The 110,957-nt window shown below is 38.4% G+C and overlaps 3 protein-coding genes across 6 annotated transcripts; 1 reads left to right on the forward strand and 2 right to left on the reverse strand.

Annotated features, from left to right (window-relative positions):
• Nucleotides 1-9,103: 9,103 nt before the first annotated feature.
• On the reverse strand, nucleotides 9,104-45,337 carry DCUN1D4 (defective in cullin neddylation 1 domain containing 4). 3 transcript variants are annotated; one of them, XM_013949560.2, is made up of 12 exons: nucleotides 45,261-45,337; nucleotides 35,927-35,997; nucleotides 34,922-34,961; nucleotides 28,817-28,846; nucleotides 27,433-27,547; nucleotides 20,017-20,108; nucleotides 17,869-17,939; nucleotides 15,762-15,853; nucleotides 14,733-14,841; nucleotides 10,637-10,741; nucleotides 10,056-10,158; nucleotides 9,104-9,947 (listed from the first exon to the last, which is right to left on the reverse strand). In XM_013949560.2, exons 1-12 carry the CDS (start codon nucleotides 45,283-45,285, stop codon nucleotides 9,892-9,894), a joined length of 909 nt encoding a protein of 302 aa, XP_013805014.1. In that variant the 5' UTR covers nucleotides 45,286-45,337; the 3' UTR covers nucleotides 9,104-9,891. The 3 variants fall into 3 exon arrangements, with proteins under 3 accessions (XP_013805014.1, XP_067154165.1, XP_067154164.1); XM_067298064.1 differs by lacking the exon at nucleotides 45,261-45,337 and adding an exon at nucleotides 39,047-39,064; XM_067298063.1 differs by lacking the exon at nucleotides 28,817-28,846.
• Nucleotides 45,338-54,251: 8,914 nt separating this feature from the next.
• CWH43 (cell wall biogenesis 43 C-terminal homolog) lies at nucleotides 54,252-84,357 on the reverse strand. Of its 2 annotated transcripts, XM_067297154.1 has the most exons (17): nucleotides 84,315-84,357; nucleotides 82,889-83,080; nucleotides 78,941-79,061; nucleotides 78,657-78,811; nucleotides 76,510-76,711; nucleotides 75,293-75,381; nucleotides 73,156-73,410; nucleotides 69,223-69,348; nucleotides 67,130-67,209; nucleotides 65,731-65,836; nucleotides 62,755-62,890; nucleotides 61,296-61,445; nucleotides 59,128-59,272; nucleotides 58,390-58,451; nucleotides 57,192-57,347; nucleotides 55,496-55,621; nucleotides 54,252-55,190 (listed from the first exon to the last, which is right to left on the reverse strand). In XM_067297154.1, exons 1-16 carry the CDS (start codon nucleotides 84,355-84,357, stop codon nucleotides 55,534-55,536), a joined length of 2,106 nt encoding a protein of 701 aa, XP_067153255.1. In that variant the 3' UTR covers nucleotides 54,252-55,190; nucleotides 55,496-55,533. The 2 variants fall into 2 exon arrangements, with proteins under 2 accessions (XP_067153255.1, XP_067153256.1); XM_067297155.1 differs by lacking the exons at nucleotides 54,252-55,190; nucleotides 55,496-55,621; nucleotides 58,390-58,451 and having other exon boundaries at nucleotides 57,233-57,347.
• An 8,948-nt stretch (nucleotides 84,358-93,305) lies between these two features.
• LOC106490127 (OCIA domain-containing protein 2-like) lies at nucleotides 93,306-103,020 on the forward strand. Its single transcript, XM_013949472.2, is given in 7 exon segments — nucleotides 93,306-93,365; nucleotides 95,670-95,763; nucleotides 98,070-98,123; nucleotides 100,399-100,446; nucleotides 101,506-101,558; nucleotides 101,560-101,612; nucleotides 102,877-103,020. Coding segments are annotated over 7 exon segments (444 nt in total). The 3' UTR covers nucleotides 102,959-103,020.
• Nucleotides 103,021-110,957: the final 7,937 nt, after the last annotated feature.

A 110,957-nucleotide genomic window follows, 5' to 3' on the forward strand; every position in this document is an offset into this window, starting at 1 on the left:
CTTTGAACCCATTACAGAAAGCAGGACCAGTATGTAGAGTAAGAGGGGCAGAGTAGGTGCATGCATGCATGCATGCATGTAACAAAATAGAGAAAAAGGCTGCCAACTGTTTTTTGTGCCCTAAGTAATAATGTTTAGTTCGGGAGTTTTGTGCAGATCAAAGCAATATACACAGACTTGCTCAGATGAATGCCTCCTACCGCTGCCCCTTTTTCACATACCTACTTCCCTCCTTCTTTGCTTTTGCTTTTCCTGTTACTTCAGAGCTGATGCAACCTAGGAGCCCTCCTCAGACACAGCCCAAGTCAGAGCATGCCAATTAATGAAAAGAAAGGAAAAAAAGAAAAGAAAAAGGAAGCCAGTTATCAAAATCCCGCTTATACACCAGAACTGTAAAAACTAAATATGAAAAAATTCTTTCCTCCGTCTTTTTGCTGTAGCAATCTCAAGCTTTACTAGGGACAACTGCAAACAAAGCGTAACTTCAAACCAACTGAATTTTCAACATTGACCTTTTTCATGCCTTATCTTCTTGACAGCTTTAATCATCTTAAAAGGTTACTCTATTGTCCATGCAGGTTGAGGATTAACCAATAGCTGTAAAACATTTAAAGATTACTAGATAAAATGTACTATATAAGAAGAAAGCACTTGGCTGCTTTCTTCAAGAAAAACTTCAAACTGTTAACAAAAAAGATATTTGGAACAGTTCAGGTATAGAGAACTATTTACAACATTCTAAAAACAATGATCACAGAAGGCAGGTTTGAAATAAGCACACTCCTACCTACGAAACAGCAGATCCAGATTATGTGCGTCATATGATAAGAAGCTGGCTAACTAAAATACCGAGACACTATTTCCGAAGCATCACTGAACCCTGAAGGACTGTAAAAAAAAAAAAAAAAAAAAAAGTTTTAACTTGGCAAAAGACATATGCAGTGGTGAAATTTGCTCTACTAATGAAACCCTCCTAAAAATAACAGAATAGAACTCAAACCTTGCAGAAAACTTATACAGATCTAGTTACTGACATGAGACTATAAATTAAAAACAGTATATTACCTGAGTGTGCAGGTGTGAGGATATAGGAAGGGATTTTAAAAAAAAAGCAAACCCACTGTTATTAAGTTTTAATTCTCTATAAAAAGGGATCCTATATTCCCTTTAGAATTTCACAGAGAGGAGTAAATCATGAACAGTTGAAAGCTGCTGAATTAAAATATCAATAGCTCAATACACAGTAACTTCTTTAAGCAAAAACATAACAATGTATTGAAATATTCAGAGAAAATTTTATTTGAAGGGTTTTTTTTTTTTTTTTTTTTTTAAAGATCCTTTAAACATGCACATCTCATTGACAGAGTCCATGAAGGGGAATGTCATTATAAAAGGGAAGAGGTCCAGGTTCAGCTACTCAGGAAATGTTTCCAACTGCACAGGGCTGTCCTGCCACTCAGGGAGAGCCTTTTTAGGAAAACACAGTGAATTTACTAAAAAAAACTCTTTAATAGAAGGGACACATTTTACCTCTACCAGAAGAGAAGCAGGTCTAATGGCTCAATACATTTTTGAAAGTATTTTTAAAGAGAAAGCACGGAAAGAACAGAAGGATGCTGACAGAACCTAACAATTTTTGTTAGTGTCACAGACTGGGAATTAAAAAAAAAAAAAAAAAAAAAGTACTGCAATAAAATTACGATGCAAGTAAAAGTAGCTCAAGGAGACCAGTGCTGATAATATTTCTATTTTTTGAAAATTATTTTCTTTAGCCCCTCAAGTTTCTTTTAAATAATTTATTTCACATAACTAACATGGCAATTATTATCAGTTATACATTTCCAGAGGCAGGTAGTCACCTATGCTTTTTTTATATGTGTGTGTGTATGTACACACACATGCACACATGTGCATACACACACACACACGTACATTTATATATAAAATATATACTTTTAATTAACCTGGCTGATTTTCTCAACAGAGTCTCTAACATAACTCAAAAGTAAATTACATGGCAGTTTCAGGTAAGTGCTACATGGATTTGATTTAGGTCACTATAGTATTTGCAAATAACTGAAATCAGTAACATCTGTAACTCAATTACAAGCAATGAATCTGCTGGCATCCACACAAATCATCTCGCTTTCCCATTAGTCCTTGGAAGATTTGTGTTCTTTTTGCTCCAGTACTCAGTGATACATGAGCTGATAACTAAGAAGTTGTCAGAAGCACAGGCACTGGCTTCCTTCCTTCTTTAGGAGTCCTTAGTTCAGGAAACAAGAATGAAATCATCTTTTGAGGAAACTGATAATTTGTCAAATTATTCAAGAGTTTAGAGGTGTGATTTTGATTTCTGTTTTTCAAACACAAGAAAGTTTTATACTAACAACTGTCCAGGATTCTTCATACAGACTGAGTAGACAAGAACTAGAAGACAAAACACTCAAATCTGCAAAATCATAGTATTCCCAGAAATATTAAATTAAAAAGACAGCAACTCTGAAATAAAAACATCTTTCCCCAACACAACTCATTCCTTGTTTATATGTACCTGTAAATGGTGTACTCCTTTCCACTGTAATTTCTCTCTCCTAATCCCCACATAGCCTCAATATCTATATAATACCTTACCTTCTGCTGAATGCTAAGGCTGCTACTCTGTATATTACAAAGCGCTTGTTTTTGTATAAAAACAACCATACTATTTAGAGGCAGTCTAGAAGCAGAGAATCGGGCACAAGTTTCAGGCTAATTCCTCACAAGAACAGCTACATAACTGCTAAGAGCAGAAAACGGAACAGTATTTCCCCACCACCACCACCACTGTTCTTAGCATCCATAATCAGCTTTCAGTAAAGCTCACTGCACACAAGTTAACTGTGGCCAAAGCAACTTTAAAAAGGCAATGCATCAAAACAATTCAGACTTATTCTTTATGGTATGCATGAGTTTTCAGACACTTCTTTGGCAGACCTCTCCAAGTTAATCTTTTGGCTGCACTGGCTGCTAAGAAGTTAAAAAATCTGAATACATAAGTTAATTCCATGGATGATGGAAAAAACAATGTATTTGAGTAACTGTGCCGACTAATATACAGCAATGTTTTGTCATCTGCTTCTGCTACAGTTCAGTATACTTTTAATATAACAATATTGAAAAACTATTTTCTCACCTTTTTTCTGACCACCATCATGCTGCAGTGGAGATATGTACAGTACATAGCTTCTGAGATGCAGTGAGTTGTATGAGCCTTTTATGCCAAAGAGTTATACAAAAAATTGTGTGCTTTCCTTATCATATCCAAAGAGACAGCAATTTGCTCCTTCATTATGGATTTTTTTAGCATGTGACAAAGTATTTCACCCTACTGTCAGAATACTATTGATGTTCTGTCTGAAACTTACTTTCACATACCTTGCACTTTTCTTTTGCCACTGATCACTGCAAACACTCTTATTATTTTATGTTCATTCAAATCCAAATAGCCAGTTGTTTCTTCTTCATATTCACTCCTCATGTCATTAGCAACTGTTCTTAGAAATAATACAAAACCTTTTATATTTTCTGTCACTCCCAACCAACAGTCATCACACAGGGTGCTTTAAAGATTCTGGTCCTCTCTGATCATCTTAGTTCTCCAAGTCCTGCAGTACCCAATAGCTACACAGTCCCCCTGCTCACTGAATCTCTTTCAGATTCTATCCATGGTCATTTTTCTTCACATTTCAGCTGATACCAATCAGCTGTATTTTGGTTGTACTGAAAATTACTCATTTAGCTGATTTGGTTACAGAGAATTTTCAAAAATACCTACACTGTTCAAAAACAGTTGCAATCATACTAGAACAAATGAACATTATAAAGACACACACACACACACACACACACACAATATAGTAGTTATACTTGCAGAGAGGTACAACTGCATCTGCTCTAGGGAAGCTGAACTTCAGCTTCATCAGTAACTTCAGGCAGCAAAACTCATGTTCAGATAAGGCTTAAGTTACTATCACAGATGACAGTGGATAAACAGATTATGTCACAGAACAAGCTTCATTTAAAAAAAAGTAGGCTAAGCGAGCATATGCTGTATTGAATTCTTCAGTGAAGATCAAAGGTGTAGCTGACAGGATGTTGGTAATAGTCTTGACATACTCTTCTTACAGGACAACAAAATGCTGAGCTCAAGGCTGGAAACAACATAGTTTCCCTGATACACTGAATCAGTTTAGGAAAAAAACCCTAAAATCTTAAGAGCAGATTGAGAACTTCAGATACAGTAATGAGAGTATAACAAAGCTCATATTTTCAATCACATATTTATGATATTTTGATAATTATCAGGTTGTTTGTTGTAGGCACAAAGCATTTCAGTCTTTCCAAAGTATGCTGACAATTGGGCTGGCAAATAACCCTTGAACATGAAGTAAAGACATTCACATTTAATCTACACACAACTAACATCATAATCCATCTGGGGAATAATACGAAGGTTCCTGTGGTATAGAAGACTGTGACTCACCACCTCTGACTAACACAAGCAACACCTACTTTCTGAGAACTGGTGAAGACAATCCCAGACTCCAACACCAGCTAAAACACACCGAAGGCCTGCTTCTCTGGAACAGGCAGTACCTCAGAATGTAACACCCTGAGTGGAAAGCCTTAGGACTAGTTGCTCAAACAGTGGAAGGAAAAAAAAACAACTAAATAAAATCAAAGAACAATTGCTTAAACTTGTTCTTTACACTCTTTGCAATGTTTTAGGTCTGTTTTCTACTCAAAAAAAAAATCTGCACCTCTGAAAATAATATTAAGTAGCAAGATCAACTAATTGCTCCCTTAAAGTTGTGAATATATTACGGACATTAAAGCTGCAATTTTCATGTCATACTGCTAGCGGCTTTTCTACTGCTCTGCTTAGATACAATTACTTTTGCTTCATAAAGATCAACCAAACAGCCCATTACAAGTCAAAGAATTGAAAGAAATTCTGTTAAAAGGTAAGAAAAATAGAAGGATTTGAAGTCACAAACAGCCCAAAGCAAAATATCACATGAAATACTACCAGTATTTAATACTACCAGACCACCTGTCTTCTCTTCCAACATTGCATTTAAAAAACTTACAGAATCTTCTTTATGTATGCTTTAAGAGATGAACGGGTTATGAAGATGCTTGCTGTAAAATTCCATCTGAAGATACATTCCTGGTGAAGTTGACTCTGCATGAAAAAAGCTTTCGTATTACAACAGTGTTTCTCACACACACGCACACACACGCACACACACGCACACCCTGTATTTGAAACGCACCCATTTCCAACAAAGTTTCAAATACTGATTTGCCTTAGTATTAGGAATGTAAGAATCAGAAGATTGTATATTTTCTCTTTTAACAAAACTTTGCAGCACAAGAAAGTTCTCTGCTACTAAGTGAAAAAGGTAGACTAAACATTAAAATCCAACACATTTTAAAAACACAAAAATCTGAATTTTACAGGTGTTTCTTAAATATGCATTTTAGACAAAAATTCAAACTAGCTAGCTTATACAGCAATTCTCACGTGTTGTGAGGTGTATTCAGGTGAGAGAATTTCTAAAGCATGAACCACAGAAAAATCTAAAGTCAGTTTCAGAAACCATCACAAATACTGTTTATTTGTGTGATACCATTTTACATCAACACCAGCAAAAATCCTAAAAATGAACTCATGATGAATTCATGTTTGCTGGCATAACAGCATTTTAGTCAGGCTGAGTCACAGGAGTTTAGTGCACCTTATGTATATAATATGCAAATAACTAAAACACAGCATTCACAGTTACAGGTTAACTGCTGTTCCTACAACAGCAGTGTCAGTAGAAACTATTTTGTGACAACACAAAAAAGCAAAACAAAAAACACCCCAAAACACCCCACATTTTGGTCTCAATTACAGACAACCAATTACTTAGTTGATGGATGGATTCTATACACTTTTATAACAATATGAAAGGATAAAATATAAGGCCTATAGAGGTATTTTAGCAGTTATAATTAAAACCAGGGCACAAGCTAACCTCTAAAGCTGTCTGTATGAATTCCAAAAGTATTTAACAATTTGTTAGACTTGTGACCAGGGGTCAACAGAAATCTGGAAAAACCTTAACAAAACTGAATTCTGTTTCTTGCCCTCCAAAAAAATGTAACTGGTGAATGTGAAGCAAGTAGCGATGAGCTAAAGCTCATTTCAATTGTGCAAGCATATTTGTGATGAAATAAAATGTCCGTATTTGCAATAAAATGGGAGATGCCTCCAGTCCCCTGCGAATGTTAGAAAAGCCCACACAAAGGTGACCCAAACATTTATTGTAGTTTAAAGATAACCTTAATGTAGGAATGTAGGTTCTTACTGAAAACTCAAGAAGTACATAAAGCATTCCAATAAATTCCATCTTCCTCAAATAGCCTTCCTTGGGGGGAAAAATGGGGGGGGGGGGGGGGGAGAAAAAAATAGTAACACAGAACTAAATTAGTATTTTACATTATTTTATACTATTTTGCAGCAAAGGGAAATATATACAAACTTAATTTGTGGAATGTTTCTGTAGTTAATATTCCCTATTACTATTCTATTAATAAAGAGTTCTGAATGTCTGTCATTTATCAATTTAAAGTATCCACTACTATAGTATCTGAATGCTATTTTCCTTTCACTAACTGTCTTTGCACCTTAGAATCTCCTAAACATCAAGCATGAATTACACATAGGCCACTAAGTTTCTGCTATAAGGACAGTTATTTTACCCCTGAAAAATTAACATAAACTCATGATACTTCTGCCACAATGACCTTTCAGTGTCCTGTTCAAGAAGTCAGGATATTCTGTACACCACTTTTGAAAAGAAAAAAAAAAAATACAGCAACTATTTGATGGCATAGCAAACAAACAAAAAAGCAAACAGCAAACTTGTATTAAATACAAGGTAAATTAAGTAGCTTTGTTAAATATCTACAATGTAAAAAGAAGAGGGAATTTCTCCAAAATACAAGAGTTGGCAATGTTAAGGTCTCTCTGCTTGTCAGCAGATATAGCACAAACAAAAGGACAGATAATGTATGGAAGCTTATTAAGCTGCAAGGGTCAGCTTTAGTTCATTTTGATCTCTGTAAATTTCAGCAAAGATATCAATTAGCTGTAATTGCATTTGTGATTCATTTTATGAAAATCCATGTGTTAAACTCACTGAAGAGCACAGATTCTTCCTGCTTACAACTGGAAGAGAACATCTGCAGTATCTGTCTGATCCATGTTCAAACACATTATTCCTTGCCCTCATTCCCAATTGTACACAAAGAAAAACTGAAGGGTATGTTAATCTATACAGTATGACTATTTTCATTTTTTTCTTGTTTTCAATTAAATTTTGTATTCTGCTAAACGTTAACAAAAACTGGGAAAAGAATACTTGTTTGAACTGAACAGATTTCTGTTGACCCTGTTACATGAAAGTTATACTGATAACAGCAATAGATTAAAAGTGTCTTTGGCTCTTGCTTCCATTATTGGAAGCCAAATTATTTGTCACATACAAAACTTCTTACGTAACCAGCCTTGTATTTTAGCAGTATTCAGGCCAATTTGTGCTAAACCATTTTCTAGAGTTAATAACTAACTTAACATTTAAGAACACTTGTAGTATTTCACTTAGGATTTTAGCAACCACAATTCAGCTTAATGTTACAAGTTATATTGCTTCTAAGTTCATTTTTTTAAGAACTAAACCAGCAGCTCCCTGTTTTTTTCCTTACGGTTATACTATAGTAATATACACATTTACATCAGAAGTCTTAATAAAACGTGTGTTTTAGTAAACACTACTTGTAAACATTAAATATCACACTCCACTGAATTAATATATTGTGCAAACTGGCTTCAAATATGGAATTAATGTTATGTGATTTAGTACATGAAAAAGCAATGATTATGTATGTTTTACCACTATTAAAGAATGCTACTTATTTAGTGTCATAGAAATTCAAACATGACTCTTTCATGGGGAAAGGTAGTATTTTCTTAACATCATGGAACTTTAGATTTTGTATATACATACATATGGTATATTTAAGTAAATACAGATACACACAAACACACACAACTTTTTCTTTGGCAGCTAAATTTGGAGGGGGGAGGAGGGAGAGGAGGAAAAAAAAAAAAAGAGAGAGAAAGATGTGAACATAAATTGACCACCAGTAGCAAAGGAACTACAACCTCCTGGTCCAGGGCAGCAAGCTACTGTGCTTTTGATAAAGCAGGCTTAATCCTGAAAGTAGTCAAGTCAATGACAGTTGCTCCTGACTTCAGGGATGGCAGAACAGGACCTTCAATGCAGCTGAAAATTTCACATTCAACCTAAAATGCTTTTCCCCCCCCCCCGGATTGCATTCTAAAGAAATACCAAAACTGCCAATACCTTTTAAAATAGTTCTACAGAAAAGTAATGTTATTCTTTATTCCAAAATATCCACTGGTCCCTTTTTGTTAAATGTTCCATGAAATAATATGGAACCTCAGGGATCAAAGTTTAATAGCACCGGATACTTCAAGAACCTAAAAAAATCAACAGTAATATTATTTAATAAAGACGGGTAAGGCAAAGCCAATGTGACAAAAATATAGAACTTAAACACCTTTCCATTCACTCATTTTTCCCAAATAATCACTAAAACTGTCCTAAACAGATAAAGAAATATGTGAAACAGGAAGTGGTCCCTATTAAAAAGTATTGTCATTTAATGCTGGTGTTCAATGTGCCCATTGCCTGCAATGGACATTCTGCTAGGAAATTCCAATCCCCAGCATGAAAGTAATGTTTTGACTACTTGATATAATATTTTTAATTACTCAGAACCAAAGTTATAGACCATGGGAAAGATTAATATTACAAAGAAAGATCCAAACCTATATTAACTATAGATTGGGGCTGAGCAGACTTTATTCCCCCAACCACTGATTTTTAGATAAAACTTAATTTCACTAGATCGCAACATAATCCAAACACTTAGTACACCAAAGTTTAAAAGAAATATGCCAAAGGGAATTTACGAAAGTCTAAAATCCATTTTTAAAAGGTACTTTAATTTGTTCATTTGTACCTGTAATGAAACTACTGCAGTTTTAACATTAAAAAGTCAGTACTTTCTTCTTCAAATAGAAATAATCTGTGGCATGTACAACTATTACAGTGTTTTTATATATGTGTGTGTGTGTGTGTGTGTGTGTGTGTGTGTATATCTTTTTTCTTTTAAGACACTGATGTTTCATTCCTATCAAGCAAAAGGTCATGTTTGGTGAATTCCCCTGAAGAAAGTCACAGCATATCTTCTCCCCTCAGAAATTGGCATCTCAAACAGTAACATTAAAACTGACAACAGTTCTTCATGGTAACTACGTCCAAGCAGTCTGTCCATTTCATTTTCTGAAATGCTACATTTGAGACCAAAAGAAAAACAAAATAACTAAAGTTTCAATGAACATATAAGTGATTAGAAATATGCCACAAAATTATTTTTTACAATACATTTCTGCAGAAATAATCCCTAGGTGAAGGTTTTTTTATACACATATACAAAATTTAGACAGCAATATACGCAATCACAGTGAAGACGCTGGCAAGTTCACTATTTTGTAGTGTAAATACAGAATGCAAAGCAGCCTTCAAAGAGAACAATGCTACACAGCAAGCATAGCTGGCTTGTCAAATAGCAAACACCAAAAGTTCCCTGCAAGAGGGACACAGTGCAAGAAAAGCAGCATGCACTTTGATACAAACAGCAGTTTATGGCTAATGGTTGACATTAACTGTGGTAACAGTGACTCTTGAGTGGTTGTGCATAGTTAAACTCCTATGTCATCTGTTTTCCTTTATACCATTCCACAAACTCATCCAACAACACTGGCCCTGTAGAGAGATCAAATAACTATATTTTACAAAATTTTGTAAGAGGACACGGAATGATTAAACTCAGAAATAAATTATTTTAAAACACCAATGTATAGCGGTACTTACAGGCTCCATCTTCATCATAATTACTGAGGTCAAGGTTAATTGTTCTGCTGAATTCAAGCACGTTACACCATTGATCCTTATTGATAACTTTATATTTTGATTGCTGCTTAAGGCAAGAAACATAAATTACTAAAACATATTTTCAACTCTCTCAGATTTACAGACATTCTTACAGAAAATTTAAGGTTTGCGATGAATTATGATTTTAATCTCTGTCACCTAAAATCAAACAGGGATAAACAAACCACTAAGTCAAATTAGTGTTGAGTAGTTTCTGTTTCTAGTTAAGACTTCTTCTAGTGGACAAGTGTATAGCAATTAAATGACAGTCTATAAGCAAATCCAAGACACACTCTATAATTTGTCCTGTATTAAATAAACATTAACTACAGAGGGATTTGGTGAACAGGAAGAAAGGAAAGATATCAGTTACAAGTGCAGTTTTGGGGGTCAGTATAATCTAAATCGGGATAAAAATTTGATATAAACACCCATTCTTAGTTGTTTACTGCACATTTCATTACAATAAAACATCAGAGAAGACAGACAAAAAAAATGTAATTCCGTTTCAAACTTCATACCTCTAGAAACTGGTGAAATACTGGAAAAAGAGACCATGTTTTTCCTAAAAGAAGCCCCAACATGCACTTGGCAGTATTGATATCTAGGCTGCGCTGGTCCTTTTCCTGTATGAAGAGAAAAAAAGGTCAAAAAGAGGGGAAAAAAACCACAATCTCAGTGTTTTTTGTTTCCCCCAATACCCAGACCACAGTTCATTCATTCATAAAACACATTAATAAATAACAGTATCTAATACTGTTTTTTATTAAAACACAACTTCCTAGTAAAACATTACACTTTTCCTCACAGCTAATGACTTACTACAGAGAGGGGTTGCTTTCCATAGTAAAGACAGTTCTTTGAGAAAACCTACTGTGGATGAAGCATCTACTTCTACTTGTGACTTCTGCACTTTCTGGAAAGTCATGGCCACTGGACCAATATCCATGTTTGTACATATGCTTTTGCATAGCTGTAGGTCTCTTAAAATAGTATTACTACAGATATTTCCTGAGGTACAGATACTACTACCTCAACTGTCAGTAGGTGATAAGTAGCTATCAAGTAACACTGACTATGTGAGCGTCACCCAGGAGCTTCTTTGTGCTATCATTCTATTGATTATATAAAGTTTAGATTAAATGAATCCTCAAACTAGCAGAGGGAGCATAAGACAGTAAGAGCTAGCACAGGAAGACTCCTCTCAGAACTGTTCCAGTTTGAGTTCAGCATAGCAGTGACATGTTAAGGCTTAGATGTGTTGTTTCTTTTTCTTTAAAAAAAAAGAAAAGTGTCATTTGTACCTAGCAAATTCATTATATCTAACCTGTGGAAAAGTTAATGTATTTGATCGTACAATTTCTGCACATCTCAAAAGTAATCAGTGTATAAATAAGACTCCATTTTGATATTTTAAATAGTTTAAATTTTTGTGAGAGATGGGACGTAAAACCCTACCCTTTTATGTCTTGAGTATAGTATTAAGCTACAAATTCAGAAATGGACGAATCACAAAAAATAAAAGTGATTGGCCACCATTGGCCCTAATATTCCCCCCCTCCTTCCCTCTCCCCATGACTGCAGACTGCAAAATCTAAATTACTTCAGTGAACCAGAAAAAACACGAATGTAGGAAGCACCTAATAGAACTGTACAAGACAAGGACAACTGAGCCCAATGCCTCACCTGTGCAAGTGCAGTTGTATTACAGAATACACATCTTCATAAAAAAAAGAGAGAGAGAGAGAGAGAGAGAAAGAAAAGAAAAGAAAAAAGGCATGCTGAAAACATAACTACATTGTCTTGTGTGACGTAGGAAGGATGTGGTAGAACTAGAAAGAAATCCCAGTTCTCTAACAACTGACTGTCTTAACCACAACATTATTCCCTATTCTTGAAACTCATTTCATTCAAAATACACCTCACTTCTGAAATTGCGTAGACAGCATTTAGTGCACATTTTTTTTGTAAGGAAAGTGGGAAGGCCTGCAACTCTGAAAACAACACAAGCTGTTTTATATTCTGATCACAAAATGCAAAAGAGACTTCACCCAACTCAGCCTAGAGGAATAAAGTAAATTCCAGGATGAAAAAAGGTTTTTTTTAGATTAGTAACAATGCTGGAGTAACATACATAGGAGATGCAAAGAACTCATCACTCACCTGAAACCTGCAGACACTTTTGCATTCATATAACTGTTTCACTTATTTCCAGCATCAAATAGTTACAAAACTAATCCCCTTTCCAATGACTATTTACACCTTAGTGCTGTCACAAACGTCTTAAGCAGAACTCACACTGCTCTGTGAGCATATATCTTATTTTCAATACTGTTTATACTCTGAATTCTTACCACACATTCAAGTGTTAATGAAGCTAGGCTCTGCTGCCTTTACTTCAGCTGCGCTGTTCTTTGCATGCCTGACATTGTTAAGTGTCTGCATTCCCCCTCTCTAACTACTGCTCAGAACAATTTGTTCAGGTGAGTCCTTTATACACAACTCCAGCTGCCTAATGGCACATCTGCCATGACAGATGCTTTGGTTTCATTTTTATCATACATCCTGAATATCTGCATTCTCTTTCTTGGATATGGCAGAAACATTGAAGAAGAAGTCTGACACATTTCAGCATTTGTTTTTCATTCATGATAGACAGTCTGAGATATTTTTAATATTTCAGATAGAAGTCCTATTTAAGCCATAAAATACCTGCCTCTGTACATTCTCAAACTCAGCAATGACCATGGCAAACAAGAGGCAAAGAATCTATTTATGCTTAATACCAACATAGGGTGTTTTAAATGACTTCCTTAAGTCCATGCTGATTTAAATTGTGCATGCTGCATAAAATCTAGATGACACTTGTTTTTATTGACAAACTAACTCTAAAATACCAAATCACAACAGACACTCTCAAATTATCTCTCAAAACTTAGGAAGTTTAGGACAAGTGTTTTTTGTCATTGAATGCTTCCCTGAAATGATTATCCATAGGGTGGAAATTACACAATCTTCTGAATCAAAACCAAAGATGTTCCTGTCAGCTTTTTTCTATCATTCACTTCCATTATTCTGTTTAACATGATGTACAATTTCTTCTGCCATATCTAGATAGTTATATCAATGTTTGTTAGCATTCATTCCCACTTGTACAGTATGCCATTCTCCTATAGACTCACCCTGGCCCCACAGTATAAGTTCAATAATTCTATTAATCTGGTAGAATTTCAGCATTTCCCCAGCTGGTATGACCTTGACTTGCAGTTCTGAAGTTTCTTTTTTTTTTTCCCTCCTCCTTCAAGAGATGTCACATCTCTCAATGTTCAGTTTCTTTCTCAACAGCATGGTATGTCACATCTATTTGTTTAGTACCTCTTGAAAACACTCCACCCACCTGCCTTAAGTCTCTTCATTTCTCTTTGACAGGCCCTCTCTGCTGGCACAATTTGCTACTAGTAAAAAGGATTTTTTTTTAATCAATTCAAAATATTTCATCAGTATCTTCAACTTCTTTGGCAATGTTTGTTATTTCTTGTGTCTGCATTTTGCTTCCAGAAAAATTAGCAGAATAAATCTTCATACAGCAAAGGAGGAATTAAGGAATTGATATGGGTTTGTTTCTCTCACACTAGTTCCATGCATGCTGTCATATCCAGACTGTAGGTTTCCTTGGTTAGAAGGGAACTACTGTGAATCTCTGCATGCTGACAGGCAGAAAGCACTCATGTATCACAAATCTGAATTTCTTATGACAGACTAAACTGTCAGTATAGCTAGCAGTTCAATCTATTATTGTTATTTTTCTTATGTTACCTTTTTGCTGTCAGTTTTCTTGGTGCTTTTGGTTCTCCTGCATCAAAACTGGATCTTCAGTTTTGCCAAACAAACTGTGATCATTTTTATATGAAATCCTCTGTGATCCATCATGCAGGGAAGGTGAATGTCCAAATTTCTTGTCAATATACATGCTTAATTCAGGAAACTCAATTTTTTTTATGGCTCCCTTTAAGCAGGAGTAGTCTTATGCGTATTACAGTTTCTAATATCAGGTACAAATCTAGCAATTCATATTTTATAGCAGGAAGACTGATAACAGGATATTATTTAACAAATACTGAGAACATTATTACTGACTTTCTTACAGTTTTCTAAACCAGTATTTACAGGATATCCAGCTTTTATCATGTTAATTAATTAATTTTTACTACCTGCAGAACTGTCTGAAATATCTTCCAGTTTTAAATATGTTTGTGCTCACAAGATCCAAACAGTAAGAAAAAAAAGCAGAATAACTGTAAAGCCAAAGAAAGTAAATGGTAAAGCTCCAATATGCAACAGAATAGGGCCCAAATGATTTACTCAAAATCATAAAATAGCATGAAGCAAAGAGGCAATAAAACACGTCTTCTGCACAAAATCTAAAACACTAACTCACTGACCATCAAGCATCCCATACATTTTTCTGATATTTTGCATACACTTATTTAAGACAAACTTTTTCATGTGTTAGAAGCAATCATGAGTGGTATCTTAGGAAAAGAAATAGTATATGGTCTCTTTATTATTTATGAAAGTAAAGTTTTAATTTCAGATGCTAGCCTTCCACATACTCACCCGTGCAAAGTCAAATGCGTATCTATAAATAAGTTTAAAATTGGTAGGCTCATTTAACAAAGATCTCAAGTAATCCAAAGAATTTCTCAATTTTTCTGTGGTATCACATCTACAAGAAAAACATAAAGAAGAGAATTTATAGTCTACATTCTTATATTGGTGTCTGATGTTTTTAGAAAAAGAATCTCTAACATATTTGTGTTCCCATTGCTCTGTACAAAATGCAAGACACATTTATGAGTCTGTCTGTGTAAGATGTCTTGATTTAACCCAGGGTGTGAAATGAATTTAGATAAGCTAGCAAAAGCTTATGCTTGTATACTGATAAAAATTTGTTTGGATTCATAGAAAACACATTCCCCAGCAGATTAAACTAAGAGCTTTTCCACACAAGGCAAACAGCCAGCAGAGCGCAGAAGCGAAACTGTATTTCTTTAGTTTCACTGACAGAGTTTCCTACACAGTTGTAATGATTCTGCTTTGGAAGATAAGTTAAAACACAGTTCTTCCCCAGCTCTCTGTCAAACATGTAATTATATAACTACACTTATATTAATTATCCCATGATGGTAAGATCTCAACCGAAGAAAGCAATTCTTCAAAAGAACACAAAAATGTGTGGTCACTAAAAGGGGATGTATTATATAGGATTTTAAACTGCACATACTCTAATAACATTCCAATATTTAACATTTACGCAATAACTCTGAAGCTTAGGAAGTTAAATAAATAGGTCCGATCCAGTAACAAAGATAGATGTCCCATTCTCCTTGGGGATAAACAGTATCAAACCTCATGACATTTGTTTTTTCAAGACTGCAGACATTTTAAGCCAACTGTATTTAACATGCAGCTGTCAGGTTTAAAGTTGTCCCTAAGTGAGCCATACCTCTGTAAATAGGAGCAAAAACATATAGCTACTACTCCAAAGCAGAGCTCTCTGCTTCAGGTTTTATGTTTCAAAAAATTAAGTTAAAATAAATAAATAAATAACTATACGAGACTTGGAGGTTTTTCCAAAGCACTTACTGTAGTGATGTCATTCCTTTTAACCATTCCTGTAACGTAAAGTAACCCATGTTTTGTGCGTCCAACTTCCATGCTAATACAAGCATAACTACCTAAGAGAGAAAAAAACCCATCAAGACTGAATAGAATTAAAAATATATATATATACACACACACATTTTTTAAATAGTTACTATTTAGTAGGCTACAAATACCTTACTTGCATAATCAGGATGTTCAGATTTTTGCTACTGGAAAAGCTAAATCATCTAAATATGACTATACAACTTGTCTATACATAAATATTTATGCCCATCACCTCTGCACCTCTCTTCTATATTGCTGTCTCTCCAGTCTATCACATGCAGGTACAGTTGGGTCAAGCAGCAACAGTTAAGACCCTTTTAGAGAAAGAGACTATCTTACTATTTCCTTATAATATTTACCATCATGGACTCTGCTGTAGTATCAATACTTTTAATTTTGTGAAAAGACACTAACTTTTAACTCAGCTTTTAAGCAACTTAAAAGGGTATCTTCACATAGATGTATGTTCAGATTTATAGCATACAGTCCTTCATAAAGTGAAATCACGGTCAGTAACGGTTCAAGACAGCAATGCTATATCCAAAACACTGGAATACTTCAGTAACCTTCACACCCATTTGAAGCTATACAATATAGAACACCAGCACAATCTTAACTGCTTCAATTCTCATACCTAATCCAATGAAAAGAAAGTAACAGTGCAAAGATACAGAGCCAACATACATCCAAGTTACCAGTAGCCACCTTCTCTTCTTCAAAGGAACATGCACAGAATGTCATTGTGGTAATCCAGTGAGCAGCACAACCATGAGGAAGATGGGTTGGTGAATTTAACATAAGAAAAGCTAAGGAAAAGGTTTCCCAAACCGGTTACAAAATCTAAGTACCAATCTAAGAACAAGTTACTTTTGACATTTGTCAAATTCCTACCTTGATTAGCACCAGTACAACCCAAGAGATTGGTGAAATCTAATTGCTCTAAAGTTGATGATGATCCCATCCGAACTCAGCTACTCCTGGGTACTGTCATCCTATCTAATCTTAGAAGTCTGAACATGCAGTACAATTCAGGTAGATACCAAGTGGATGAACTAACAATATCAAAATATCCAAGACATCAAAACAAAGTCTAATTCATAAATACTTCTACCCAAAAAGAAAAGTTTTACCCAAAAAGAAATGTCGGTATCATTTTCACAGCTCACATACAGAGCTGAGGCAAGAAACTATTTGGAAAAGTGATATTAGAGATTAGTATCATATTCATGAATTCAAGATATCACTTTTGATATATGTATGGAAAAAATTGCAGGACAACTTTCCCTGCAGACTAGGAGGAAAAGAAAAAATAATGTCATTTAAATTTGCAAACCAGCCATTTACCTAGCTCATTCTAATGCAGCTATAAACAGTTTTTAATGGCAAAATCAGAATACCTGCTTAATATTTCCAAAAGGTCTGCATCAACCGCAAAGGTTTATTACACTAATGAACTTCAAAATTAGCAAATTCCATCTTATATTTCCAATAAATCTTTGAAAAATATAATTTTCATTTTACCTAAATGGATGATGCTCTACATACAAATCCTACAAAAGATGGGACTTGCATAAGCACACATTATGCTTTAGGAAAAAGCCTGCAAGAGGCACAACAAATCACGATCCATTTGGATTTTGAAATGGCATGATGGGAGTGCTAATATTGTTCACAATATTCTGCTACTTGAAATCCCTTTCTCCCCTAGAGAATGCAGATAGAACATTAGTTTGTTGTTGTTATAGAAAACTTCCAATAAGGCCTCAGAAAAGATCCTCACAGGAGTTGGGAGGCAGGAAGGGAGGAAGTGGCAAAGGAAAGTTTGAGATTTTACAAGTTAACAGTTTTTTGTTTAAAATGAAGGCAATTTCTTTCCAAGCATTCATATAAACATCTCTGCTTTACACTCCTTTATTTTAAATTGCTTCTTCAAATTTTCCATTTACAAAATTCTAATTCTTGATGGAAAAGTAAGAGATATAAAACTGGCTCACCAACATCGTAACAGACTAGGAAGATTTTGAATGAAGCTTGAACTTACATTTTCTGGTTCAACTCCAATGTCCTCACAAAATTTCTCCATACCTTCTGGCCCTACAATGTCATCAGTACCTGCAAACAAAATGCATTTTACCTATCTGTTCAAATTCAGAGAGTGAGACCTTTACAGCATAAAAGAACTGTAATCACATAGTACAGCCTGAATTTCCACACAGTTTAGCTTCCTTTGTTTTGACATGTGATAACTATTTCCCTCCTTATTATCAGGCTTTGATGCATTCCCAGAACACCCTTCATCATTGTCTCATTTATAAAATATCTTTACAAAATGTCATTTATAAAAAAAGCCAAAAATAAAAATGCTCATTTATTCATATTGCAATAATACCATGGCCACATATTACATGAATTTTAGCAACTGCAGGGGGAAGGAAGATATGAATTATACATAGCTATTTCTTTGCTGACTTAGAAGGAAGAAAAGTTTCAAAAGCTAAAACAGATGCTATTAAATCAAGATATTCATAATGTCTGCAATACTCCATTCAAAAATTATACAGGCATCATGAAAGTAGTATATTGTGCAAGATATCTTTTTTTTTTTTTTGAAGTACGTTATAACTATTTAGACTATTTTGTTCAATTTATTTTATGCACATTAAAAAGGGCCTGTTTTGGAAAAAGCAGCACAGGAGGCTGAAACGCCTACTTTCAACCAATATAAAGACCAAATGTGGAAGAAAAAGAAGTTTTATAAAAGGAAAACCAACCTATGTTTTATTATTAGGTGACCTACTATTCTAGATATAACAAGGTTTAATTATATCTTTTCCCATCTTCCCATCACTTCCTCCCACCAACACTTCTCTGAACGTACACAACAGCCTTTAAAAAGACTTACTCTGTAATGCAAAGACACTGGGGAAAGAAACAAATGCAGCACCAACTGGCTGCATAAATACAAGAGAAGACTTAAGAAAGCACACAGAAGAGATTATCCTTTGAAAATCCATTTTTGAGAATATTATTTGCTACTGTGAACAAAGTCATACTCTCCACTTTCCTCTGGTTTATCTTGGCATATGTAGCCAACAGAAAACGAAAAGTTCTTTCTCATATTGACCTGCTTTTGTCTTTTCTTTCCACTGAACTCATGACAGGAATGAGTTATCCCTGTTGCTACAGTGAAAAGAAAAGAAGAAGAAAAAAAAAAAAATCACACTGTTCCACAGAATCTAAGAGGTTAGATTTGCCTTGTTTGACTGAATAGACTGCCACAGACAAGAGATCTCAGACTGGTTTGATTTATGTAATGCTTTAGAAGAAAATTTTATTATAACAAATTAAGTCACTCTTCATTATATGTAGAAAGCAGACTAAAGGGAATGAGCTGAGAGCAATGTTATCCAAGACAGTATCAGAAAACTGCCAGATGACCTTATTTCCTTCATCAACCACCTATTTCATTTCCTTGTGGTCTTCTTTAGAGTCACAAGATCATTTTTCCCCATATTTCAAATTCCTCCCTTCAGAAAAGCACGTGTAAAATTATGAAAACAAACAACAACCAGTGACTTCACTATTCGAGGATCATCTGTTGTGACCCCAGATCATAAGGGGTAATTTTAGAACTAATGCCTGAAGAAAGTTTTCACATACAAGAAAAGGAATAAATAATTTAGTCTACCTTTGCTATATTGCAGGATGGAAAACTACTAAAAGACAAGACTATTCAGGGATACATGAATTGATTCACTGTTATGCTTGAAATTAGAACCAACAGATTTCGCAGGAACGAAATAAACTACCTTTCACTTAAAAAAGACCCTCCCTGACAGCATAAGTCTGTACTACTCAGTGCTAACAAGGCAGGTGAGAAGACCTCTAAGCAAGAGAGAGAACATTTTGGACAGAAATACAGCTTTAACTATAGATCTGAGTAGTAAAGTATACACATTTTAAAATATTTTAAAATACACATCTTCTCTATTCTTTTTATTCAACAAGACAAACTGTACCTTGAATTCTTCAACTTCATGCTACACAGAACATAAGAAAAGTTTCCGTCTTTAAACCTGTTTTACCAAAATGCCTCTATATTCAGTTCTGAAAAGCTCAGTTAACGCAATTTTTACTTTCCAGTGTATATTAAGCTGTTGTCAGAAGGAAATTTGTATGTCACCCTTACCTGCATATTCATAGAACCATTCTAAGCATCTCTTACTTGAAAAGACTTCTTCCTCTGCTTTTATTCTAGTCGAATCGTATTTTCTATACATACTTAAAAAGAGAGAGAAACAAATAATTCATTCATCAAATTTTTAAAAGCAACCTTTTAGTCAATAGCCATTTTAAACAGCTACACATTTTCTTTCATTAACCAGTTTACTCAACATCTTGTCCTCATACCCAGCCATTTGGGGAACCACTTAACAGACTAAGAGTCACTGAACCTAAATATGTTTTCTCAACAGCCCATCACACTTCAACTGATCTGTAATTGTCCACATACATGAACTTGCTGTACAATAAATACAGAATAGTTCAAGTTCAACCCCAAAATGCCTTGCACTGGTGGAAGGTAAGATTTTCACATACAGACAGCTAGTTACCAAAATCAACTGATGGGCTGCAACTTGGCTGTGGGTCTAAACGCACAGTAATTCCATATCACAGTGAACATAGCTCCTACTTGCAGGTGTACACATGCTTCACGCACTCTGGACTATTTATTAGCCACAGAGAGCTGCACATAATCCTTTTGCCTCCTTGAAATCCTATAAAAGGCACAAAGGCCAAAATAGCCATGACCCACAATTATATTCTTCTAAAGCCAGTAAGTTGAAAACGCAAAAAAAAAAAAAAAAAAAAAAAAAACACAAACAAACCACACCTCACAGAGAACAGGTTACAGGTCCTAACTGACAATAACTCAAACCCCATTCGTCATGGGGTAAATAGTTATTTGAAAGCTAGATCAGTAGTGACCCCACCATCACCAAAGATGGTTGGCAGAGTAACGCTCTCCTTGTACAAGGAGCTTAGGGACTTTCAACTGCATTCAGGCAATGACACTGAAGTACTCGTCTTCTGAATTTAGCATTTGAAAAGTGGAAGGCATAACAGGAGTTGATGGGTTACTCTGTGCTGTTTAGACTTTTCTGAAACAGAGCCAATACCATTTGTGCCAGCTTGTTAGGGGGAATAGACTCAGCACTCCAAGTGGTTGTTCACTGCTGCATACACGCTCCCTGATCCATTTCCGTACCTGCTGCCGTAGCTTGGGCTCGCATGGCTGAAAAGAGCCGAGTGAAAAACGGGCTTAGCCCAGAGGAGGTAGCCGAGAAAGGCTCTGGAAATGTTCCAAGCATGCAGCCCCTCTGCTTATGGTGTCAAATCCTGCTGTGGGAGGACACCAGAGTGACTAATTGCTTGAAGAAGAATTCTGAAATGACTTGATGAAATTAATTTGGGGTTGATTTCATCACCATTTTGTCCTTCTAGAAAGACACATAAAAGAAGCTTATGCGTAAGAGCTTGGAGTACACAGATCCCACTTCTTCCAACTAGCTCACATATCAGCCACAAGGAGCTGTATCTGGACATTAACAGTACATGGATCATTCTGGCAGTAATTCAAAGAGTTATTTCATAGTTATTGTCATTGTTCTTTTAAAGCAACTAAGCACTAGAATAGTAGTACTGGCCACAGCAAAATGATAAATTGCTAACTGGAAGACAAATACAAATTAAGCTTTCAAGAAATTTCAAGATGGAAAGAAAAATTAACACTGTACTGAAAAACACTGATCTGCAACAAAGTGAAAAACTGCAGACAAATGCCAGCCATACCTGTATCAAATGTCATATTACTCAAGATTCTTGGTATCACAGACTGAGTAAAGTTACTTTTTCATTTGGAAGACTTGTTTTTCTATTTGAATTACCTCTCTCTCTCTTTTTTTTTTTTTTAATAAGTTTTACTGCAGTTGTAGAACCACTAAGCCAGAAGGTACAAAGCCAGAGTTGGAGCTTCCCCCCCCTGCCCAGTAGGTCTGATAACTTAACTTAATCCTCATACTTGCAGAACCAACTGTGATTAGGAAAGACCTGCACAACATGACTTTAAATATTCTGAATTCAGAAGAACCAAAAAAGTCTTTTCTGTCTGCCAAAGACAGGAGGCATGCCAATCATGCTGCAATTTTGGCAAAAGTTTAATTATTCCATATCACCATTTTATAGCAAACAAACATGACAAAACACCAGCTGGAATACCTAGTTTAAAACTGATTGTAACAGGAACTATTCAACATTTTTGTCCAAGAAGTCTACAAGAGCACTGCTAGGACCTGGAACATGCAAAGTCAGCGTGTTTCCCAAAGACAGACATTCACCACAAGACAATGTTTGTTCTTCTGCAAGCGCCTCCTTGGTCATTCATATAATTCAATAACGCATTAGCTGTCAGGGATTTGGGAAGGAACCCTTAAGAAATAAATTGAGTGACAGAGCTGTAGGCCATCCAGTTATTTCAGGAAAAGATTCCTGCATCTACAAATGGTAGAGTTAACATTGCAGCCTGAACCAAGGCACCAATGATAACAGTAAGTATAAGGGGAATGGAAAATGAAAACAAAGAAAGGCACCCCTTTTTGTATATCCACTGTATCTAAGTAGAGTAAATTTTCAGATGATTGACATGAGACTGCAACTCTGTCTGCTCTGCTTAAGTCTGAAGGCAGTGTTTAACAACTGCGGGAAACAATAATATTCACAAAGGAGAGCAGATGTGCCCAACATATGGCCAAGTAATTTCGAGCAAAATACTCTGGCCTCAAACTTATCATTGTTCAAAAAGGTCAGTATCTGACCACTGGAGTTTGGTTTCTGAGAAACTAAAGTGATTAAAGATCTTCAACTCATGATGGTAAGAGCAATTACTTCACAAATTCAGAAAATAAAATTGAAAAGTATAGTCTCAGGCTATCCTGGTCTCTGCTACAAGCTGATTAGCCAGACACTGATTAAAAATGCAAGTGACATCGTATCACACAAGAAGAATATGCAGGGTCAGAAGCATAAAACCATACAACAATAATGGCTGGGTGAATCTCAGATACTACTCTCTCAACCTAAAGGAGTCAATATGAGACCATCTACTCTGCAAGATAAGAATCACTTGAAAAGGAACGCAACTGAGGCGAGTAACACCAATGCAAACCTCTCTTTGTAGGCTCTCATGGATAGAGAAGAAGCCTGTTCTCTCCCTGCTTATTCCGAATACCAAAGAAGCTGTCCCCCCAGCAATCTAGACAAACTTCTAGACTCAGCCAGTTCTATCGGCAAGAGACTCCTAATCCCTGAAGTGCTTGGTGAAGTGAGATGAGCAGGGAGAATTAAACAAATACCTGAGATTACAGCTCAGGACAACTCTGCTCAGTATCATAACAAGCCCAGCCTGACAGTGCAGGGTAAAGGAAGTTCCAAAGACAGTGTTCTCTGAACTATGAGGGATACAGATTTAACTGTCTCAAGAAATGTTACGTGCAGAGGGAAGAGCACAAATGGACACAAAAGCCATCTGGCATCTGCCTTGTATCTTAGTATCTTCTCCTATTCTTTGTGCATACTGCATGATGATGTGCCTTGCCCTTGTGCTGAGGACACTGGCTCTTGCAACACAGATGGATGCAAACTGGCAGAGTGCACAGGGTAAATCTGGACACTCTGTGAGCACAGAACATCTACTGAACAATCTGAGTTTTATAGGGCAAGTCCTCAATGGCCCATACTTTTCTCAGGATGCCCAACACTAGAACCTTCAAACAGATGCACAGTAATTACACTGACCACATTACAGTATGGTAACTCGCTTGTGCATTGATGGTCCATAAGAGAAACCTGTACCGTTTCAGTCACATGACACAAGTGAAAGAATATATTGCTCAGAGTCTGAAAAATAACCTTCCATAAAGAAAGGGCCAATGAGTATATCTGGTACTTTTGGTACCACAATCTGTACTGCTTCAGAGAATACTGAAGGTCAAACAGGAACACTAGGGTTTGCTTTCTCCATCCTCAGAGCTAAAAAGATACATGCAGAACTTCATCCTCAGAGCTAAAAAGGTACAGGCAGAATTTTTTCCCAGAGCATATGCTGTGCATATGCCTACCGGACAACAGCAAACTGAATTTCTGCCTTCACATTTAAAATTACCCTATCCATTTCTCAACCCTAGTGTGCTTCTCATCAGATACAGCAAGGAAACAAATTGCCTAGGGAGAAAAAGTATGCATTTGTCTCTTACATGTGACACATATGCAGTTACAGTGGTTCAGAATAACCTTCACTTGAAGAATATTCATCTTTATTAGTTTGACACTGAGAGTTTGAATGTCAGAACAGTGACAGCTGACTTCACTAAATGTTTCCCTATATTATAAACTAATATTCCCTTAAGGAGCTTCTGGCTTTTTCTTTTTTATTATGGCTTTTTACAGCCATTTTACTAACTAGAGAGAGGAAAGAATCTGGGACAAGGCAGGGGAAAAGCAATGCTAGATTAACCTTCCTGAAAAGAAAACCAAGAAAACCTCTCAATACTAAAGGTGCTGAAAATTTCCAAGATTATTACACTCCCATTCCCATTCTACTTTCCAGTATTAATAATATTGTGTTGACTGTGTTTTCAAAACATGCATTTTTCCACTGCAAAGCACAGAGCTCAATAAAGTTAATCTACTTTTTCATACAAATATGCTCTTATGTGGTCCATACACACATCCAAAATGAGTTAGACCTCTAGATCTAATTGCCTGAAAACACGACTTTCAGGGAAGCATTCATTCTTCATCATTCTAAGGTCCAGATATCCATCGTTATAAGACTTTTCCCCTAAGCATGATACTGGAATAAAGAGTAGAATAATTTTTTTAAATGGGACTATCAGAAAGGGGGAAAGAAAAGAAAAAAAAAAAGACATATGTTACACAGTTCATTTTTCCCTCAGGAAAAATTCTGCAAAATTCTGTATTTGGCTAGAGGCGGCAAACTAATACACAGAATTAGATAACTACACAGTGAGGACTATACTCTTTCCCAGCAACTACTTTTACATGAAACTTGCTTTACCTTCCCTGTGACTCTTTGTACTTCTACCTGTCATTAAAGAGCAATGTACAGAAGGTGACTGTTTTGCTTAACAATACAGAATCCACACAGGCTAATGTCCCTTAAAGACTTATCCCAATTTAACAGCATGCAACTTCTAGGAACTCTGTCTCTAAAATGTCAGCAGTGGTAAAGAATAGGGCACAGGTCCCTTATTCCATATATTGGCACTGGCACAACTCTTACGGTTTCTATCATTCTCTGTCCACAATGTAAGAGGAAATGTCATCGGAAATAACTAGCTCTGTCACAGTACACTGCTATAGTCGTTCCTGTTTTCAGATTCATTTCTGCTTGACACACTGAGAAGCCTGACCTCCCAAAACCAAACACAACAGGCTTGAGCTCTGTCCAACAAACAAGCATGGAAGTAGGAGATAGCATGCTCTTTGCCCAACTTGTTCATGGAACATTATAGAGGCATAAGCCAGATCTTAAGAAATCCTTCCTGGAAGGAAAACATAGCTCTAAGACTGAGCTAAAAGTTCAGCAGATTAATTCATATTGCTAGTCATGCTGAAATAATAATCGATAATTTTCTTGAAGGTAAAACAAAAGAAATGAAACTTATACACAGAAAAGCTGGGGAAGACCCCAAATCTTTGGAAGCTAAGAAGGAAGACTGACAAAAACTGGAACCACATTACAGAGAAGGATATTACCCTGCTGCTCATGACCAGCAGGTCTGGTTTTACCTCTACTTCTAAAAGCAGGCTGAAGGGTCTCTTAAGAAAGCCTTAGATGACAGTAGAACGAAGTCTATTAGTAATAAGCTGAAAGGCAGATATAACAAAAGTCTTTAAATTATGCTTTCAAAAAGTTGAAAATGTGTGTACGTACTACTGATACTGCTTAGAGTAAGAAATTAGCTTCTCATCATTTACTTATTACTTGGATTAAACAAATCTGTATCTCTTGCTTACAAATAGCCTTACACTCTTGGGGTTTTTTTGTTTGTTCTGTCCTCCTGTCTGCATCTCAGCAAAAGGAGAGTTAAACTATGTGAACATCTCTACTCCAATGATATAAACATTTTTTTCTTGTTTCACTTCCACACTGTATGCCTATCTTTGAATAAGCTGTAGTGTCTCTCCTCTGTCAACTAGTTAGCTCTTGTATTTTATTACTTCTGAAAAGCAGCAAAAAGTATTAAGATGATGTACTGCTTTTTTTCTTGCTAGCACTGCATATGCAAAGCAATGAAAGGGAGAGTCGAAATCTTTCTTCTTCTGCATCAACAGGTCATTTAATAAATGCTAGTGCAGTTACAGTTGTGCAAACCTATTTAACACAGTGGAGTTATAGAGGCATAACCAGAGGCTTAATTTGGCTACCAGCATTTTTCTTACTTGTGCTAGTGAATAAAAAGGAAAGCACCCAGCCTAAGTCTGATATTACAATCAGATTTCAGGCTGAGAGTTAGGAAAAAAATACATCTTTTTACCTTTTTGAAGATACTTGTTATGGAAGCATGTGTTTTCTAAGTCACCTGTGATACATGAATGTAATAGAGCTCAAATTCTACTGGGTGACAAAGTGGCAAACAAGCTTCCTGGTTGTACATGTCACTGCCTTTCAATGTCAGGACAGTTGCATACTATAGCCCTTCTACTAACATATGATGGCACCTACTGTGTAGGAGTTTGCCATCCTGTACTCCCAAGAAGCTCTGAATTTAGTGCATAAGTAATGAGTGTCCTGCACACAAGGAGTATACTGAATGATTGAGGCCGACTGAGCATACACAGGAAGTCCAACATTTCCAGAAGTGCCAGCTATGCAGCACCTATGCCAAAACTATACACTGCTCATACGCACAGTTATTGCCCACTTGTGTTTGTGTTGTCTAGAGGAAAGAGGGAAGCTGAGTAGTACCACCTCAATGACCACTCCACCAGTGGCTATCACTTTGCCTGGACAATCCTCACCCTTCCATTACACAATCGGTATAAAACCACAACAAGACAGGGAGAGGCTAGGACTCCAGGTAAGACAGTGGCTCAGAGTGAGCTAAAACCACATTCCCTTTTCTGACAGGCTGTAGACTGAGCACGCCAAATCTAGATGTTATGTGTATATATATATATATATACACACACACACACACACACACAATATCGTCATGGGAAGATATTAATTATACTCATTGAAAGCTCATTTTGAACAAACAAGTACGTCTATTTTTACAGCTGGGGAACTAAAGCAAGGCAAAGTTCCCTACAAGCTTTTTGTATGACTAGGAAAAGGTGAAATACAAATTGAACTTAGATGTGCTTATTCGTATCCAGTAGTTCAACCACAGGCCATGGCTCCACACTGAGAATCCAATCAAATCTGAATACCATTTCTATTAGTATTTGAACACACAATCGTATCAGCTAATCATCTTTAGATATTCCATCAGTCTTAGCTCATGGTAAGATGACATACCCATCATGTCTACTTTTCTTAGCAGATAAATCATCTCCTGCTGCAGGTCTCCTCTTTTTCCTTGGAGGCATCACTTTACTAAAGCAGTCTGATGAACTGCAAGACCGAAGACTTCCTACAGAGGGAATTAAAAACACCAGTACAAGTAATGAAACTGTTGCAGACCAGTTAAACTGTGGCCACTAATAGGCATATTACAAAGGGAAGGGGAGGGAGGAAGTTAACAGATTCAAAAATTACAGAAGAAATGGTCTCCTTTCAAGAGAAAAACCTATCTTACTTTTATACGATTTTCTATGATCAGATTTAAGTTAAAGGCTAGTGCTACTTCACTCTAACAAAAGGGAAGAACTAAGAATATACCAAAGAAGTACTTCAATCCTCAGAGAGACATCCTAATTTTCAGTCATTTATTCAAATCAGAAGTTATAAGATTTGTTCATTACTTTTTGAAACACAGATCTGTCCCAAAAACTAGAGCACCATACCTCCAGAAAACAGAATCTTTTTATTTTTAAGCTCAAAGTTTTTTGTGATATAGAGAGCAAGGGGTAGGGAGGGTTTTGGTTGGATTGGGGTGTGGGGGGGGAAGAAGGTGAGACACTCAGCAACTGCTAGGAAAAAAATAAGTAGCTGCATCATTTGGATTGGATTCACTCAAAAGGTGAAGTTCCACAAGTAGGAAACAGCAAATTTAAGACACTGATGCAATCAAAAGGCAGTTTTTTCCCTCCCCCTTTCTCAGCTGCATGCTCCTGCTTCTCCCTTGTCAGCTCTGGTGACTCTTCACTGTGCCAATCCTGCTCACCAAACCTGTTAATTAAACACAGCCAAAAAATAGCAACTTTCTGTGTATTAGCACAAGAAAGAGCACAGAACCAGCCCTTTTGATCGCAGCAAGTTGTTTAACGGGCTTTGCTGTCCCATAAAAGCAACAGGCTGACACTCAAGGCAAAATTTTTCCTACTTTCATATACTGAGGACCACATGGACACCTGAAAAAGGTGTAAGAGGAGTGCAAAGAGCTATCAGATCAAAGCTCTAAGTGTTATGCAGAGAATTTAGAAAGGAAAGGAAGAGAAAGGTGAGGTATAAAATCCAGACACAAAGCAATGCCAAAGAAACTTGCAAGAAAATATGAAAAACTCCAGCATGCCTAATCTACCCTCTCTTAGCTTCAGCAGCATCCAGGTATAGCTGTGTTTTATTGTTTATTAAGATGCCTCAAAAATCTTTTTTTTTTTTTTGTTTTTTTGTTTTTAATCACAGAGAAAAAGGCAAACAATAAAACTTCATCCACTTTTGACATTAAGGCCAAAGACTGAAGTTAGAGGCCCAATTCCCAACAAAAACTGATGGCTTACCTAAAAACTGATATGCTTACCTATTCTTCGTATCTTTGAAAGTCTCTCTCCTGTTATAGGAGAAACAGATGTAAGGAACCTTACAGCCCCACAGGCTTTGCTACATGTATTTTTTTAAAACATGCACTGAAGCTATTATGCATACACAGTATGCATATGAAAATATGTATTTTTCCAATATTAGGCAAGATGTTCAAATTATTTTTCATATTAAGATGAACTAATTTGGTTTCAACTAATAAAGCTTTCCCACTTAGCATGTCTTCTTTGGTCTTACCTTTATCGTTTATTAAGAATAAATCTCTCTCGTTCAAGAAATATTCTCTCCAATTCAAAAATTCTTCCTACATATTCCTTTTTTTTTTTTTTTTTTCCTCCTTCAAGCACTGCCTCCCCACCACCACCACCACCACCCCTGGCCCGCCCCACATCCTCCCAGGAAAGCATGGCCACACCTACACTAAGACTATCTTTTAGAAAGAAAGCTTTAAGCATACTGTACGTTCAAATTATAATTTAACTGGTTAGCAAAAAACCTCCAAGCATTATATCCCATAAACTCCTATCGCAGAGTGATGCAAGACATGAAAACATCAGAATGGCTGTTTCAGAAAAATGCATTTCTAGAAGCACTGTCCAGAACATATTACAAAATGAAATTAACAGTAATGGCATTCATCATCTTCTCAACGATATCAGAAATAGTTGAAACAGGTAAAACAGATACTGTCTAAAACAAAACAAAAAAAATTACTAACCCAGACTAAAGAAACTAAGGGAACCTAACCTGCTGAATGTCATTTGTTCCATCTTGTCATGCCTGCAAATTAATACTGCAAAACTGTATTCCTGCAAGTTACCAAAAGTGTGATCCTTTATTGCTCTTTAAATCAAGTTTCTAAAGACTCTGCCAGTAAGCATTTATCTGAAAACCTACACAAACTAAAAACACTTAAGATGACAGTAGAACTTAACAGATGGTCAGAGACTGCCAACAGATTCAGACCTATGAACAAAGTAAGACACACACTAAATTTAATAAATGAAAAATGCATGTTAATGAACACCTAGTGTTGGAAAATATATATGAGCCTGAGTACTTGAATACAACCCGTAGCTATCTCCTTTCCTTTGAGAGCAATTTGATTCAATTGTTTGTATTCATACTTTTTTTTTTTTTTTTAATAAAAAAGACATTTAAAAACATGTGGCCATATGCATTGGATACTGGTAAAATGTAACACCACTACCACCCAAAAACCAGAAAAACCCAGTTTGTCTAGTTTAGTCCTCCTAGCGCTTTGTAATTTTATTGGATAAAGAAATATGCAAGGTCTCAGTAAGAAGAGAAGCAGCAAAAGACGGTTAAAAAAAAGTTCTAGAATGGAAGAATCATTTTGTTAGATCTGCAGCCCCAGATACCTAAGAAATCCCGCATGAAGTCCTTTTCTCATTAAATGATAGGGCATTTTTAGGAAGACCTCCAAATTTGATTTAAAGGCTTAAACTGGCAGTAGAATTCATCATACCCCAATTACTCCAATGACTCTCACGAAAAACCTGTGCCCTTTCTTGGTTTGAATGTATCTAGTTGTAGCTCTCAAACTGACAGGAAAGGGAAGAAAAGAGATAGCTCAGAAATTTTTAAGTGGCTATTAAATGCACATGCACCCACAAGGACACAAAAAGACACCAGGTGAACAAACATATTGCATATGCTCTTAAGGATTTAAGATTTTAGTAACTGAGTTTTAGAACAAGTCTTCACTGTGATTTAATTGCTGAATGATCTACATACTACTAAAAATCACAGTATAAGGACATTACTTTAAAAATATTTACTTTTGTCATTAGAATCAGTTTGAAGAGCAGTTATTACTTCCCTGTAACAGATTTTGAAAGTTAAACAGGCAGGATATTTCTATCTTTTACTTCTATCTGAGGATTAAAAACTACAACAGTTTGGGGGGGTTTTTTGTTCCAGGCAAGTTCTTATTTGACAGATTAATATTAATCTTTTTTTTACACAATTCTTTCTAATTTGAAGTGTAATCTCTAGGTCTGGCTTTTCATAACTAACCTCTGTTGCCACACGCCTGATCATCTGTAAACACAGCTCCCTCTGACTTCATGTGAAGTTTGACAGAAACTTTACTTACCAAGAGCAGCTTCTCTGATGTGATTTTCTTCATAGTTTCTTACTGCTGGGTCTCAACTCAAGAATGGCAGAACCCTCCTAGTTCTCACTGTTTTTTTGACACTTGAAGCTAGCATTTGCAAGGTAGAGCCTCCGAATGGCTGCTGAATAGGCCACCATCAACCAAAAGCCTGCTGAGTATAAATGCTGTATGCCAAATGTTCTATTCAATACTTCCAAATTTGCAGAAGACAAAGTTACCAAAGAGAAATATGAACTCCAGAGCTAAAATTCATCCACGAAATTTAAAACAATATGCAAGATTCGCACCACAAGGGAAGGACACTCCTAAACAACAACAAAACCAGACCAAAAAAAGTGGTCAATAAATAAGAATCCTACAAACTGTGTCCTTAGAGAAGTGATTTACAGACATATAATTTTCACCTTCTCTCAAGATAATGCCTGTGAATAATCCTGCTCTTCTGACGCTTAAGTAGCTTGAGGGATGTTTCAAAAGAAAACTAATTAGAAACTGTGAATGCTGAAGCAATTGGAAAGGCATAGCTGCTCACTTAATGATATAACAAGACCACCATGAACAGGGTTAATCATGATTTTTCAAAAACAAGATGAGAAAACCAAGATACTCATCAAAACATCAAACACAACTTGCAATCTTGTTGTAAAAGCCTGTACACTGAGAAAAATGTTATCTCCTCCATCTTGAATTCCACACTACTGAATTGTTTCAGACTCAAGAGTGTTTTCTTCTCTAAAAGGAAAAAAATAAAATAAAATAAAGAGTAAAGGCAAAAGGTTCCACAAGCTCTACTCCAAGGACAGCAGTGAAGCTTTGTTTTGTTGAAGACATTATCTCCTTATTTTAAAACAGCCAGCTGACAACAGGAAATTTTTACCTTAAAAGACATTTTAGTCAGGATAGCTGAACAAGTCACAGCTTAATAATCAAATAATAACTTTAACTATTAACAAGTTGCTAGTTCTGCAGTCCTGACAGAAAAGCAACTATTTCAAATTCTAGCGAGACAGAATCTTCCAAGTTAATGCATATAGATAGTAGAAAAAAAGAAGTTGTTTTCACAACATGACTGTGATTCTTACTGCTAGATGAGGCCAATAAGGCAAAGGTCCATACTACATTTACTATCTATCTTATTTTTCAAATGCTAATGTTTTATGAGACTGCAGTCATAACTGTGACTGATATCTTGAAGTGAGGACTGTGTTTGCTCCCAAATCATTGAAGGTTTTCGGAAAACACTATCTTGGGCTCCGAGAGATTTAGGTTCTGGAAGAAGATCTGGATAATACTTACAAAAGATATAATTTGTTTAAAGTAATTTAGATATTCAGTAAATTTATTGTTAGCTCTGAAACAACTGCTTTGAAATAAATTTATGATCCCATTAAAAGCTCATTATAAATGTTGACCTAAAGCTGAAATATTCCGTTTTTCTAAATAGCTTCTAGAGGTCTCAACCAGATTTAAACATATGTATTTCTGATCTCCAAAATAGGACCAATACTGTATTAATATTAACAAGGACACTTATGTCAGGAAAAAAAAAAAAAATCTTTAAGGATCAGACTTGCTCCAAAAGATTCAGAGTATAAACAAACATCTCTGAGACAAAAAGTCATCTTTATATGAGTTTGGCAACACTGAAGGAATATTTTGTGACAGATTATTAACATGACTTTCAAATGCATTATTGGCATAGAACCTCAAATAATCTACAGCACCTATGCAGCTCTATAAATTACATAACAAAATTAATAGGATCTGACACTCCTCAGCATGATTTGCAATCCATAACACTGGAAAATATAAGTTATAAACTTTAAGCATGTAGGGATTAAACAATTTGCAAAAGTAGTTTTCTTTAGATTTACATAGGGCTCTCCATCAAGATGTTCCAAAAGTGTCAAGTCTCACATGAACTGGACACTCAAGACCACAAATAAAGTGACTATTCTGCACTATATACACAGAAAGCCAGAATAACTCCTTGCATGAATACTTGTCCTCTTATGAGGAAAACCAAGCACACACTGACTGAATTCAAGGCTTGAAGTTATGCAAGCAGTGTGGCTTCATCTTTTTTCTACAAAGAGATAAAAAACAGGACAAAAGCATAGGAAACACTGAAATGAAATCAGAAGATGAGGAGCCAAGTCAGTAGCAACCCCTACTTTCAGTTCTCATTTCATACTTCTTCCTGGTTTGAAGGATTATAATCTTCTGCAACTATTATAAAAATAACATTCTTTACCGGGATTTTGTGCCCAAGCTCATTTAATGGACATGTTTAAGCTCTTGAAACAGCTTAATCGAAACAACACATGTAGGCAATAGGATAACCATGAACATTGGAATAAAGCAGTTCATTAAAATCAACATGCTCAAACATCTTCCAAGCAAGAGAATGAGAGCTCTGAGGTCAATTTCTTATATTGACCTTTAGGACCAAAGTGCCAGGCAAGACATGAGACAAATTCCAAACACCTGAAGCATTCCTACTCATTCTGATCAGTGACAGAAGGGAACTACATCAAAACATTGGTTTTCATGCTTCACAACAGATTTTTGTAATCAAAAGTAAACAAAGATTACAGAACATCTGTACCGAACATCTTTTCATACATGAAATCATTACATCTCTGGCTTTGTACTGAGCATCTAGACCGTTACAGAGAAAATTCTGAGACCTTCATCAGGAGATGCAAGAGGACGTGAGCTCTAATGTGAGCTCTAACATATGGACAATAAAAACTTCAAGTCTCTTGAAACTACATGCCTCAACCCTCTTGTGCAGAGGTTTTTATTTACAAATCACTAAGCACACCAAGGGAAAGTATTTGATAGAACCCTTTCAGAGTAGGGCAAGATGGTTCAACTATCAAACAAAATCACCTTTCAACATAGGGAGGATGGTGTACAAGTCTGAAGTGAGCCCTGTCAGATCCCAGACAATTCAGGCTGTGCATCTCTTCTCACTGCCCTAGGCCAAGAGTGTGCTAGATTTATAAACGTGTCCCAGCAGTATAGAGGAAGAGTTGACATCACTCTACACTCTTCTCTAGCGCTCAGGGTAACATCTGCAAACACAGCTAGCACATCAGGATAGAGAAAATATTAGACAGATGGTAAGACAGATACAGTCAGTTTTAAAGAACTGTTCTGCTGAATGATCAGGGCTTTAAGCCAGTAAGTCATTTTCCTTTCCCCATAGGTATCATGCCTGAAACAAAGATAAAGGAATTCAAGGAATACGCCAGCTCATAAGTAACAAGCACAAAGAAGGTAACAAAAGTTGCAAGGCATCAAGTCACAAAGCACAAATGCTGGTGAATCAAGAATAGCAGCAAGCTAGTACCAAGCACCTGAGATGGAGGCCTCAAAACCTACAACAGTTTACTAACTAGAAAACAGATTTGGAATCAAGAAATAACCCTCCAACATTTCTTGAAAATCTGCACAAGAAACAGGAACAAGTTTCTGAATCAAAACTACTCAAGGAAATATTTGGGTTGTTTGGAGCACAGCATTTAAACCTGGTCACAGGCAACACATAACTAAAAGAGGTCTTGCTTCTGCTCTGTTCTCACTAATGCTCTTTCAAGAGTCAAAACACTGTAAGAACATGGATAATATCCTACTAGTCTAATGGGTTGAGTTCAAGGAGTGAGAGAAGTTATCCATAAGGTGTTCTAAAGAACTTATACTAAGAAATAGCAAAATGACAGATATCACTGAAACCTATGGGAGCTCTTCACAAATGGAGAAATTAAAAGCATGAAAATTCATTTTGAAGACATATTTGAAGACATAACTTAAAAAAAATCCTGACAGTTGGTCTCTAAAATTCCTTTAGCTTTCTAAAATATTAGTTTCAATAATTTTAGTGAGACTTCTTTTATGAAGCATCTTTAAATATATTTCTTCTATGTCCCTATTAAATACCTGTCTGGTGATCGTCTTGAGCAACGTCCTCTGTCAGATTCTGCAAGAGAAAAGGAATGATACAGTTAAACGACATAGTAATCTTCACTTCTCAGTAATGTTTTTAACTTTTAGTTGATATATTAATGAATTCATCTTCATTACTTGAAAAGTATCTAGCTAAGACTGTAGAACACTTGTGTTTTCAGTTCATATTCATCTAAAAAGTTACCCTTGCAAATGTAAAAAGTTCAAGGATGACCTGTTAAGTAATTTTAAAAAATATTTTTGAACATGTTTGATCAAAAATATAATCAAACTAGGTTTGAAGAGTAGAAATAATTATCCATTGGGTGGAGAATTTTGCAGTGCTGTTTTAAGCAATTCCATTAATAAATGTCAGCAATAGAAAGTTTAACTTTACTATAAAAATGACTGTGTTTAAAAATGAACACAAAGTGTTCTCAAGAAAACTCATTGAAAACTGACTGAAATCTCAGAAACCAGTTACCCTCTTTTTTGGACAGCATCTTTCCCACTAAATTTGCAGTGTACAGCCAGAAACTATATACGAATTTCCAGCTACGGCTGCAATAAAAATAAAATGTAAACGCACAGCCAACAAGCAGGGACGGTTTTCAAAAATTCTTGCTTCATTCTGCATAAGAGGACAGTTCATTCATTCAATACATTTCCACAAGAATTGTAAGGAATTGTATAGTGATGATTATTATAATTACCTGATATATCTGGGAAACCTTACACAGAAACAACATCTATTAAATCCGATATTGCAGTGAACGCTCCACTCTGACCCTTGGAGTATAATTGTTCAGTTTTTATTACTGCTACTTATCTTTTAATTCACTAGTTTCAAAACCCACAGCCATCCCTTTACTCATTCTCCTCCTATACAAAAAGACAGTAACAGTGTTTAAAAATGTATTCACTTAATGAGTTCAACCACAAATATATTCTGGACTAAAGCCCCAGCTACTCTGTTGAAAGAAAATGGCAAGTCCTTACCAGCTTATTGAGGGTGTGGTAAATCTTGTGAATATTTGCCAGTGTTGATAGGTGAGAGTTCAGTTGAAAATCTAGAGTGGGGAAAAATAAAATGTTATTTTTTCTGATTTCTGGCTCCAGCAACTGAAATTTCCATACATTCTGTCCATTTAATAAAATCATCAGAAGACTATAAAATAAAAGCTGAACCAACTCTTTCAACATCAACATTTTCAACACACAACAAAAACCAGTAAATGAAATCTGCAAAAGAAATCTTATATATGCTTTTTTTCTTAAGATATGGATTAACCCCACCGAAATAAAATTATAACCAATTAAAAATTATGTTAAAAATGAAACATTAAGTATTTACAACATTTTTATATTCTTTTAAAATGAGAATCATTATTACAGATCTTTCATACTACCCAGTCCTTCTCTTCCATCTATTCCAAAAACAGTTTAATTGCCCTGTCACATTTAAAATCATTACTAAAGACACTGTTTTAAGTTAGTTTGTTAATATATATGTACCTGTGTTTATACTAATTTCCTTGCAAAACTAAGTGACTGGAATACATTTACAAGTCTGAAACATGACTTTGTATAACGAGCCAAAAGTCACAATACAGCAATTGCTAAGATCAAAACCAGCTAAATTCAAAATAAAAAAGTTTTGACACCTCCTGTAAGAAGCCTTAACGTTACTTGCATGCACAGAGATAGAACACTTGAGTTTGCTTCAGTTGCAAAAGCGACAGTCTAATTTTTCCCCTACGTTTAAATTCCATACTTTTGCTAGAAATATGTTAGGAACAAAACTAGAAAAACGGTGATTTCCAAAAAGATCAAATGTGATCCAGCAACAGAGCATGCAAGCCAACAAGAAGCTGGACACAGACCATCTGAGAAGATCAAAACCAGCTAACTACTATAAAACATTTATATTTAAATTAAATCTAATTAGCTACCACACTAGAACTTGTGCACAAAGATGCTTTCATTAAATAGCTAGAGACATACACTATCTAACAAGCATAGTATTGCAAGCAAAATTCATCTATACACAAAGAGCTATATATGCCTAGTGTCACCGCTATCAGTTACCACATGAAAGCATTTCTACCTGGCGACATCTAATCTGGCTTTCCTATTTGCTGATACATGACATAAGTAATGTCAAAAAAGTAATTCTCACATTTCCATCCTTAGCATTACCAAAGAATGCTCTCAAAATGCACTGAAGATGACCCAGAATCTAAGACAAACAATAGTCAACATTAAATATCAGATCCCCAGGACAGTGGACAACACTGCTATACAATTAAGAGGTGTACTGGCAGGAACTGCCTGCTGTAAGGCGTACTTGTTACACATATTGATAAGGAACTCTCTCACCACAGCGGCTAAAAAAAATTTCAAACGATACATTTAGGAATCACAGGTTTCATTTCACTATGTCAGCTAGAGAGAGGTCATCTCACTAATGTCACTGTCTATTTCTTAACATACTTTCACAGTTCATCACCATAGCAATAAAATACATAGAAATCAGAAGTACCAAAGACGGAATTCCCAGCTTCAGATATACTCATCTTTATTAATTCAAAGACAATCCATATCTTGTTATCAAGATACGGTAAGATGATCTTGAACAGGGTGCTAGATTTTTCTTCCATATTAAATGCTCAATTAAGTTCCACTTTTGCTAGTCAAACAATACTAAGCAGAACCATGCTGCAAAAAACAAAGCTGAGTTACTTGGCCAACTATTCAATTTGACATGACAACAAGAACCAATAAATAAATAAATAAAAATAAAAAGGACAAGAGCCATTCCTAGAAGATTAAGATTAAAATATGATTTTTATGATTTTTTTAACTGCCAGATCAGGTGAAGCTTTTCAGAATATGAACTAAAAGATTTTCCCAGTTGCCCTAAGATCCACAAAGAACATGAGTCTTCAGAGAAACCAGTTATATTTCGAGTTAACAAGCTGAGAATAATGAGCAATTATTCTATTCTAAATTAATATTAAACAGTAATTTTGGATAGTACATTTAAAAGTAATACACAAAATATTTTAAAACTAAGACTACGTGTAAGGTACTGCCCTTAAAATAAAAGTCCTAGGGACTTTCAAACACATCATTCATAGTAGTTTGTTTCACATATCCACTGGGAATATCCTTACAATTTTAAGCCGTTACTTAAAAAGCAGTTTATATAATCATAAAGGATTTAGAGGGATTACACAAATATATTTTACAGTTCTTATCTAACAGCCATCACATCTTAGTTCCACAAAAATGGTTTATTCACATGAATACTGAGGTTATTGTAAAAGAAAATAATTTTAATTCTAGAATGAAATGACAGTCCAAATTTTTCTCTTTTCTACAGGGTAAGCTTGCAAAGTAGGGATACTATTCAAACCTGAAAACGGGATTCTTTATTTTGGTTACTGTTATGAAAGCAAAGTTGAGCAGTAGCCAGTACATTAGGAAGTTAAATTACAGCTCAAGTCACCTTCTGAACTGCTCACAGTGGTAGGCATACCCATAGTGCGAGCAATATGCAGCAAGTATCCTATGCCATTTGAAACGGCGTATTTTGGAAAACGTTGTTGAAGAACCACAATCTGGAAAAGAATATCTCCCATTCTGGCATCACCTTGCAAATTAGCAAAGGGACAATCGCACAGTCTACAGGACAGGACAAGTGAGCTGATTTAACAGCTGGCTGCAGCTGGAAGGCTCAGAAACACTCTCTCCCCCAACTCCAACTTCCAAATTTGCTTATGCAGCCTCTCAGCTGGGCTTCCCTCTAGTGCCTGCCCGACCCCCTTGGTCAGCCCAGCACGCTCTCAGGAATCTTATTCCCCTGCAAAATCCTGCCAGTTCAGTGGTCTGAACCAGATCACCAGGGACGAATAAGCAGAGTTAGAGCGAGACAGGAAAGGACATCACAGATGGGTGCAAAACTGTCTCTTTTGTCAGCAGCAATCTGTTAAAGCAAAACAGCTGTCCATTCAAGCCCCACTATGAGTAGACATACCACATGAAACTACCTACTCAACAGCAGGTTGCATGAGTTTTCACGTAAGGAAAGCCATCATGTGCGAAGATATTTTTCACCTGAATGGAAGAGCTTCAAAACACGTGAACTGGTCAGAAACTACTCTGTTTTTCCTGCAGAAAAGGGAAAATATTTTGTAGCAAAATACCATGCAGTTTAATGAGCTGGGACCAAAAGGAGGAAAGCTACTTGCTTTGTGAATGTTGAAAAAAGATATGGTGAAATGTTTCCTAAGGTACGGATTTTAACAGGAGTGGTGTATGTCAAACAAATATATCTATTTTTGTTGATTAACTTCTATTTTTCAGGTAGATGTTAACTTACTTTTAACAAGAATCAAGCAACTAAAATTCCAAATGCCATTAAATATTTTGTAACAGTTTAGAATGTAACAGTCAAATTAAAAAGTATTGGTAAAAAAAATTGCAAATCCAGTATCACACAAAATGGGAAAGAAAAGAAATGCCAGAATCAATCCAAAAGCATGGGATTTAAGCCTTGTCTGCAGTTTAGCATACAGAGCAAGTGTTAAAGTCTAGGTTAGTCAATTAGTCATGATCATACAATATAAATGTAAAAAGCAAACAGCTTAAAAATAACTTTTTAAAAAAGTGTTAGCATTAAGATTTACACTAAGAATCTAGCAGTTATGGAGAGGCAAAAGAATGCACAGCTCTTTGGGCTTGTTTCCGTAACAAACTGGAAGATAAAAAAATCATTCTATACTCCCCTCAACAAAACAAACTTAAGAAATGTAATGAACAAGCAAACAAAAGCAATTAAAATATTTAAGATAAGTGAATAGTATAGGTGAGTGAAACTTGAGCACTCAAGTTTCCTCTCCAAAATGTACAATCTTAAAAGGTTAGGTCAGATTTTTTGAAAAAACTGATTGTGTTGTAATTCTGATGGGTGGCAATCATGTGTTGTAAAACTATTCAAATGAAACCACAACTGAACACCTAAAGTAGAGTATTTTCCACCTATGTGCCTACATGCACATAGACAAGTACATGTCTGAGCTAAAACTTAAACTTAGTTCCTGCTGTCAAAATTATCATCTTAAAGCTTGGACAAGATAGAAAATTTAAAGAATAGAAGGAATTCATGTGATAAGATTCTAACTGAAAAACAGTAAGAGTTGGAACAAACCACAGCTACTGGTTGCATTACAATCTACTACAAAATTAGCAATAGTATTAAATCAGACTCAGTCGTAGACTCCAAGTTTCCATTAAAAGCTTCTGGTGTATTTATTTGAGCAAATGGAAAATCCATACAAACTCTTGCAGTAAACATATTTCTGAAAGTATTATACTAGACTGATATGTCATTAATGCTACAGATACAACTCTGCATTAAAAAATTAAGTATGCAAGTAGCTGTCGTAGTTTTTGTGACTGATAAAATAAATCTGACTGTTTTTAACTCAATACAAATATCTTGGGTAATTTGTCATCAGTTTCTCAGAAAATAACGAAAGAGAAAACATGTACTAGACAGACTCACTGCTGAAAAATAAAATGTAGTGTTTATGCTTTTACTTTTATTTAGTATAATCCTTTTTCAAATAATAGAACTGGAGTAAACTTGTAGTGATAGGGGAAATAATGGTTCAAAATACTGTCTCCTTAAACAGTTTTAAGCAAGGTTTGCTTATCCAGAGAAATAATCATTTGCTCCACAGTCTACTTACAGAATTATCCTAACAATAAGATAATCTAAAGATTAAGGAATTTAGAAGGACGCATTTGAAATCTAGAATTGGTAAAAGCCTTCCATAGCTATGTTAATGAAGGAGAATTTCTATATTCATTATTGAAAGGAGAAAACATGAGAAAGATGCGAATCAGAAGGTTTATTTTCACTTGCACAGAAACACAACAATGCACCCAAAACCAGAGATTCCCAAAGGGCAATACACAGCAGCCAGGAGCTGACTCTGCATTCCTGTCAGAGAATAAGCACTCATTTCCAATTTCTGTAGCCGAATCTGCCAGGGCTGCAGCAGCCTCCACTCAGGGCCACTGGAGCCTCAGAAGGCACAGCTCTCCCCGTCTATGCTACAAGAGCAGACCTGGGGTAAGAGGCGGCAAACTAGAAAGGGCTAGAAAAGCGGGCTCTCCCCTGATTTAGTAGGGTTTAGCATAAGGCTTGATACAGAAAATAAGAAAGAAAATAGAAGTAAATCCCAGTCTGGACAGTGAGGGCATCCAATTAAAGGGAAAGACAAGTGGGACAATCCATCCTAGCCTGAGGAGCAACACAGGGGCAGTGCTGCAGGCACATTTCCTCCCACACATGTGCACACCAACCATCACCAAGTTCGGAACTACTGCTGATGCCAACGGTATCCTAACCCATACTTGCAAATTTGTGTACATTACTACACACTAGAAATATTCTGAAGCAAAAATAAAGAGTGATTTAAACTATTAAACACCACAACTTGTGTACTGACTAAATATATTCGATAAGCATTCCTAATGGAGATTCTTGCCAGAATAAAACAAAGCTGGAATGACTGGCCACAGTTGGATAAGAATGACTAAAAGCAGTGGATAATTAGAACTAATTTTAATCCATTTCTAAAGCATACATTACCAAACCAAATAGCATTTCAGTGATTCATGTTACTCAAGCTGTGAACTGACCCTCTTTCAGTCTACAATTCAAGAACACAGTAAGTCTACCTACAAGGTTTTTAATACAGAATCAAGATTTTACAGCCATTTGATGCAAACTGTTGATCTGTCTAAATCTCACTCTGTCATCAAATTCATTCAAAAAAGGTCAACAAGTTAATTTTGTAACAGCAGGTGCTGCAGCCATAGAGTAGTTTGTCCACAGTACTCTAACTTCATGCCAGATTAGATGTCATCTGTCATCCTACAATGGGCATAAAGCCAATAAAAACTTTGTATCTTGTGCTCTAGCTAATTCAGCAGAAATGCAACCCTGTCCAGATCAAGTACGCACTACCAGGGTATCCAGCACTATACGGATCTGTTATACATCACTATGGAGCTTCAACAGCCTACAAACAGTTATGCCAGTCAAAGATATTACTGCCCCAGCTGTTGGTTTCTTCCTCCCTGCCAAAGGTTACAGTTCTCACAGCTCTGCCAGCTGCACCCGTCATGGGAGCACTCTCTAATCCACTTCAGGCAAAAATCAACCATGTTAGTTTAGACAATTTAAAAAAGTGGCAAGAGCTAACTCAGATAAATTTGACTGAGTGGATTAGAGAGCGCTCCTGCAAACCACTTTACCAGTAGAGCATGGAAGCAGTAATCTTCAGCTAATGGGCAGTAATGAGCAGCTGCAGTAGACAGTCCCAAACTAAATAGGGTCTGTGCAGCCACACTTCTGCATCAAGTGACGCAAAAGCATGTGTCACACCAGCTGGTTCCCGAGGGCAGACTAAAGCCTTGTAGCTCCGACCATAACAATATACATTAAAAAAAGAGTAAGAAGATAGTAACTTTTGATCTCTTTATGAGCCCAAAAGAGAAATTCTGTTAAAACTCAGGCCTATGATTTCAAGTAAAACTTCTTAATGGATAGTATAAGAAAAATGCTTCCCTTAAATGTGCACGCTTCTAAACCTCAAAAAGGGTTTCTGCTTTAAGTCCTTGCTAGTCTTTCTTACTGCAGAGGAATATCACATCACCCCTACAAGCTCAAATATTTAAACTGGATACAAGAGTTGTGCATTTTCATGGGATGTATGGTACTTCCTAATACAGTGCTTTTTGGAAAGCACAGGACAGACAAATCTACGCAAGTCTTCCTCTTGTGCTTGAAGATGCACACAAAACTAGGAAATGATGTTTTTTTAAAAAAACAAGTCTTTTTTTCCAATATCCCCAAAGTGAGGGAAAAATGTAAAGAAAATAGAGAATTAATAATTCATTTAAAAGTTAGCACAAGAAGTTACTCAAAGACAAAAATAAATTTATATCAAGTGCCAAAATAACACAAATAGAATCTCATCCTGCCACAAAAGACTGAAGAGAAGCAATAAGAGGGAAATCTGTTTACTTGCCTAACTGAACTCATTGTATGGCCTTGCACATAGCAGACATTTCTGACTATACTTACTGGACTTGCAAGAAACTTTTAAGCAAAAGTCTGCATTAAGGGAAAAGGAAAATCGATGCTTCTCACATTATGTGAGAAAATATATATTCAGGTTCAGAAAGAAAAATTGAGACAGGGCAAAAAAGGATTAACAGAGTTTCTATAGCAAGAACAGAGAAGAATTTAAGAAGGGCTAAAAAGAAGGTTCAAAAAAAAAAAAAATCCAGAAACAGTGATAAGCCAGCTTCCATATTTGTAAAGATGTGCTACAAACACTTCTTGTTTCAAACATCTCTACTACTGAGAAAAAAAGAAAAAAGCTAGTTACAACTAATGAAGTAAGTTAATTTAGGAAAACATTTCTATTTAAAATACCACATACACAAGGCCATGAACTGCCAAAAAAAATGGCCTAAGGTCAAAAATCCAATTATTTCAAAGGACATTCTGAAAGGGAAGTCTGTAACAGGTGAGAGATGAGAAACACTACTCTTCTCATTTTCTGCAGAGAAATTAGGAAAAAAAAAAAAGATACAAATGATCACCCTATAGTCTTCAACACCCTACATGAGAGAGCGTGGGAGTATCTGTAACTGCAGCTTACACATGCATAATAAAGGCCTACACCTTTTTTTTGGATAGTGCATATTCTAAAGAGCCTGAACAGAAGGCATGTTCTAGAATAATTATCCTTCCATTTCCAACATGAGGGAGTTATTTGTGCTTTCATAGCAACCTCAACCACCAACATATAACGATCTCTAAACATAAAAGTAAAATAAATCAGAACTACTAAAGAAATTATATAGCCTTATGAGTTGAGCTTTTAGCAGCCTGTCCCTGTCCAGTTTCTCATTTTGAGAAACACAAGAGGATTCAAGAAAATCCAGGCCTTATGCAGCATTTCTTCCCATAACTACTTTGAGGACTTTATCCAAAAGTCAGAACATCAGTCATTAATGTATGATCAAAGCTTCAATTTTCATTATCTTTTCCATAAGGTAAGTTCTGCAGTAATTAAGTGTCTCCGAGCTGCAGCTCCTTGCACAGTGAGGACATCTTCCTGCGAGATCCCACAGAAATCAAGACCGTCATTCTGCTGAGACAGCCCTGCGCTCAGGATGAGGGCTCATCTCTAGCAGAGGGGGACAGAGCCTGTTCCTCACCCACCCTACACCTAGGCGGGGATGCAATCCCCACCCTCACCTGGCAACCTGTTCATGAAACACGGTCCTGCCCGCTCTGACAACAGAGCCAGAAACCATGCGTCAGAGACAAAGCCCTCCCTACGCTCCCCCGAAACAGGCACACGGTCTTCGCTCAGGGCCGCCTGCGCCCCGCTCCCACCCCGCAGCCAAGCGCCTTCGCCCCCGGCCGCGCCCGCGGCCCAGCGCTCCCGCGGGGGCCGCGCCCCCGGCTCCGCTCCGCTCCGCGCCGCCCGCGGGGCAGCGGGCTCCGCCCCCGCCCCCCTTCGCCGCCGTGCACGCCGGGAGTTGTAGTCCCCAGCATCCCCGCCCCAGCACCGCCGCGCGGGGCGGCAGCAGAATAGACTCCACCTCCCACAATGCAGCGCGGTCCCCAGTCCCCTTCACAGCCCGTTTCTTCTGCACCGGCCCGGTGGAATCCGTTAAATTAACCGTCCCCCTCTCCCCCACTTCTCACCGAACGAGGCCGCCGGGCAGCCCCGCAGCCCGCACCCCTCTCTCCCCTCAGCGCCCCCGTCTCCCTCTCAGGCCAGCCGCGAGGGCCCACCAAGGCCTCACCAGCTCGCTGCGTTTGCAAGCTGGGTCGGTGAAACTGCGTCACAGCCGCTCAGCGCCCCCAGCCCCCACCGGCCCCGGCTCCCTCACCAGCCCCCGCCATCTCACAACCTCCCCCCGCTCCCCCTCGACCCCTCTCGCCCTGCGGGGGAGCCCACCGAGGGCCACGAGGCGCCCAGCTTCCCCATGGGGCTACTACCTCCACAGACGCCCACCCCGTCGGCGGCTCCGTGCCCACCCCAACGCCCTCCCCCGAGGCCGGGAGCCCCGTCCGCGCACTCGGCGGAGCCTCCCTGGCGGGCTGCAGGAGAAGCCGCCCCCACGCGGGTGGCGGCGACCGCCGGCGGAGAGGCTGGGCCAGTGCCCCAGGGTGCTCGCCACGGGGCGGGAGAGAGAGCATGGGCCGGAGCCCGGCCGCGCCGCTACTCACTGACAGCGGCGGCATCCGAGTGCATTTTCGTGCAGCGCACACTGCCCTGCCCGGCCCGGCTCCCTCTGTCCCTCTCTCCCAATCACAGAGCCCAAGCACGGACACCTCCCGCCCCGCCCATCGGCACCACCCATTGGCTCGAGCTGCCCTGCGAGAGCGCAAGTTCTGCTCTTCTATTGGATCAGGCACCTGCCATTTTCCTCCTACCGACCCCGCACCTCCTTCCCCACCTGCTCTCGCCTTCCTATTGGGCAAAAAGCTGAAGCACTCCCGCCTCCCTTCACTCTGACTGGACTTTGCCGGCGCCAGTTTTTCCTGGCCTTGAAAGCGCGTGCAAAGAACACCACTTTGTGTCACCCGTGGCTCTGATTGGCTCCGAAGGGTGAGGACCACGCCCACGGCTTGATGCGTTTGGGTAAATGGAGACGGAGGGCGGGGCCACGGGACCACCGCAAGACCTTGCCGGGGCTGTGCCGTGTCGACCCGCCCCGCAGGGCACCTCCGCCGGCGGCCGCGGCAGCCTTGCTCGAGCGAGGAACCGCCCCCTCCGCGTCTGGAGCCCGTTTAACGGACGGCGGGCTCCGGCCCGAGCGGGGCACGCGCCGTTTAACGGGCTCCTGGGCCCCGAGAGCAGCGGGCCCGCCCGCGGAGCGATGGGCGGAGGCCGGTTTCCGACCGGTTTCCCCTCCGGACTGAACCGGGAACCGTCGCGGTGGCGCTTCACCGGGGCCCTGCGCGCCGCGGACTGGCCCGTGCCGTCCCGGCAGTGCTGCGGTAGGCGTACGTGCATACACGCCGCCGTGCAGCGGGGCGCCGCGCGGGCACGGCTGCAGCAGGTACTTGCAGCTGGGCCGGGAAGACAATTTTGGGGCGAGAGAAACGCCCTGCTTTTGTCTCGTGAAATGACACTTCAGTGTAGCCAAATTACAAACTATTTTTAAAAGAATTCACGGTTTCTGTCATCTCCCTCCTGCTTCTAAGGAGAAAAATGGCAGCCTGCCAAAGCAAGCTGAATGCACAGAAGTGTCAGGTCAACCTTAAAGCAGCAGCAGGCTCTATAGTGGGGACACGCAGGGGCCAGCAGCTGCTGCATGCAGGTAGGAAAGATCTAGGTGAGACTAGCTCATTCCCCCTATTGTTCCCTCTCCTAAAAGACCAGCACATGAACCCACCCCTCTTTTTCCTCCTTGCAGCATACAGGGAAGGAGCTCCCCATCTCTGAGGCAGAGGAGGAGAAAGACGTCTAGCAGGTCATTGCTGCTTAGCATGTGAGCTCGTTATCTCAGTCTTTCAGGGATAACAGCCTTCCCTTGCTCTACTCGCGGCTGAAACGCAAATGAAAAAAGATTGCTACAGCACTGCATGTGCAATTGAAGATAATTGAAATTACCTATAAAAAAGAAAGTAAATTACTTCCGAGAGGCTAAGTTAAAAGAAAATCAAGGACTCAGAAGTAAATGCCAGATTTAAAGTAATTCTGCTATTTGAAGAAATGCATTAGGATAGTCTTGCATGAACTGATCACACTTGTTTTCTTAGATGACCTTTACCATATTCAGTGAACCAGTCAAAATGTACAAGTGCAGCTAATTTACATTGCAATAAAATATGCATGTTGCTAACTCCTGTTTTACAGAGAAGAAAATGGAGTCAGTAAGAAAATGAATTATCTCCTCAAAAGTCATGTATTAAGAATGTATCAGAATAGGACAAGACCTCATTATTTGGGATTCTTCTCTAGAGTTGTTCACTCTCTGTCCTTGAAATTATTTCTCCAGAACTTCCTGCCTTTTCATCTCTGACACTTTTCCTATTTCCAACATTTTATCTTTATCTTAGCAATTGTCAGATATTTTACATTACCACCTTGGTTCAAAAATCTGTGTGATAAAATAAAGCAGTACAAGCAAGTTTTAGTTTCTCATGTGGTTCAAACATCCTACATCTGTGCTTGTCACCCCAAGCTCTTAAACTCAGTGGGGGCACCACTGAGTTGCAAGTCATCTGATCTGTTTTAATTTTGGATTGAGAGGAACAATGCCTTTAGAGGTGCCTGTTTGTCTGCATTGACCGTAAAAAGTGTGTAAAACACTAGTTCATAATGAAAATGTCTTCACAAAAATATCTCATTGGGTCAGGCGAAATCTTCTCTCTTGTCCTCTGTAGCGGTAAACTGATACGCATCTAAAGAAAGGCAGGACAAAACCACTCGCTGTCTGGTTGTATCTGAAGCCATTTGGACCTAAATAAAGGTTTATGTGTTTTTTTCTGACTCTGTTACTCAGAAATCAAAGATATTACTTTGCTTTACAAATCCTTCCATAGACTGTAACTTCCATAAGTGTAAAGGAAATAATACTGTAAGCTTGACAAGGTTTGAATGTTTTTGCATAGTTGAAAGCACAACTAGAATCTCTGACCCTTAAAATTAGATCTGCAAAGAAATCTATAGGGAAACACAAAAGAGACTTTGTTTTCTGCTTCTACCTGCTAAACAATGGAGTGTATGCTTCGGCCAAAAGAGACTGCCCCACACGAAGAATGCCCATTATAACAGTGTGCACCTTAGTTCCAGCCCCAAGAAGGTACAAATATCCCCTTTGTTAACACTAGCTGTAAACTACTATACAAGTCTCCAGATGTTATGTAATCAAGTCCACATTTTATTTCTGAAGACTGAGTTTACAAAATGCAAAAATGCTTCATTTTCCATAAAGCACATCAATTTGGAAGGGAATGGTTCATCAAGCATCGTCTCAGGGATGAAGACAGTGTAAGCAGCTCCAGCATTAGCCCCTTAATCCTAGCCTTCCTGCCATCCTTTCTTTTGTGCTAGTACAAGCATTTGGGCAGCAAGACAGCAAATTAGATCAAAGAACTACACTGGCTTAATTTTTTTTTATTGTTGTTTTTATTTTTCAGCCAGATCAATTTCCTGATCTGGCTCACCACACATGCAAATGCTCCCGCCAACACACAGGAGAGGAACAATTAACCAGAACTGGTGAGGGGTGGGAAATGCATCAACCAGCTTAACTACTGTTAGACCAAAATTAAAAACCGCAGTCATTTTCAATGGCCTTGACAAATCAAAAGGGCATTTTTTCTAAGCAGGACTGTCATTTTTTTCCATTTTTATGTTCATGTTGCCTTTTTTTTTAATTGATGGTTAAAATATCAAGCACATAAGAACACTGTAGACTGTGAAAAGTACTGGCTAATTTGTAGAGAGGGAGGAGCCATATACAGGCATACCTCGTTTCATTGCGCTTCGCTTTATTGCGCTTCACAGATACTGCATTTTTTACAAATTGAAAGTCCGTGGCAACCCTGCGTTGAGCAAGTCTATCGGCGCCATTTTTCCAACAGCATGTGCTCGCTTCGTGTCACTTCGTGTCTCTGTGTCACATTTTGGTAATTCTTGCAATATTTCAAACTTTTTCATTATTATTATATCTGTTATGGTGATCTGTGGTCAGTGATCTTTGATGTTACTATTGTAATTGTTTTGGGGCACCACAAACTGTGCCCATATAAGACGGCAAACTTAATCGATAAATGTTGTGTGTGTCCTGACTGCTCCACTGACCAGCCGTTCCCCATCTCTCCCTCTCCTTGGGCCTCCCTATTCCCTGAGACACAATGATGTTGAAATTAGGGCAATTAATAACCCTACAATAGCCTCTAAGTGTTCAAGTGAAAGGAAGAGTCGCACATCTTTCACTTTAAATCAAAAGCTAGAAATGATGAAGCTTAGCGAGGAAGGCATGTCGAAAGTTGAGATAGGCTGAAAGCTGGGCCTCTTGTGCCAAGCAGGTAGCCAAGTTGTGAATGCAAAGGAAAAGTTCTTGAGGGAAATTAAAAGTGCTACTCCAGTGACCACACCAATGATAAGAAAGCAAAATAGCCTTAGTGTTGATATGGAGAAAGTTTTAGTGGCCTGGATAGAAGATCAAACCAGGCACGACATGCCCTTAAGTCAAAGCCTAATCCAGAGCAAGGCCTGAACTCTCTTCAATTCTATGAAGGCTGAAAGAGGTGAGGAAGCTGCAGAAGAAAAGTTTGAAGCTGGCAGAGGTTGCTTCATGAGGTTTAAGGAAAGAAGCCGTCTCCATAACATAAAAGTGCAAGGTGAAGCAGCAAGTAAGTGCTGATGTAGGAGCTGCAGCAAGTTATCCAGAAGATCTAGCTAAGAGAACTGATGAAGGTGGCTACACCAAACAACAGATTTTCAATGTAGATGAAACAGCCTTATATTGGAAGATGACGCCATCTGGAACTTTCATAGCTAGAGAGAAGTCAACGCCTGGCTTCAAAGGACAGGCTGACTCTCTTGTTAGGGGCTAATACAGCTGGTGACTTTAAGTTGAAGCCAATGCTCATTTACCAGCCCGAAAATCCTAGGGCCCTTAAGAATTATGCTAAATCTACTCTGCCTGTGCTCTATAAATGGAACAACAAAGCCTGGATGACAGCACATCTGTTTACAACATGGTTTACTGAACATTTTAAGCCCACTGTTGAGATCTACTGCTCAGAAAAAAAAAGATGCCTTTCAAAATATTACTGCTCATTGACAATGCACCTGGTCACCCAAGAGCTCTGATGGAGATGTACAACGAGATTAATGTTGTTTTCATGCCTGCTAACACAACATTCATTCTGCAGCCCATGGATCAAGGAGTAATTTTGACTTTCAAATCTTCTTATTTAAGAAATACATTTCGTAAGGCTATAGCTGCCATAGATAGTGATTCCTCTGATGGATCGGGGCAAAATAAATTGAAAACCTTCTGGAAAGGGTTCACCGTTCTAAATGCCATTAAGAACATTCGCGATTCACAGTAGGAGGTGAAAATACCAACATTAACAGGAGTTTGGAAGAAGTTGATTCCAACCCTCATGGATGACTTTGAGGGGTTCAAGACTTCAGTGGAGGAAGTAACTGCAGATGTGGTGGAAATAGCAAGAGAACTAGAATTAGAAGTGGAGCCTGAAGATGTGACTGAATTGCTGCAATCTCATGATAAAACTTTAACGGATGAGGAGTTGCTTCTTATGGATGAGCAAAGAAAGTGGCTTCTTGAGATGGAATCTACTCCTGGGGAAGATGCTGGGAACACTGTTGAAATGACAACAAAGGATTTAGAATATTACATAAACTTAGTTGATAAAGCAGTGACAGAGTTTGAGAGGATTGACTCCAATTTTGACAGAAGTTCTCTTGTGGGTAAAATGCTATCAAACAGCATCACACGCTACAAAGAAATCCTTTGTGAAAGGAAGAGTCAATCGATGCGGCAAACTTCATTGCTGTCTTATTTTAAGAAATTGCCACAACCACCCCAACCTTCGGCAACCACCACCCTGGTCAGTCAAGCAGCCATCAACATCGATCGAGGCAAGACCCTCCATCAGCAAAAAGATTACAACTCGCTGAAGGCTCAGATGATGGTTAGCATTTTTTAGCAATAAGTATTTTTTTATTTAAGGTATGTAAATTTTTTTTAGACATAATGCTATTGCACACTTAATAGACTACAGTATAGTATAAATATAATTTTTATATGCACTGGGAAACAAAAAAAATTGTGTGACTCACTTTATTGCGATATTCGCTTTATTGCGATATTCGCTTTATTGCGGTGGTCTGGAACCAAACCCGCAATATCTCCGAGGTATGCCTATAGTTACTTTTATCTTCTTCACTATCAGAAACATAGTGTAGAAAGGTCTTTGAGGAAGACCGGAACCTCTCTGATTCTAAAGGTTATCAGACTACAAATTGCTAAAGCCCTTGCCTCTCTCTAATACCTTTTTTCATCACACTTAAAACAGGCTTGAAAGTTAATTTTAGGCACAAAACCCACACTCCATTAGGCATTTTAAAAGTCAGAAGGAAAAGAAAATTGTATTGAAAATACAATTAACAAAGCAGATTTTGCTTAACATTAACAAAGCAGATAAAGCATCAACAAAGCACAGTATAGGACATTGTAAGAAAAGAGATAAATTGGGTTTTTAGTAGGCAGCAATCACAGTTCTCAATCATATGCAGATTTCAGAAAGTAACTGAAACCTAAGCCAATACAAACAGCTTTATGTAATGTTTCTGAAAGATTTTTCACCTTTGGATTTGTAATGAAACATCTCAACTGTTATTCTTGTGCGTTATCAGTAGTGTATTACTGATCAGGGATAAAAGAGGACCTCAGGTGGCAGAAAGGAGCAGCTGCACTTTCCAGTCACTCCTCTTCTAAGTAATTTAGTTCATTTTAATCACCCTGTCCCATGGACTCATACTATATGCTGCTTCTTTACAGATAAAGGTTTGTTACACTTGCTGCACAACTGTATGACTTTGGCTCTGAGTGCCCTGCAAAAAATGTAATATTTTATGTACATGAAAAAAAAAAATTTTAAGGCTATTGGCAGTTCATATTTATATCTCCTTAGATTTAGATTTTTAGTTTTTGTGAGCTTGATATTCCAGATTCTTTAAATTCTGCATCACTCATAATTAGGAACACTTTAAGCAGCTAAGCCTCAGAGAGCAGTTCAAAATGTCTGCCTGAACCCTGGAGGTGCCTCAAATCAGCCGGCACCTTTAGGGCCACAGAGCTCCTTACCTACATAAGGAGAGGATCCTGTATATTTTAAATCCTGTTTTAATGAAACGGGGGAGCTGGTCACCTGGACATCTAAACACACCTAACTCACTTCAGTACCATCAACTCCAGTGCAAAACATAAACGGAGGATGGCGTGCACAACTTGTTTAATAAGCTTTTAGCCACAGCACCCCTCCTGGAAATGGGAAATAAAAGTTTCAGACTCCTCTTAGCCGAAAAGGTTTGAACCACAGCTCCCAGATCTCAGATGAGTGCCCTATAACAACATCCTGAGCCATTGCTCCCGAAGCTGAGCTTACTATACACATAGAATTGAAGAGTCAAAGTCTGAAAGAGGGAATATATGCAAGAGGGGTCCTAAGTCTCCACCCTGCTGAAGAATCCAGAACAATTTATCTCAGAAGTAGCACTCTCAGACATTACATAGAGTAAGAGTGGTTCTTTCTTATTCTGAGATATGCGCTATTTGGCTCTTGGGATGTAATGTGTCTCTCCCTATGTATTTTCCTAGAGACTTTAACTAACCTGCCCAGAACGTCAGGGAGGATGGAATTAAGACGACAACAAAGAATACGTATTATTTAGAAATCAGATACATAATCTAGATCTCTTACGGGCAGGAAAAGTTCAAACCTTTAGAAAACAAAACATGTATATTTTCATGCCACCTCTGAATGTAAAAAGATTTCCACAAACTTTTCACTTCATACCTTCTTATGATACTGTCTTATGAAAGCCGAGATGAAAGAGTATGATTAGGAAACAGCAAGATTAGTCACATGCCCCTGCAGCAAGACCTGTTCTAGCACATTTCTTTCATAGTTTGAAACATCGTGATGGCCACTGAGAGATGTGCTGCACATTTTTCTGAACCAATCAAATATTGGGGATTAATGTGCAGATTCAAGGACAAATAAAGTGTAGCTTCCCAATTCTAACCACAGCAGTAGTAGTAGCAGTATACAAAGAGTCCATAGTCATATTTTTTCTTGGGCATCCTGAGAAAATAATGCAAATGTCAACACATACTTGCTACTCATTACAATTACATTTGCATACAGTGTTTTCTAATAGTTACGCATTATAAGGTACGGCTCTATGAACATTAAGTTGTACAGGCTACTCAGAGGAGCAGAATATTTAAACTTTAGGCTTTGTGAAAGTCTAGGCAAACACTTCTAACAGGGCAAATGCATCCAATAATTTTTCATGTGCTGCAAAGAACAAAACTGAGAATCCATCCAAATTGTATCGCAGACTTTGAAAACTACACACAAAGATGACATATAATCTGATCTATTACCATCAATCATATTTTGGAGTCTGACTTCATAAAAAATATTCTGATTTCATACTTAATTGTTAAAAAATAAGGGGTTTTCAAGCTTTTTATGTTTATGAGTATCATTTCCTGCATCTCACATGAATAAACTGCTCACATTATGAGGTATTTGCAGAATCAGCCTGTGGAGAATGTTAAGTAATGTGGCAAGTTAATGCTATGCTTTGTTCAGGCTGTGGAAAGGCAAATCCATGGCTGGACATGAGTCAGAGCTAGCATCAGAGTATGCCGTGAAGGAGCAAGAATGCTTGGAGCCACCATGCAATGTTTGTGCCAGTGCCAGCAGCTGACGCAGGCTGCAGAAGAGAGACAGGGCTATGGGCATTCACGGAAGAAAACTGCTGAAAGTATCAGAAAGTCACTCCCATGATTCTGAAGGCTAGTTTATCCTGGCCTGCTGGAGGTCACTTGGAGGAAAAAGTTCAGAGGATTTCAAATCTCTCCTAAAGGGAAATCTAACCTGGAATGCTTAATTAGGCTTCCTTGGACTGGTAAAGACAAACACGGCATCTCTAGGTGAAGAATAAATTAGTCAACAATGACTGGTTAATTGTAGCTAATGAAGTCATGGCTTCCTAATACAATCTGAGATGAAGTTGTGGTGACTATGTATTCTTCAAGTGACCTTCAGATATCACTTGCTCCCCCTCCCCCCCCCCCCAAAAAAAAATCAATGAAGTGTTTCTCAGAGATGCAGTCCTAAAATAAAGGGAACAAAACGATGGGTGACCAAGATAAAGTGACAAGCTTGGTGATGGCAGCAGTTACCAGATGCCAGGGAACAAGAAACTGGGTAATCACACAGCCTGTAATTTCTTACATAGGGAAACAATAAAACTGAGTGTGCTCAAACTATTCTCAAATGCACATGGCAGATAATGAGTGGGGCAAAAAAAACCCTTTCTTGCAACTTGACCCATTCCTTTCAGTTATAGTATTTTCAGGTAATATTGGAAAGACAGACAGTACTAAATATCAACACCACAAATGAGAATTCCAAGTTGAGACGATCATTTAAAGAAACCACGTTACACATTTCTCACTATCATGAAACTTCCACTGGCCAACACCAAAGATGTTCAAGGGAAGCTCTGCACATGCATGGGAGGATCAGGAGTTAAACATAGAAGACTTTGCCAACAGATTCTAAAAAAACACTTACAATGACATGATAGATAATTCACTGCCAGACCAAAAAAATCCTACTTGCATTACCTAAAATGTATAAACACCTTATTCCTGAGCACACTAAAAAGATGTAATGCCAGCAAAAAAAAGATGCTTTTTTGTTTAATTATAGTTCATTTTGAATAAAAATTTCAATCAACTTTTTTTTGCCTTCTCAGAAACCTTGTCATCAGTGTGATTTTTTTCTATTCTTCTGCAGTGTCCACTAAGTGTCATATAACAATAGCAATCCAGAAGTCCTTTACTCTTCCCTTTGTAAAAACATCGCAGTGTCTAATACCTTGTTAAACGAGTATGTAAATAATGATTTGTTTTTAAAAAAAGTCATAGCCTTTTCTCCAATACTAGGAATATTAATCATTTGTAAATTGTTTTAATAAAATACATTTCTTTAAGAATAAAGCATGGAATAGCAGCAGATGTTGGCACATGGTTTCAGTAAGTCAAAAATGCACAGACTACACTTCTTTAAACACATCATATAGTTACTCCATATCTCCGGGGGGCGGGGGGGGGGGGGGACACAACACTCTAGTACCTTTCCTTTTTTGAAAAAAAACCTTAGGCCAAGCTATATATGTGTTATTGCAATAGTAACCAGACTACTAAGTGCATCATCCGAGCACGTAACCTACACTATCACATTCTTTTGCTTTGCCCGAGTCTTTGAAAAAAAAAAAAAAAAAAAAGGCATGGAAGCTGGCTCCAACTCCTTGCTCATGATTATTCCACTGAGCTCCTAGAACAGCAAAGCGGTCGTATCTAGACCCTAAAGAAAAGATGAATAGATATTTTCAACTTTGAAACAGTACAATATAGGTAGTTTCAATTAAATTGAAGAAGCTATGGCCAAAGCAAGTTCCCACTCTCCCCTTGCTGAATACAAAGCAGATATCTGTCCCAGGTAGATACCAGTTTATCAATATGCATCTTTTCTCTCTCACAGTGATGACAACTCACTAAAGAGAGTAACCAACTATTACATAGACATTCACAGTGTTATACAGCATGGGAGTTCCTCATCCTTAAACAATGTAATCTTTTTGGCTGGCAATTCAGTTTCAAGCAACAAACCTTTCTTGTTGGTCCCAGTGATACCTTATCTTCTCATTCTAATTTGTCTGTTTAAAATATTTAGGAGTGCTCATATGAAAGTGATGAATATGCTCATAATTGTGTCCATCTTTATAAGATCCAAACCTAACCAAAAATATTCAAGAAAGCAAAATCATTACGATATGAATTAACCTATGCAATTAAATCATGCACTTTTATAGTATAATCAACATTTCATATGAATGCTCTAGATAGAGTTGTGGCCTCCTTCTGAAATGAACTATTTACATATAAATCATAATCTGTGGAAATGATCTACCTAAAGGTCTTTGAGTTTAACAGAGACATTTAATTACACTGATTGGATTAATGCTATGGACAGTCTATAAATGGAACTTCAGCTGACAAAGGCAAGAGGTGCTTTTATCCAGTAAAATCCTATACTCTAATTTTTTTCCATTGACTTTAGTGGAGACAGTTTCACCCCTGCAGTATCCAAATACTCAATCCTATTGTTAATACTGCACATTTTTCTTTTGAAAATTATGGTGAAAATTTTAAATTTGAGGTCTATTAAGATGTACACTTTGAATGCCATGTTTAAACCTGAAAGCTTTGACTACTGACTATTATGGTAGATGAATTCGCACAGGAAAATGTAGTACTTATTTAGAATGTTAGTGCCAACTAAACATTCTAAAGTAGTGACACTGTACTTCAAAAGAAGTCTAGTTAATGCAAAAAAGTTAAACTTATTCCTAATCAGTATCATTTTTTCTGCTTATAGGCAGACATAAAAGAAATCAGGATGAGAGAGTCATTCCACACTGAAATCCACTGAGAAAAATCTGAACTTGTAATGCTGACTTTAGGCAAGCTTCATCATGTGGAAAGGACTGGGCAAATCCCTGCTTAGTCAAGAAGCCAGTGACTGAGTGGTAAATAAAAAGTGAGTAAGCTTAGCTGTTAGGCGTATATAAGAAATTAATATATTCTCTATTGTGCAAGTCAGAAGTAGCAAGTTTCATGTACTTGTGTTTGCCCTTATCTGCATTGCTGGAAATTGTCCATCTGTGGCAACATCTATCTCAAACTTCATGACTCTTCCACTGATATTTAATTTAAAATAAAAATCTGTCTCCATATTTCTCTTATTTACTCAATGTCAGTAGAAAAATGACAGCATTCAAGAAATAACTTGTTGTGTTAAAGCCTCATTTTTTTTTCCTGACATACGTAACAATCTGCATCAGGCATTTTCCTTAACTTTTGCTCCAGTTACATATTACATTTTAAAAAGCTTATGCAAAGACTGTTTAACATATATATTGTATTTTGTGTTCTAAATACTAGTATACTAAGGCCCTGATCCTCAGATGTGCTGAGAAACATGGGAGATATTTCATCAACTATAAAATGAGTCACCAGCACTTCGCAAATCTCCATAACAAACAATCTCAGAAATTAATCATCTGGGTGAAACAGACATTACCTTCAATTTATGCTACAGTACAGCAGACTGATTTTCCCAAGGCACTTGCCAAGTCCATGGAAAAAATGGAATTACAAATCAGAAGTTTTTGCCTCCTGATCTTCTGCTCAGCCTGGTACTCCACAGTGCCTCCCACTTCAGTAAGCAATTTTTTTTCCTAAAATTCTTTCTTATAAAACATCATGTACATCATCCCTGTAATTACTTTTGAGATATACTGACCTGGGATTAAAATGGATGTCCTCAGGAACTTGGTTGGGATCAATGACAATTCTGTCATTATCAACATAGTTATTCAAGTCATCTGGGATCCTAAATTTGGCCATCTGGACTTCTGAATCACTTAGACCAGCATGAGATATGCGGGCATAGCCCAACCTACCAGGTACAAGGAAGGTTAGTTTGAATAAATAACCCAAGGCAATTTCACCTCATTCTTAATCCCTGACTTTTTTTTTCCTGAGAGTTATTATTTAACCTGCCAACATAACTTTCTATTTCTATGAACATCACCTTCAAAAATCCTAAAGCGCTTCATAAACGTAAGCACTATAACACAATGTCACAAGAAGAAAAACTGAGAAAGCATAAGTGCTTGACAACAAAAATAAGTTCTAGAACCAGAAACTTAATTTTTTTCAACTACTCTTTTAGAATATACATACTGGTATAATTTCATCAACCTTTTCACTGAGAGATTTTGAAATTCAAGAAAAGAACTCAAGTACCAATGGCATGAGTAACCGGAAAAAAATCAGCTTGTAAATGGTATTTTCTTACTTGACACAGTTACTTAAGACAGAGATCTAGATTACTTCTTTTACTCCTGTTAACACTGCAGAATTTGTACAGTTAATTTAGAATAAGCTGAATTCTATTCTAGTACGTATATCACCAGGAGAATGATTTACAAGCAACTTTGCATTACAAGATATGGAGTGCATAGGCCCCAGCAGAGCAAAGTGCTTACATATGGGCTTACACAGTTAAAGATTCCACTAAATCCAGCATAAAGCTTTGGTGGACTGGATCAGCATTCTGCATGAACAAATCCTACAATCATCGTTCATAATTTGTTTCTTCTGTGTCATATACAAATTAGGGCTTAGCCTTCACAATTTTAGGATGAAGTTGCAAAGCCAGAGCTTGGATCTTGGAAAAAAGTATTTTTATTATCAAAGCAGATTAGATCTGAAGGCTTTTGATACAGAAAGCCTTCTAACACTGTTTTTGCAAATGACATTCAGAATTACACCAATTCATCCTGAGGTCCATGTTCATTAGTTCATGGTATACCTAACTGCCTATACATAATTGTTTAGGGATGTAAAACTGCTGTGCAAGTTCCTACAGAAACGTCTAAAATTTATATTCATAAACATATCTAAAGCCAGTGAATAAATGATCCACTTCGGCATACCTGATTACTCCACGGTACATAATATAACTACACCATCTGTCAAGATCTGTACTGTCAATATCCTACAGGTGGAAGAAAAAAAAATGTCAAGCAAATAAGGCAAGCTTTCCTTAAAAGGGTGTTTTAAATCAGTAACAGAACCAACGTGTAAATCTGCTGCAGAAAAGCACTTTGCCTGAGGCGTAGTAACAAAGTAAAAAGGGAAACAGCCTGCTATGCTGTTGCGGACAAACCAGACAACCTTTGACATCTCCTGACAGACAACTGAACTGCAGAACCCTCTTTTAAAACAACAGAATGATACCTAGCATGAGAGAGGTTGGAAGGCAACTCTGGAGATCACCTCAGTCCCAACCCCCTGCTCAAAGCAGGGTCAACTTCAGGCATGTTGCTCAGGGCTTTGTGCAGCCAAGCTTGGAGAGCAGCCAAGAACGGAGATTTCACAACCTCTCTGGGCACCTGTTCTAATGCTTGACAACCCCCAATGTGAATTTTTTTTGTACTATCAATTGGAACTTCCCTTGTGGCAACTGGTGTCCACTACCTCCTGTCCTTTCCACTGCATACCTCCACCTTCTCTATACCATTTCATAAGGTAGCCCAAGACTATATTTGAAAATCAGCATGTGTTTTCTTGTATGTCCATTTCTGTCTAAGTTATCAATTTGAAATCTTAAACTGAATTTTAAAAATATAGATTATCCTCAGCTGTTGAAAGAAGCAGCAGCTTTATATTACCTGGACATTTCCATTTTCTATTAATTCAGTATAATCTCTGGATCCAGGAGCTGAAGTGATGTATCCCAGAAATACAACTTGCTTAGAGCTAGTCTTCAACAACTTTGCAACAGCTATAGCTTGGAGTTTTCTGTCCAAGTCCTCTCTGAAGGAAATTGAAAGACTTTAATATACATATATTTTAGCTCAGATTCTTTCTGCTATAACACAGTAAACTGCATACAAGTCTGACATCATTCTTTTTAATCGCTCAATATTAGTGTGTGTGAAAGTTTACAGAGACTGATTTGAAATAATCACAATGTTTGATAAAAGCCACATGGTAGACCTAATTAGTGTTCTCTTTCTAACTATTACATGAACAACTTGTTCTATTGTTATTTTGTTTTTAATACCAAGCTCATCACTGGGAAATGTGAATTTCTAAGTGCTTTGGTTATCTGAGACTTTGTGTCTGTCTGCACTTGAAATTTAATTGTGCTAGTACAGACTGTCTGGTGTATAATAACGAGTACACATCCTAACAAAACCCTTTACTTTTATCATGGACACATCATGGTGAGAAGTAGTTTTAAAGTCTGGGTCACATAATTTATGAAATATAATTTAAGAGCCATGTTGTCCCATTAACATCACTTACAACATTTGCCAAGTATTCTGCATCTCTTTTACAAGATTTACAAAACAGTTTCAACATGACTAAAAGTGATAGCATAGATAAAGTCTGGTAAAATACTGTAGTACTGGATCCCCATTTCTATCTCTGGATTTTTCACAATATAATGTAATAATGCTCTCTTTCCATGATTCTTCACGTTAATAAAAGTTGTGCAAAGTACTTTTTTTTTTTTTTTTTTTTTTAAAACCAAGACAGCAAGCTGATTTTGGAATCTGTAGTCCCAAAAGAAGATAAGAGCTGAAATGCTACTATGCATTCTAAACAACACTACTTCTGACTGGGGCAAATGCATTATGGAAAAAGGGCAGACAGAGAGAAGGCAAAAAAAAGACCATTTAAACAGAAGCCAGGCCTAGGTATATATAGAGTTGCCTGCTCAGCTAGCTACTCTTTCCAAAACTACTTCTCTCTAGAAGACGGGTTCTCTTAAATGACATGAGCATTGATATACTCCCCCATTTTAAAAAGAGCCTGAAAAAAAAAATCCTAGTTATCCAGTATCCTAGTTTATGTCATCCTAAGCAACAAAAAACAAAGTTTTACATGCTATCTAATTACAAATTAATTCACCTTAAAACACAATTTAATTTGCACTTGTTTCCCATGTGTCGCTTTCATTGCCATCTCTCTGTGAGGGGGACTACATTGCTATTTTATTCTATTTTGACAAACAGTTTCTCAGAAGCAAATCTAATTGTCTACATGAGGCACAAAATGCCTCACTTTTTTTAGTGTTCCAATTGAGAGTAGTTTCTGACAATTACAGATATTTAGTAAAAGGGAACTCTACAAACAATTTGCATGCTTGGAGCACAGCTTTTACACAGGGGACAGAGACAGGGAAGCTCAGTATGGGATGGGATAAAAGGATTCCCACTGTTTTTCAGCTGTTTCTTTGTGTATTATATTCTGTACCCAATTCATAAATTTGCCTCTCGATAAACTACAATAAATATGAAACAAAACAGAAAATATAGCTATATAGAGTTTCAAAAAGCTATGCATTATTAATATTCATTACACAGAAGTAATCAAGACATTGCTTTAAAATAAAGAACTGAAAGATATACTTTAATCTTTCCCATCACATATTTGAGCTACTGGTATAATCTGCCCTCCTTGTGGAATATAATGGATCTCTTCCACATGCAGAGTCAGAAGGATGCTATCCTTAACTCCTATCCTTAAGATGCATCTGTAGTCCTGTTAGTTGTTCTGGTTTTGCAGAACAATACCTTTGTAATGTCTCTAGTAACATAAACGTGGTTATTAGGCCTAGCTGAGTTTTGCATGACACATTTTTCCCTTAAAAATGCCTCAAAATTTTTAACCACTAGCTATGTCATAAGTAGTTTCTCCAGAGTGCCTTGCTAGAGCCTATATTACAGTGGAAGACGTTAAAGGCTACAAAGTAATTAAAATAGAAGCTCACTAATGACAATTATGTTTCACTTCCCACAATATACATAACAATAAATAAAATACACACTCTTCGTTTCCAAAGTGAGCGACAACAAAGTCGACCAATTTCCCTGTGAAGTTGACAGTCATGGAGATGGCAGGTGCAATCTCTCCCTCTGGAGATGGGAGGAGGTGATGGGTAGATTTTACAATTGGATACCTTGATAGTGCCATAATTCTACGTGAGAACAGAAGAAAACAGTTACATTTTCTAGTTCTTAAACATCACAAAGGTGTTATAAGCAGACAAAAGTTTGAGCAGAAGACTAACAGTCACAGAACGCAAACCATCAGACCAGACTTAAACCACCTCTAGCCAGTTTTTCTAAATTTGTTTTTTTTTCTCTGAAATATTGCTTAAGTAAACACATCTAAAATTTATTATCAAAGTCATTCCTTCACTAAATAGATTTGTAACAAAGGCTCTATGAGTAGGTCATAAATAACAGAAAAAAAGAAAAGAAAACCCAGAGATCTTAATAGATGAATTGTGAATGGACAGGAAAGGACTGTTGCTATGGTGTCTCAGACGAGGCACAAACTTAAGTCCAGAGTTACCAAAAACCCCAAGACATCCATCCATCAGCAAAAGAATGGTGGTCTTTTGATAAGTGTATTTACACGATACACCATGAACTTTCACATGGAACCCTTCAAAATCAGCATCTGCAGGCATAACAGAATTTGTACTACCAGTTATTACAAGGCATTTTATTTAAAGCAGAAAGAGGTAGTAATACTTCTTTAAAGCAGGAGATTTCTCATTCTTTCAATGTCTATTTGGAATCAACCTTAAAACCACTTTGTCTCAGGTTTTTCAAAATATTTGATGAAAAAAATGAAAATCTGAGAGAATGACTTCTCTGCCCCATTCTGCATCATTTAAAGACAGGCTCTGGAAGAGGAAGGTTACTAAATTCTCCTCACATAAGGCAGAAATTAAAAAGCAATTGCAACATCACTAGGAAGTTCCATCCGCCAATAAGATCTGCATATCCCCCTAAAAACAACCCACATAAGCCGCTATTTTCCCATCTGCAAAGATATTCAAAGATATCCAACTGGTAGTTGGTCAAGCATTAAAATAAAGTCCTCAAAGCCCAAAACATAATGAAGAGAGAAGCAAGCCAGATACAGTATTTGGAATGTCAGATTTCCAAATCTGTCCAGTATATTAAGGGACAGGATGCCATTTCCTGCATTAACAAAGCCAAAGTAGCAACCGATCCTTTTTAACAGAGAAAGCTTCTTCATCTGTGTTGCACTGTAATGCTAGTGACTCAGAGCATGCTCTCCAAGACAAGCTCCAACAAGTAATTATGATGACTATTCTGATTATTCTTTGTCCATGTTTTAGCGGAGTTAAGAGTTGGGTAGCGTATTTACTTGATAGCTTTTCTTCTATGACTGATGAGAGAAAAACAAAACCATGAAAAATATTTTTTCCTCATTTATTTACTGTCACTCTGTGAGTAAAGATGACTCACCCCCAAGTGTGATCTCTTGTGCTTGGACCAAAATCTGTGTAAAATCCTAGTCTTTCTCCAAGCCACATTGTAGGATCATTGTTCCCAATGAATGGTTTAGAGGCATCGCTCTCCAGAATAGTGATAAAATCTGCACCTAGAGTAGGGGAAAAAAAAAAATCTTTCTGAATTCATAACCGTGTCAATACGTAATGTAGTTGGGGCCACTCTTATCCTGGCAAAAGTGATGCCCAACCTTTGGGCCACCACAGGCCATGCCAACCTCTGATGGAGACACTCAGTGTATGGATACCATAGCTCTTCCCTGGTGAATAACGAGACGTACATGACACTGGCCTGCATATACCTACTGTGGTGCGTTTCAAAAGCGCCGGACTTTCTGTGCACGCACAGATTAACCATGCAGCAGTGGGTCTGCTTTCAGTTTAATGAGCAAGTGCTACACAGCTCATCCGCACTTACTTTCATCCACTAAATCCCTATTTCTCTCCAAAGGGTTCTGGGTAAGAGGCAGCAGGCTGCTGCTGCCAAAACAACTCATCGGCCCACAGCAACCCGGAGTCAGCCCCCAGACATGGGAACAGAAAGGTTCCCAGCTCCAGGGAACTGTAGATCACACGTGGCCACCACACTTTCTCAGGGGAGTGTGGTCCCTCCCCAGTTACATGGTCCATTTTTGTCACATGGCAGGTACCCCTACATTTTGGCTACAGGGTGGAGGTAGAGCTATCCCACCCCTGAAGGACTAGCAGCTGGGAAAGGCCTGCCCATGCCTGAAGGAAGGTGGGAGGCTGTGAGCAGGCCACAGACTGCTTGAACTGTCCAGGCTCAGCTGGAGCAGCAGGTAGGCACAGCTGCAGTATCAACAAGTGCTCCCCTCTTTGCAGTGATTATGCGCCCTGGAGCGCTCTCCTACTCTAAAAGGCAGACCAAGTTGCCTTCTCATCCAGAGCCCTCATACAAGCAAATAACACCACTACACGCAGCACCACTCTTGCCACGTGAGATTTTGTTTTTGAAGTGTCTTATTTAGCACTGTGAAAGCAATGTTAGCAGGGAAAACGGTAGCTCAAAATACCTGCAAGCAGATTCCCAGATTTTTGCTTCTATACGATTAGCTCAAATGCTGGCCACAGAGACAACGACCGAAACCACTGACTGGGGTTGACATTGGTTCCCTTCAGAGCAGACAGGTGTTTCAATCACAAAGCCACCACTGCATTTTGCACTTTCATTGTTTCAGCAGTTAGAAAAAAGACTAATGAGCACAGGGAATGAACTCCACCATATCTTAAAAGATAGCCCCTTCAAGGCCAAGACTGAACATATTGGCTACACTGAGGAAGTTAGCCACTGTTTTCTCTGTCTCTCTCAAAATCAGCTACTCTTCTTAGGAGAACAAATGAGCAATATTTTTCAGGAACAAAGTCATGTCTGATCATTTGAGAATCTCCTGCTCAACTGTGAATGGATTTATGCATTTCCTAGAAATGTTAAAGTGGTATTTGATATAAAATATACATGTAACATAAAACTCCAGAAGACTGTCTCTAGAGATCAGGAATTAAGATTTATTCCTTTATGCCTATATTCACTGCTTTTTGACTTATCAACTGCTTTATTTAGAAACAACTCTTCACTGGCATAAGGAAATGCTCAATGGACAACCAAATAAATCACTTGCCCTGCTATTCATGAATTTACACCACAGGAACCAGAAATAAATACATTCATTATAGTTCATAAATAAATACAAATAGATTAAATAAATACCCAGACATAAGACATGAACTATCAGTTACATATGTCCAAGAGTGCCTCAAATTTCAATTAATCAAATGTCCCAGTTGTTTTCTCACAACACTAGACTGCCTACAGAGCTCAGGGCAAAAGTTCAGCCCTCTAAACCTGCAGTCCTAGGACACCAGATAGAACGATGTTTGAATCGGCCTCGTCCCTCTTCACTGACAGCAAGGCTTGCACAGCAGCACCTGTGTCAGTGCCTTCCCACTGCTCGGGCCTGTCAAGCCTGGGCTGCTAGGGAAATGCATTCACACAGTAGGAGGAGAGGAGAACAACGAAAGCTGGAATGGCAGCACGGATCCTTCTTAACCCCCCCAAGCCTTTCGGGAGGAACTGCTGAGAAAACACTGCTTTGGAGCCAGCAACCCTTTCAAATACAGACCATGCTTATCTGCTTTGGCCCACTTCACTGGGGAAAGGTAGCTCAAACCAGGCATAAGTAGACGTTATTTTAAAAGAAAATAACTTCCTTATACCTTAAAGCAGTGGCTCCAAATCTTCCTAATCCCATGAGTGTGGCACAAAGCAAGTAATATCTACAAGCCCCAGTGGCCAGTGCTCTTCCTTTTGATGTACCCTGCAGCAGCACTGATCTTAGGTCCAAATTCTTCATTTTCTATGACTAATTTCCCAACCAAAACCTTGTCCATGTGCACCAAGCTGGAGATCCTGCTTTACAGTAAAATCTATGACAACTCACCCAAGCTACTATCACTATTTTTATTCTATACTTTGTTCTGGCTCAATGAGGAAAACAGATTTGTCTGTTTCTTATCTGTACACTTTGTTTGGGGCATTTTAATTCCAGATCCATTGGGAATTATATAATGCTTCACATTTAAAAAAACACAGAGAAGTTAAACAATATTAAATTTGATTTAAAAGGATATTTATAGTTATTTCATTTGTGCAAAAATTTCTGTACAGACATGTAACATAGAACGTTAAGTAAATAAGGTATTCCTCTAACTAGAAATCTCTTTAAAATTATCTTCCGTGCAAATGGATGTTTAACTGAAGCAACTGTACTGGAACAGCTCACAAGTTCAGGAGAAAGCTACTAGGCGCATGTTCTTGCGTTAATGTAAGAATGGACTCAGTTACCCTGCAGGTGTTCTTGCTTCTGTCCCTTCAGATGAACTCTCAAATATAAATGAAGTGGAAAAAAATTACCTGTCTCATTAAGCAAATTAGCTGATCCTTCCAAATTAGACCATCCTTCATTGTCGTATGCAAATCGAAAAGGCCAGATCATAGCAGAGAAGTCTCTTTTTGGAACCTGAAAAAAAAGAAATATGGAAAAATGTCAAATACAATTTGGCTTTTAGGTATTATATCTTTGCAGTCAATATCAGATATATGGTGCCATAAAAGACACCTCAGAATAGATATTTTAACCAATACATTCTCCTAATAAAGCTGAAAGGATTACAAAAGTCTATAGGTATTGTTAATGGCATAGATTTTTCTCAAAAAGAGGAGAGAAGTCATGGTAGTTAAATCAGAATTTGTATAAGTAACTAAGTAAATGAACATAAAAAAGGCCAAGAATATTTTCATCTTTCTCAGAGAAACTACACACTGTTTTCCTCATCACAAGGTACTATAAACTTGGACGAGTTATAAAAAGAAAACCAACCATGTATATATAAGTATGTAGATATAAACATATATTTTTTACTCAGCTTTTATCACCTTTTCCACATCCTTTTCTGTATGTCATCAGTGACTTCTCTAACAAAAATATTTACCAACAGAAATATATGTCAAAGAGCAAGTTTCAAGTGACTATTTCAGGACTATCAGAAAAAAAGAAAACATCTAATTCATAATTGCAACCACTGACATCAGAAATTCAGTTTTGTAACAGTAATCAGTTCAATCATAGAACAGAAGCATGTTAGTTTACATCCAATCAAAACAGTTCTAACTTTGAATTAAAATTACTAAATGCACAAGCAACACTCTCAGACAACTTATAAGTAACCTAAATGCTAAAATTTGCTAGCATTAAGCATCCTTAATTGTCACTATCATTGCAATATCCAATTTTTTTTGCCAGCCAGCTGGAATACTGGAATCTTCCAATTTTTATCCATTTCCTTAACTAATTAGTTGAGAAACATTAATCTAAATCAACTAACTTGTCAGAGCAGTTCCATTCAGCTACATATATAAATACAGAATCATAGAATATCTTAGGGTAGAAAGCACCTCAGGAGGTCATCTGGTCCAACTCCCATGGTGTTAGATCAGGCTGCTCAGGGCCTTGCCAAGTATTGAATACCATTCAGATAAACACTTATAAAAGTAATATTCAATTTGAAAGTATGAAGTAAGAATCTCTCCATTTTTCAAAAATGTTTCTTTCCTTCGTAGTAGCACAATAAAACTCCAAACACCCAGACCAGCCATTTCCCTTCAACATGAATTTGCGAAGTAAATTTTTTGCACATTCAATTATTATTGCTAGATACTGGCGTAAAGAGTTCCTAAACACCAGTGAACACACCTAAGGTATCACATGCACATTTCACAGTGAAGTTACCAGTTCCATTAACACAGTACTCACCCCTTGCCCCAGCTTCTTCTTGTAAGTTTTATAACGTAGACCCAATCCTAGTAAACCAACACCAACAAACAGCCACAACACTTGAAACAGAGAACACAGAAAAGTTGTTTTTAAAGCAGGAGGAAATAATCTTATTATTGTAAAAAAGAATTGGGTATATTGTCATTCCAAGGTGTGCTATTCATAAAGTGGAGAATGCTGGCTGCACACATTTAAATTCCCACATATGCCAGTGATAACACCATTCCAAAGTAGTGTACTTAAGGAAACCTGTATGCATGCAGATACACTTATGTTCTCCAAAACAGAACAGGCTGAGCAGACTGAACATACCAAACCTCCTTGGAATGCCTGTGTAAAAATGATACCTACTGAAGAATTCATCATAGGACAGGAGTAATAGCATCATGTAAACTTTTCCAGTGTTTTTATTCTCTGTGTTCCAGATACACATGTATGCAATTTTTATTTTACTAATACAATGTGTGGAAGAAAATCTAGTTTACTTTACAAGCCTCTAGATTACAAAGAGATATAACCTCTGCCAGATCTCCAGGGCAGTCCTTTGCTAAGTGTACACATTGGCAGATTCTTGCAAAGGTATCGCGGCCTCACAGAATACAAATTCGGGGCTTTCCCATTGCTTCTGGGGCCTTCCAAATAACAGCAGTGGACAGCTAAAGGCTCTCAGGGTTTGACACATTATAATTTCATGATCAAATCCCTCTGTGGTTATTTCATGTATACAGTGGCATATAGAATCCACAATGACTTCAGCTAACTCCAGCTTATTCTTTCATCAGATCTTTAAAAAGGCACGTACTTAGTTTTACAGAATTCTTCTGGAACAACCGTACGTAAAAGTTTACGTCAATTCTACTACGGATGAAAGACACACTAGAAAGGCCATGTTTTCTACACTAGTAAACACTAAGCAACTCCACACTCTAATCTGCAAAGGTGCTTGAAGGGAAAGCTGAGAAACAAAAGAGTCTGGGCACAATGAGGAAGTGAGCACAGGTGTCACTTGTAATGTCACAAAATGAGTCGAGTAGGGGCTGTGCTTTGAAGGTGACAGACAATATTTTGAACTATTTACTCGCTTTTGTGAAGGTTTTTTTTGAGTAGTGATGTTAAAACCACTTGCACCGGTGCTCACATTGCCTCTCACACACAAACAGGTTCTTTGATGTTCTTCTGGCCCCCATGTATATAAAGGAAAGGTCTTCATAAAGCCCTCAGAGACAGCCCTGAGAAGTGGGGAAGCACTATTGTTTCCACTTTCCAAATGAGGTAAAATGAGGCATGCAAGAGATATGTAACTTGATCCAAAGTCACACAGAAAAAACAGGTACAGAAACTTGAACCTCCAGGATCTTGATCTTTGTAGGGTTAACATGCCCTAACCACTAGCATTCTTTTTGTCTTTTACCAAACTTTACCATATTGACAAAGCAGACATGCTGCATGTTTCCTTAGAAAAATTAAGCTAACAATGAAAACATTTCAAGATGAAATAATCACAGAGAAATACTTGAAAATATCGTTTGAATGGATCACAGAGATTTAAAAACCAAAAAGCAGTAAAAGAATTCAACCATTTTAGTTACTTTTCAGAATCTAAGAAAAAGTCAGGCCTCATACTTATCATCTGGTGATTTGGGATCCCTAGGTATAGTTCACATGCAGGAGATGACAACGATTTCATGAGGATGGGTCTGGTCTGAACATGCAGCAGGGAGACAGGATTGTGCAGTGGTGTCAGCCACAATAGGCTTTGCAGGACTGCCTCCTCCCACAGGAGGGGACTTGCAATATCCAGCCACCCCTAGGCCAGCAGAGTCCCATTCCATGGCCAGCCAGCTGACACAACCCTATAAAAGGACTCATACTGAAATGCTCAAAATCAGCATACTACATGTCATCATTACACTGGAACTAGGGAAATTTATACCAATTGCAAGTCTGGCTCTAAAACTATTACCAAAAAAAAAACCCCTTCTAAAACATCTGAGCAAAACACTGCACTGTGTATTCTTTTTCATCAGACAATTTTGCTAGTCATGTAAGAAAGGAAGTACAATTATACTTACGCAGTTTAATACATTTTTTACTCTTTTTGAATAGTGGCTTTTGGTTGCTTTTCACTTCAAAGATAGAGTTAAGATCTTTCTTGGATCCTGTTAGAATGTCCACCCCAACACATAACATGAGAAACCCTGTAAAAATATAAGTCATTAGTTTTTTCATAGAGTTTAACATATTAAACACTGAAACACAATAGCTGGGAATTTTCAAATGTAGTATTTATGGGCTCCAACAGCAAGACAGTGTAGCCAAACCACAAACATATAAATGCCATACCAAATGTAGTAATGCAGGAGAGATATAAGATTTATGGATAGAGAAGATCCTACCTATCATTGTCACAGTATACACTTATGCCTGCAGCACTTCAACAATAATACAATATTTTTATTTACATTGTTCCACTTGTTGACATAAGCATTGCTTGCAAAAAATGAGCTAGTGACACTAAATATTCCACCAGTGACAAATATTTCAAAACAGGAGTATTACAATAAGAATTTAAAGCTAAAAGAGTATTTAAAACTCCACTGAACACCTGTTTCACACAAAAATAATGAAGAAATGAATTATATTTTTTTTCTTCAATAAGCTGCTTCTAAGACTTAACACACCTGAAGCAGAAGGGTGAACCAACATATAGGACTATAGAGAGAGAGACCATGCATGAGAGAGAGAGAGAGAGAGAGCACGCGCATGTGCGCGCACACATGGTACAGCCCTATTAAGCCTGTTTTGTACCATCTGATGACTGAAGAGCAAACAAAGCTAGTAAAAGCATGTAGCCAAAAACCCCTTGACATCATGAACTCTACCCTGGACTACAGTGAGCTCTGATATACAGCCCACCTTTGTGTCTTTCAGGCTCAGCACAAGGGGAGACTACTGATACAGACCTAACTTAGAGCTGTTGCTCCTTCCTTTCGACCCCAGAGCCAGCAGATCATGGTATCACCAGACAGACAATTTTGTGGTCCCCAGCACCAGACTGCATTGGGTGCCAACTGAGCAGTCCTCAGAACGTGTCTCATTATTCACTATAGAAATGCAGAGGTGTTTTAACTGTACTGAACCTATAGGGTCCCACTACAAAGTATTTTATCAAGTTTATTCTATTACTGAAATATTGCTTTAAAGCCATGTTTTGTCTTCCTCCATTCATGTGCTGATTGGGGGAACAATAAAAACAAACAGAAGAAAGATTTTAATAAAATCCTTTGACCTGGGGGAAAGTAGGGAATCTTTCAGCAGACCCTCCACCTTTGTGCATCCTGACATCAACTTCCACAGAACCCAGGGCACGTTTAGCCGTCACTGTCAAGCAAAGACTGAGCTAATAGCACTTCAGAATCATGGTCTTAGATCATACAGTCTAGCACACAGTGGATAAATTATGCTAAGTGCTTCCAGTCCCTACTGACAGGTACAACTCTCAGATCAGTCCAGTGCTTTCAAAGCTTATTGAATTCATCTGGACAAGAGCAATTAAGTTACACCTACATACTACTGAACCTTAAAATAATACCTTGTTAAAAAAATACATTGTTGATTCTAGATGTCTATTATCTTTGCAAATGCACTGCTCTGTCACCAAGGTACAAGAAATATGTTTTTAGCTGGGAACCACAAGAGCAGTTGCTCAACAGTATGTTCTAAAACAGTGTAAGCAGTCTGCAGCAGCCAAATTTGGAGGCCAGTTTAGCACTGCAGCGTATTGTATTCTTTTTCTCCACAGCCAATAAAAGCAGCTCTGCTTTTGAAGAACAGACAAATAAGCACACCTACAGACACATTTTAAAAGCTATTAAGCAGCCTCAGTGCACTAACTGTTGTAATGCACTGTGATGGTACCTTTGCCTTTCAACAAGTAGTTCAGACTAACATTACAAGCACTTAGCCCATCTCTTATGACTTAAAGGATCCAATTACCTGCAAAGAAAATGTGTGAGCATAAAGAATGTGAATAAAAGCTCCACTGGAGAACGTATATGTCCTTAATATCTCTGTGTTGTAGTTAATTAACTATAAGGCACGTTTTATTGCAGAGTTGTTACTGAAGATAAAATAACCATTATTCATCATTTTCTTATTGTCCTTTCCCATTACATTAGTTGTAGTGAAGGTCTGCAAACCAGGAAGCTGGGTCTAGACCAATGAAGAAGAGGGAACACACAAAAAAAACCTTTCTCAAAAGGAGACTGATTCAAAGCCATTAAAGCCAATGGAAGAGCAGGTATCTGACCCCTGAGCATTATGTTACATCCCTATGAAGCAGCACATAAGTTTTGAATATAATGATCTTACTTTCATTATCATTTTTCCTGGTGCAGTTCCCTACCCAAGCTGCAGCAAGAGAAAGGCAGGATATTGGACAGGAGGAAAAAGCAAGAAATAGTACTTGCACCTGAAACAAACCAGAAAACAACAAGAAGTTTGCAAAAAAGCCAAGCTCTAAGGGAGAAAGCACAGTAACAAATACACAGTCTCATGGTATATGAAAAGCTTTTATAAGCAATGAGGTGGCATCAAAGACCCAGAAACTGGATTCTCAGATGGAATAAATTAGCATAGTGCCATCAGCTGAGATGGATTCAGTTCACATAATTTGTTTTGCCACATAAAAGAAAATTAGGGCCATCTCTGCATTACTACCCAATGATCATGCCAGGTTAATCAATCACAAGTATGTATTTCAAAGGAAGTGACAGAGAGGGATTTTACATAACAATTTTTTTTCTGTCAAAGCATTACTCAAGAAAGCATGTTACACTTCTCTACCACATGCTTTCTTCATATAACTTTTAAAAATAAAATTAAATGAACTGAAAAAAACATTTCTACAGACCTCTCAGAGCGCTCTCAGAAAAAAAGAAAACTGCAATAAAACTAATGGAACCCTCCTCAAAACATAAACTGAAACCCTGAATGTGACTATTGTAATATTTGAAACACTGTATATGGAGACTAAGAAACTGGACTGACAGAAAGTGGTTGCAAAGCATATCTGAAATCTTGAAAGCATCATAGCAACAAGTCAAGCACAGTATTCATTATTCATTACATATTTTAAAAACGTCATACACTAGTTCAAGACAATGTTTAGCAATCTTTAAACACAATTAGTGAAATATGCTATTGAAACATGTTAACACCTATTAAAAACACAATCTTGGAGACAAAACCAAAAAGGGTTTCATTTCCACCCCTCCACCTTCACCAAGGAGTCATTTTACTAAAATCTTCCTATTTGCTCATCTCAATTCTTCCTCCGTGGTAAATACCTGACACCTTCTGTTCTTCTCTCATCCCTCTCCTGTTTGTCTGCATGTTTCTGACACTGCAGGCTTATCAACATACCACCAAACATGCTGGTGTGGCCACAAAGCACAAGGCAGTGTCACATGGAAATGCAAGTTCAGGTCTCAGAAGCAGACTGGCTAGAACAGGCAGGAGGCTGCACTCTGCTCTTCAGAGCAGGGCTAAATAATGTGCTGAATTATGTTACTGTTCCAGTAAGGCTTTTCAGTCTTCATAAAACCCTGAGTTTCCAGCAACCACACTGTTATCTGAGGTACCATGCTGCTACCTGAGGCAGCCAGTTTACAGCTGCAGTCACACCCTGGATTACCAAGCAGCAATATTTTTAGTGTGACTGATTAACACACCTCTTCCTCAGTTGTGTACTGGGCCATCAGAGTTTTTTTCCTTTCTTTGTCATTTTCCCTCAGTTGAATTCCATTTTCTGCCTATATTTTAAAATATTTTAACAGTGGAGAAACAATTTTTTTTTTTCATGTCTCTAATTTTCTCATAGAAACTCTTACCATAGCAAATCAAACAGGAGTTGAGCATTTAGAAAGACTAGCTGTACACTAGATACATTTTAAACATCTGGCTGAGGCTAAAGCAAGCATATTTGTTCATAGTCATAAATGTACCTAAAAGAAGGTGGGAACTTTCTCTAGCATAAATTCCTCCAGGTACAAATTTATAAGCAGTACACCATACACAGAAGAATAATTCAAGAACATAGGCAAACATGGCTGTAGTCATGGCTTTCCCAGGATGCGGACAGCTAATAAACTGTCCAGCCAGTTGAGGCCACACACTCATAGTAAAGACAGCAAGAACGTTGCCTGCAATAGCGGCACTCCAGGTCTGTAAATAAAGGAGACCAGCCGAAGATGTTATACCTGTGAAGGGATAGAAAAGAATGGAGTGAGTTACAGTCAGCTATATTATCTGCCTTCTTGTTATTCAGTCTCTCCGGAAAAAAAGAGAGTTTGGAAAATGTAAGTGTGCTTTGCAGTCATGAGAACTGCTGCACTGTAAGGATGTTTTTTCCCTGTAGCCAAAGAAAGCCTCTCACTTTTCTCAACATCTCATTCTCTTAAAGATTGTTTATTCAGTTGCAGACAGTACAGCAAAAAGACTGCAAAGAAACATCACCAGAAGCAAAATCCAAACAGTTTTAGTTACACAAGGCTGTCCCAGCACAACACGTATTTTTGCCTGTTATGAACCTGCTCTGATAGAATAGGCAAAGAATCAAATGGGTTAGTGTGAAGAGAAAATATTCCTTTCCCTGACCTCCCCTCCCCTTTAGATAACCATATGATGGACAGAAAGATAACTATTCGTCTTTTACCAACTTCAAGATCTTTAATTTGCCACACTCTCTTTGACTGCAAGGGATTTTGCCCCAAGCAGAACACTAATAACCACAAAAAACATTTATAACAAAAGGATTTCATTTTAAAACTTTGTAGCACTTCAGTAAATATTTTATCTACAATAACTTTCATGTTATGATAGCAAGTATGTAGAAACATTTTTAATATTTTACTCTTATGCTTCTAGGTTCTGAGCATATACAATGCTTGATAAAGTTAAAGAATCATTCTGTACTTGTTTTAAATTAGCAATGTGTGTTTGTCAGAAATCAAATGCTCATATTCACATTACAATTAGCACACACATTTCTTAAAACTGACACCTACACCACAAGATAAATTATTAAGACAACTGCTTGTTTAAGCATTGCCAGTTCTTGTGGCTTTATTGCAATCTTCCTGATATATGATATTTTACTTTCACTCCTGAAGACGAGTAATTCTGGGGGAAACTTAGTCTGCATTAAGTTTCTAGTCTTCAAGGTTGTGGAGAATGACTTGAAAGTGTTGGCTCCTAAATGTTCCAAAAGAAAGTTAGAAAAAAAGCAAAACATAACTAATATTTTCTTAGGTCTCCATATTTTGAGGTCCTGATTTATTTTTAAACTTTGCAGGAAGTATTGCCTTGTCTTCTTGAAATTAAAATCTACAAACAATCAGTTAAGGCCAAAAAAGAAGCAGATTTTTTTGACAGTATTTACATCAGTAAGTTTAACTCAGATGGGCCTACAAATTAGACTGAGCTGCATCCAGCCATGCTGAGAAGGTATGGAAAAATTACCTCTGCACAGCTCAAGAGCAGAACAAGTCCCTTCTCTTCCAACTTGCTCTGCAGCTTCCACAGCACAGCTGTATCCCTCCCCGCCACCAAAAATGGATGTCCAGCTCCAGCAGATCCACCATCCCTTTACCCACCACCCTAAACCCACTGTATTCAAAAATACACTGCCCCAGCAGAGCTGCTTTGATGTTCACACTATTTTACTGCCCAGAGATCTTGGCAACCAAGGAGGCAAGAGGTAAGCTTGCCCAAAGTGAATTGCTCATTAAATTACAAGTTATTGTGCCTCCTGCAGGATCCAGAACTTAGTGTGACCTCAACCCCATAACCCTAGACATAGCCTTACACAATGCAGCAGGTGAGAACCGAGATGCTACTCATGGGAACAGAACCTCAACAGGTCTCAATTGCTCTCAAGAGAGCAACGCTCTCTGCATTAGCCTGGAGATCTGGCCTATAAGCCTTAGTCAGCTGGTCAGACATGCATATACTACAGTCAGACACAGAGAAAAAGAAGCGTTGATTAGCAATTGACTATTGGCATGGTGGAATAGACTCCAAGGGCATAAATAAAGGGAGAAGGGAACAGAAACAAAAATTCTGCTCATGATTTGCACCTACCTATAAGAAACCAGGCAAAACTGGTGACAGAAGACCAACTCCAAAATGAAAGCATCAATCCATGAGCCAGTCCCAACAGAACTATACCTCTAATACAAAAAATAAGAAAAAAGAAATCTGGTATTCACAAAAGAACTTTTAGACATACAAGCAAGGATGCTTGGTAATATTTTATAATCCTATTGTTTTAGGCAGCTCTCACTTGAGCACAATGTACCTTTATCTCACACTGCACTGCTTTTTCTCCCCTTCGTAGTGAAATCAAAAATGTCCATTTGAAAATAACAGCAGTTTATCATAGCGTATAAGTGAACTACGTTCAGCAAGCAGAAGTACTTCATGGAAATATTGGTACAAAAGAAAAAAAGAACTCAGATAAAGTCAGAGGAAGGAATCTACCCTGAACAGAAATATTTTCTTCACTTCAAGAAGGGGATCCCACAGCACATAGCATAGCTGGCAAACTTGGAGAGGTCTTGTGTGTGCTAACCCCAAATTGTTAACTACCTCACTTGCAGCTACCCCAAGTTGACTATCAGGGTAACAAATCCAGTTTCCTTCTAGATTTTGGAACTTGGATGAGCAATGCACAGCATTAAGACTAAATTCTCCCTAACCAAAACTCCTACAGAAGCATGACATTTAATATTGCACACCATTTATTTCTTGTGTCTACATGTATTTTGAAAATGATCCAATTTCCCACCACCTTCCCACTGAAGTCAACTGCTAGATTCATTTACTGCATATTATAGATGCATTCATTTCATTCATAAATCCTAGAACCTCAGTCTTAATTTAAAAAAATGTTTTGCAATGCAGCAATGTAGATTTTATTCTTGCTGAAATTAAGATTTTCTAATTCAGAATGATTTTTTTAAGATTTATTGGTACAGAAGCAATGCTCAGAGATATCTGACAACAAGAATGAATGAGAAGGATTGAGTGAATACTTCTAGGACCCAATTCGCATGCTCTATGTATGAAGTACCTTGCACCCACTTTATTCTATACAGGTTCTTATACTATTCCCATCTGTTAAATGAGCCCCTTCCAGTATTGCATTAAGTAATATGACATATTTGCCCTCTCCTCCTGGAAGAAATAAGTGAAGTTGAATGTTTTGATCTGGTTGAGTTTTAATTTATGCCACCGAATGTGGCATTGGCCTTTGATTACTATTTTGTTCAAATAATAAAAACTCAAACCACACTTACCCATATGGATTAGGATCTGGGCCTGTATGTGGATGTCCACTCACTGCCCATCTAGAAACTAGTGAGACCTCCCCAAATATCCACACAGTGAGGAACATGAGGCTGCCAAAAGCAATTCCTGACAAAAACCAGTTAGGCTGGGAAACAGTCCCTCTAACTGCATTACCAGTCTTATTTGCTTCTTGTTTCTTCCTGTTTCCACCTAGAATAAGAATAGGAATACAGTTGAGCAAAGCATCAAATCCTATTAGAAAGAATTATTAAGAAAAAGACATAGCCAAGATCACAACATTTTCAGAATAAGTTACTGGCTCAGACACAAAAGCTAACTGATCTTTCATGATAAGAGGGAAAAAAAAAAAAAATCTCTAACAACAGATTACTAGGTCTGTCTGAAAAAGCTTCTCACCTAATGTGCAAAAATGGCAACCCACCCATATGATTATTCATACTATTGGAATTTAAATCATTAAATTACCTTTTAAAGTCAGCAGAAAAGTTATTAGCATTTATTTAGAGGATTCTGTTCTCTGAAACTCTAAACTCTGATAAGAGCAAAACCTGACACTTCAGAAGAAGCCAGAAATAAACTCCCTTCCCTCTCTTCTCTTTTTTCCATGCACTTTAGGTCCTCTCTTGTCTGAGGAGAAAGCAGTGCCTTTAGTTGTATAGATCATGCTGTTCTGTCAACTAAGAAGAAGTATTTTAAAAGCAGAAAGAATACTCATGATATTTACATTAGTATAAGTTTGTGTTGTTAAAGATAACTAAACATAGGACAGATATTTTGTCTACAATTTTAGTACTCTAAAGCAAAGAAATAGACCATACTTTTTACTATACAAACAACAATTTTATATTCCTAATGAGAAAAAAGCTATTATTGTTGGAAAATGTTTCTTGAAGCATTAAATATTACTGGAAAATAAAAGTACTGAAGACAATGTTTTAAAGCCAGGCATCCAAAATTAGACACCACAACTTTTATTTATAAGTGATCAGATTCCCAGATGTGTTTAGAGACATACCACTGATATCAGTGGCACATTCTCAGCTTCCAGGCCAAAATGCACTGTCTAGAGCTTAATACATCAGACTCCAAGTTTTTTGGGGTGCTAGAAAAATCACACGATAGTTTTAAATGTTTTCTGTGACTCAGATTTCAGAGGATATGGATACAAAAAGAAGTCACAACAAAGTTTTTAACAACTGCCAAGCACTCCTGAAAATAGTTTCTATATTATACATATCCTTTGGATGATACTGTGGTGTCTTGTCATCAGCATTCATTTAGAGAAGCCTGCATTTCCCAATCACACTATAGCTGCAGTACATTCCCTTCCTAATTTGCAATGAAAGCTCTGGCTTATTTTATGTCATGCAACACGCAAGTCTACACACAATACATAATGCCAATTTATACCCACTTACACGCATATAAGGTCTTATCTTTCAATTAATTAATTCAGGTTATACTGAGAAGGCACTTCTGAGGATTTAACATGATCTGCCTTAATTATCCATCCCAGCATGGCTGTTTTCCTTGGCAACACTACCTTCATGGTTCTTAAACGTGATTACCAGCCCTCACTGTTGTGTCACTGTGCAGAGACACCAAGAATTCAGGTAAATTTTCAACAAGACATCTTGTCCCCTCCTCCAATTCTTCCTATTTTCTCATATCAGCTGTTCCTCAGCTTTGTCCTATCTCCCCTCCTCTGACAAAGGACACACACTGGCAAAAAAACTGAAAGAGCAGGCAGAGTTAAGAAAATAACAGAGATACCACAGATGTTTCATGCTGGGGAGAGGATAACCCATTCTGGTTTTACAGGTCTAGGTTATTCTTTTGTTTGTCTAACCGCTGCGTTATCAACACTGAAATTAGTTGGCAGTCCCAACACCAACTTATTACAGCTTCTGTGAATTGCAGCATTGATTCTGCCATTTGATAGGCAGATGGTAGTATGCTATGGTTTGTAAGGTCTGCAGCTGGGCTCATGCATCAGGTACATCTAAAAGCAAACTGTACTTAAAAAAACAAACAACAACAAAACAAACAACAACAAAAACAGTGACACATACATAGGTATGCCTTCGGCTGTTTTCATAACTAAGCTGAACCTTCTTCAGTGCAATACGCTTACCTGAAGAAATTTGCTCCACTGCTGCTATAAAACCAAATGTCAGTACAACAGTATTGGCAGCTTGTGAGCTCCAAACTGGGTTTAGTGACGTATACCAGATTCGAAGAACAAGTAGCATTATCTTGCCTAGAATGAAGCCCCATATCCTGATGAACCTGTAAGAATTAGTTTTCAAGTAGTGATGCATTCGAGGAAAAAAAAAAAAGAAATCTTTCTTACTAAAAAAAATCTTTATAAGATAAAGAGAAGTCATTTACAATCCCATCAATGTAAAAAAAAAATACCTTTGCAAACTGTTTCCTGACCACCATGTTACTGTTTGAACCAGCAATGAGGAAGAAACTCCTGCAGCCAAGATGAATAGTCTAGTTGAAGCACTTGGTGCCTGATATGATGCTAAGCTTCCTACAAACAAACACACACAGTTTGCTTAATGGGCCATAGAGATCAGGTAATAAGGATTTCCTGTGCATTAGTTCAATCTTTTCTGCAAGATGAATGGCTACACATTCATCTGAAAACATATGATACTACATATTTTTAAACAAACCAAAGACGTGTAGGCCTGGATTGAAAATGTGTATATGTCACTCACATTATAGTAGTTATCATTTTCAGGAAAAAAAAAATAACATAAAGAGATTATCCAACACTGCAGTTATTGACTTAGTTTAGATATTAATGGTAATTGATTCCATAATTAGATATATGGATAAAATATCTAAGCATACTCATACCTCTGAATAGTGGATTTGTATAACTCAAAAGCCATAAAACTTGAGGTTTATCCTTTCTGGGAAGAAACAGTCAGCATATATTGCACAAAGTTTAACAGGCAATTGGCCTTACTGGGTGAGAAGGCTTTCTCTGGCCTAGTATCCAGTATCTGAGAGTGGTCAATAGCAGCCTGTTTTATTTCGCTACCAAAGACTAACTCCTCCAGCCACTGGAAGAGACTGTGCATGTGCAGCTGTCATCTCCCAAGACACAGTGAACCCACCTTTACCAGCAGTTTAAACTCAGCTGCCAAGTTTCCAAATACATGACTATGTTTCCAATTAAGTGACACATATTCTCATAACTTCACAGCTGGAGTGGCAACTTCGGACCCAGGATGGAAGCAGCAGGAGATGCAACATCTTTTGCTGCCAGACGTTTCCTAAGTGAACATGAGTCAAAACTGAAGAGTCTTTAAGCAAGGAAGGATAGAAATGGAGCTGCTGACTCACGATCTCTGGCAATACATGCTAGGAATCCTCCAATTGTCTATTTGCTCATTCTGCCTACAGCAAAGATGGCAGAAAGAAATCAATAGTGGTTTAGGTCACTAACTGTAGCAAAGACGTACTTACATGGACTTTACCACAGGTTGTACAATGTACACAGATTTCAGTTGCTAAATTGTGCTGAAATGCCCAACTCTGCCTCATCAAATCTTTCAGCACTTGCACTAGCCAGATTAAAGCTAGCGTGGGTTTGCCTACTTACACTGCAGACACACCTTCAGCTGAGGTAGCACACCCAAAATGTAAATATATCTATCCAAACACGCAAATATTCTCTGTGTGTTGTCTGGAGACATAGATACAAATGGACACGATCATAGGGGACTGTTTTTTTTAAACAACACCCGAAGTTGAGCGACACGGAAGGATACAGAAATCAAAACAAAAGCTTCAGAGAAAATAAAGCTTCCTAAAATGCAAAAAGGGGAGAAAAAAAAAAAGAAAGTGAAAGAGAATTATGGATAAGGGATGAGCCTTTTCTATACAAAACAAGAATCCCCAACTCCCTAAGCATTCTGCCTTTAGTCAAACATGAAGAATTTCCCGTTCTTTTGACTGTGAAATTAAAGACTGAACATTTACAGTGGAATGGGGCGGGGTATGTGCAGGGTAGATTTTTCTGCCTGATATTGTTCAAAAAGCCCCAGAGGAAGGCCATGACCTTTATGAAAAGGGAGAAAGATCAAAAAGAGGAGGAAGCAAGAAGTGTCCATGTATGAAGAAGAGAAAGTAGAAATGGTTGAAGAAAAAGAGGACAAGAAGCACAGTAAGACAGGACAGGAAGAATTTAAATGACAGGACAAAATGATGAGAAGTAAGTAAAATGATAAATATGGAAAGACCTACAGCCCAGCACTGCCTGTGTAAGGGCATCTGGACAACTTAAAGTTGTTTAAGGACCAGCAGTAGGGAGGCAAGTAAAGACCGACAGTTACCACTGGCTGCTAAATTCTTTGCTGGAGACAAAGGGGGTTAGGAAGATGCTCTTACATCTTCCCCAAATATTGATGTTCATCACAGAGTAACAGTAAGGGGAATGGAATGAAGAACAGTAGTGCTGGGAGAGAATAAGGTGTAGGCTGGCCAAGGGGCAGACAATATTGGGAGCATCCAGGAGACAGCGCAGGGGGACATGGTTGCTGCGGGCGTCAGAGATGCCCTAGGCAGGAACAAAGGGGACATCATATCTGCATACAGCATGCCTCGGGTGAGCACTGGCTGAGGATGGCAACAACTTAAATATCCCCAGTTTCTCCATCTATGCAGCTGGAGTCCTTCTATTATCACCTCTGTTAATACAGCCCAGATGCCTACGGGAGACACTGGGGGGGGGAGTAGTTAATCTCCTCAGGAGCTTGTGATGCACGCAAGAAAACAGGCATAAACAAACAAGCTTTATGCAGCACTACAGGCCTGTCACTGCTCTTTATTTAAGCAGAACAAGCATTACACAGATCTAAGCAAGTTCCCTGTCTCTTCAGGCAAAGAGTACTAGTAAGCCCAGCAAAATGATCTGAAGGACTATAAATAAATAAATCTTAAATGATATTCCATAAATCACAGCAACACAAAATTTGCCATGGAAGAATTCAGGGTGCAATTTGAAATGCTCAAACTCATTACTAGCCTCTAAATTAACAGAGATTGTAGAAATCAATGCCCCGGGCCCTGCTGCAGAAAACTCAATGGAAAACTGCTCACTGAAAAGTTTACCAAAAAAAGAAAAAAAAAAAAGAGTATTAGGATGGATAAGACAGAAAGAATAGAAAAAGAAGATAACATGGTAAAACTACTATCATCTAAAGAGATGATACCAGTAAGCTGTGTTCAGTTCTGGCATCTTTTTGGAGATAAAGAATAAGAATTCAAAAAAAAAAAAAAAAAGTCATGCAGAGAAAGTAAATAAGATGATCCTATTCTGTCTTCTACTGATAAAAGAGGAAAATTATATGGAAACCAATTCTCCGATTATCATCTTATACTGATAAATGAGGAACCAGGAATTATTATTTCAGAAAGAGGCAAGTCACCACTGATCAGCAGCATTTTCCCTCATGCAGGACAGAGACCCTTTGATCTTCTGAGTCCATTCAGGTGCCGTAAACTTATTAGCAGTAACTTGCCTCTGAGCTAGGCTGTAGCTGCCAAACCTCCCACCAAACTTGCAGAAGATCAAAAGAGCTAAGACCTGTACGAGTTAGCTGAAGACCCAAGAGGCAAGCCCAGATGAAATGCAGCTGGAAGGTAGAGAACATTTAAGCAGGCATTTGTGGAAGGAAAAGGAGTGAGCAAGAACCGGAGTCCTGATTTAGGGAGGAGCACATAAAATGAGTAGCAAGGAAGTTTTATCTTGAATTTAAGATCAATCTTTCTTCCTGTGGAACTGACAGAATATGAGAGTCATCTCACGTACACCACCCCACCAATATGCTACAGGCATATAAATATATTTAACAACAACAACAACAAAAAACGTATCCCAGTGCTTCAGAAAGTAAAACTACTAAAAAGAACCTTTTACCCAAGGCAGATTACTTTTATAATAGCCCCAGATTGTTCTGTAATATCTGGTCCCTAGCCATCATGAGAGAAAGAACTGCTACACAAAAAAACACTTGCTCTGCTGATTTCTATGTAATATTGAAAACTCTTTTTTCCTATTGGGCATGACTTGTACTAACTTAAAAGCTTCTAGAAACAAAATTGAAGTGAGATTTGCCTTTAATTATGCAGTACTATTCTAAAAACCAACACAATGGATTCAAGGAATATTCCTCTGTTTGTATCTAAAAGTTTAAGACAAGCATGAATATGTGATGGAGGAAAGAACCTTTATCCCTATATCTTATCAGAATCATTTGATTTTTAAGGCAATTTGGAATGTTTATTCTTATGCCCAGATATCAAGATGGAATTTACAGCACACTATAGTGAATGCTTACTTACCAACCATAGTCAGTCGCAGAAGGACTAGGATATACTTGTTGTTAGCCAGCTTCCAAAAAGGACCAATTGTCAAGAATATTGGTGAAAGGAATACAACAGCAAAAATTTCTAAACCAGTGAGTGCCAGTGTCTGAAGGGGGAAGTAATAGATCATCGGTGGCAGCGCATGGTAAAGAGACCAAGAAATGTAGCCTAAAAAAGTAAAGAAAAAATCATATATTTTCTACAACATGGTTTCCTGGAGACTACCTAAAAAAATTAAAAAAAAAAAAACTTTACACTTCTAAATGTAGAGTATTAAATATATTTGAAAGAAATTCAGATAATAATACTAATTTTCTGGGAAGAAATATTCACCATTTCAAGTTAAATAAATGTATTTTTCACAGGAACTAGAATGCTGAGAAGAAGCCAGCTCTTCTCCCACTCAGAAAGTAGTCCCTACGTTGATCTTCAGGGAAGGCAAACTCAATCACGGAAAGGGATAGTGTGCAGAGGGGACAGTGCTGCCTAAATAAGTAATCCAAGCACAACCTCAGGGCTCCTTGGAGGCAGGTCAGTGGCTAGGTGAATTGTTCTAGTAAGTTGGACGTTCCTGCTCCAAGGCTTTATCTGTTTGGTCTGCAAGGGATGTCTGCGTGGCTGTAAGCATGATGTGCTCCACTCCCCAAAGATAGCTTATTTGCGTGTGCTGTGCTATGATTTCCTGCATGTTCTGCAGGAGATGCACCAGGCAGCTGAGCCCAAGGCTCACAGTCCCCATGGTAAGAGGCCTGGTGACCACCCTCAACGTTGCACCTTGTTCAACACAGCATAGCACTTCAAGGACTGGCTCTACAAACACGAGTGCAAACATTTAACCGAAAGCACACAATAAATCCTAGACTCGTCAAACAGTCAAGAGGCATTCCAGCACACAGAAATTTTAAAAAGCACTGTAGGGGAGTAAAAACTAAGAAGAATGCCAACCAGTAACCGTTTCTAATTCCTCGCCAATGGAAGATTTTATTTTGAAGCACCTTGAGCCAGCTGTATCTCCCCGTGCGCGCTAAGGCAGCGGTGCAAAGCGGGGACAGCCGAGCCGCCCGGGCGCTCGCAGGGGCGCGGGGCGCCCCCCGCCGCGCCGGGCCCCCTCGGAAGGGCCGAGCCGGCACCGGCACGCAGCCACCTTCCGCGCCGCGCCGCGCAGCCCCGCCAAGGCAAGGCGAAGCAAGCGCCCGCGGCGGTATTTCTGCAGAGCAGGTTTCTACACGGCGCGAAACCTCCGCTCGGATTTCAGGGGACACGAAGCCCGTGCTCAGGAAAGGGAGGCGGCAGTCGCTCGCCCGCCCGCCCGCGGCAGCGGCAGGTGCCGTTAACGGCCGCCCGCAGCCCCCGTCGCAGCCCCGCGCCCCCCGCGGCGCCGGGCAGCGCCGCCGCCACCTACCCAGCAGCGTCTCGGAGAGCGCGGCCCTCCACAGGGGAAACATGGCCCGCCGCGGGACGAGCCTCGGAGGAGCCTCGTCCCTCCGGCCCCGGCGCCGAGCCGCAGCGACCGGCGGGGCGGCGGCACCGCGCCCGGCCCGCCTCACGCAGCCCGCCCGGCACGCGGCGGCTGCCGGCGCGCGGGCGCCGCCTGGCGGCTCCTCGCGCGGCTCCGCGGCGCTGGTCTCGCCCCGCGCTGCCGCGTGACCGCGGGGCTCCGCCGGGGTGTGAGGGAACAGCAGCGAAGGAGATCGCCGCCGGGGAAAAGCGGAGGGGTCCTACTCGCTGGTCGCGTAACGGTGCGGTTGATTAGCTGTTACTACGTTTTTCAGGGGGGTCCAGATCAGTGCTGGGCTCCTCGCACTCAGTCTGCTTTGTTTTATAGCAGATTAAGGGCTTCTAATGAGCAATACTCTCTGCAAAAGATTTCCGGGTTGAGGCTCAAGCCACTTTGTTCGTTAATTTTCGAAGAAACCCTTAGCTGTAGTGGACCAGCCATGATCACTACTGGCAACTCCTGGCAAAAGGATTACATAAACAAAATCTGAGCTTTTTAATTTCGTCTGTGGCATGGAAAGTAAATTTGTAACTATAGACTAAAAGTTCTTTTGCTGTTGGAAGTTGCTGTTTTCTAAAGTTTTATTAATCCTTATACAGTACCTTATGAAACTGTCAGCTATATTTTTTCATTATGTTAAACTACTATCCCATTCTAAATTACCCTTACATTTCTTTGCCTTGCCTTTAAAGCTCCAAATCCATAGAGGTAATTTAAAAACACCCAACACATGATGAGCCATTACTAGCAATATACTGGTGAAATCTTATTTGTGAGCATAGTACTATGCCCACAAAAACTGGGAACAGTTTGTCCCAGTAGTCGCACAATCAAGTACAGCATAATCAATATGCAAAGACCATTTAGTCCATGTTCTTATAAGCAGTATGTGGTGGATTATTACAAGTAAAGAACAAATTGTTTAAGACAAACTCTGTGGACTGTGATCTGCAAGTGCTAAATCTCCCACTGGGAGAGCCTACAATTCTAAGAAAAAAAATTCATGGAACCTTTTTTTTTTTCAATAAGCAGAAATGTATCATTTTGTTATAAACAGAGAAGAAATGTTCACCATTTAAACCAGTCAGACTAGCACTCACCATGCATGTCTATCACTTATGTTTTCCTACAATATGTGCAGATAAATAGTGTGGTGCCTCAGAAAGTACGGTGCAGTGCTGATGTATGATAACTTATACTTTGGATACATGTGACTGGAACAGAAAGAGTGAGTAACAGTTATTAAATGGAGAGCATGTTTTGATGAAGACTGTACTGATATTGGAGTAAGCTAATGTCAAGTCATTGCAGCCAAAACATGGACCTTGCTAGCTGTGTGACCATAATCCATACAACTCCACCACGCTTGTTTTGCCACCATTCTTTGTCATCCCAGTTAACCTTATTTTTTACTTCAAGCTTATCTAGGAAAAATTAGCAATAATGGTAAAGTGATCCGATCTGACACATCAGGATCTATTAATCTACCCTGCAGTATAATGGGGCTTGGCTAACTACAAAAACCATTGAATTTTGGTTGGTGCTTTGAAAACATACTGATACTTCAAACCTCCACAAAAGAATTGAAGTATTTTGATGGAAAAGACATCCTCTATAGGAAGGGAGGAGGAATGACACTCATAAATGTAGTAACTTACTTTCTTCTTTCTTTTCTCCAAGTTCTAGGTCACTTACTAAATGTATCTTTCTTCAGTTAAGAAAAGCCATCCCAGAAGAGCCACCAAGTACTGCAGGTTTAGGATTATGCAAATGATGACACCATTTCATCTTGCTGTGGCTTGACACAAATGAAATGTGTAAGACCAGATCCTTGGCCTGAGTAAACAAGATGCACTATGATTCCCAGAACATGCCTGCCTTTGTAGCAGAATAGCAACAGTGTCTTGCTCACAGGACATACCCAGCTGAAAAATATTTGATACAATTTTGCAATACTTTTTGTAATCATAGTATCTTGCTTCATGGTTTAGAGGTGAAGTTCCTGTAAAACTAGACAGGACTGGAATCATTAAGCTGAAACGTGTTTGCGTGCCTTCCACTAAACTCAGTGAAAATAATGCAATTCCTAACAAATTTAGCCGCTTCATTCTGGGTACTCTCTCTGAGATTCTTAGTAACTACTTGGTTTGGCTTCAAACCTAACACAAAGTTACATTCCAGTTCTGTCTATAGAATTGACAAGCAGACACACATCTGAGCATAAGAAGACATTTTCGGGTGTGATGTGCTTTCAAATTAAAACAGACATGTCTTAGTGTATATACAAGATCTTAATGCTTACAAGTGGCTTGATTACACATATATGTGTAGGAATGTCTTTCACTATAATTTTTTATTCTTGAAGTGCCAAATGCATAGCTGATAAAAAATAAAGCAATAGCATTTCATCTACACAGAAATCCAGTGATGTTCAACCAGCAAAACCAAGATAGCCTGCTACAGTAAGAGCTTCCAGTCACTGAAAAAGTGGGGGAAGTTGCTCTTGTGTATTGCCCAGTAGAGGTGTGCCTGATTGGGCAGAATTACGAAGCAGAAGAAAATTCCAGAGAAATGGAGGAAAACAGCATAAACGTAGACACAAATTAGTTCTAAAAACATGACTCTGGAAAAGCTTGGGTGGTTGAGCTTATGTTTACTGGTTAGGCACCTGTCACAGTCACAATGGAAGCACAAAGACTTGTAGGTCATTAGGCACCTATTCTGTTTACACAACAGTGTTAAACTTCTTAATCATTACCTTTACCACTATTATGCAAAACTGCTGCATATACATATACTCATAAACATTAAATAGATTTGGTTGTTTTCTCAAGGTTACAGTACGCTGGCTACAAAATACTGTTATTTTGTTACACCTAGGCTGAGGTGAGGCTGATTTTCACCTCTTGGAAATAAGCCATAAAAGGCAGGACTAATAAATACTGAGACTCTCATTAAAGACCCTTTTCAGTAAAATATACTGTGGAACATGACATGCTAACATTGCCCCAGAGGAATTCCAGTAATGTACCCCGTGCAAGAACTCCTGATTCACTTTAATATGTATTAAAAATGTGAGGTACAAGTAAGTCTGATTATTACAGGGGCTGAGCACCTACAACCCCACTAAAATCAGCTATTGCTGCAGGTCTTTACTGTAGAGAATAAATTATGCATATAGCCTTGCAGCCTAAAAGCAGAGAAAACTTGGTGGCAGTTTCACTGCCGCCTTCATGCTGAGAAGTGAAAATCCTAAACCTGATAATTAGCAGCCACTCATCTGAACTAAGACCAGAGCAGATGTAAAATAGAAATAAACATATCCAAGAATCAGATAATAAACCAGGACATAGAAAATTATTACAAGGTTTCTTGGAAATGAGGACAGAGTCCAATATTGTACTCAGAAATGTGTTGACTGTTTCCTGCTGTGACATTTGATGTCTTTTAATTCATCCTTAACCCCTATTCCCATTAGTATGAAAACAATGCCCTACAGTGTAATTCTGATATGGTTTACCATGCTCTATATATTTTCATACTGATACATTTTTTTACCACAGTGTGCTTGCATTACTCCAGGTCTTTGCTTCTCGAGGATTTTCTAACCAATTAACATTCTCTGTGTTTGTCTAATGGATAAACAAACCGTATTTATCACACTCTGTACTAGCTCCTCTACTTTCACGTGCTTTGTGCATACCTGGAACGTTCAATACACACACTGGGAAGGTTCTGCCATTGGTGCATATGGTGAACCGCAGGACCCTGGCACCCCTGCAGTGTTTTCTAAAAGGTTCTTTGGACCCTTTGAACAAGCAGCCACAGATCCTATATACCTTCCCCGAGTTTGTGAAGTCTCATATCCTCAACCTCCTTCTACTCTGACAATAGAAAATTCCACAGCTGAGCATTCAGCCCCTTATCGGTTGTTTCATTTTTGATATCTCTCGTTCTTTTCCTTGATGTGTAAGGTTGGGCTTGTGCTGGGAGGGGAAAAATGGGAAAGAATCTCTCTTTTGATTTGTGTTTATTATTTTGAAGCACTAACATTTATTAGTACCAACTAATCTAGTAAACTAGCATCAGTTAGTATGTATCAGCTTCTCTCTGTTTTCATAGCTCTGAAGTACATTCAGGTAAATCTTGAGGCTAAAGACTGTTTGTGGAATGTATTAAGTCAGTTGTAATAACCTACTTTCCCTTCAAAGTTCATATTAAAAAGAAATCTAACCTGATTTCTAATAAGCACTTTTGTACAGGAGGGCACAAGAATCCAAGAAACCACTATCCCCGAATGCATAATCCCAAAAGGAGACTGTCATTCCAGTACTCTTTTTGACCAGTTTAAGCTTAACCAGCTAAGAAATATTTGGTTATTAGGGACTTACCCCACATGAGAATTGCTTGTGTATTGTTTTTCACAATAAGGCTTATGGTGGTGTGTTTTGTTTTGTTTTTCTTTTCTCCTCATGTTTCTCTCCCTCCTTAAAAATTGAAGTGACCCTTCAATACTGATGTATTTAAAGTGCACATTAAACCAGAGCTCACAGCCAGTATCTATTACATCATTTTTACCTATGATTTCAAGGATACATCTTAGATCACAGAAGATACAGATACTCTTTTAAGAGACATTTTAAATTTGTTTTATTTTTACACAGCTGGTTTAAGACATCATCCTTGCCAAACCCTGTGTGAAGAGGGCATTTTGCCACAGTAAAACCTAATGGTCTTGCTTGGCTGGCAGGAGCCAGACAATACTCTGGGGGATGGAGCCAAGACTTCTGGAGGCTGAAAGCCTTTCTGGACTTACAAAAAATGAACTGTGACCTACTTGTCATGGTTACTATGAAATAAAGACGTTGAGTATAACGCTGATCTCACTAGCTATTTATTTAATGACAAACACTGGAAGCACGTGTTGATGAAGGCTTTCTCATTTTTTATTTACTTCTTGTTAATATTGACATTAAAATGTATTGATTTAAGTATCATAGTATCCACAATCAAAGTAGATAATATATTTTATTCTAAAACAATAAAAATTGAACGTGTCAATTCTTTTTAAAGAACAAAATTTAATTACTTTTCCACCAAGTATTTTTCTTTCAATTCCCTGGCACTTTTGTTAGGCAAAATGTCCTGTTGTAAATTTCCTAGCAGTTCTCCTCCCATTGGAAATAACTGAAGGGACACAGCACACAGCACCATACATTGCTGCATGACAGTTCACTTCTTATTAAGAAATACCACTTTTAAAATAATGTTCTGAATTTCATTTGAGAAACATAAGCACTCAGAAGGAATCTTATTAGCAAGTTCACTGTTTTTTTTTCTTTCTCCAGGAACAGCTTGTCAGGTAGTGGGAACTGCTACAGTTTAATAATAAGATATTTATATAATGAAGGAAAACAACCCTGAAGCCAGCTGCAGAGCTTCACCTTGTCACCTCTGGTACAAACAGAGGTCTGTGCTTCCAGGGGAGACTCGCAGAGCACCAGATCCTCTCCTTTTTCTGTCCAGGAGGTCAGTACACTGCCACACCTCAGTGCATTACAGCAGCTCCGTGGAAGGATCAGGTGCCAGATAAATCACCCCAGTATTAACCCAGAAGCAGCTGAAAAGAATTTTGGTCAAACCTGTGCTCATGTGTGTATCTATATCCTTATTTATCAGTTATATTTTTGCATGAGGTAAATGTGAAAGTGTTTGCCTCCTCCTCCTGTTGTGACACTCCTGCCCCTATTCAGTACTTCAGAAAAAGCAAGCGTTTCCTCTGATGACCTTGCGAGCAAAACTTGCGTTAGTCCATCGTGACCGCACACATTGCGAGGGCCATCACGACACTACCTTTAACTTCCGTGCGTGGTATTTCCGACGGGGCGGCTGCAACGCAGACCCTGAAAGCCCCCCGGAGGCTGAGGGCGCTCCCGCCACCCCCGCTTGCCTGCGCGCTCCTCCCCCGCCTCTCCGCGCCGGGGCGCCCGCAGCGGCCACGAGATGGCGGCGAAGCCGGGGCGGCCGGCGGGCAGCTGCGGCGGGCGGCGCCGCCCCCTCGCGCCTCTCCAGACAAACCCCGGGCCCTTAAAGCGAGCGCAAACGGCCTGTAGGAGCCGGTCGCTCTGCGACCTGGGTAAGTGACTGTCGGCAAGCATTTGAGCAGGTGCTGCAGAGGTACCGCTGAGAAAACACCAGGTGCTTGTGCACTTCATGATTTCCACCCGGCTGTTTGTAGGGAGCTTTTCAGAGAAGACTTGGCACAGCTGGTCTGTTGCCTCTCCTTCAAAATAAGAGCCTTGTTTTACAATAAAGTGTCGATTCAGAAAGTACATTTGATACATCATAGTGAGTCTTCCCATATCCTTCACAAGGGAGGCTGTGCCACTGAAGAGCCTCCCTGCAGTGCTAAGCTAGTTGTCATGATGATTATTTTATTAGTGGCACGTGCCCTGGGCAAATGCTCGGTAGTTCTACTATAGATCACAGTCAATTGTGTGTACCAGTTAATACATGCTGGTTTTGCTTTCACCTTCTTCCCCAAGTAATCTTAGAAATTTGAATGTGGTCACCGTTACTATTTGGAAGGAGGATTCTTACTGAAAATAAAGTATATAAAAATGGCAGTTCCCACAGCCTGAGACAAAAAACATGCCTATTTTCTTGCATGCTGCTTCTTTATCAACCAGTCAGAAGAATCAAAAATGCAAAATCTCTCAGGAGTCTGTTTCTTCTATAAATGAATAAATGATCCAGAAAAGTTCTTGCAGAATAGAAAAACTAGTGGTTCACATAGTTGATCCTTACAGACCACATTGATTTAACAGTGTGTTAAATATGTATTTCAGTTAGATAAAATAATTTACATAGTGGGGGAATTGTTCCCAGGCCCAAGCCAGCTAAGAGTACATACAATTAACTGTTATACTAACAATTACATAGTTAAGTCCAGAAAACAGACAGTGATAGTGATACAGTAGAAATATGCAAAAAAGTCATGTTTTTCCAATGGGTCAATGCAAATAAAGTTATTTTTCTGGGATGATGATTGTCTTTCCAAAACACAATGCCCCAAAATACTGCGACACTCTTAACTTTCTCAGTTAGGAGGCACTATGTGTGCTAAGTACTAATAATTCATTTTAGTAGTATTTTGATGACCTGAACCCTGTCCCTTTTCCTTGCTCTTGCCAGTAGAGCTTTCATCCCAAGTTCGAAGGGTACCAGGAAGCTGCTGAAAAGGCTACATATTTGGATGACTCTTCATTATGTTGAAGTGAGACTCTACCCAAATGACTTAAAATTCTGGAGAAATGTATCCTGAAGGCAATACAGGAGATTAACAGCAAGCTGTAAATTGTCATAACCTAATTCATACTCCTCAAAAAGTCTTTTGTACTGTTTATTTTCCCCAGTGACTCAGCTTTTTCATCCTTATAAAAGAGGTGCAGCACTTAACTGCTGCGGCAGTTAGAAGCTCTATCAGTCAGTAGTAGTTTCCAGTGACACTTTTTATGTAACTCTCTGCACAGGTAGGCTTCTTGAACAGGTAAGAATATGAGGATTTAGTGTCTGACTGACATAAACCTCTTTGAAGTTTTGTTTTTTTCCATCTTTTTCTCCTTTTTTGTATTATGTGACAAGAAACTGACAGAAAATTGAATTGCTCTTAAGTTAGAGTGAGGTAGACAGTGAAGAGCTGTTGGCTTTCCCAACACACTGTGGATTTTCAAACTTAAATGCTTTCAGAGACACAATGGTCACTGACATTTTATTTGAGAATGTCTGAGAATGCAGCAAAGCTGAGCAACAAAAAGTTACCATTATGGTAGATTTGTATCAATCCAATGCTTAAGTGAGTCTTTTTAGCAAGGAGAGAGAAGGTCACGTTGCATCTGCCCCATCACTTAAAAAAGCATTGCACTCTGAATGTCCAGTGTGTGTGAAGCTGACATTGCTTGAATGTTACCACTGTGTAACTGTCCCAGAAAATAAGTTTTGTGCAGGAAACAGTTGATACAGTTACATTCTGAATGCCAAAAAACATTCAGGTTATTAAATTGTTGGGTATGTTTCCTATTTATCTCTGTCCTTCCAGCGATTTCTGCCTTGTTCTGTGCCAACATTCTGAGAAGGTGCTCTCTGAGGAGCATGTATGTTGATAAATAAAGTGCCAGACCATGTGACAAAATTCTATGTAAAATTCACAGTTCAGGTATGTGGATTGCTCTGGAAATAAGTAAGATTCCTTCCTGTTTTCCCAAGCAGCATGATTTTGATGCATGGAAGATTACAATTCTAAAACTCTTTGGAATCTGTTCCTCTTGGATTCTTTTATAATCACATTAGTAACTGCGTTGTGTTTGTTGGAAACTCAGATTTGGTTTATGACAGGCTTGCATTTCAGGTCCTGTGGAATCAAAGCTTCTGATCCTGGGAATGAGGGTAGAACTAGTGCAGCATTATAGTGATTCTGGACAGCACACTAAAGACACTAAATTTTTGACCTGCAATATAGTCACAGTGGGAAAGGTTTTGGATGACTTGCTCGTGTTTATTCTTATTTCTCTATGGCTGGGAGCTATATCATGTTCCAGCATATTATTTTACCCTTTACTTTCCTGTTTGAATTAGGCTCCATGCAACTCTATATTGCTGATGAGTGATACACTATGCTCTAAACTATGTATAATCAAGTCATTTGGAGGCTATCTGCTGTAAAAACCTTTCAACGTGGGTGTTACTATTCCTAGGTAAATATTGAACTGCCTATGAGAATTGGATACTTTGGTTTTTTACCTTTGTACCTAGCAGAAAGAAGGGTAGGCAAGCATATAACACATCATTCCTGCTGACCAAGACCATTAGCAAAAGATGACAAAAAAGACAGAGACAATGTCTTCTGAAATAACCCAAGAGAAAAATCAAACAGCCCCACTAATGCAAGCTGGATGGGTAAGTTGGGTTGCCTCTCTCTTCTTTTTGATGCTATTGCTAGGCATTAACTAGGATTTTGCATTGCTTATTCTTGCTGAAGAGATAAACAGATACCTGTTAGCTTAAGCACATAAATGAAGAAAAGAAAAGGCTGTCTCTTACTCCTGCTCGTTCACGACACTCAGAGGACTGGGAGCTTTTGATTCTCAAGCCCCTGAAAGTGGGCTGTAATTTATGCTAACTGGCAATGATTCAGAAGGGATTTTACACTAGTTAAGAACTGGGTGAGACCTGGTTCAATACAGTACAGCCCTAGTTTAGTATAACCTGTCCCACTACCAAGTCAGGTGTGTGTATTCAGAAGGGGAGAAGGGAACCATAGCTGCGCTAGAACCTGCCCTGGTCCTTTACAGAAGTTGAGCATTCCCCTCTGCTGGAGAAATCAGCCACCTGTGGGGGACAGATTTTGCCATTTTATACTGTGAGCATGTAATTAGCCAAAAGGAATTTTAATGTGGTATGGCCTTGCGGATAACCACTCACTGTCAGCAGCAAAAGTGGGCTGATCTGTGAGGGAAGTCAGCCTGGGAGCCAAGAGTGACAGTGAGGCGGGCAGGGGCAGTGCTTGACAAGGACACAGTCCCACAGTGCCCAAAAGAGAGGAGGAGAACAGGTCCAGTGATGTTAACCAGAGTCAACCAGCAATTCAGTGATTGCCAGGCAAGTCGGTAGGAATGAGGCCTAAGGAAGGAAGGAAGTCGGTAGGAATGAGGGTAAGCCAGAAAGCCAAGTTGGCTCATCATGGTAAAAGGCAAGGTACAGTCTTACCTACAACACAGTTCAGGCAAAGGCCTGAGATTAAATGCAGCTTCCTGAGCCAAGGGGCAGAGGTCTGGGGCAAAGCTTCTCACAGCTTTTTCTCCCAGTTTAGCTGTTTTCACAGAATATAATTCAAGGTTACACAACTGTGGCTTATTAGAACTGACTTTGAACATAGGTAGCTGAACCTCTGGCAGGGTGTTTGTGGAGGTAAAGAGGTTGCAGAGCCTGTTTGTGGTCTTGAGACCCTGACACTCATTTCCTTATCTTTCTCTTAGCCTGTTCAGGTTTTATTATATTTGCTGTATGAGCAAAATTCATGTTCTGGCTCATGACCCTGCTGTGAAACTAGTTTGGAGTAAGTTCTGTGGGGTTTACCAAAGCAATGCAACCATTAACTTTAGTGGGAGCAATACTTGAAGAAGGATTGAGATATTAATTAGCTCAAAGTGAAATGTGTGACTGCAGCCAATAAATGCATTTCATTATTATAGCTACAAAATCATGCACCAGTCAGGCATAAAATGATGTATAATTCTGTAATAGATTAATGTGCTCTTTTCCCAAAGCACTGCTTGTTCTACAAAGTCTACGTTTTTTTCTTTCAAGAACAGTTACGTTTGTAGATGTTGTGGTTTTACAGAAAAGCACTGAAATTTCAACTAATTTTGACTCATGACAATGGCTGCTGCAGAGAACCTGGAGCAAGATTTTTGGAGTACGAACTATAGCACATGTTTCAGATGTCCAGCGATAATACTATACATGCCAAAACTGATAACTGAATCACCTCTTAAAGAAAGGAAAATAATTACTGATAACCACATCTCCATACCATGGATAGTAAAATGCATGGGAGAATACTGTCACTTTTTTTCTTCCAGTCAAAACAAAAGGAAAAAACAGTTACCATAAACCTAAAAGAAACTTTTTGACAAGCTAATTATTACAAAGGTGAAGCCAGTCTGTTTGAGTTCAGTGAATGCCATGAATATATTTAAACTGCACAGAGATAAAGTTAGACCAAGGGAATCTGACAGAGCTTAGGTTGATCCTGTTTTGAATACTTACAAAATCTACTTTTACTGAACTTCGATTGGCTTCTGTACTGGGCAGAACTTAATTTGAAGAAGCTCCCACACTACCTTTGTTCCTTGTTATTTCTGTTCCAGAAAGCTGATATAACTCATGAGAATAAAATGGTTAAGAGGAATAAGGCAATATACTTCGGAGGTGAACTAACAACTGAACTATTTTTGGAAAGTATAGGCCAATAGGATGAGTGGTTTAACTTTAAAATCTGTGTAATTCTTTTTATTTCTTTACTGGGTTATCAAGTATTTTGTCACACTGCTAACAACCAAACAATGAGTTTTGATTGTTTGGATGGTTTTTGCATTGCATTTTATGTGTTTTAATGATTTAATTTTCTTCTTAAACTGATTTAATTTTTTCTTCTTGTGAGCTGAAATTCAATAAGCTAACCCAGGCTTATCTTTTCAGCCGATGTTTTATTGTCCCATCTCACAAACTCATAATACTGCAGAAATTGCAAGGATCTGTGAAGAATGCAAAAAGGAAAGTTTCTGGTACAGAGGTGAGTAATCCAAACTTATTCTTATCTCACTGAGAATGATTGCTTGATGTATTTATGCAAAATTGACTGCAAAATGCCTAGTCATTTATTATAATACTTTGGGTTTTTTGTTGGAATATTATTGTGGGTTAATTCTGCCACCTAGGTTTAAATTGAGCAATGTGTTAGTATAAAATTAATTGAATTATTTTTGTAATCATCATAAGTAAAGGTGGCTGAATTAAGCTCTTACTAGTTTACTATGAACTTATATTGATAAATTTAGAGTTGGCATTCTATTCATGAAGTCAGTTATTAAACCAACCATAGGAATGTTTTCCTTTATTACATACTTATTCTTGCCTTTGAATGTATTCAAGAAGTGAGCAGGTCAGTGTTTAGTTTTGAGAATAAAAACAACAGCAATAGCTATAACCGAGAAATATCAAACTAGCAGGATAGCAAGCCTAATGGCTGAATTCACAACAGGAATTTTGGTGCTATAGTTAGTATTTAGCCATTACTGGCATAAAAAAAAATCCCTAACTGCTACTAGAGAGGTTTATAATTGTCCAAATCTTGTTAGTGCTGAACTGGTATTCACAAAATAGGTGTTCCCCTGCCTGTTTTATGTGCATGATCTAATGCAGTTAGATCTTGTCCAGTCATGCACAGGGCATGATTAATGCCACATAAAAACTCAAGGGGGCCCTTTCTTTTCTTCATTCAGTTGCCTCTTGGTTAAAAAGATGAGAGTTATGAGAATCCTAGCTTTGGGTCACTCCAAGCACAAAAGCAGTTGTACTTACATCATCTACTTCCTGAGAGCTGTAGCCAACCATCAGATTATAAAGTGTTTGTTGATTTTCTCAGTCCCTCTTATTTAGATTGCTTCACTCTTACATTAATTGGAGCTGGGACTAGTACTCATGAGTGTGACCTAATCACTAGACTTTGCAGTCATCCTACTGTTTCAGCTTTCCAACTCACTATTGTCATAGACTCACAGAATCGCTGAGGCTGACAGGGACTTCTGGAGATCTAATCCAACCCCCCTGCTCAAGGACGGTCAGCTAGAGCAGGTTGCGCAGAGTCATGCCCATCTTCCACAACCTCTCTGGGCTACCGGTTCCAGTGTTTGACCACCTTCACATTAAAAAAGGTTTTTTTCTCATATATAAGTGGAATATTCTGTATTTCAGTTTGTGCCCAATGCTTCCTATCCTTTCACTGGATACCACTGAAAAACTCTATCTCTGTCTTCTTTACTGCCCCTCATCAGGTTTTTATACACATTCTTAAGATCCCCCCATGCCTTTTCTTCTCTAGACCAGTCAGTCCCAGTCCTTTCAGCCTCTCTTTGTATGAGATGTTCCAGTCCTTTAATTATCTTTGTGGCCCTTCACTGGAATCGCTCCAGTAGGTCCATGACTTTATTGTAGCTTCTTGTGTACAAAATGGATCGCCTACAATGAGAAGAAATGAGAGAACCCAGTCCAGAACTCCCTGTAGAATAACTATTCCCCAAGGAAGATGAGATGGGTTGTTCAGTGAAGGGGAACCAGGACTTGTTCTCAAATCTTCGATAGGCTCTTGCAGGGAATAAGGGTCCTGAGGCAGAACAGACATTGCCACATTCTCCTGACTTCACTGTTTGCTTGCTTTAAAGAAAGGATTGGCCCCTTCCTGATGTTTGAAATAAAAGTTTAGTATCTTCTTTGGCAAGACAATGCATGATTTTAAATCTGAAATACAGACAGATTGCACCTTGCATTTCCTTCTGTCTAGTCTAGTGACTTTCCTGCTCAGCAGTGGGCTTCTTTAGATTCATTCTTAGACATCAACGCTACCCATACACTGACAGGGGAGCATGGCTCCCTGGCTTGGGTTTGTGAGATTTATTAGGTGTCAAGGCATCTAAAAGAATAGATACTGTGTTTTACTGCCTGATTTTTCAGTCCATTGCATCGGTTTTTATACAAAATACACATTTTCTGAAGGGAGAAGATCTGAAAAGGGTTTCAGCATTTAACTGGAGCTGCTGCCATTACCAGTTTTGCAGTATTGAAGGGAGATATTAAAATTCTGGAAGTTATTACTTATATAATGCATTAGCTCCAGATGCCACAACATGCCTTATGGCAGCACAGTGTGAACATATCCTTGCTTTAAAGAGATTGTATTCTGAATGAAGAGGTGTAATAGGTGACTAAGACAGATACTCAATGGTGATTTTACAGAGATGGTATAAAAAGAGTAATGTATTTATTGAATAGGTAACAAATTTTGCCTGATAGCAGAGATGTTAATTCTTTTTATTTTTACAGCTCTTCCTTTGTCTCTTGGGAGCATGCTTGTCACCCAGGGGCTAGTCTTGAAAGGTAAATAGAAAAAATAGATGTACAAGTACAATTACTTTTAGATGGGCCCAAGTTATGAAACTGAGACTCTAGAATTACTACTGAAATGCAGATTTCTCTAAAGCTTGCTGCTTTTCAAAATCAGTATTCTTCTCACTCATCACCGTCATTGTTAAAATGATTTGTTCATTTGCTATGTGGTGTCACCTTCATCATTTTGAAAAAATGTGAATTAAAAAAAATAATTAATGAATTCAAAGACTGATGGCTAGATTCTGTCACTGTGACCATGTGTACTCGAGTGGAGCCTTCACTGGGGCTGCCTGTGGGGCAAAGCATCATACAATCTGAGCAGGGGCATCAGAATCTGATACTGTAGCTCTAAATGCTGTTTTCTTTGGAAAGCGCTGGCAACATTTTTACAGTGACCACATACCAGTATGAATACAGCTTTGGTGCAAAGGGACAAGGAATACTGCCAAAATGAGAAGACAGAGCGCTTTTTATAGAGATGACTGGTGGTCTGCAGGGCAAGACAAAAGAGAGTTGTATTCTGTTTATGTAGCGAATGAGCCTGGTTCTACTCAGTTCACCTCAAGTTTCCCTTCTGGGGATCTTGACTGATAATAGGGTTTAAGATAGTGTCTCAGATAAAGAGTGAAGGAGATTAACCCTGAAGATTGCTAAGATGGGTGTATCTCACAGAAGTAAATAAGCTAGAGTCTTTTAGCCTATACCAGCCCCTGCTTACAGCGAGGGCAGGTGGGAGAGAAGAAAAGTCATAGGGCTGGAGCAAGAAAGAGAGAAGAATCCAGGCGCTAAAAGGAATGGGTGGCAGGAGACAGCAAACGAAGGAGGTGGGAACAGCCCAGCCTTTTCTCACTTTGTGTGGTTGCAAGCCCCTTGCTTTGTCACAGACACTTTTACTGTTTCCTGTCTGATCACATTTCCTTTTTAACCAAGATGAACAGGAGGACTTGAACAGGAAATCTAAAAGCTGTACTACTCTACAAGAGGCTGATGTGGGTTCCCTGGTGCATACTTGGCCTAAGAGCTTGAAGGCAAATAGGGAAGATGAGGGAAGGAACAAGGCTGGAAAGTGTGTGAGGGAAGGCAAGGGATTACACATGTTTTTGAAAACCAGTGAGTAGTGCTGGGAAGGGCTCTGGGGTTTTCTCAGGAGCTAATATGTCACCCTTTGGCACTGGGTACTCCTCTCAGTTTCTCTGCATTGTGTTTGGACATTTCTGATCAGCTGTGAAATAGCAAATGCCCATTTCCAACAATCATTATTGTGTCTTAACAATTGCAAAAGGGTGCTGTTTAGAAACAAATGCCAATTTTTTCCACCCCCTTCCCGCCAAGAACAAATTTAAAATATACATATTTTGCATAGCTACCTGTGGGCAAAGGCCCCTGCACTTAGCATAGACTAAATGCCCCTCTGTCTGAATGCTCCTCTCTGACAACTGCAGTACGCTGGCTCTAGAAGGAGCTAGAGCTTCTGAGTCTCACTGACACTATGTGAATGCACATAACAGTGAATCCAGTGTTCACTCCACTTGGCCTCTGCTGTGGCAGTCTTGCTGTGTGGAGCTCTCCTCCACAGCACAGCACTCCTGTGCCAGACAAACGCTCCCCGGGGGCACAGTGGTTCCAGCTCCTAGAGGTCTTAACTTGGGGGATGTGGATTTTGGAGGGAAAAGCTAAAGAGAATCTTTCAGTTTTCTTACTTTTTTTGTATCTCCTCTTAAAGGCCAAAATATCGGTATGAGTATGACTAGTCTGATCTCTCCTTTCCAGAGAAGGTGACTAGATATCTGTGATCAAGGTTAACACTAGTCTGGTCTGTGGCCACAGAGAGCTGCTGTAGAGCATTCTGAGCTTGCTTCTCTTGGCACAAGGAGCAGTAAGTACCCTGAATAAGAGATTCCAGTTCCCTATTACCTTTACAAGGTTTTTCTGTAATGAGACATGACCCATCCCTCCTCCTTCAATGCTGCAAATGTCACCATCAGGAGCCATGCTGCTTTCAGGTTGATTTGCACTCTAAACTACCACTTGCACTGAATCCTGCCCAGTCCAGAGTTTATTCCTCATGTGCCTTAGGCTTGCACTAAGAACTAGTGGAATGTGTCCTGATGTTCCTAAATCTAGGTTGGTGGACTTTGAAGTTTTTTGTATCATCTTCACCTTCAGAAATGCAAAAGCTCCTTGCAAAAATACCATCTATGGTTTTGAGTGCTGGTGGGTTTTTGAAGTGAATAAACATGCTGACTATTTCATTTTATTGTAGGCATTTTCTCAGCAAGCCCCAGGTTTGGATCATTACCTAAGATGACAAGTAAGTTGGACCTGATTCTAAAATGAAAGGAAAGGTTATCTGCTGGTGATCTGCAAACCTTGAGTAACTACACTTTCTTGTGAACTGCAGATGTATCTCTTTGGATATCTTTTCAAATTCTTCCTCTTTTGGAATTTATGAGATGTTACCACAGTGATTTAGGAAAGCAGAATTCTGCTGTGTTTAAAAATAAACGTATTCAGGTTTTTTTTAATGTAAACTTTTTCCGTAGCAGTTTATATTTATTTCATCTATCCTCTCAAATTGGCAAAAACTCAAATCTCCTCTTTGTTTCATAAACAATGTCAGCTTCATTGATCTGCCACACTTAGCAGATGACACAGCTAATGTATCAAGGAACCATCGTAGTATAATGTATAAAATAGTATGTTCCTTTCATATGTTCATTTTATATATGAACCTGAGGTTGCTGAAGAAAATAAGAACAAAACACAAACTGTATCATATAATCATAACACTTTTAAATGTCAAGAAACGAAGTTTGTGTCCCTCTGAGAATGGTTTTGTTCAACAGAAAATTGAGGATGCTTAAGTAGTGTTCTATTTCTGATTCCGTAATGAGTGAAAGCCCTAGTGTGATAGTATGGAAGGCTGAAGTACTAACTTCTTGGAAATCCTGAGAAGATAGTGTTGGAATGGTGGTCATCAGAAATACCACAGTGTACATAAAAGGGCAAGGGAAATTAGTGCTGACATTGTGATTGAATTTCACCTTGGGCTGTCTTTGTAATCTGCTCCTCTGAATCTGGAATCTTGTAATTCCAGTTGAATATGATATCCTTTTCCTGTCTGCGTTGTTTTGGACTGATTGCTGTGTTTTGTGACAGATAGCTGGATTTCAATACTAGGTGAAATAATCCCTATGATACAGTATAACTCTACATGTGTTCGTGAAGCATTTAGAGAAGACATGTTACATACAGTTCATTACATACATACATACATACATAGTTACATACAGTATGATTAAAAAGGAGCCAATTAAGACTCCTCATTTAAGCTCGTATAGTAACAATATTTTGTGATCTGTCTTTACAGTTGCCAGCATCTTAGGTTTTGCCATTGGAAAGATGTCATACATAGGAGAATGCCAAAAAAAAGTTCCAGAAAATTGGTATTGCACCATCTGGTCCACCACAGAAAAGGTTTGTCCTTATTTAAATCACTAATTCTAAATAAAAATAGTTTTAAAAGTAGAGTAATAATGTGATGCAGCAAAACCAGGTATTTAAATTCTGTGTTCAGGTCATGAGGTACTACTCTTCTGTCCTTAAGTTATATATAACAGTATGAGAAACTAACACATATTCTTCAGAAAGAGCAAATTAAATTCAGTGTCGTACAGGTTATTAGGAAATCCGTAATTTAGATAAAATTATTTTACTTTTTAACTGTGGTGGAACAACAGTTACTGGTTCTCTTTTCATCTAGTATTGTGCCTCTGAAGTGTATCCCGATCTTTATCACTTGGCCCTTTGAGTCTTCCTTTGTACCATACATCAGGCCAGATATACTGCAGATTCTTTTTTTTTTTTTAAATACTATCCTTATATTTCAACAATAATTTCAACCTCATTCTTTGTAGCTCTGTCCAGTCTCATGCTGTTATGCTAAACCATGAAGAACACAAACCACAAGGATTTTTTTCCCCTCACAACTCTAATTATATCATGGATCTTCCCATTGCTTCCTGTTACCTGCCACCTCTAGGTTCTAGTTACTGTTTTCTAAATTTTGTGTAAAGTATTCTTTCCAGCTAAATCACACTTTGACTTCCTTCTAACCTCCTCTCTCAGCTGCCACTACTGCTTTTCGTTCCCAGTGTGGCTTCTTGTATGCACATTTCATATGCAAAATGCACTTCCAAAAACCCCACCTACAAGATCATTCCCTGCTCTGTATTTGCATCTTTTCCTCAGACCACCCTAAGCTTTTATTCCTATGAAAATGCCTAACTGATAGCGGGAGGCTTCACTGTTTATGAATCAAAGCAATTTTTATATACTGTTTCTACTTCCACTCTTTTCCAAACAACAAAGCTATTACTTTGCTTGCACTGTATTAGGCACAGGTGGCTATATGTCACTCTTAAGTATTCTACCCCCTGCTCCTAGCATCTGGTTCGTTGTTAGTGATAAGGCAGGGACTGTCTTTTCCTGTTTAGAAAGTGCTAGTATATTTGATGATTGCTGGAAGTTACTTACACTTAAGAATAATAATTAATGAGTTTTATTGGTTTAGACATTTAGATCATTGTTTTCAGTTTATAACCCATAAAACAAGTTACAACAATTGGAGAACATAAGCTATAGATTACTTTTTTAGGAACATTTGCCAGTATACCATATGGTTATAGTAGAAGAAATCTAGCAAAATTCTGGAATATTTTATTTGCCTTCCATATTGTAGGCATTGTCATCATACTTGCAAAGAATGCGAAGCAAAATTGGGATCAAATGAGAAAGAAGGTCCAATGCCTTCAGCATCTTAGCCTCAGGTAGGCATACTTGAAACTTAAAAGAAGTTCTTACTTGTTTTTCATGTTCAATGGTATTCTTTCTTGAAACCTTTGAACAATATAGTGAAAATCATAGATTTAGTTTAATTAAAATCTAAGGATTATTTGAGGAAATCTCTATCTGTGGTTTGCTAACTAAATTTGTTTCTTCATTTTTACCTTATACACCTTTCTTGTTAATTTTAAATCCCCCTTTTCTGAGGAATTTCTAATTTAGCTGCAGCAGTCTCATTAAGAGCACTGTTAATTCACCTAATTGGAATTCATTTGAATTGTTTGACTACTTGTATGAAAACAAATATAACTCCTTTCGCTTTCCAACTTTTTTCCTTAAGGATCAAATAATTATGGATGATGTTGATATTTTAAAATACATTGAAATATTGAGATTCTAAAAGCAGAGGCAGTTGGGAGTGGGCTAGTTTGTTTATTCATTTTTTGCAGTGCTATTCTTTGGCCGCAGCCTTAGTGAAGGCAATATGAAAGGGATGCTATCCGGGAAAGACCTGGGGGTGAAACATGGAAGAACAACCACCTCTGGAGTGGGCAGAGACAGCCCATGTGATCTTTTCACCCTGAAAAGCAAAAGTTCCCCTTGAGAAAAAGGAGGGTTTACAGGATGGAAGCAGGGTGGATTTTTAAAACCACTTTCACTCTTTGCCTATGAAAAACAAGCCAGCAGCTGGGCTTTTTAAAAGCATTTTCACACATTCTGCTTGTTGTAAGCTGGCCTACATTCTCCCTGGCAGGAGAATGTGTGAAAGTGTTTGCAAATAGCTTGGCTGTCTGGAACAGGGGGAGAGCGGAGGGCCAGTCTGAAATCCTGCCATGTGAGTTTATTATGGCTCTGACTGTAGCTCAAAACAGAAGCTGGATGCAGAAATAGTTGAACTGAGCCTCTTTGGCCTACATTATGTAGAAAGTTAGACAAAGTTGCTGAAAATGGTCCCTTTCTCACTCTGAACTATATCACTGTGGACAATCTATAAGGAGGAGTATCCCATCAGAACCTATTAACTTGCCCAGAAGCAGAGTTTTTGATGTTTTTTTAGCATGCAACAATGTGTAACAACACTATGGATTGTCCTGAAGTGAGTCATTAGAACAAATTCCTGGTTTTAATCAACTTTGCCACTGCTTGGGAGTTTTATATCAAGGACTGCAAAAGCTCAGGCACTGGCAGAAAATGCATTTTGGCGTAGGCTTACCTAATAGGGTTGCTGCCAAAATGGGCAGTGCTTCTCTTATCCCAGCTGTAGAGATCATACAGCAATGCAGTCAGCCAGGATAGCTCGCTGCTCTAGCTGGAAATTAATCCCATAATGAAAGGAGGAAAAAATCAAAGCCCCAAACTATTCTTAGGGATAGCTAGCTAGTGCCAGCACAAGGAGGGAGCAAGCCAGAACTGCCCCTTTCAGCAGTATTCCACAAACATAGATCAGCTGTGAATGACACCCTAAATCCATTAGCGGTCTTGAGCTTAACTGAGCACTTGCACTACTGGGCTAGTTAAGTGCCTTTGAAGATTTTCCCTCAAATAAATGTTTGCTTACATAGGCCAGTGTTTTCACTCATTTCAACTAAAGACCCCAAAGCATGTGTAACTGAGGATGGTTACTCACTAGTGGTCGCTTGAGTAGTGGAACCAAGTGTTGATGTCCATGGTGTTGTTTGCCCCCAGTGTTTGCCAGAGCTGGAGTTGTTGAACCTTAAATCCAAACACAGGAGACATTTCTTTTTTCAGTTTTTCCCCTTTTCAGCCTTTTCCTGTGAGTGGAGAATATTTAGCTGGTATATAAGTACTAATTAGCTTTAAAATTCCAGATTGTCTCAAATATAAAGCAGTCTTGCAGCCACAAGGAGGGAAGAATGCAGGATGCCACAGGCCCCTCTGATGGTTTTCCTCCTGCAGCAGATCCTGGAATTTCTGCTCTAGCACCTGCTCCAGCTCAGATGCTCATCAAAGACCTTAATCGCCATGCTTCTATCAGCCGCTTAGGTCTTGCTGTCTGCTTTTTTTAAAGGTCTGGAGAGCCCATTCTGAAACATAGTCTGAAAACAAATGCAAGACAAGTGGATGTTTTTTCAAGAAAAAGCCATTATATTTGGGTCAATGTGGTATTTTAAATTTAGTTGGAATCAGTTTTGATGGACAGTTTTTTTGAAATCTAGGAAAATAAATATTGTAAGCATGGATTGTTTTCTGTATTGCTAAACAATGAAAGTAATAACTTCATAACCTCTTTAATACTTTAATCAAAATTCTTTGTTTAGCATTATGCGTTATAGCACAGCATGCTTCATTCATTCTTTATGTAGCGTGCTATGCTATAAAAATGCCCAGAAACCCTACTGAGTGTCCTTCACTGCTACCAAGCTAAACGTGCATTCCCAAGCTCTAGCATTGCCTAGGAGGACAGCCTGGTTAAAGTCAGAGAAAACACTAGGAATCTGCACATTTTGTATGCAAAATAAGATGGCGCTCAGCTTAGAGATTTAAGTAATGAGTCCTTTCATCCAATTTACAGATGTGGTGAAGATGATAAAAATCCTATGAACCAGCTTCTTCTTACAAGCCTTTATTTTATAGAGAAGAAATCAAGTCTTTGGTTTGGTCTAAATTGGCTCATTTGGAATAGGTGCATAATGTTCATAGTAAATACCAATTTCTTGTAATGCACTTTTTGTTTTTTTCCTTTCTCCTCTTTCTTCTCAGCATGTTTTTTTCTCCTTTCAGTGAAGTTTAGCTCTTAGTGCTGAGAAATTAAATTTGTCTATTGTACTTAGATGCCAGTGAAACTTTGTGTAGCAAGCAAAATGCCATAAGCTGAAGCATTTGTCTTCTACATCAAAGGAAAGAGTGGAAGGATGTTTAAATGATTTTGCACAGTTCAGCGGCTATCCAGTCCCTAAACTGATTGCTTGTTTGAAGTGTTTTGTACCAAGCCAGAAGTTCATAGGGTATGGTCACACTGAAATTACTGCACTGAACCAGCTTTTAATAGGCCAGTTTTACATAAAAATCCCCTTTGCAAGGGATATTAAAGTATGTATCACATTCATAAACAGTGAGAAAATACCATATTTTTGAACAATTGATGGTCCACACACAATCCAAGGCTAACAGATCTAGAGGAAGAACTAGATGGCATACTCACCATGTATCTCAAGAAACCAGGAGCAGACACTTCCCCTAAATGCAGTGATGGTGTTTACTTGGAAATTAAGTGTACCGCTATTGAAAAGTTTGGGCTTCACTGTCAGTTGGTGAAAACTCTCCTCTGTTTTTGTTACTGTTGTTTTGTTATTTGTTTTTAAACTATGTCTACTGTTATAGCCCACTTTTGAGTCGATTTCTTTGGGCATCTTTACAAGGCACAAAGAGACTGCCAGCAGGATATATGTCACTTAAAAGTATAAAGCAATTATTAATTGGTTACCACACAGAAAACACAGCTGAGATTTAACATGCTGGCAGGCTGAGTGCTCACCATCCTTATAAGGCACCTGAAGACTCTTTTCTAACCAGGGAGGCAGGAACCAGGAGGGGAAGGGTTAGACTGACTAGCCTCCCTGTTTCTGTCCTTTAGGATTTTATACATTTCAATGATGTTGGTGCTTTCCCTCTTGAATTCTTGAGCTATTAACAATGCCTCTCTCAACAGGGATTGTAATTTTACCCTTCTTGTCTTTCTACAGACTTTCTTACAGCTCTTCCTCAGCAGTCTGAGTCAAGGGTATGGAGCTGTGCCATATACACAGGCAGTTAGACCCATGGTGGGGGAGCTTACAGTAGGGACTACAGAGAGAGAGGGTTACACCATCACAGAGCAGTAAACGTCCTTTGTGAATATAACATAATTATCACAGGCGCACTGAAGCCAGCAAAACTTGTATGGTGACATGTCTTAGCTACTATCCCTTTATCTCCCACCTGCTATCAAGGTAGCAGCCAAAACCGCACCAATACCAATCGCACCTGGGTTACCTGGGACAGGCTATTAACACACACACGTGATGCTATGGAGATTGCTACATGTGACAGAGGACATTCATGTCCCTTCATGTCAGACACTCCAAGGCAGTTCTTGAGGTCAGTGTTACCTCCTGGAGCTGACTGAATGGCTGAAGATTACCTAGCTACTTATTCTTGTTTTAAATGTAACCTTGTTCAGGCTTCCTATTATTTTGCTGTAATAAGTTTACTGCTATATAAAAATTGATGTCTCCTAAATTTCTAAATCAATATCCATACTGTGCAAGGGGCAATACTCTGGTCAGCTAATCGTATTGATCCACATTCATGAGTTATTGTGATGCTGTTGTGAAAAAAAGTTCTTTTCTGAATTTTAGGTGTATTAGCACTATATTAGCATACATCCAAGAAAAAGTGAGCACAAGTTATGAGCAAACTGTTCTTCAGAAGGTCTTTAAAAGTATCTTTCTGTACTTTGGGGAATTTATGGCTGAATAATTTTTAAGTCCTTCAAGTGTCAGGCTCTACATAAAACTAGTTGATTTGAGAAATAACAGGATTGTCTTTTTTTTGTCAAGGTTATTAAATAATATTGCAAAAATACAATTTCCCCTGCGTTGTTTGACCAACAAAATCATTTCTGGTCAGGTGCGCAGTTGGGCAACAAGCCATCATAGCGAGATACTAATGATGTTGCAATATTTCTTAAACATAACTTCAAAATTTTTAAATAATGTAAAAAGTAAGTTAACTGACTGTCCCCAAAGCACTAGCTATAAAAGGACAGGGAAGACTCACAATGCACTCTGTACCATGTTGTTTATTTTCATAAAATTGGAGCCAATTGACTTTTATTGTGCTGTGACTTACAGGTGTGTTGGAATCTTCCTGGGGCCTGGAAGTATATTCTAGAGGTGGAATCAGACAGATGCTGGATTTTTTAGGATTGGATGGTTTAGAGAACTTAGTTATACTTTTAAGCCCCTTAAGATTTGACAAGGAGATATGTAAAAATGCTGTGTAGGTCTCAATAGAAGTTTTAGAGGAATGCAAATATTTGGAGTGTTAGTAGTTATACTGCATGACTCAGAATGGAATATTTAAATACATATTGATTATTTTACATTATAACTTCAGGCAAAGGAGGTACAGGAAGAGCTGGAAAAATTTTACTTACCTTATGTGTTCTCATAGCCAGCCCCTCAGGATTTTTCTACTTGGGAAGATAAAGTGATGATAAGGAAAGAGTGCTCTGAGAACTGTAAGTCAGTACAGCCATTTCATAGCAGTTGTGTACAACTTAGTTAGCTAAACTGTATTGGCTCTTACTATGATAATGATGGGACAAGTTGCTGAGCTGGATGCACTCCATACAAGTCAGTTAAAGAGTTTTGGGGGTTTTTTTAATTGAAGAGGAAGATCAATACTCTGAAATTAGGGATGATTTATTTCAAAAAAATAAGGGAGACCGGTCTGAGCTGAGCAGCTGTTTCAGTCTGGAATAAGAGGGGGAGAATCTGCAGGAGGAAAAACAGTTGATCTTATAAAGGATCAAGCATTGTTTATACGGTGCTAAAACTTTTCTTAGTATTTTCCTGTAATAATAGGATATATATTCCCTTTTGGCAGGAAGATGTTAGAAAAAGGTCAGAAAATCAGATGACCATATATAGCTTCCTACTGAACATTTATATCTGGAAAGCAGAGCTTACTTTCTTCACCCAGAGACTAAGGAATTTAATTCTGTGCTTATGGATATAACAGCTTAGTTGAAGTCCATAGCCCAGAGAGAAATGGAAGTGTTACTTATCTGAGTGCTAAAATCAAGAAAGAAAATACAGCCTTCAGCTGTAATGCACACAAAATGAATAGCTTTATGGAAGCCTCAAACCACTTTATGTAATCGTGAACAAAAAAAGACTGAGGGTGGAAGAGGAAATATATAGTGACATTAACCTCAACTGCAATACATTGCTTTTCTTTGGAGACTTTCCTATTAGCTGTTTGAAATTGTTTCACAAATATTGCATTCAGTGCAATTTAAAAAAATGGAGGTGTGTTTTAGAAGTGAAAGCAATTGTAGGTTGAAAACTAAGCATAGTCCTCTAAAATCCTGACTGAGTAGTATGACTTTTGGGCAAGCCAGCAGGTCTATAATTCTCTTTTAAAACTGGGAATGAAAGAGAGGTGAAAGCTCACTGAAAACTTAAGCATGTGTTTCTTTTGGTTTACCGCAAATGCAGAATTGTTTGCTTCTAGACTAATTAGTGGATGCCCAAGTGCTGAACTGATCCATCAACAAATCACTTTAGACTGTCTAGTAAATGAAACATTGTGTTGCCTATTTTCTGGAACACACAAAAAGAATAAAATGAAAAAGGTACCTGGTGAACTGGTGTGATGACTAGGGTAAGGCTTCCTTCCATGCATCTGTCTTTCTGTGACAGCCTCTCTTTTTTTTTCCCTCCCCACCCCCATTTCCTTAGGGACTTTTTAAAAATTATAGCTCCTGTCCAAGTTTTCATAAATCCCTACCAAAAATAAGATGTGGGGTTTATTTTACTACATTTTGAGAGGAGAATGAGAGAAAGGGGCAGGCTAAGCACCCACAGCGAATGGGAGGGGAGTGATCTGGGCAGGGCTGGTGAGAAGAGCAGAAGCTCTGCGGCAGGGGCATGCTGGAGCGACCGAGTGGGGTGTGCAAAGTGAGAGCTAGCTCGGCTGCCACGCTGGTACCTCTGCCTGCAGTGCTAATGTGGGGACAGGTGCCTCTTCCCCTTGACTATGTCTACCATGAGAAGAGCTGCTGGTAACTTGTTGCAGTCACCCAACTTGCTCTTGTTGTCACATATCAGAGATCTACTGGAGAAAGCCAAAAAAAGGGATCCAACTTCTGATGTAAGAGTTGAAGTAGTTCTCTGTCTTGGAAATACAAGGCCACTTTATTTAAACACTTAGCTTTTATAAAGTTTTCCCAAATGTGTACTTCATTTGAGGAATCACCCCTAAAACAGCTGAATTTGTAAAGTCCTAAATTGTCATGAGTATGAGACACCTATGACATATGAAAAGTAGTTACAGCTTTCACAGAAAGATGTTATGCCTTACAAATCTGTTAGTGTTTTTTGAAAGTGCAGATGTGGATAAAGAGATCTAGTCCATACTGTGCACATGCTTTGGTGTTTGTTTGTTTGTTTTTTGAGACAGTCTCTCAAAAAAATTAGGTTCTCGAGAAATAAATAAGAAATAAATGTTCCCTCAAAGACAGTTTAAAAGCTAGAAGGCTTGAGAGCGCTTCTGGGGCCATGCTGGCAACATATTAACAGATAATCTGACAAAGGAAAAGAAAACTGAGATGACTAAGTTTGCTGATGACATAAAATGATAAAAACTAGAAAAAAAACAATAGCAAAAGACTGGGTAATAAGCTTCATTATCATATGTAGTACAATACATGGGGAAAAACAATTCTAACTATATCACAGTTTTAAATCTCACTAACAAATATACTCAGTATTATGTCTCAGTACAGAGATCTGGGAGTCATTTTGCATAGTTTTCTGAAAACGTCAGATCAGTGGTCTGTGACAGCCAAAAGGCAAGTAGAACATTAAAAATTCTTAGGGAAAAAAATGAGGGGAAAAGCAGATTTATACTACAGAGCAATTCTGTGACCCAGTCTATATTTTGAGTATTGCAATGCTTCCAACCCATCTCAAAAAGTGTACAACACAGCTGAGGTAGAGAAAGGGGGGAGAAGAAAAGGTATGATCAGAGGTACAGAATGGTTTCTTCACAAGAGTTTAAACAGAACTCTCCAGATGGAAAATAGCTCAAATGAAGATGAGGGATATGAAGTCTCTTAAAATCATGTAAGGGGACAATTAATTGCTGTTTTTCATTAAGATGACAGCCAGCCAGCACTCAGTGAAACCAGATTTAAAATGAACAGAAAAAAAGCACTTAATAAAACACAGTTACATTGCATATATTATT

The sequence above is a fragment of the Apteryx mantelli genome, chromosome 5, assembly GCF_036417845.1.
Source record: "Apteryx mantelli isolate bAptMan1 chromosome 5, bAptMan1.hap1, whole genome shotgun sequence".
Lineage (NCBI taxonomy): Eukaryota > Metazoa > Chordata > Aves > Apterygiformes > Apterygidae > Apteryx > Apteryx mantelli.

Coding starts and splice junctions, on each gene's coding strand:
- CWH43 (XM_067297154.1), bottom strand. CDS start 84,357: ATGTTTCCCCTGTGGAGGGCCGCGCTCTCCGAGACGCTGCTGG. Junction 75,382..76,509: donor CCAGATCCTAATCCATATGG/GTAAGTGTGGTT, acceptor TTTTTGTATTAG/AGGTATAGTTCTGTTGGGAC. Junction 69,349..73,155: donor AAGTTCCCACCTTCTTTTAG/GTACATTTATGA, acceptor ATATTTTTACAG/GGTTTCTCATGTTATGTGTT.
- DCUN1D4 (XM_013949560.2), bottom strand. CDS start 45,285: ATGCACTCGGATGCCGCCGCTGTCA. Junction 35,998..45,260: donor CTCGGATGCCGCCGCTGTCA/GTGAGTAGCGGC, acceptor TCCCCACTCTAG/ATTTTCAACTGAACTCTCAC. Junction 10,742..14,732: donor ACGCATTTGACTTTGCACGG/GTGAGTATGTGG, acceptor CTCTTCATACAG/GAAAAGGACCAGCGCAGCCT.